General features: G+C 36.1%; 8 protein-coding genes, 1 long non-coding RNA gene, 1 other non-coding gene and 1 pseudogene across 12 annotated transcripts; 5 read left to right on the top strand and 6 right to left on the bottom strand.

Annotated features, from left to right (window-relative positions):
• Positions 1–44981: 44981 nt before the first annotated feature.
• On the top strand, positions 44982–46003 carry LOC131598412 (uncharacterized). The gene is made up of 3 exons (XM_058871017.1): positions 44982–45042; positions 45155–45848; positions 45982–46003. The coding sequence occupies exons 1-3, from the start codon at positions 44982–44984 to the stop codon at positions 46001–46003; spliced, it is 777 nt and encodes a 258-aa protein (XP_058727000.1).
• A 552-nt stretch (positions 46004–46555) lies between these two features.
• LOC131598411 (uncharacterized) lies at positions 46556–47873 on the top strand. Its single transcript, XM_058871016.1, has 2 exons — positions 46556–47644; positions 47715–47873. The coding sequence occupies exons 1-2, from the start codon at positions 46556–46558 to the stop codon at positions 47871–47873; spliced, it is 1248 nt and encodes a 415-aa protein (XP_058726999.1).
• A 133-nt stretch (positions 47874–48006) lies between these two features.
• LOC131598410 (protein MAIN-LIKE 1-like) lies at positions 48007–49990 on the bottom strand. Its single transcript, XM_058871015.1, has 4 exons — positions 49918–49990; positions 49627–49814; positions 48872–49549; positions 48007–48760 (listed from the first exon to the last, which is right to left on the bottom strand). Exons 1-4 carry the CDS (start codon positions 49988–49990, stop codon positions 48041–48043), a joined length of 1659 nt encoding a protein of 552 aa, XP_058726998.1. The 3' UTR covers positions 48007–48040.
• A 1953-nt stretch (positions 49991–51943) lies between these two features.
• Positions 51944–52024, bottom strand: TRNAL-AAG (transfer RNA leucine (anticodon AAG)). The gene has a single exon. It is a non-coding gene; the product is annotated as a tRNA-Leu (tRNA).
• A 4133-nt stretch (positions 52025–56157) lies between these two features.
• On the top strand, positions 56158–57012 carry LOC131600429 (large ribosomal subunit protein eL31-like). 2 transcript variants are annotated; one of them, XM_058872589.1, is made up of 3 exons: positions 56158–56243; positions 56683–56775; positions 56851–57012. In XM_058872589.1, the coding sequence occupies exons 1-3, from the start codon at positions 56158–56160 to the stop codon at positions 56918–56920; spliced, it is 249 nt and encodes an 82-aa protein (XP_058728572.1). In that variant the 3' UTR covers positions 56921–57012. The 2 variants fall into 2 exon arrangements, with proteins under 2 accessions (XP_058728572.1, XP_058728571.1); XM_058872588.1 differs by having other exon boundaries at positions 56683–57012.
• Positions 57013–58469: 1457 nt separating this feature from the next.
• LOC131598409 (uncharacterized) lies at positions 58470–64728 on the top strand (annotated as a pseudogene).
• A 6067-nt stretch (positions 64729–70795) lies between these two features.
• LOC131600428 (NAC domain-containing protein 59-like) lies at positions 70796–72894 on the bottom strand. 2 transcript variants are annotated; one of them, XM_058872586.1, is made up of 4 exons: positions 72758–72894; positions 72416–72629; positions 71807–72078; positions 70796–71663 (listed from the first exon to the last, which is right to left on the bottom strand). In XM_058872586.1, exons 1-4 carry the CDS (start codon positions 72761–72763, stop codon positions 71013–71015), a joined length of 1143 nt encoding a protein of 380 aa, XP_058728569.1. In that variant the 5' UTR covers positions 72764–72894; the 3' UTR covers positions 70796–71012. The 2 variants fall into 2 exon arrangements, with proteins under 2 accessions (XP_058728569.1, XP_058728570.1); XM_058872587.1 differs by having other exon boundaries at positions 70796–71660.
• Positions 72895–85711: 12817 nt separating this feature from the next.
• On the bottom strand, positions 85712–88262 carry LOC131596188 (two-on-two hemoglobin-3). The gene is made up of 4 exons (XM_058868772.1): positions 88021–88262; positions 87803–87933; positions 85984–86128; positions 85712–85900 (listed from the first exon to the last, which is right to left on the bottom strand). The coding sequence occupies exons 1-4, from the start codon at positions 88155–88157 to the stop codon at positions 85807–85809; spliced, it is 507 nt and encodes a 168-aa protein (XP_058724755.1). The 5' UTR covers positions 88158–88262; the 3' UTR covers positions 85712–85806.
• A 19186-nt stretch (positions 88263–107448) lies between these two features.
• LOC131598408 (BURP domain-containing protein 9-like) lies at positions 107449–111159 on the bottom strand. Its single transcript, XM_058871013.1, has 4 exons — positions 111154–111159; positions 109497–109638; positions 108612–109357; positions 107449–108507 (listed from the first exon to the last, which is right to left on the bottom strand). Exons 1-4 carry the CDS (start codon positions 111157–111159, stop codon positions 107608–107610), a joined length of 1794 nt encoding a protein of 597 aa, XP_058726996.1. The 3' UTR covers positions 107449–107607.
• A 3444-nt stretch (positions 111160–114603) lies between these two features.
• Positions 114604–115603, top strand: LOC131596186 (uncharacterized). The gene is made up of 5 exons (XM_058868771.1): positions 114604–114790; positions 114877–114987; positions 115087–115168; positions 115258–115353; positions 115439–115603. Exons 1-5 carry the CDS (start codon positions 114678–114680, stop codon positions 115535–115537), a joined length of 501 nt encoding a protein of 166 aa, XP_058724754.1. The 5' UTR covers positions 114604–114677; the 3' UTR covers positions 115538–115603.
• Positions 115604–131687: 16084 nt separating this feature from the next.
• On the bottom strand, positions 131688–132105 carry LOC131596187 (uncharacterized). Its single transcript, XR_009282177.1, has 2 exons — positions 132017–132105; positions 131688–131871 (listed from the first exon to the last, which is right to left on the bottom strand). It is a non-coding gene; the product is annotated as an uncharacterized LOC131596187 (long non-coding RNA).
• Between the last annotated feature and the right edge of the window lie 12074 nt (positions 132106–144179).

The raw sequence follows: 144179 nt of genomic DNA, 5'->3' as shown, positions 1-144179 counted from the left end.
AGGGTTATTCCCGAGGCTTTCCGCCAACCGTATCAGATCAAATGCGAAGCTAAGTCCTTATTCGTATTTTATTTCCTTTTGCCATTTTTTTTCTTGAGTTAGGGTTAACTCTAATTGTCAATGAATTAGCCATACACTCACTCTATTTTTGTTTGTCTGCCTTTTCAGGGTTTGTCGACTGCCAAAGCTACGTTTTTGGTAACCCTAAACTCTAACATTTTATTCTTCTGTTTTTAATTATTACTTATGTCAAACCCTATTAAGGGATCCGCTGGTTACAATTTCCCTCCCCCATATCTGTTTTGATTATATTATTTAAATGCGTGGTTAGTAATCCTAGGGAGTGCAACCTTTGAATTGAACATAGAATCACTAAATTTACAAGATAACATAACTGAATTAACCATGTGATTGTTGCACACACGCACTCTTTTGGGGTAACCTCTCTGTTGCCTTGTTGCCTGTTGCCTTGTTGCCTGTTGCCTGTTGCCTTTTGTCGCGGGGAAAAATCGTTGTCTTTTTTCGGGATGAGACACCTGATGCCTTCTTTGGGCTCGAGTGCTCAAAAAATGATTTTTCTTTTGTACGGACCAAACTTTTTATTGTTTCCAAAAGAGGAAAAGGAAAAAAGCTGCAATAACCTAAAAGTGGGGGGGAGAGATCTTTGGGTAAGAGGGTTGGTTATACGAAGGGAAGGTATTAGCACCCAACGTATCTATAGTACTCTATAGGTTTCTTTGCTTTATTTATTCCATTCTTGTTATTGAGAGGTTCTTGTGAAAAAGGTGGGACCTAAGGTGTTTGTTTGATTATGCTCGCAAAGATCATCGCGATCCTCTGCATACATATCCCCTAGAGGGAATCAGAGCATCTGTAGCTCGGGGTCTACGGGTGCTAAGGTTTGAGTGGTTTTTTTTTTGTTTTATTTTGCTCGCCAAGGATCGACCTTGTGCCTACGTATTCTCAAAGGGATGTTGAGAAAGTCAGAGCAATCGTAGTTCCCACTTATGCTAGTGGAAGCAAAGGAAAATAGACAAATGTCGTCTAAATGCTAGATGTATCTAATCTATATCATCACATACATCTGTTTGATTTTGTTTGAAAATCTTTTCATTATAAGCCCGGGGCCATGCCACTTAGGGTGCTTAGAATGATAAAGATGTTTTTGTTGTTTAACCAGCCTTGTGGCAAAAACTTTCAATGAAGTCAGCCTTGTGACAAAAAGTTTTGATTAATCAGCCAGCCTCGTGGCAAAAGTTTCAATGAAGTCAGCCTTGTGACAAAAACTTTGATTAATCAGCGAGTATGGTGGCAAAACTGTTTGATTGATTAGCCAACCTTGTGGCAAAAAGGTTTGATTGATTAGCCAGCCTTGTGGCAAAAAAGTTTGATTGATTGTTTGTGATGATATAGAAGAGATACTCCTATCATAGAGATGATAAATGTCTAATCTCCTAGGGTATTTGTTTTGGATATTGGGGATGCTTATAAGAAGCCCGTGGGTCCTTGTACGAAGCCCAAGAGGAGGCTATCTGAGGGTCCTTGCATTGTAAGCCCAAGAGGAGGCTATGGGAGGGACAATCCAGGGTCCTTGCATTGTAAGCCCAAGAGGAGGCTATGGGAGGGTCACTCGTTTGTACAAAGCCCAAGGGGAGGCATGGTATAGTTGGTTTGAGCTCTTAGAGCGATTTCACCGGGAAACCATACTCTATGTCCTAACCTAAACTAGTGGAGATTCTTTGCACGAAGCCCAATAGGAGGCTATGGGGAACCTAGTGTTGTACTAAGTTGAACAAGCACACATATCACATATATGAACAAACATGAACAAGTATTAACAAACATGAACAGGTATGAACAATTATATATATATGACAAAGTGTGTGTATATAATGGAGTTTATGAAGGAAATATACCTGTAAGCATGATCCATTTTTATACACAGGGGTTCGGGACTCACACTCGAGGAGAGGTCCACTTGAGTTTATTCAAAGCTATGTAAACAGGTTTTTACAAAGGGGCTCGGGACTTATACCTATGTGGAGGCCCATGGTATTTTTGGGAAGATTTAAAGAAAAACCTTCATTTTTGGTTTGTTATTAAAGTTAAAAACAAATTGATCGAGGTATGTACAAAAAAGTGTATGTACAAAAAGGCGTACAATGAAATACCTAATTTCATGTACGGGAATGGCACTTAGACCTATGTGGAGGCCCCTGGTATTTTGAAAAGTTTTGAAGTTTCTTTGAAGTTTTGTTGTTTTGAAAATGATTTGAAAATTGTTTGAAAAGATTTTATTTTGAAGAAGTTTTATTGTTTTGAAAAAAACTGTACAAAAGGAAAAGAAATGGGACTTACACTCTCTAATATTCGAGAGGCCCCACTTCGTTTTGAAAATCATTTGATCAATTAAAAAAGTTTAATCAAAAGTTTCAAAAAGAAATGGTTTATCGTTTTTGAGAAGAAATGCGATCGCTTGTTTTAAAACGATTTGAATTTGAAAGAAATCAACTTAATTAAGTTTAAAACAAGTTTTAATGCTTAATTAAGACCTAAGTGATTAGGGTTTGATCACAAAATATTTACAAGTGATTAGGTTTGAAAATTAAATGAAAAACAAATATTTAAAGTATTTAAAAACACTTAAAAATATGTCATTTTAAACCTAATTAAAAACATATTAAATAAATCTTTTTTTTGTGATTTTTTTTGATATTGTCAAAATATGTATATTAAATAAGAAGTGTTTAAAAAATGAAGTGAAAATGAATTATTTTGATTGGTTAAATAATGGGTTAAAGTTGTGTAAAAAATCAAAGAAAATAGGTGATAAAAAGAAGGGTTTGGTCCCATAGGGACTTGAACTCGTGACCTTGAGGTCACTACTCAAAACAAAAGCCAACTGAGCCACGCTTGTGGCTTGTTAGTAATACGCGCTGGGTAAATTATATTTTCAAACTGAATTTTAAAACTCATGAACCAAAAAACGCGCCAAGAACACAATCCCATTTTGAATTTGAATTTTCTGAAAACTGAACCAAATTGATCAAGTAGATAGTCTATCTCACTCGGTTTTGGACGAGGAACATGATGATGATCTCATAATTCATTTATTTTTGCTCTAAGGTGATCAATTTTGTGATGAACACTAAGAACCCTAATTCTGAGTTTCAATCTGAAATCGTGTATAATTGATGAATTGTGAAATTGATTGAGGGCTATTGATCAGTGATAGTGCAGAAACAAGATAGCAACTCAATTTTTCATTTATGATGCATGTATGTATGAGTTTGAAGTTCAAGAGAGCTTACCTTCAAAAACGGCCAACTGAGAATCGAATTCTGCAATAGAGGTGTTACAGAAGTTGTTTGATGATCTGGATAGCTTCAATGGACCTTATGGAAGGTGTCTGGATGCTTGGAACCATCTGAATTCATCTGGGCATGGTCATGGTACCCGACCTGCATAAGCTTCAAGAATGAATCGAATTTGATGATTCTGAGGTTATTGGCTATATGTGATGGATTGGATAGTTCATATGTGATATATGGATGATGTTAGAAGTGATAGTTTGGACAGAATTGAGCCTGAATGAAAATTGGCATGATAAGGTTCATTTCATGTTCATATGGAGGTGAGATGATGATTCTGAGTTTTGGGGTGATTTGGGGTGTGTGAGTGGTTCAAACACTTCCTAATTGATGTTTAGAAGTTGTTGGAATCATCACTTTGGCCAGAACTTCAAGGATTTGGAGGTTGGAATTTCTACCTCCTTGAAACTTAAGAAACTTGCATTCTAGGAAAGAAAGAGAAAACCTATAATTTGTGAGGTTTTGGTGTGAATTGAAGAGTGGAAATGACCTCTATTTATAGGCCAAGCTTTCTGAATACCAAGCTCTTGCAACTTGCTTCTTCTTTGGTGATTTGGCACTTAAGGGATAGAAAGGAATCTTACCATTAAATGCATATGGTTAAAGTTACTAAACCATGGTTAAAATTGGCTATGCTTCTTATCTCTTTCCCATCTGTCTCAAATCAGAAAATATCTCTCAATCATTTCTTTTTTGCATCATTACTTGGATTATAGGTCATGTAGTCTTGAAACTTAGTGAAAAATGGTGAAAATTCAAGTGAAAATGATCACTAAATGCATAATTCAAAACCATAGCTACACCCCATATTTTTTCATGCTTTTTGACATTTTGGAAAGCTCATGTTACACACTTCAAAACCCTAGTTGAAAGTTTCTTCAAACTCTTTAAGGAAATGGGTGAAAAAGATCCATGAACTTTGAAGAAAATGAGATTTTAAGTGAATTTTTCAAAAGATGCCAACTTTGAAGCTCCATATCTCTTAAATGGTTGATCTTTTGGAAAAAATTTATATGTGACAAAGTTGTTCATTGGATCAAAATCTACAACTTTCATGTTGGAATTTTTTTCAGTTTGTAGGTGAAATTTTGAGAAATTCCCTTCCAAAGTTTGGAAAAAACCATTGAAAAACACTTAGAAAATTTTCTAAGTATGAAAGTCAAACTTTTGACTTTTTGATTCTTGAATGATTTTCTTGATTTTCCTTGATCAAATGACTTCTCATATCATATATTGATGATTCAAAACTTCAAAAGTCATGGTTGACCAAAATTCCCCAAAAGTCAATGGTGATCTTGTACAGTTGACTTTTTCAGACGAATCGCGTTTCTGGAGATTTCAAGTGAAACAAGCTATCCTCATCAAATGAATAGTATGAATGGATCATATTGAGGTATTAGAGGATATTGAACCATGATTTGAGTTGTGGCACCATGTCCTGATTAAAAAGTCAGTTGCTCAGTGAATTAGGTCAAAAACCCTAATTGTCGACCTGATGAAATTGATGACTGTAGGTCTTGAATTGAGATGTAATTTCCATTGTATATTGTCATAGGGATTATTTGAAGATGATTGAAACCTTTGATTGACTTCCTGGGGATTTTTAGGGTTTCCCAAATGTGATCCCTGATTTCAGTCCCTGATAGTTCAAAAACCCTGATCTGAGGATTTGTCTGATCAATCCTTGTATAGGAGATGTTCTGAGCCAATGGATTAGGTCAAAATGATGTACTTGGGGTTTTGAGGTCATGTCCCAAGTCATTAGGTCAAATCCTGAGCACAAGTCAGGAGTATGCTGTCTTCAGTCAAAACCCTAATTCAGTCGATTCAAAGCTGTTGAGTTTGTTGAAGTGAATCTCTGAGGACCAAATGTTGATTGTTGATGAAGATGATTCATTTGAAATGAAGGGAGAACAAAGCCCTAATTGATTGTTACTTGTACTGATGAGTGATTTCCTGGTCAAATCCTGCTGAGTCACAAGTAGCAAACACAAGCTATGCAATTTGTTAGAGATGCAAATGATGCATATGCAAATGATATGAGGTGGTATCTTAGGTCAAAAATTGGGGTATGACAGATGCCCCTATTTAAGTTTCTTCAACCTGAGATATGAAGATTGAAAATCTTTATTTTGATAGGGTGAAAGAGACTTAAATATCAGAAGACGCAAATTTTGGACCTAAGATACCAAAATTGCGAATGATGCAAGGATATCTTTACCGAGGGATATCAAAACTGACTCCGCTGGGGAAAAGAGATTGGGAAGGATGTCTCAATCCGTTTTAGGAAGAGAATCCGTTTTCTTTCTTTTCGGGGAAGCAAGTGTACGCTTCACCGGGGAATGATAGCTTTGTAAGAAAAGCTTACCTATCGACATTATCGATTATCTGCATGGGGATAGACTTGTTTAATAATGCGAAGGTGAAAGTATGAAACTGCATTACCGACTATCAGCATGGTGACAGACTTGACAAGGAAAAAAGAGTTTCAAAGGTTTGGTTAATATTACCGACTATCAGCCTTGTGATAGACATGTTTAATAATATAACCAGAACAAAAGGTTACCGACTACCAGCCTTGTGATAGTGGTTTTGAAGACATGATCAATTATCAGCCAAGTGATAAAATGATCTTGGAGACTTCGCTAGGGAAATTACTGGTTATTCAGCCTTGTGAACAGTAATAAGACCCTGATTGTCAAATGGTCTTCATGATTGATTTCCTTGTGAGGAAAAAGCTTTTGAAAGAGACATAAACTGCTCAGAAGATGAGGCTATTGCTTATTGTCTGTTTTCCACGACTCTGTTTGAGGAATCGGAATTTGAATCTTTGGTAAAGACAGGGTTCTAACCAAGAATGAATTGGAAAGAAATAGTCAAACAAGACTTTGCACCCATGAGGAATGAACTCAACTGGGGATCTCCTCCTTTGTTTTGAAAGGAGAAACTAAAGCAACCTTCTTCCACGAGGAATGATCTCAGTGGGGAACTGGAAAAAGAAGATGTTCTTTTCTGCTTATGGGTGACAACCTACTTGGAGAGATGACACGCCCATACTTGTTTCTTTTCTTCTTTTTCTTTTTTTTTTTTTTTTTTTGAGGATAGATATATCCTAAACGAGTGATTCTTAAAGCAGACATTGAAAAGTGCAAGAATGCATAAATGATGCAAATATGTATGAATGATGAATGTCATGAATGTCGCATGCATGCTAACTGTGGACCTCCGATTTTTTTCAATACCGGGCCATACCTCTGATCTGTAGAGATACGTGAACTGACTCCTTTTTTATGTCGCTTAATGCTTTCGCATTTCTGAAAATATCACAGAGTCGCCACCGACCTTTTATTTTATCCAATTAAGGAAAGGTTTATAAAAGACACAGAAAAAAGACCTTTAAGAAATTCTGGGTAAGGGGGTAGGTTATACAAAGGGAAGGTGTTAGCACCCTTTGTATCCATGGTTATCCATGGGCTCTTAAGTTTGCTTAGCTCAATTGTTGATTGATCATTTTTGATTGCTATGAAATTGCTCATATGTGGCTCCCAAATACTTTGTGAATTGAATTTTGTAATGATCCGTGTGTGGATGTATACAAAATGCTTGTTTATTTTTCGAAAGATGTTTTGAAAAGAACGTTAACTTTGTAATAATCCGTGTTTGGATGTATACAAAGTATTGTCTTTTTGGAAAGTTAAGAAACAGCAGTGTATGAGAATTTTGTTTGTTTTGATTTGAGCAAGCAAACTAGGAGGTCTACCCTGAGTCATAAGGTCTTTTTCCTATTTCCTTTAAAAATCTATCCTTTCATCGGATATAAAAGCAAGGTTCGATTTTGTACTCAAAACAGTAAAATTTTGACTTTGATTTTGAAAGAATGAAAAAGGATTACCTGAAGAGGTGCAAGTGTGATTGTGATTGGATTCAGATATTTATCTTTGAAGTTAGTGATCTAACGGTTCAGTTTTATCTTTGACATACACGCAGTTTATATTTGCTGGAAATTAAAATGCGGAAATGTAAAGTGCGGAAAGTAAATCTACGCTATTACATCGATTGTGCGGGAAATGTAAACTAGCCTATTTACATGAATTTGACATCCTATACATTTATCTAGGAATTTTAAATTGCAAGAAAAATAAAAGGCATGTTTTTGGATTTTTTATGATTGATTTTTAATTATAATTAATGCATGATTAATTAAATTAAAATGAAAAAGAAGATGAAAATGGATTTAAACCTAGAAATTAAGTTCAAAAATATGTACAAAATATTTGTCAATTGATTTTAAAACAAAACTAATTTTTTTGGGTTTTTTTGAAATTGATTTGAAATTGATTTAAGTTAATTAAAACATAATTATGCAAATAATTATACAAATAATTAAAACTTAAAAAGAAAATTATTCAAAATATGTACAACATTAGTTTATAATATATAAACAATATTTAATTTAAAGAATAATTTTTTTGATGATTTTTTGAGTGGTTAGAATAATTAAAAAGAAAATATATAAATATATACTAATTAATTATGCAAAATATTGAAATTATGAAGAAAAATAAAATATTTTTTATTTCAGAAAATAATATGTATTTTTAGAAGTCTAAAATATTTTTTGTGGAATTTTTTGATTTTTTAAACTATTTTTAATTAATTTATCAAAGAAATTAAAATAAAATAGAAGATAAAAAAGGATACTTATCCAGTGTGGAATTTGAATGAAGGTTCATGGTGTGGTTGCATGTCTGGTGCGTTGGATTGAGTTGGCGAGATTGATCAAGTGGTTCAGATCTGAAGGCACATGATATGATGATGAGTAGTATACACTGAATTCAAGGAGAATTCAAAGTTTCTGTCTGGGGCCCACGCTGGATTGACCAGCGAATGAGAGCCAAGGAAGAGGCCACGCAGGCGCGCTGAAAAGTCAACATTGGAGCTGACGAACCACGCTTGGACGCGTGGTCGTCTTCAACCTCCAGAGGTGGGATTTTTAGACTCAAATAGCGGGGGTTTTTAACCTCCCCTATTTGGACGTTAAAACATACAGTTTTTTAGCAACTGATGAACCTGCAAAAAAATACGTGTTAGCAATGAAAGATAGCAACCCAGATCCACTAAACATGATGCCCTGAGTTCATTGGTGGTGTTAGTTTTGCAATTTGAGGCCTGTAGCCATGGGTTCGAAGAGATTCAAGCAAGAACACTCATATGTATGTATCAATGGTATATGGCTATCCTCACGTGGGAATTCTAATGTTAAGGCCCAGATCACTCATATAAGACCTCATGAGCATATTAGAATGGTTAGTTTGCATTGAAATTAATTGCATGTAGGAAAACGAAAATAAAGTTCATATGTACATGAAGAACATTATATTCTTTATATGACTCTCATGGGCCTGTGTTAAGCGTTCAATCTTACTCTATGATGTTGGAGAAGATGATTAAAAAACTTGGTTTGTATTAATATTGATTGGAGAATTGAATTTGAAATTTACAAAGTGTATGTATTTTTTTGGAGAATTTTATGATAAAGATGGCCAAGCTCTTCTTCTATTTCGTCCCCCTCTTTTTTTTGCTCTCTTGGCTCCCTTTGTTTGTGAAATATGCAGCTTCATTTATAGGCCTTGAGGTGCTTAAATTTGAAGCTAAAAGCAATGATTGCTTTTGTTGAATTTTGACTTTCAAGCTTGGAACTCAAGCAACCTTGGCTTGCTCTTCACACTTCTTTCCTTGCAGCCTCCTTGCTGCATAATTAAGTGATTATTTGATGAGTCATGCTTGGAAAATAAGCTACCCATTATTCTTCCATTTTCCTTTTTAAATTTAATCTTATATGTGATAAAATTAAATCAAAAATGGATAAAAATGATGTGGGCTTTGTCTTGGTCGTGGGAGGCCCATATCATCATGGAAATGATGTTTGAATGCTGAAAACTTGGCCCCATTTGGAAAAAATGCCATTTTAATCAATGTTGATTTCATGTATTTTCCCAAAATTTAGCCAACTTCAACAAGGTGTAAATCCTTCAATTTTTGTCATATGAAGGAGATCTTGCACTTTTTAGAAACCTCAAAGAGTCCTCTAACCAATGTCTTTGGTCTCATGTCAAAATGATTTTTGAAGCTCCTTGTGTGTCCTTTTGAAAAAAGTGTCTTTTTGTTGACTTTGAAAATGACCTGTAATGTCTTTGATCATATTTTTCAAATGGTGAATCCAATGACCATGGGATCAATGGCATTTGAAATATAATTGAATTTCCTTCCCAATGAGCTTTGGTTGGCATTTTTTGGATGAAGGATGAGAGAGTTATGATCAGTCAAAGTTGAGTTGACTTTTCAGGCAAAAACCCTAATTTTGAATCTTAGGGTTTTGTTGATTTTTGATCTTTCCTTGATGAATTGTGATCATCCAATGATCAAATGTTGAATCCTTTGACAAAATATGGACTTTGACAAAAAATTTCATTTTTGACTGTCAGTTGACTTTTCTGGTCAAACGGGTCGTCTGTTGACTGTTTGAGCTGCTGACAGTGCGTCTGAGTGAATTGAAGTTTGAAAATTTGTATGATGGTACTTTGAGATATATGGATGTGTATGAAATCCATTTGAGCTCTCAAAAACTTGTTGCTCCTGTAAAAACAAGAAAAACCCTGATTAGGGACTGTTTGTGTAGGAGACAGTTAAGCGTACCTGATTTTTGTGCAGTGCTGAGTTTCTGCTAATCGCGTGATATTCAGAAGACTTCTAACACAAAAATCTTGGAAATTTGAATTGTGAAAGATTGATTTGATTGATGATACAAAACACCGTGAATTGTACTGCCAGCAGTTTGGCTGTCAACTGACTGTCCCGGTATTGAAACAGCAGTTAAAAGTGAAAAATCAACAGTCAAAGTTAATTTTCTTTTTTGTTGTTTTTTTGTTTTTTGTTTTTGTTTTTGTTTTATGTGAAAAATGAAAGTTTATTTACATGACTTGTTAGAAAAACACAGACATAATAAATAACTAACATTTACGGTATGCAGGCAAAATTACAGATAATAACCCTGAAAATCATTTAATGCACAGAAATAAGAATATTTGACTGACAGAAAACACACAAAATATTATCTTAGTAATTAAGCAATATTATGACAAATAGCACAACATTTAATACTGACAGTACAAATATTACATACTATTTTGAACAGTACGACGAATGAACGGTACATTTAAGAAATAAGAAATACGGCAAATTTTAAGAATGACGATTGATAACCCATGCTATGAATAATAACATGTAGATGATTGGGAGCATAACCATTGCAGGTCCACACTCCTCAGGACTATGCAGGCAGAAGAAAGTCATGATCACCGTAGCAATGGTGATGACTGTAAGAAACAGTGTCTCTATCCACTTTGCCATTCTTGTCAGGGAAGAAGAGAAAGGATGGATTATGAAGATAGGAATTTGAAAGATGAATTGGAATTTGATGTGAGATTTTATGAAAGAAAATGAGAGGTATTTATAGAATGGAAAGAAGGAAAGAGACGTTGGGGAATGATGTGATTCCGTACAAAAGGAAAATTTGAGTGGAAGTAAGATTTGAAAGAAAGTGTATGATAGTGTTGGAAAAAGGAGAGATTTGATTTTTGAAAGAGAGATTTGAAAAGATTTTTGCAAATAATGGAATATAGTACAAAAATTAGTGGGAAACAAAAGATAATAATAATCTACTTGTTACCAGTACAGTCTGAGTTTCCTGATTCTGCGCCTGCAAAAAGATTTAACTCTGTACCAATTGTGTCAGTACTATTTATCTGTAAATAAATGAATAGCATGTGTGGAGTAATAAACAGTATTTGGCGTTTGCGTAAGAATAAATTCAACTGCAAGCCAAATTACTGTATAAGAAAAATTCTAAAAACTAAGTGTTTCATATGTTAGGATATTTGTTGAAATAAAAATCCATGATTATATGAGACCCTTAATTTTCAGATTGGAGTTTTCTTTGAAAAATATGTGGGCAAATTTTGGGGTATAACACTAACAATACTGACAGACAAAAGAGTATACTGGAGAGGGACCGACGTCGCAATACAACCAGATACTTGGCAAATGTTCTTCAACACGGTGTAGATAACACAGGTGAACAATGCTGTGTGCTTTAAACTTCTCTGGGGAAGATAAGCATTTTTACTGGGATGGAAGAGCTTCTTCACTGGAGATGGAAAATCTTCGTCACTGGGGGTAAAAGACCTTCTTTACTAGGGATAGAAGAGCTTCTTTACTGGGGATAGAAGAGCTTTTCCTATCATAATCTTTGATTCATCCTATGGAGATAGCTGTTGATGTTCCTTCGGTTGTTCACAACTCAAAGGAAAATTTCGCTTTTATTTTGAAAAAGAAAAGTAAATTCATTTAAAACTTTTTTTTCTTTTTTTTTTCTTTCAAAAACGAATAACACAATTAAAGCGTCATTTTGCAAGCTAAAAGAAATTAGAGATTGCAAACAAAGGGGCACAAGGCTCAAATTTATTTAATAGGATGGTAATCAGCTAAAGGCGTGATTCCATAGAGTATTTACAAAAGTTGGAAATGGTAATTATGCGGAAAAGGCTACATTGAAAGCAATAACCACTATCCCCTTAACAACTTTGAGTTCCAACTGTGTTTGTTGCTTCAGATTGATAATGATTTGATCGAAGATCCTTTGATGGAAAAAGACTCCTCAGGTGACGAAGTACAGACTGATGCAGTTACTTTGTCATAAATCCCTAATTTTTGCCTAGATTGCCCTTTCAGGTTTTCAATCTACCAGGATGAATTTTTTTCTGTTTATTGTCTCTAATTTTTGCCTGGACCGCCCTTTCGGGTTTTCAGTCCACCGAGACGCTCATTTTTGCGTAAGTCGCCCTTTGCGGGTTTTCAACTTACCGAGCTGTTCTTTTGTTCTTTTTTAGACAAAGTATTTCTTGACTGCATCGGCATTCACAGGATGTGGGAGTTCATCACCATCCATGGTTGCAAGAGTCATGGCGCCGCCAGAAAATGTTCTTTTGACAACATACGGGCCTTCGTAATTAGGAGACCATTTGCCCCTAGAATCTGGTTGAAAAGACAAGATCTTTTTAAGCACGAGGTCGCCTTCTCGAAATTCACGAGGTCGAACCTTTTTGTTGAAGGCTTGTTTCATCCTTGCTTGGTATAACTGTCCATGGCATAGAGCAGTCATACGTTTTTCTTCGATTAAGTTCAACTGATCGTATCTGTTTTGACACCATTCAGCCTCTGATAACTTAGTCTCCATGAGGACTCTCATTGATGGTATTTCAACTTCTACGGGGAGCACAGCTTCCATGCCGTATACTAGAGAAAAGGGAGTTGCCCCTGTTGAAGTACGTACTGAAGTACGGTACCCATGTAAAGCAAATGGCAACATTTCATGCCAGTCTTTGTAAGTGACGACCATTTTCTAGACGATCTTCTTAATGTTCTTGTTAGCAGCTTCAACGGCGCCGTTCATTTTTGGTCTGTAAGGAGAAGAGTTATGATGCTCAATCTTGAATTCCTCACACAGTTCTTTCATCATTTTGTTATTCAAGTTTGAACCATTGTCAGTAATGATCTTGCTGGGAATACCATATCGGCAAATGATGTTATTCTTGATAAACCTCACAACCACTTGTCTTGTAACATTGGCGTAAGATGCTGCTTCGACCCATTTAGTGAAGTAATTAATTGCTACCAAGATGAAACGATGACCGTTTGAAGCTTTCGGTTCGATCATTCCAATCATATCGATACCCCACATGGAGAAAGGCCACGGAGATGAGAGAACGTTGAGTAGAGTCGGCGGTACATGGATCTTATCTGCGTAGATCTGGCACTTGTGACATCTCTTCACGTGTTTGTAACAGTCTGATTCCATTGTCAACCAATAGTATCCTGCTCTTAAGATTTTCTTGGACATCGCATGCCCGTTTGAATGAGTTCCAAAGGACCCTTCATGCACTTCATGCATTAACACGTCTGCTTCGTGTCTATCCACGCATCTGAGCAAAACCATATCGAAATTTCTTTTGTATAGCACATCTCCGTTCAGGAAGAAACTGCCAGAAAGTCTCCTTAGAGTCTTCTTGTCTTTGTTTGATGCCCCAAGTGGGTACTCTTGAGTTTGAAGGAAGCGTTTGATGTCGTGGAACCACGGTTTATCATCGATGACTGCTTCAGTTGCAAACACATAGGCGGGCCTTTCAAGGCGCGTAATTCTGACTGTAGGCATATCGTTCCAATGATTGACTTTGAACATGGAAGATAAAGTAGCCAAGGCGTCTGCCATTCGATTCTGATCTCGAGGTATATGATGCAATTCAACCTTGTTGAAGAAAGTCAACAGACGTCTTGCATAATCTCTGTAAGGAATCAAGCCAGGGTGATAAGTTTCCCACTTGTCTTTGATTTGGTTGATCACGAGGGCTGAATCTCCATATATGTCGAGGATCTTGATCCTTAAGTCAATGGCTTCTTCGAGACCCATGATACAAGCTTCATATTCTGCGATGTTGTTGGTGCACTCAAATAGCAATCTGGCGGAGAATGGGATATGAGTACCCTTGGGAGTGATGATGATTGCCCCAATTCCATTGCCAAAAGCGTTTACTGCTCCATCGAAAATTAGGCCCCATCTTGATCCAGGTTCAGGACCTTATTCAGGTAACGGTTCGTCACAATCTTTCATCTTCAAGTACATGATATCTTCATCAGGAAAGTCAAACTTGAGAGATTGATATTCATTAATTGGTTGATGCGCCAAGTGATCGGCGAGAATGCTTCCTTTGACCGCTTTTTGAGCACGGTATTCAATGTCATATTCGGATAACAGCATTTGCCATCGGGCAATCCTTCCTGTTAAGGCGGGCTTTTCAAAGACATACTTGATCGGATCCATTTTGGAGATTAACCAAGTAGTATTGTTGATCATGTATTGGCGGAGACGTTTTGAAGCCCAAGCCAAAGCACAACACGTTTTTTCGAGCATGGAGTAACGAGACTCACAGTCTGTGAATTTCTTACTCAGGTAATAGATGGCATGCTCCTTCTTACCAGTTTCATCTTGTTGCCCAAGCATACAACCCATGGATTCTTCCAACACGGTAAGGTACATGATTAGTGGTCTTCCTTCAACTGGAGGAATCAATATTGGTGGTTCTAACAGGTATTCTTTGATACTGTCGAACGCTTTCTGGCAATCTTCAGTCCATACAACCCCTTGATCTTTGCGGAGAAGCTTGAAAATTGGCCCACATGTAGCAGTCATTTGAGAGATAAATCTGGAGATGTAGTTCAATCGTCCGAGAAATCCTCTTACTTGCTTTTCAGTTTTTGGTGCAGGCGTTTCTTGAATAGCTCTGACTTTGTCGGGATCTACTTCAATACCTCTTTGGCTGACAATGAAACCCAAGAGTTTTCCAGATCTAACCCCAAAAGTACATTTATTAGGATTCAAGCGAAGCTGATATTTCCTTAGTCGTTGAAACAACTTCAAAAGGTATTCAATATGTTCTTCTTCTGTGCTGGACTTGGCTATCATGTCGTCCACATAAACTTCAATTTCTTTATGCATCATGTCATGGAAGAGAGTAGTCATTGCTCTTTGGTAAGTTGCGCCTGCATTCTTTAATCCAAATGGCATCACTTTGTAGCAAAAGGTACCCCATGGGGTGATGAAAGATGTCTTCTCCATGTCTTCAGGAGCCATCTTGATCTGATTATAACCGGAGAACCCGTCCATGAAGGAAAAGAAGTTGAACTTAGCGGTGTTATCAACCAGCATGTCGATATGTGGTAATGGAAAGTCATCTTTTGGACTGGCCTTGTTCAAATCACGGTAGTCAACACACATTCTGACTTTGCCATCTTTCTTTGGAACTGGCACTATGTTGGCTAACCATTGAGGATACTCAGAGGTGACAAGAAAACCTGCGTCGAGTTGCTTTTGAACTTCCACTTTGATCTTATTAGCCATATCAGGGTGAGTCCTTCGCAATTTCTGCTTAACCGGCGGACATTCTGGCTTCAATGGCAAGTAATGCTGAACAATATTGGTATCCAACCCAGGCATGTCTTGGTAGGACCAGGCAAACACGTCAACATATTCTTTGAGGAGGTCTGTTAACTTACTCTTGACATCAGTATCAAGGAGCGATCCAATGGTCACTTCTTTTTTGTCTTCTTCAGAACCCAAGTTGATCTTTTCTAAAGGCTCTTTGTGAGGCAGAATGACTCTTTCCTCGTGCTTAAGTAATCGAGAAATCTCATTCGGGATCTCCTCTTCTTCCTCTTCTTCGGCTTCGAACACAGGAAACTCAAAGTTGGGAGAGGGCATAGGGTTATTGCATTCAATGGGTTTATCAATAGTAAATCTGCACATGTGATTTATATTTATTTCAGAAAATTTATGAATGCAAGAGTGTATGCAGATTTTTTTGAAAAGCTTTTTTTTATTTTGGTTTTTTAGGATTACCATTTCCAGAAAAAAAGCAAAAAAAAATAAAACATATAATGTAGGGAATTCAAAATGACACTTTATTTATGATTCATTTTTGAAACAAAGCCCTAAACACAAACTCATTTGTCTTGGGCAGGACAAAGAGGGAAACTTTTAAAACAAAGCCCTATACACAAAGTTATTTGGGCAGAACATTTGAAAGTGAAGCCCTATAAAACATCTCTCTGCTTTGGGCAAGGCAGGAGGTCAAAATAACAGCGAGGTGATTACTTTGAGCGGCGAACAACATTCGGAACGTCGACAGCTTTCCAGTAGCAACGAACTCCTCTGTGTATTATGTATTCAGGAAAATTCTCCCCAGAATTATCTTCAGCATTGACATTGACTGCTGGTCGAGCAGGATTTGAAGGTCCTGGTTTGTCAACCTTGTTCTTTGTAGAGTCGAAACAGTCTTCTTCTACTTCTTGAAGAGCATAAGACGAGTCACAATCTCCAGAATTTTCAGGATGTATTTCCCAGTCTTCAGGATGAAGAGACTCATTGTCAGCGACACTTTCTGAGTCGGTTGCGGGATCATCTTCCCCTTCATCTTCAAAAATGGCATTTATGTGATAATAACCATCTTCAGGATTATCAATCTTGGCAGATGCATTGAATCCGAAATCTTCAGTAACTTCAGGCTGCTGAGAAAATTGACAGGGCGGATAAGCCTCTTCTGGTTGACTATTATATTCAAAGGAATCTCCCCATCCATTTGGTTGGATATCCTCAATCGCAATCTTGTAACTTTCAGGTGCAGAATATTTCACCATGTAATCAAATTTTCCACTTGGTTGTCCCAAGGTGTCCCAGATTTCTGCAGGAACAGGCTCAGTTTCATTGCCTTTGGATTCTTCTGACGGAGGATATGGTTCTTCCTGAGATATGTATCCTGAGTCATTGAGATAACATTTCCATTCTTCTTCAGGATCAGGTAGACCTTCTTCGATACATTCTTCGATAAGGACGTTAACCTCTTGAGGAATTGGGTTAAGGAATCCTCCACTAATGAATGTTTCTTTGATCGGACAAAAGGTTTCATCCTTCTTAGTGCAGTTTGAGAATGTTGGTGAACATCCGAGACCTGCTCTGGTTTCATTCTTGGTCGGGATCACAACTTGCCCCCAGCCAGTGGTAGTTCCATCCTTTACTACCTTTACCGCCTCTTTGTAAGAAGAGATTGACGCTTTCTTTTTGGAAGATTCGTCTTCTAAAGAGAGACCTTGGAACTGCGTTCCTTCCACATCATCAGCACTGATAAAAGAGAAATTGGACAAATGACTCACCATCAAGGCTTGTTCTCCACTTATCGTTACCAATTTTCCATTTGTTACAAATTTTAACTTTTGATGGAGCGTAGAAGTTACTGCCCCTGCTTCATGGATCCATGGTCGTCCTAACAGACAGCTATAAGCAGCTTGAATGTCCATGACCTGGAAGGTGATTTGAAATGTATGTAGACCAATTGTCATGGGAAGGTTGACTTCGCCGATAACAGATTTTCGCGATCCATCAAATGCTTTGACAACTACACCACTGAACTTCATAGGCATTCCTTGGTAAGACAAACGAGCAAGAGTCGTCTTTGGCATCACATTCAAGGAAGATCCGGTGTCTACCAGTACATTGGACAAAGAGTCTGACTGACAGTTCATAGAAATGTGCAAAGCAAGATTGTGATTTCTACCCTCCTCGGGGAGTTCTTCATCACAGAAGCTTAAATTGTTACAAGCTGTTATATTGGATATTATCCCATCAAAGTGGTCAACAGTCACATCATGATCTACAAAAGCTTGATCCAAAACTCTCATCAGGGCTTCCCTGTGGGCTTCTGAATTCAACAGCAATGAAAGTATTGAGATTTTTGAAGGAGTCTGCATAAGCTGATCCACAATCTTGTATTCACTTCTTTTGATAAGCTTCAAAATTTCATCAAAGTCAGGATTGACATTGGTTCCACTGGATTGACCAACATCAGTGTTTGTATTACTGACAGGAGTTTCCACAGGATTCCCTGCTGGTGTACTGATAGAATTTTGTCCGGTCGCAGGAGCAACAGGTTGCTTCGGAGGTAATGGAGTATACACACGTCCACTTCTTGTTACTCGACTCACATCAGCGATGTTCACGACAGATGAAAGAGTTGGTAAAGGAACTTCTTGTCCATTCTTTATCATTGTAGCATTGTAGTTGTATGGAACTGCCTTGTCAGAGTCATAAGGAACAGGTCCAGGTAGACAAATGATTAAAGGAGCAACAGGAACCTTCGGCTTGTTATAAGTAACTTCCATGCGCTCAGGCATGTTGAAATGAGGAACGATGACGTTAACTGTAGGCATTTCCGAGTTGATATCTGAGACTAAAAGCTCATGCGGATAACATCCTATCATGTTAACTTCATTTTCATCCCTATTTCTGTAGATCTGAATAGTACCATTATCCAACAGTACTTGGAGATCTCTTCTCACAATCGAACATCCATGAGAATCTACACAACATATGCTACAGGAACCATAGTGATGCTGGCGAAAATTCTGCCCTCGACAGAGAGTGGCGTGCATTTGTACCAAATTGGCTCTTGAGAAATTGATATTATAGACTCGGTATGGACCAGGACATCCATACACCATGTTTACAACATGCCCTCCATGATTGGGCAGCGGATTTGCTTGCACATTTGGATTCAAATTTCTGAAAGAGAGGAGATTAGATCTTACCAACCTCTGAACTTCATGTTTCAAAGCTATGCAATGCTCGAGATCATGGCCAGGTGCTCCTTGATGATAAGGGCATGAGACCTCAGCTTTGTACCACCATGGGAGTTTCTCAGGTACGGGTGGTGGTGCTTTAGTTTGAACAAGACCTCTTTCAATCAAAGCAGGGTACAACTCTGTGTAGGTCATTGGAATCGGATCAAACTGTGGAGCTCTTTGTACACGATTCTGATTATTGTTAAACTGCTGAGCCTGTTGTCGAGGCTGTTGTTGTTGAAACTGCGGAGTAAAACCCGGATTCGGTGTTGTATTAACGGCTGGTGCGATAGCAGCTACCTGTCGTTGACGATTGACATTTCCTCTTGGCTTTCCTTGGGATACCATGTCAACACTTTGTTCTTTCTTCTTTGGGAAACCACTTCCAAACTTTTTGGTTCCGCTTGAAGATCCACCTTCTTTAGTTAGACGTCCGGTTCGGACTCCTTCTTCTAGACGCATCCCCATGTTTACCATTTCGGTGAAATCACTTGGAGCACTAGCAATCATGCGTTCATAGTAAAACGGACTGAGAGTATTCAGGAAGATCTTTGTCATCTCTTTCTCTTTTAACGGTGGATTAATCTGAGCAGCAGTTTCTCTCCATCGTTGGGCATACTCTTTGAAAGTTTCATGGTCTTTCTGAGCCATGGATCGAAGCTGATCTCTGTCCGGAGCCATATCCGAGTTATACTTGTATTGTCGGACAAAGGCATCGCCTAAGTCATTGAAAGTTCGAATATTGGTGCTATCCAAACCTGTGTACCACTTCAGTGCGGCACCAGTCAAACTGTCTTGAAAGTAATGGATAAGCAACTGATGATTATCTGCATAAGTAGACATCTTCCTGGCATACATCACAAGATGACTTTGTGGGCAAGAACTACCTTTGTATTTCTCAAAGTCTGGGACCTTGAACTTGGCTGGTATTTGTACACTGGGAACCAAACATAGCTCCTGGGCATTCTTTCCAAACAAATCTTTTCCACGAATAGCTTTGACTTCCAGCTGAATCTTGTTGAACTGCTCTTGGAGATCTCCTACAAGATTACGCTGATTTGTGCTATCACCTTGATCATGATAAATCTCATTGCCATCATAAGGAACAGTGTGAACCGTAGGAGTCGGAACTGTCATAGTGGGCTGAGAAAGTGCCATAGTGACTTGAGAAAAAGTTACCCCCTGATTTGGAGTAAACTGTGAACTTTGTGCAGCAGGCGCTTCAGTTGTAGCTGTTTGAACCCCAGAGAAATTATGGCGAAATCCTGTACCAAAGTTGAAAGGCGTGCCCCAACCTTCTGGCATGGAGAAAGATGGAATACCGAACGCAACTGTAGAAACTGGAGTAGTGACCTCAGATGTTACTGTTGCTTGACTGTTAGGTGGCGGCGGCTGATTTTGTGCGGCCATTAAGGAGTCAACCAGAGTAGTGAGACTTTCCAACTTTTCCTGAAGGGTGGTCACCGTACCACGAAGCTCAATATTCTCTTGTTCAGAGTGTTCCATTACTCTTCTTCTGTTTGAACGAGTATTGTATCTGTGATCTGATTGCGAGCGTGGTCGAGAAACTTTGAGACGCGACAGCTTGACAATCTATTGGAGAAAGATCCAAAAGATAAGACTCTATACAACAGACTCGATATGCAGAATGATGTATGCAAAAAGAAATTTATGATTTTTCCAAACATTTTAAAGATTATTTCCTTTGCAAACATTTGAACACAAACAAATCTTTTATTCATTCATCATTTTTCAATAATGGAAAATGTTACAACATTTTTTCCATTTTTTTTTTTTTTTTTTTGCAATAATGGGAAATGTTACAACATTGGAGCGTAGCTCCTTACAAAAGCAAATGATAAAAAAAGCTAAACAAATCCTAAGCATCTTCATCAGACGAAGAACCAAATGCATTGTGCAACTTGAGCTTCATGATTTCTTTCCCATAGCGAGCTTTCAATTCGGCCTTTTCAGCTCTCAGCTTGTCAACCACATTCTTCCAATTGTCAGGTATCGGAGCGTTGCTTGTCGAGCCTTCAAGCTTTTTCTTGCTTTCTTTGATGTATCTTCTGATTGCGGCATCTTTCCGACGGATCTTCTCATCTTTGTTCATGAGCCATCCATCCTGATAATAGAGAGTTTCTTCGTGTTCTTTCACTTGTTTCTTCAACTTTCTATTTTCCACATCAGTTCTTCGAAACTTTTCTTTCCAAGCGTCTTTCTCTATCCTCATCTTGGTCAAAGTGTCTTGGTATTCCTCCATAGTGGGAATGTTGGGTCGTTGAGGCACCACAGGGAACATGGGTTTTTCATAATCATAAGGCATTTGAAACTCCCTTGCTCTTTTCCTTACCCAACAGGTGTAGGCGCTCGTAGCGATACAGTTCTTTGTCTCACCTTTTTCTTTCCATCGGATGTCGTACCAGGCTTTCACCATTTTTGTTTTCAACCCCTGAGGATCATTTCCTTCCTGATAAAAGTAACTTTCCACTGTAGGTCCAATGGGTTTAGTTGAATTTGCATACCCGAGTTGTCGTCGGGCTAGGACTGGATTGTAGTTAATTCCTCCTTGTGTACCAATGAGGGGTACGTTGGCGAATTCTCCACAACTTTCAATGGTTTCTGTACCGCAGCGAGCCAAGGTATACCACTGAATATCATTATTAGTAAGAGACATAAGTCTTTGAGACCATCGTAAACCTTCCCGGTTTTCCGTGAAAATGGGAGACTTAGGTAAGTGTGAAACAATCCATTTAAACAACAGAGGTGCACAACATACAATAATTCCACCACCTTGGTGATTCCTATGATGGACAGAGAAATACATGTCACCAAGCATAGTCGGAACGGGATTTCCATTCAAAAAGACCTTTATGGCATTGATATCAACGAAGTCGTCGATATTGGGAAACAAAACCAACCCGTAGATGAGCAAGGCTAGTACAGCTTCAAAAGCTATCATGCTACCAGTTTCGATGAAGTCAAAGGCTTTCTTTATTAGAAACTGCGAAGGCAAACCTGGAAGGTTTCCTTTGGTAGTCCAATTACTCTCTATTTCAGATTTCTTCAAGTGAGTTCCTGTTGCAATGACTGGTGACTTAGGAATGGCTTCCAAACCATTGAAAGGTATTTTGTCAGACACAGGAATACCCAAAAGATTGGCATATTCTTCCAAGGTTGGTACCAACTGATAGTCTGGAAAGGTAAAACACCGGTAGACGGGATCATAAAACTGAACCAGAGTTTTGAGAAGCCCTTCATCAACATGAGTATTCAAAATAGGCAAAAGCTTTCCATGGCTTTTCCTAAAATCAGAAGGATCTTGTACAAAAGACGCTAACTCTTTCAGTCTTTCCACATTAGGCTCTTTGAAACCGTACCTCTTGGTATGCCTTTTTACCCACTCCATAATCTAATCCTATAATGTTTGCAAAGAAAATTCTCTAATTGTTTGAAAAAATCATGTTTTTATGGAAAAAGATTTTTTTTTTATTTTTTTATGGATGTATGAATGCATGGATGCATGGATGCCACATATTCAAACATGGTAACGCATACATGGTAGCACATACATGGTAATACAGACATGGTAATGGCAACACAAATACATGGTACACACAGGTTCAAAGGTCCAGCGTCACGAGCATGAGGTCAGAGAACCAAAAATGGGATAGTTCTAGTTAATCACCTGCACAACATGTTCTACTGATACGTCAGAGTCTACATTTTTCTTTCGGATATTACCGGCTTTCCACAATTAAACTCATGAGCCAGTAATATTCTCAAGAAAAACTCGTCTGAGTGTGGTTCTCCGCATGACAACTAATCCAAGTCTTCACCTGAATAGTTTCTGCACCACAACCTAATAAGGCCAGGATGGGTTGGGGTTCTACGGTCTCTCAGCTTCTACAGTTCAATGAAAGCAATAATGTCTTCGCAATTAACTCGCTAAACATATATTACAAACAAGGAACCTCCACTGAGCGGAAGGATTCTCACGTGCGCCTGCACATGACTATACCCTCCACTTAATTTCTTATGTGTACTTAATCCGGGTTAGGATTTGTCCATAATGTATCACTTGTAACAGAACCACACAAGTAACAGAACCAAAGAACCAAACAAGAACAAAATAAAAATAAAACAAATAGAAATAACCCTTTCTTTGGAAACAATAAAAAGATGGTCCCCAGTGGAGTCGCCATTTTTTCTGTCGCGGGGAAAAATCGTTGTCTTTTTTCGGGATGAGACACCTGATGCCTTCTTTGGGCTCGAGTGCTCAAAAAATGATTTTTCTTTTGTACGGACCAAACTTTTTATTGTTTCCAAAAGAGGAAAAGGAAAAAAGCTGCAATAACCTAAAAGTGGGGGGAGAGATCTTTGGGTAAGAGGGTTGGTTATACGAAGGGAAGGTATTAGCACCCAACGTATCTATAGTACTCTATAGGTTTCTTTGCTTTATTTATTCCATTCTTGTTATTGAGAGGTTCTTGTGAAAAAGGTGGGACCTAAGGTGTTTGTTTGATTATGCTCGCAAAGATCATCGCGATCCTCTGCATACATATCCCCTAGAGGGAATCAGAGCATCTGTAGCTCGGGGTCTACGGGTGCTAAGGTTTGAGTGGTTTTTTTTGTTTTATTTTGCTCGCCAAGGATCGACCTTGTGCCTACGTATTCTCAAAGGGATGTTGAGAAAGTCAGAGCAATCGTAGTTCCCACTTATGCTAGTGGAAGCAAAGGAAAATAGACAAATGTCGTCTAAATGCTAGATGTATCTAATCTATATCATCACATACATCTGTTTGCTTTTGTTTGAAAATCTTTTCATTATAAGCCCGGGGCCATGCCACTTAGGGTGCTTAGAATGATAAAGATGTTTTTGTTGTTTAACCAGCCTTGTGGCAAAAACTTTCAATGAAGTCAGCCTTGTGACAAAAAGTTTTGATTAATCAGCCAGCCTCGTGGCAAAAGTTTCAATGAAGTCAGCCTTGTGACAAAAACTTTGATTAATCAGCCAGTATGGTGGCAAAACTGTTTGATTGATTAGCCAGCCTTGTGGCAAAAAGGTTTGATTGATTAGCCAGCCTTGTGGCAAAAAAGTTTGATTGATTGTTTGTGATGATATAGAAGAGATACTCCTATCATAGAGATGATAAATGTCTAATCTCCTAGGGTATTTGTTTTGGATATTGGGGATGCTTATAAGAAGCCCGTGGGTCCTTGTACGAAGCCCAAGAGGAGGCTATCTGAGGGTCCTTGCATTGTAAGCCCAAGAGGAGGCTATGGGAGGGACAATCCAGGGTCCTTGCATTGTAAGCCCAAGAGGAGGCTATGGGAGGGTCACTCGTTTGTACAAAGCCCAAGGGGAGGCATGGTATAGTTGGTTTGAGCTCTTAGAGCGATTTCACCGGGAAACCATACTCTATGTCCTAACCTAAACTAGTGGAGATTCTTTGCACGAAGCCCAATAGGAGGCTATGGGGAACCTAGTGTTGTACTAAGTTGAACAAGCACACATATCACATATATGAACAAACATGAACAAGTATTAACAAACATGAACAGGTATGAACAATTATATATATATGACAAAGTGTGTGTATATAATGGAGTTTATGAAGGAAATATACCTGTAAGCATGATCCATTTTTATACACAGGGGTTCGGGACTCACACTTGAGGAGAGGTCCACTTGAGTTTATTCAAAGCTATGTAAACAGGTTTTTACAAAGGGGCTCGGGACTTATACCTATGTGGAGGCCCATGGTATTTTTGGGAAGATTTAAAGAAAAACCTTCATTTTTGGTTTGTTATTAAAGTTAAAAACAAATTGATCGAGGTATGTACAAAAAAGTGTATGTACAAAAAGGCGTACAATGAAATACCTAATTTCATGTACGGGAATGGGACTTAGACCTATGTGGAGGCCCCTGGTATTTTGAAAAGTTTTGAAGTTTCTTTGAAGTTTTGTTGTTTTGAAAATGATTTGAAAATTGTTTGAAAAGATTTTATTTTGAAGAAGTTTTATTGTTTTGAAAAAAACTGTACAAAAGGAAAAGAAATGGGACTTACACTCTCTAATATTCGAGAGGCCCCACTTCGTTTTGAAAATCATTTGATCAATTAAAAAAGTTTAATCAAAAGTTTCAAAAAGAAATGGTTTATCGTTTTTGAGAAGAAATGCGATCGCTTGTTTTAAAACGATTTGAATTTGAAAGAAATCAACTTAATTAAGTTTAAAACAAGTTTTAATGCTTAATTAAGACCTAAGTGATTAGGGTTTGATCACAAAATATTTACAAGTGATTAGGTTTGAAAATTAAATGAAAAACAAATATTTAAAGTATTTAAAAACACTTAAAAATATGTCATTTTAAACCTAATTAAAAACATATTAAATAAATCTTTTTTTTGTGATTTTTTTTGATATTGTCAAAATATGTATATTAAATAAGAAGTGTTTAAAAAAATGAAGTGAAAATGAATTATTTTGATTGGTTAAATAATGGGTTAAAGTTGTGTAAAAAATCAAAGAAAATAGGTGATAAAAAGAAGGGTTTGGTCCCATAGGGACTTGAACTCGTGACCTTGAGGTCACTACTCAAAACAAAAGCCAACTGAGCCACGCTTGTGGCTTGTTAGTAATACGCGCTGGGTAAAGTATATTTTCAAACTGAATTTTAAAACTCATGAACCAAAAAACGCGCCAAGAACACAATCCCATTTTGAATTTGAATTTTCTGAAAACTGAACCAAATTGATCAAGTAGATAGTCTATCTCACTCGGTTTTGGACGAGGAACATGATGATGATCTCATAATTCATTTATTTTTGCTCTAAGGTGATCAATTTTGTGATGAACACTAAGAACCCTAATTCTGAGTTTCAATCTGAAATCGTGTATAATTGATGAATTGTGAAATTGATTGAGGGCTATTGATCAGTGATAGTGCAGAAACAAGATAGCAACTCAATTTTTCATTTATGATGCATGTATGTATGAGTTTGAAGTTCAAGAGAGCTTACCTTCAAAAACGGCCAACTGAGAATCGAATTCTGCAATAGAGGTGTTACAGAAGTTGTTTGATGATCTGGATAGCTTCAATGGACCTTATGGAAGGTGTCTGGATGCTTGGAACCATCTGAATTCATCTGGGCATGGTCATGGTACCCGACCTGCATAAGCTTCAAGAATGAATCGAATTTGATGATTCTGAGGTTATTGGCTATATGTGATGGATTGGATAGTTCATATGTGATATATGGATGATGTTAGAAGTGATAGTTTGGACAGAATTGAGCCTGAATGAAAATTGGCATGATAAGGTTCATTTCATGTTCATATGGAGGTGAGATGATGATTCTGAGTTTTGGGGTGATTTGGGGTGTGTGAGTGGTTCAAACACTTCCTAATTAATGTTTAGAAGTTGTTGGAATCATCACTTTGGCCAGAACTTCAAGGATTTGGAGGTTGGAATTTCTACCTCCTTGAAACTTAAGAAACTTGCATTCTAAGAAAGAAAGAGAAAACCTATAATTTGTGAGGTTTTGGTGTGAATTGAAGAGTGGAAATGACCTCTATTTATAGGCCAAGCTTTCTGAATACCAAGCTCTTGCAACTTGCTTCTTCTTTGGTGATTTGGCACTTAAGGGATAGAAAGGAATCTTACCATTAAATGCATATGGTTAAAGTTACTAAACCATGGTTAAAATTGGCTATGCTTCTTATCTCTTTCCCATCTGTCTCAAATCAGAAAATATCTCTCAATCATTGCTTTTTTGCATCATTACTTGGATTATAGGTCATGTAGTCTTGAAACTTAGTGAAAAATGGTGAAAATTCAAGTGAAAATGATCACTAAATGCATAATTCAAAACCATAGCTACACCCCATATTTTTTCATGCTTTTTGACATTTTGGAAAGCTCATGTTACACACTTCAAAACCCTAGTTGAAAGTTTCTTCAAACTCTTTAAGGAAATGGGTGAAAAAGATCCATGAACTTTGAAGAAAATGAGATTTTAAGTGAATTTTTCAAAAGATGCCAACTTTGAAGCTCCATATCTCTTAAATGGTTGATCTTTTGGAAAAAATTTATATGTGACAAAGTTGTTCATTGGATCAAAATCTACAACTTTCATGTTGGAAGTTTTTTTCAGTTTGTAGGTGAAATTTTGAGAAATTCCCTTCCAAAGTTTGGAAAAAACCATTGAAAAACACTTAGAAAATTTTCTAAGTATGAAAGTCAAACTTTTGACTTTTTGATTCTTGATTGATTTTCTTGATTTTCCTTGATCAAATGACTTCTCATATCATATATTGATGATTCAAAACTTCAAAAGTCATGGTTGACCAAAATTCCCCAAAAGTCAATGGTGATCTTGTACAGTTGACTTTTTCAGACGAATCGCGTTTCTGGAGATTTCAAGTGAAACAAGCTATCCTCATCAAATGAATAGTATGAATGGATCATATTGAGGTATTAGAGGATATTGAACCATGATTTGAGTTGTGGCACCATGTCCTGATTAAAAAGTCAGTTGCTCAGTGAATTAGGTCAAAAACCCTAATTGTCGACCTGATGAAATTGATGACTGTAGGTCTTGAATTGAGATGTAATTTCCATTGTATATTGTCATAGGGATTATTTGAAGATGATTGAAACCTTTGATTGACTTCCTGGGGATTTTTAGGGTTTCCCAAATGTGATCCCTGATTTCAGTCCCTGATAGTTCAAAAACCCTGATCTGAGGATTTGTCTGATCAATCCTTGTATAGGAGATGTTCTGAGCCAATGGATTAGGTCAAAATGATGTACTTGGGGTTTTGAGGTCATGTCCCAAGTCATTAGGTCAAATCCTGAGCACAAGTCAGGAGTATGCTGTCTTCAGTCAAAACCCTAATTCAGTCGATTTAAAGCTGTTGAGTTTGTTGAAGTGAATCTCTGAGGACCAAATGTTGATTGTTGATGAAGATGATTCATTTGAAATGAAGGGAGAACAAAGCCCTAATTGATTGTTACTTGTACTGATGAGTGATTTCCTGGTCAAATCCTGCTGAGTCACAAGTAGCAAACACAAGCTATGCAATTTGTTAGAGATGCAAATGATGCATATGCAAATGATATGAGGTGGTATCTTAGGTCAAAAATTGGGGTATGACACCTTTGTGTTCTTTGCAGAATAAGCCACGTCCCTCGAATACGAGGATACCTCAGCCATGTTGCCTCGATAAAAGGTCATGAGACCCTAAAATGATGCTGCCTTCGACACACTAACATGACCTCGGCCCTCGGAAGTTGCCCACGAATAAGGCTGAGGTATCTTCTGGTTGCCTACGAAAGGCTATTTTGATCCTTCCCCTTAGACTACCTGCCCCTCTATGGCATGGGTCAGTCTTTGGGTGAACGATATTTCGATGACCCTTCTACCTCCAAACGAAAGGCTTCCTGCCCTCTTATGGCAAGGATAGACCCTTTCATTCTCAAAGGCTAAAAAGAGACCTATCATCTGAGTTTAAGGTAATTGCCCCTAATTGCCTTGCCATGCTCTATTTTCTATATTCCTTCTCAAAATTCTTCAAAAGCTGGCTACGCTCATTTACGAGCTAAAGTCCATTTTTCCTTTTTCATCTACATTTTCTGAAATCAAAGAGCAAAGCAATTAAGAGCCCATGGAAAACCATGGATGCAAAGGGTGCCTTACACCTTCCCTTTGCATAATTACCCCCCGAACTTAGATTTCTTTAAAAGGTTTTTTCTGTTTCTTTTTGCCTTTCTGATTTAGTTTGGATAAAATAAAAGTCGGTGGCGACTCATGCTTAACCGCGACATTTCGATCGATAAAAAGTCAGTTCACCGTATTACAGAACTGGCGACTCTGCTGGGGATAAATTTCGATAAAAGAGGGGTTACCTTAAAAGTTTAGGAATCACTTAAATGTTTTCTATTGTTTGCTTTGTTTGCTTTACTTTTGCAGGGCTGTTTTGGGTATCTTGATGTGTGAAAGATCCTAACCCGGATTGGAGTACCTTAGGTATATGGCATGAGATCAAGGAGACTGCACAGCGTATACTGATGTGGTTGATCTGATGGCCATCGTTAGTGTGACACATTGGTTTGTCCTGGTGTTCCTTGGGATCCGACATGAGGAAATGCTTGGCTGCCGCGTGGTGTCATTAAGCACTAATTTGCCCTTAGAACCTTAGTCGAACTTGACTTTAGCCTATTAGAAAGTAGCGAGATGTCTGGCTTTGGTTCCGACTGAAGTTGGTTGATACTCGAAGCTACACTCATATGGACTGGACTTTCAGGACCTTTTCGGTTGGCGATTCGATTGCCGAACTGAGATAAGCGCCTTCGAGAAAGGTCAATGATATGAGCTCCCTAGAACCCGATCTTTATATAGGACAGGTTTGAACCAACTAAACTTCAGGAGGAGGGTACGCACCTCTGGACTACATGCAAGCCTAACCTTAAGGCAAAATCTTGTGACTTGTGTGACTTATGTGACTTGTGCGACTTGCTTGTGTTTGCTACTAACCTTCGTTTCCTCGCAGGTTTTGTTGAAAGGACTTGTTTGTCCTTACTATCTCACACTATGAATAATGAACTGCATTCGCATAACATCATGACATCATGACATCATAAGCATAACATGATCAACTAACCCTTTCAAGGATCTTAGGAACTTAGGGCGCGTAATTTCAGGTGCCTTTATCAAAGACTGAATTCCTAATCAGGGGACAAGAGGATTTATTTTCCTCTAGCCACATACCTTCCCATTCAAAGGTTTAGCACCTAACAAGGGGCAAGAGGATTTATTTTCCTCTAGCCATGTATCTTCAAATTCAGAAGTATCTCGAATCAGAGGCGATGACCCACTTGATATGGTGAGCTTAATTCTCAAAGAAAGACGTTCAAAGAAAAAGTTCAGATTTCTTCAGACAAATACGCGACCAAATCATTTTCTAATGTTGCTAACTAAATACCTAAAGATCCTTGAAAGCATTTCACATGCATCATGACATTGCATACTTCTAACGTTGTTTTCAGGTTCCGCCCCGACAAGCATTCCTCTCAAATATAATCAAGCCTAAGATTCATTCTGACAAGTCTTTTTACATACCAAAACTTCATCAAAAAACTCATCAACTCTAACGAGCCAGCATTCTCTATCAGACATGGTCTAATGTATGACCCGTTCCGGTATTCTCAATCAGATATGGTCTAATGAATGACTCGTTCTGAAATCCTTCATCAGATATGGTCTAAATGTATGACCCGTTCTGGCATTCCTCTTCAGATATGGTTTAATGAATAACTCGTTCTGATGTCCTATGTCAGATACATTCCGGAAGCTCGAATCCCGGATACTCTGAATCTCTACACCAGTTCCACAACAACGAAGAAAGCCAGACATACCCAAGCATCAATTCACCGAGATCAATATGTCATTGGTTCAAGCATTACAACATCTATTGAAGATCGAATTGATTACTCTGAGGGACCCTCCTAAAAATGCTAACACCTCCACTCCTGACTATAAACTTAACGCGAGGTGCGCGTACCATTCCAACAGTCCTGGACATTACAAAAAACAATTGCTGGACATTGAAGAATAAGATTCAAGATCTGATCAATGATGGAGAAATCTAATTCACCCCTCTTGAGACTCCTGTGGTGATCGCCGCTCTTATGCCTAGTCATGACAAGACTGATTGAGATCTAGACGGACGAACTATTGGATCATTAGATCTACTTTCATGTGCAATTTCTATTCTGTTTGTTTAAACATTTGACTCATGATAGACATTATCTGTTTTAATAATCATCATCAGTGCATTGCATATGTTTGTCTTGAATAAATTATTTCGTTATCACTCATTTTTAATTATGTCTTTATTCCGCATATGTTTTGTGCTAATTCAACTCCTGCTAAAGTTGTATACCTTTTGAGGGAGGATGACGAAAACGATACCGCAACCTCATACAGTATGCTTTTGAGCGGACTATGCTGACGATGTACAGGCATTGTTTCAATTCCTAAATAGTGGAGATATAAGGATGTTAATCCCTCGTCAACCCCTTTGAGCCTAAGAAGTAGAAGTTTCTTTCTTGTACTAATTAAAACCCTTGATCATAACCTGGGGCAGGGTAGTGCTCAGTTAATTTGGCTGTGCATTCTATTTTAAGAGAATCATTCAGTACACCTTTCAACAAGGGTTTCAATCACAAGCGTTCATTCGCATACATCAAAGAAGTGTTGGAGATGTCAATCAAAAGACAATGATGGTTCATCAATCATCAAGCAAGGCGGTCAATATCTTTCAAAAAAACAAAAATGAAAAAATATATATACAAAGAAAAGCCTGCTAAGTCAAAATTAAAAAGATGACTTAGGCAAAAATCCAGGCATCCCGCTGACTGTAAGCTCAAAATAGACGGTTCAAGCAAAAGTTAGGGATATCAACAAGATGAAAAAAGAAGTCAATAAATTATTGAACAACTCAAAGTTGTGACTACCAAAAGGAAGAAGTGACTGCCATCTCAAAAGTTCTCTCTGCTTGTGAACCATCATCATTATCAAAGGTACAAATCCAAAAGTCTCTTGGAACCTGAATGCATAAGTCGAATCAACTGAGCTTACGATTGAAGATCATCACGAAGAGGGGTGGGTACAATCAAATTTTGATCCATTATCCTTTGTTTCTTAAACCATGAACCAAGCCACGTTACAACCCTTGAAAGTCCTAACTGAAGCATGGTTAGTTCGAAAGTATACTGTCACCAAAAAGGTATCCCGACTCCTTAAGGTTTACTAAAATGCTGAGTCGATATTTCGCTTCTACGAAAATAGCATGTTTTTACAAATACCACTCTTTTACAGCTCTTGTTTTAATGTGTTTTCAAAAACTCAAGACAAACGTATGCATTGCATCTCATAAATTCATTATTAAACAAATTTTGCTACATAATTTCAAATGTTAGCAACAGAGAGAATTTGCACAGGATACAACTAATGACTGAAAGTTATCCCGACAGACAATATTACTCCAAGAAGCAATGTCTCCTACGTATACAAGGGGGCATGACACGTTTTTCCCAATCAATCTGGGGCAATCAAGTCAAGATTCCAAGAATATCTCAAAAGCCAAACAGTCAGGGGCATTATCCTAAGTTTACGATTACTAGGGGCATGTCGCCTACAATATACACTTCATAAAGTCCTCACTAGCAGGGGCAAATCTATGAAAGTCCAGTTTGACATCTGATCAATACTTAGTGGTGTGTCCTAACCTAATCCAGGAATGGTAGTTACTATAATACTGGGGGCAACTTTCACCCATGTCTCCCCACAGAGATGGGTTCACAAGATCATATCCCCACAGAGTAATCACTAAGAAGATATCTTCAAACGCTCTCGACAAAGACATGGCTCCCCAACAAAGTTTACATCTTCAACACTGTTGGTTCTCCAACACTTTGCTCTTCGCCAACATGGTTTATTAATGTCTTTATCAGGGTACATCAAGTTACTGATCATCCCCAAGCAAGAATCATAAATCCCCAGCTGTACTTCTTCAAGACAAGATCAAACGACAAAATCACAATGATACAGAGATTTATTTTCTCAAGATACTCCAAATAGCATAAATCACTTTCATACAGCATGTGTCATAGTAAATTCATACATAACATACATACGCCTCATTGCCTATGCATAACACTTTCATTCATAAACATTACAATACATGCATCACAAAATTGCATAAAACTAAGGTTCCTTTTTCAGCCTACTTCTACAATCAAATAAACATTGTCTTCTAGATATAGTGCAGAGATAATCAGGTCAAAGATTTAATTCTGACACTCATTCAAGATGGAGATTTAGTTCTGATACTTAATTTTGGATATCTTCCAAAGATAGCTCAGAGATAATCAACACATATATCTAAATTCTGATACTTAGTTCCGGATATTCTCCAGAGATAGTTCAGAAATGATCAAGACAAAGATTTAGTTCTGACACTTAATTTTGGATATCTTCCAGAGATAGTTCAGAAAGGATCAAGACGAAGATTTCATTTTGACACTTAATTTTGGGTATTCTCCAAAGATAGTTCAGAGATAATCAAGATAGTTATTTAATTCTGACACTTAATTTTGGGTATCTTCCAAAGATAGTTCAGAGATAATCAAGACAGAGATTTAATTCTGATACTTAACAGTTAAGAGATAATCAAGATAGTTATTTAATTCTGACACTTAATTTTGGGCATCCTCCAAAGATAGTTCAGAGATAATCAAGATAGTTATTTAATTCTGACACTTAATTTTGGGTATCTTCCAAAGATAGTTCAGAGATAATCAAGATAGAGATTTAATTGTGACAATTATTTCGAAAATAGTTCAGAGATAATCAAGACAACGATTTAGTTCTGATACTTAGTTTCGAGCATCCTCCATGAATATTTCAAAAGACTTAGATCTAATTCAGTTACCACGAACGGTGCTGACATGATCAATCTCCAATAAATTTTCTCTCAAGGCCTGGATGGCATCTTTAAGCCCATCTCCGACAAAAGTCCCTACTTCAGCTAGGGCAAATTTCTTGGTATTCTAGTGTTCAATCATCTTCCACCTTCAGATACCGACTGGCACACAAACCACTCTACACCTTCAGGTTTAAGATAATTGAACAGAGGCAGCTGTCATACCCCAAAATTTGTCCATACTATTTCTCCTATCCAAATTCAAATCAATACACAAAGCTCCAAGACACACTCTCACATGCCAAGGCTAAAAATGCTTCATTTGGGAGATATGGACCAAAACATTATAGGTTCTTCTCAAAAGTCAACAAAAAGTCACTTTTTTCAAAAGGACACACAAGGAGCATGGAAAATCATTTTGATATGAGACCAAAGACACTGGTTGGAGGACTCTCTAAGGTTTCTAGAAAGTCCTAGAACACTTCCATACCTCTAAAATTGAGAGAGATAGGCCTTGTCAAAGTTGGGTTATTTTCAAAGGAAAAATGTGAAGGAAAAGGCTTCAAAATTGATTTCTTTGCAAAGAGGCCCAATTATTTATGATCCAATCCTCATCCTTATGATTATCCAAGACCAAAAATATTATTTCCACAAATATATTTGATTTATTTAATTTATTATGATTTTTTATTCAATTAAAAAGGATTAAAATCAAATAAATTAAAATAAAATCAAATATTTGATTCAAAGGCTTAAAGGAATCATATCTAATCATCAATTACACCCCACAATCATTCCAAATCCGTGCAAAGAAGAATGGGGGAGATTGAATCAAATTGTTGGCCAAATAATATTGTTTTTATGATATTATTCAATTTATATTGGATTTAATTCATTAAAATTCAAAATAAATTAAATAAAATCATTTTTAATCGGTAAGGGATTCTATGATTAATTTTTAAATCAAAAAAACCAAATCAATATCCCTTATATGGATCAAAGGAAACGTGGAAAGAGGACTAAAAAGAGTTTGGCTTCAAAATAGCAAGTTTAGGTGTAATTTGTAATCAAAGATTCAATGCATTCAATTTTGGATTTTCTCTTCTTTTGTTGACCTAAAACTCAAGCCATATAAGAATGCAAGAGGATCAGACTTAGGGGAGTTTTTGGACGAATCCCATAAGGATTGGCTGCCTCAAAAATTCTTCACAAAAGTTTCAAAAAAATCAAGAAAGTTGAAATTCGGATCACACGATTGAAGTCAATTCGAAGAATTCTAAGGATCAAGAAAGCTTCGTAGCAATCCCAGGAGGTGTTCCAAATACTCATACAAGTCTGAAGCAAGCTGATTCGCGTTTATCGCTATCACGGTTCGCAAAAACTTTTTTTTCCCGATTGTTACAATTTATGCATCATGAATATGATTTAATGCTGGATTCTTGTTCATATGACTGCATAGATCGTTTCTGGTTGTTTTGCTTTGAGGATTGACGCAGGTATGGCCAAGCGCCATTGTTAGGGTTCATCCCCTTCGAAAGAGGCTTTTGGTTTAGAGACGATCTCAGTTTAAATTAACAGTTGCAATGGATTCGTGAGGTCGTATTCATACAGTCTAGGCTTTTTTTCTGTGTTTATTGGTGGAGATTTGCAGGTTTTCAGGGCATGGATGTTTAGCCCCGACGGAGAAACTGTTGCTGGAAGTTGGTGTTCTAAGAACAGTCTCCACGAAGAAGACAGTAACCTGGGCGCGGGCTTGTTTTGTTTGAATTATTAGAATTATTTACTACTTATTTTTATCGATGGTGATTATGCTAACAGCGAATGGAATATGCCTCAGCGGAGAAGCAGCGCGTCCAAGAATTCCCATATGAAAGGGTGTGAGTTCGATACTCACCTCTTACATTATTTTACAAGATTTTTCTTTGAAGGTGTACACTCTCAGTTCCGGTACGGCCAGTCAACACGCGACCATGGTGCATCCTCGCAAATCCCACCGCCAGATCACTTGCCAAGTAGATCCAACGTCCCATGACAAGCAGCCATACCACACTGAATCGAAAGTTAAGTTTTCCAGAATTTTTTTTAATTTTAATTATACAGCCTATTTATTTAGTTTATAATATATATATGTATTGTTTTAAATTCTTTCTTTCCTTCTTCTCTAATAAAATAAAAGCTATTATATTTTTATTTCAAAAACTTTTTTATAATAAATATTTATTTATTTATTTATTTTATATACTTATTTATTTATTTTTTAAATATTTATAATATTTGTTTTCTTTACTTATATTCATTTATTAATATATAGTATTTATTTATTTAATTATATTTGATTATTTATATTTATTCAAAAAAATTCTTATTTATTCCAAAAAATTCACAAAAATTATTTTTGCATTCGATTTTATTTTCTTATCCTGATTTAATTAATTAGGTCGCGAGACCAATAATTAATTAAATTATTCATATTTTCTTATTTAAATCATACCTAATCAGGGTTTAGGAGGTACATTCCAATACACTGAATATTGTCTTTTTGTGCCTTGCCTTTCAGGGTTATCAACATGGTTCACTCCGGTAACGCGCCTGATCAAAAACCCAGAGCTAAGTACCTTACCTTTAAAGCATATTTTAATTCCTTTTAAAATCAGGGGTTTGTCTTGTCCTCACTATCTCTGCCTTGCCTTTTTCAGGGTTATTCCCGAGGCTTTCCGCCAACCGTATCAGATCAAATGCGAAGCTAAGTCCTTATTCGTATTTTATTTCCTTTTGCCATTTTTTTTCTTGAGTTAGGGTTAACTCTAATTGTCAATGAATTAGCCATACACTCACTCTATTTTTGTTTGTCTGCCTTTTCAGGGTTTGTCGACTGCCAAAGCTACGTTTTTGGTAACCCTAAACTCTAACCTTTTATTCTTCTGTTTTTAATTATTACTTATGTCAAACCCTATTAAGGGATCCGCTGGTTACAATTTCCCTCCCCCATATCTGTTTTGATTATATTATTTAAATGCGTGGTTAGTAATCCTAGGGAGTGCAACCTTTGAATTGAACATAGAATCACTAAATTTACAAGATAACATAACTGAATTAACCACGTGATTGTTGCACACACGCACTCTTTTGGGGTAACCTCTCTGTTGCCTTGTTGCCTGTTGCCTTGTTGCCTGTTGCCTGTTGCCTTTGTGTTCTTTGCAGAATAAGCCACGTCCCTCGAATACGAGGATACCTCAGCCATGTTGCCTCGATAAAAGGTCATGAGACCCTAAAATGATGCTGCCTTCGACACACTAACATGACCTCGGCCCTCGGAAGTTGCCCACGAATAAGGCTGAGGTATCTTCTGGTTGCCTACGAAAGGCTATTCTGATCCTTCCCCTTAGACTACCTGCCCCTCTATGGCATGGGTCAGTCTTTGGGTGAACGATATTTCGATGACCCTTCTACCTCCAAACGAAAGGCTTCCTGCCCTCTTATGGCAAGGATAGACCCTTTCATTCTGAAAGGCTAAAAAGAGACCTATCATCTGAGTTTAAGGTAATTGCCCCTAATTGCCTTGCCATGCTCTATTTTCTATATTCCTTCTCAAAATTCTTCAAAAGCTGGCTACGCTCATTTACGAGCTAAAGTCCATTTTTCCTTTTTCATCTACATTTTCTGAAATCAAAGAGCAAAGCAATTAAGAGCCCATGGAAAACCATGGATGCAAAGGGTGCCTTACACCTTCCCTTTGCATAATTACCCCCCGAACTTAGATTTCTTTAAAAGGTTTTTTCTGTTTCTTTTTGCCTTTCTGATTTAGTTTGGATAAAATAAAAGTCGGTGGCGACTCATGCTTAACCGCGACATTTCGATCGATAAAAAGTCAGTTCACCGTATTACACATATGCATCATTTGCATCTCTAACAAATTGCATAGCTTGTGTTTGTTACTTGTGACTCAGCAGGATTTAATCAGGAAATCACTCATCAGTACAAGTAACAATCAATTAGGGTTTTGTTCTCCCTTCATTTCAAATGAATCATCTTCATAAACAACCAACATTTGGTCCCCAGAGATTCACTTCAACAAACTCAACAGCTTTGAATCGACTGAATTAGGGTTTTGACTGAAGATAGCATACTCCTGACTTTTGCTCAGGATTTGACCTAAAGACTTGGGACTTGACCTCAAGACCCCAAGTGCATCATTTTGACCTAATCCATTGGCTCAGAACATCTCCTATACAAAGATTGATCAGACAAATCCTCAGATCAGGGTTTTTGAACTATCAGGGACTGAAATCAGGGATCACATTTGGGAAACCCTAAAAATCCCCAGGAAGTCAATCAAAGGTTTCAATCATCCTCAAATAATCCCTATGACAATATACAATGGAAATTGTATCTCAATTCAAGATCCACAGTCATCAATTTCATCAGGTCGACAATTAGGGTTTTTTGACCTAATTCACTGAACAACTGACTTTTTAATCAGGACATGGTGCCACAACTCAAACCATGGCTCAATATCCTCTAATGCTTCAATGTAATCCATTCATACTATTCATTTGGTGAGGATAGCCTGTTTCATTTGAAATCTCCAGAAACGCGATTCGTCTGAAAAAGTCCACTGTACAAGATCACCATTGACTTTTGGGGAATTTTGGTCAACCATGACTTTTGAAGTTTTAAATCATCAATATATGATATGAGAAGTCATTTGATCAAGGAAAATCAAGAAAATCAATCAAGAATCAAAAGTCAAAAGTTTGACTTTTCATACTTAGAAAAATTTCTAAGTGTTTTTCAATGGTTTTTTCCAAACTTTGGAAGAGAATTTCTCAAAATTTCACCTACAAACTGAAAAAAACTTCCAACATGAAAGTTGTAGATTTGGATCCAATAAACAACTTTTACACATATAAATTTTTTCCATAAGATCAACCATTTAAGAGATATGGTGCTTCAAAGTTGGTATCTTTGGAAAATTTCACTTAAAACTTCATTTTCTTCAAAGTTCATGGATCTTTTTCACCCACTTCCTTAAAGATCTTGAAGAAACTTTCAACTAGGGTTTTGAAGTGTGTCATATGAGCTTTCCAAAATGTCCAAGAGCATGAAAAAATTTGAAGTGTAGCTATGGTTTTGAATTTTGACATTAGTGAACTTTTCACTTGAAATTTCATGCCATTTTCACTAAGTTATGAGCCAATTTGCCAAATGATCCAAATAATGATGCATAGAGGCAATAATTGGAGATATTTTTCTGATTTGAGATCAGAATAGAAGAGGATAAGAAGCTTGAGTTTTAACCATGGTTTGGTCACTTTAACCATTTTGCATTAAATGTAAAAGATTCCTTTTTATCTCTTAAGCCAAATCACCAATTCTTGATCAACTTGCAAAGGTCTGAGTTCAGAACTCTTGGCCTATAAATAGAGGTGCAAATCACTCTTCAATTCACACCAAAACCTCATAAACATAGGTTTTCTCTTCCTTTCTTAGAATGCAAGTTTCATGGTTTTCAAAAGAGGTAAAATTCTCAACCTCTAAATCTTTGAAGTTCTAAGTAAAGTGATGCTTCCAACACTTCCCAAATATCATATGGATGTTGTTTGAACCTTTGAAACCTTCCAAAAACATCAAAAACTCAGAATCACTACCTCACTTCCCAAATATGCATAACACTAGCCTTATCATGCCAAAATCAAATCCAGGCCAATTCTGTCCAAGCTAATCATCCAAACACATTCCATATACCATATATGAACTGTTCCAACCATCATACATGATCTGAAACACCAAAATCACTAAGCTTGATCCTCACTTGAACCATACTGCAGATCGAGTACCATGGATTGATCAAGAGGTTTTCAAATTGTTCCAGGCATCCAAACATGTTCCATAAGGTCCACTAAAGGTGTTCAGATCAAGAAACAACATCTGGAATCCCTCATTTGCAGAATTCGATTTCCAGTTTTGCCATTTTTAAGGTAAGCTCTCTTGAACTTCAAACTCATACATACACGCATCATAAATGAAATATTGCTTTGCCATCATGTTTCTGCATACATATGGATCATTAACCCTCAATCAATTGCATCATAACTTGCACATACGCGATTTCAGATTGAATCATAGAATTAGGGTTCTTCGTGTTCATCAGAAAATTAATGATCTTAGAGTGAAAATAAATGAAATTAAAGGTCACCATCATGTTCCTTGTGAAAAACCGAGTGAAATAGACCCTTTGATCGATCAAAACAACACAGATTTGAAGAAGTTCAAAATTCAGTTAGGGTTGTTTTCTTGGCGCGTTTTTTCGTTCAAAGAATTCAAATATTTGTTTTAAAATATAATGCATTGGAAGCGTATGAATAACAAGCTGCACGCGCAGCTCGCTTGGTTCATGTTTTGAGTAGTAAACACAAGGGCGTGGGTTCAAGCCCTTTGGAAGACAAAACCTTTTTTTATCACTATTTTTCTCTATTTTCTTCACAACTTCACCAATTAATTTAACCCATCAAATTAATTTATTTTCTCTTCATTTTTTACACACCTCTTATTTAATATACATATTTTGACAATATCAAAAAAAATCACAAAAAAAGATTTATTTAATGTGTTTTTAATTAGGTTTAAAATGATACATTTTTAAGTGTTTTTAAATACTTTAAATATTTGTTTTTCATTTCATTTTCAAACCTAATCACTTGTGAATATTTTTTATCAAACCCTAATCACTTAGGTCTTAATTGAGCATTAAAATTTGATTTAAACTTAATTAAGTTGATTTTTGTCAAATTCAAATCATTTTAAAAACAAGCGATCGCGATTCTTTTCAAAAACGATAAACCATTTCTTTTTGAAACTATTGATTAAACCTTTTTAATTGATCAATTGATTTTCAAAACGAAGTGGGGCCTCTCGAATATTAGAGAGTGTAAGTCCCATTTCTTTTCTTTTTGTACAGTTTTTAAACAATAAAACTTCTTCAAAATAACAAAAACTTTCAAACAGTTTTTCAAACGACGCGTCTGTAAAACAACAATCAACCATGTTTTATAAAATAAAACACGGGCCTCCACATAGGTATAAGTCCCAAACCCCTTTTGTACATACCCATTCCTGTACATGAAATTAGGTATTTCATTGTACATACACCTTTTTGTACATATCTCGATCAGTTTGATTTTTAACTTTGAATAACAAATAAAAAATGAAGGTTTTCTTTAAATCTTCCCAAAAAAATACCATGGGCCTCCATGTAGGTATAAGTCCCAAGCCCTTTTGTGAATACCTGTTTACATAGCTTTGAATAAACTCAAGTGGACCTCTCCCCGAGTGTGAGTCCCGAGCCCAATGTATACAAATGGATCATGCTTACAGGTATATTTCCTTCATAAACTCCATTATATACACACACTTTGTCATATATATAATTGTTCATGTTTGTTCATGTTTGTTCATACTTGTTCATGTTTGTTCATATGTGTGATATGTGTGCTTGTTCAACTTAGTACAACACTAGGTTCCCCATAGCCTCCTATTGGGCTTCGTGCAAAGAATCTCCACTAGTTTAGGTTAGGACATAGAGTATGGTTTCCCGGTGAAATCGCTCTAAGAGCTCAAACCAACTATACCATGCCTCCCCTTGGGCTTTGTACAAACGAGTGACCCTCCCATAGCCTCCTCTTGGGCTTACAATGCAAGGACCCTGGATTGTCCCTCCCATAGCCTCCTCTTGGGCTTACAATGCAAGGACCCTCGGATAGCCTCCTCTTGGGCTTCGTACAAGGACCCACGGGCTTCTTATAAGCATCCCCAATCTCCAAATTAAAAAACCTTAGGAGATTAGACATTTATCATCTCTATGATAGGAGTATCTCTTCTATATCATCACAATCAATCAATCAATCAATCAAACTTTTTTGCCACAAGGCTGGCCAATCAATCAAACCGTTTTGCCACCATACTGGCTGATTAATCAAAGTTTTTGTCACAAGGCTGACTTCATTGAAACTTTTGCCACGAGGCTGGCTGATTAATCAAAACTTTTTGTCACAAGGCTGACTTCATTGAAAGTTTTTGCCACAAGGCTGGTTAAACAACAAAAACATCTTTATCATTCTAAGCGCCATAAGCGGCATGGCCCCGGGCTTATAATGAAAAGATTTTCAAACAAAAACAAACAGATGTATGTGATGATATAGATTAGATACATCGAACATTTAGATGACATTTGTCTCTTATCCTTTGCTTCCACTAGCATAAGTGGGAACTACGATTGCTCTGACTTTCTCAACATCCCTTTGAGATTACGTAGGCACAAGGTCTTATTCCTTGGCGAGCAAAACTTCTCTCTCAAACCACTCAAACCTTAGCACCCGTAGACCCCGAGCTACAGATGCTCTGATTCCCTCTAAGGGATATGTATGCAGAGGATCGCGATGATCTTTGCGAGCATAATCAAACAAACACCTTAGGTCCCACCTATTTCACAAGAACCTCCACCATAACAAGAATGTAATAAACAAAACAAAGAAACCTATAGAGTACTATAGATACGTTGGGTGCTAATACCTTCCCTTCGTATAACCAACCCTCTTACCCAAAGATCTCTCCCCCACTTTTAAGGTTATTGCAACTTTTTTCCTTTTCCTCTTTTGGAAACAATAAAAAGTTTGGTCCGTACAAAAGAAAAATCATTTTATGAGCACTCGAGCCCAAAGAAGGCATCAGGTGTCTCATCCCGAAAAAAGATAACGATTTTTCCCCGCGACACATCCGTATTCTCGCGTCGGCGATCTCTCGCGCACCGCTCAAATACGAAAGCATTACGTACAGATACAAATGGTGAATGCTAGCTCTAAATCTATCTCTAGAGTTCAGAACCAACAGATTATCATCCTAGATAAGGATTCAAGAAGTTTATGTCTAAAGCACCCCAAATCCCCAGCATAGAGCAAAAATCCAAGATAACATCAACACAGATTTGTAAAGCAAGTTAAATATAACATTATAATCGGTAAATATACATAAGATTCAAGTAAATATACAAACAAAACCCAACCAAAGAGAAATACACAAAGAAGAAGAGAAATGAACCGAAAATCTCCCGGTTTGTCAGCTCCGTTCGACGCTCAATCCACCCCCGATCATCCTTATGCAACCTCCGAAGTTGTTTTCTAAGCCAATTTTGATCTAAGAATGAAGTTGATGGTGTTGGGACTCAAAAATACCCAAACCATGACCTAAAAATGTGATTTTGGCCCCTTTTAACGAGCTGCTGTCTTAGCAGGTCCGCTTAGCGGACCCCCTCCGCTCAGCGGACTCAAAATTGCTTCCAGACGCTGATTTGCTCCGCTGGAGCTCCGCTCAGCGGACCCCCTCCGCTTAGCGGAGTCTGCTAAAAATCAGATTTTGTTTCCGCCATAACTCGAGAACCGTAACTCCGAATTGCGCCCGGTTCGAAGCGTTGGAAAGCTTATTCAATGCTCTATCCAATAATGAATGAATGGAAACCAAAATGATGATTTTGGTCATCCTTATTTTGAGTCTTTGGAAGTCCGCTTGACGGTGGCTAAGCGGGCTTTCACCAAAATTGCGAAATCGAAGCCGTGCCTTTGACACTTTATTCCTCAAGGCTCCAATAAGCATGAATACCTATAAAAACATAGGAAAAACTATCAAATGGTATAAAAGTATATGAAAATGCAACTATTCACAAAGTATACGTATTTATACACAAAACGGGGAATTATTCAAACGGTATTAACAAAAGTATCGATAAGTGCCACTATTTACATACACAAAATAAGTACATTTTGGCACTTATCAGCGAGCACATTATTTTTTTATAAATACTTGACTAAGTGACATGTTAGTTTTTTGAGCATGGCCTCATAAATAAACTACAACATTGTGTAATCCTGATACATCGAGGTGAGCACTTCAAATACAATGATTATGAGCTTCACTATTAAACATATTACGTACTTTGTAATGTATTGTGGATAATATATGATATATTTTGGCTGGTCTTCTTAGACTCGTATCATCGAAAAATATAATTACATTTTCATCATTCATTTAAATAATTAAAATATTTTTTTAGTGAAAAGTAGTCAATTTAGATTCTGTTTGATGAGACACTCTTTTGAGCTTATAACTTATAAGTTTATATGATATTTTAGACATGTTTAGAATTAGTCTTTTCATTACGAATTTATAGCTTATTTTGCTAATTTAAACCTTATTCTCCATACACTATTTCAAATAGCATTTTAGCTTATAGCTTATTATTTTTTCTTCCTTTATTATCTTTATTATTTTAACAAAATTCCACTTTTATCCTTTATAATTTATTTTAATTTAAAATAAAATGATTATATATTAAATATTTTTTATGTCATTTTACATTTATAAGTTAGTTGAATCGCTAATTTCACCAAACATTTCAGTTAGCTTATCCGCTATCAGTCTCAACCATCAGATATAAGCTATAAACTATCAGTCATCAACCATCAGCCATAAGCTATAAGCTACCAGCTAATTTATCAGCCAACCGCTATTTTTATCAAACACACCATTAGACTCTATTTGGCAAAACACAATTTTGAGCTTATAGCTTATAACTTATAGCTTATAAGCTCGTATGACAATTTAGATCTGTTTAATAACAATCTTTTCATCACAAGCTTATATTTATTTTGCTAGCTTATACCGTATTTTTCATACGCTATTTCAAATAGCGTTTTACCTTATAACTTATAATTTTTTTCTTTTTTTATTTTTATTTTTATTATTTTAACAAATATCTATTTTTATCTTTTATAATTTATTTTATTTTAATTTAAAATAAAATAATTATGTATTAAATATCTTTTATGTCATTTTACATTTATAAATTAGTTGAATCAGTAATTTTATCAAGTACTTTAATCAACTTATTAACAACCAGTCTCAGTCATCAGCTATAAACTATCCGTCATAAATTATCCACCATAAACTATAAACTATCAGATAACTTATCAGTGAACCGCTATTTTTATCAAACAGACCCTTAATATTACCTTTACGTTCTTTCTTATTTATAATTTTTTTATTTCTCTTATTTTTCTTAGTCGTTTTTAAGTTTTTTTATTCCTTTCCAATTCTCTTTTCTCTATTTCTTTTTCATTATTTATTATTTTGTTCTTTGAACACTTACCTTATATCTCTTACTTTTCAATTTCCACTTTAAATTCTGTCTTTAGTCTAATTTTATTCCGTCTTTAGTCTAAGAAAATCTAATCAAATCTAATTTGATTTAATGTCTCACTCTATCTCACTTAATTAATAATTCTCCTCAAATTATTTATGAAATAAATACAGATGCTATTTTATATGTCTCTGCATATAAAATAAATAGATAGTTTATAAAATTACTACATTAATATAAATTAAAAAAAATAATAGTAGTTTAATATATATATTCAGCCAAATAAATCTCTTCTCAATGGGTTATCATTTCAATACCAAAAAATGGGCCCAAAGTATAAGAAAAGCACCTTCCCAGCGTAATTTATACCCTGTACCCCTACGTTTATTCCAATACCCCGACAATTTTTTAAAAATTCCAATTTTATCCTTTTTTACTTTTAATTTTTAATTTTTGATTTTTTTTTTCATTGTTACTGTTTGTACGGACGGTAATAGGAGAAAGGGAGATTGGTACCTCGTCAGAACCGGATAACCAGACATGAAGTCTTCCGGTTTGTTTTTTTAAAACCTTTATCAACCGGATATCCCAGGGATGGGTATTCCGGTTTGTTTTATTTCAATTTTTCCCAACCGGATATCCCATGTATGGGTATTCCGGTTTGTTACATTTCAAGTTTTCCCAACCGGATATCCCCTTTGTGGGTATTCCGGTTCTTGTTTTTTTTAATTTTTTCCTTTTTTTTTTAAATTACTTTATTTTAACTTTTTATTTTTTTTAATTATATATTAAACTAAATTAATTATATATATTTAGGTGTGGATCCTCCTTTGAAGAAATGCGATGTAGCTCAAACATGTGTGGATACAACTGATGTTTTTGTAACTGGTCAAAAATTTGCTACAAGAGAAGAGGCGATCAGTTGGATTAAGGACGTTGGAATCAGGAATAAAGTAACAGTTATAATAGCTCGTTCAGATATCAAAACAGGCAAGCGAGGAAGAAGTGATAAATTAATATTTGGTTGTGATAGAGGTGGAAAATACAAAAAAACAGATAGCGAAACCCAAAGTGCTAGTAAGAGATGTGGTTGTCCTTTCAAAATCAGGTCAACACCGTCGAAAGATGGTTCTGGATGGAAGATCGATGTAAAATGCGGAGTACACAACCACGGCTTACCTGATAGATTTGAAGGTCATGCTTTCGTAAGTCGACTAAATACAGATGATAAGCAACATATTGTTGATTTGACAAAACGCCATGTTCCACCAAGACACATATTATTGTCATTGCAAGAGCGTGACCCGGAGAATGTCACTCGGATCACGCAAATATACAAACATAAGAGTAAGATACAAAAAGACATAAGGGGTCCTAGAACAGAAATGCAACAATTGCTCAAGTTGGTTGAAGAATCAGGTTATGTTTACTGGAGTAGGAAAAAGGATGAGTCAGAAGTTGTGAGAGATATTTTTTGGGCACATCCAGATTCAGTGAAGTTGTTGAATATGTTTCCTATTGTATTGATTATGGACTGCACATACAAGACAAACAAGTACAGGCAACCGTTGTTTGAAATAGTTGGTATGACATCAACTAAATTAACATTTGCTGTTGCATTTGCCTATATGGAATCTGAGCAGACAGAGACTTTTTGTTGGGTAATGGATAAGTTGAAACAGTTGTTTATCAAGCAGGATAATTGTCCTCAAGTAATCTTGACTGATAGAGATCTTGCTTTAATGAAAGCCATTGAAACAATATTCCCAAAGACAGCTAATTTGCTTTGCCGATTTCACATCAACAAAAACGTGAAATCACGGTGTAAGGAACATGTTGTGGATGATATGCGAGAAACAGTGGAGAAAATGTGGTTTGAACTGATAAAGGCTAGTGATGAGATGGAGTACCATCAACGGTTGAAACAACTTGAGGATGCATGTGTTGACTCCAAAGGTTTTATTGATTATGTGAATGACACGTGGTTGACACCGCACAGACATCGATTTGTCGAAGCATGGATCAATCAAGTGTTACATTTGGGCAACACAACAACAAATAGGTATGTTTATGTGTTTTTATCGACATTGTTTCTTTATATTAATATTACAGATAATTAGTTGTTTTTTTTTAATTTAAAGGGTGGAGTCTGCGCATTGGAAACTTAAGCAAATGTTAGAGAATAGCTTAGGTGATTTATGCAAATGTTGGGAGGCTATGAATGACAACATCAAGATACAAGTGGGCAACATTAGAGCTTCATTCCAGAAGAGTTTTTATGAAGTTGAGCATGCACATACTAGTCCTTTTTATTCAAATTTGCGTGGTTCAGTATCAAGAGCTGCATTGAGGCAGATTGCTGAAGAGTGGTTGAGGATTGACATGGTGGGTACCGATACGCAAAAGTGCGGATGTACTCATAGAAAAGTATATGGGTTACCATGTGCTTGTGAGTTAGGGAGATATACATTGAGTGGTGATGCGATACCAATAGAGGCTATTCATATTCATTGGAGGAAACTAAGTATGGAAGGAAATCAAGATATAGATGCAGATGATGGATCAGAAATAGACATGACAAATGCAATTGATGAAATTTGGAAAATGTGGAGGTCATCAGATGTTGTCGGAAAAAGAGCATTAAAAAGCAGAGTGTGTGAGATTGCTTATCCATCTACAACAAAGATGTGTCCACCGCCTGAAAAAATTAAAACCAAAGGAGGGGTTAAGAAAAAAGGGAAGAGACCTGTGGGATATGATGTTTATCGTGATCCTTCAGGATATGAGTATGTTGATCAATCACATTTGAGTTCTCAAAAATCTTCAAAGAGGTTATATTCACAACTATCCCAAACCTCAAAAAATAGAGAATTTGATAAATACATTGTACAATTTCCAGATTACATCAGACCATTTATTGATGACATTGTTGATGTAAGAGATGATGGAAATTGTGGTTTTAGAGCCATTGCATCTTTGCATGGTTATGGCACAGATGGATGGTCAATGGTTCGTCGGGATTTGGAGAAAGAGATTATAGGTCCTAGAAGCAAGTTGTATGAGGATTTATTTGGTCAACGCCTTCCAACAGTGAGATCATCGTTAGTGATAGAAACTTTAGGTCAACAACCACCAAATAAATGGATGACGTTACCTGAGTTGGGCTATGTAATAGCTAATCGGTATAATGTTGTTCTCGTCTCTTTAGGTCACCTTAGTTTGAGTTACTTTCCTATGACGAGTGCACATTCACCTAATGCATCCATTTACTGTATCGGCTTTGTCAATGGAAATCATTGGGTTCAGGTAGTTAGAAACACCTTTTTCGTACATTCAATCCCTATTCGTGTTTTTCTGATATTTATTTTATGTGCAGGTAAACATGAATGAAGGATTCCCGTTGCCACCTGTCACAACTGATTGGACGAAATATCGCACAAAAGATGCAACTTCTTGGATGGTAGGATTTGCCGGGCGGTTACAACATTGGCAACGGCTAATGCCTATACTACCAAAACATGTCAGCTTAGATTGATTTTATGATATTACAACATTAGTACTATTGGATTTTAATATGTTGCCAAATAGATTATAAATAATTAATCTCAAACTACAAGTCTTATAATAACACATACGTCTACAAGTCTCATAACAATACATAAGTCTCAAACTAAAACATAAATATAAATATATAATGTGACATCAATCAGACTCATGGTCATAAGTAATTGGACCTTCCCTAGGTAATGGTCCGCCCTGTGCAAGTCTGAGTGCTCTAAATATCTCCAAAAACTGTTCGTCTTCAGGAACAGCCTGATGACGCTGTAAGTAATGATGAAGCTCATGAGATATATATGATAATCTCGGGTCTGACGGTCCTTCATCATAGACAGGCACTGGTACCTCCATCGGCTGATCACCTCTTGGTGCTCTCAATATAGGATGTGACACCGTATAATACCACGCCAAATAATCATCGTCTGTCTCATATGGTATGGTGGCAAACACAGCTGGGGGATCATCGTGGGCTCGGGTCACCTGCAACACACTCTGCCTATATGTAGCCCACTCAACATCCACATCAAGTGTGTCTACATTAGGAGGAGCAGTCGGTATGTACTGTCTGTATCCAAACTGACGCAAGCATCTGTCGGGTAAATATAGAACTACAGTACCAAACCACTTCAAACCACCCCGATACAAACAGATATCATCAAAAGGACGGTGCACCCGATGATCCTCAAAAGGGCGCCAGGCAATATCGTGAGGAGTCAACTGATCTAACATAGCTCGGATGTCAGCCACTTTTTGCGTCCCCTGCCTATACTCCCATTTCATCGCCCTAGCCATCGGACTATCAATGCCAAATAACCCAGAAGTACCTCTCTTTCCAACAGTTGGAAAGTACTCATGAATCCAACACTGAAACAAAAGTAAAAGTTACTATTATAAATTAAACTAAATTATAATAAACTAAATTAAACTAAAATATTAGATATTAAGTATAATTAAATAATAAGTAAAATTTTAAACCTGAAGAAGAGAGGCATAACCGCCAAGCTGCTTGCATGAATAAAATGAGGCATCCCCTAAGTATCTATACAGAGTAACCAGTGCAGCTGCCCCCCAGCAATAGCTTCCACAATTATTCAAATCTCTCAAAAGTGGAAGATATTTTGCCTCGACAAGAGTAAACGTCTTGTCGGCAAGAATGGTACAACCTAATAGCAACATCATGTATGCTCTCATAGCGCCTGTAAAGTTATTCGCCCCTCTTTGTTGCTCAAAAACTTGCTTCAACCAATCTAATTTATAATAAGGACCCCTTACAGCAGAAGCCTCCTCAGTTGCATCACTCAGTGAAACACCAAACAACTCAACAGCTAGATGGATGGCATCATAATCGGTGACAACAACATCGGGGTCAACCAGCTGGCCCCTAATCGGTACATGAAGAAGACAAGAAACATCGTCTAGCGTGATGGTCATCTCGCCGAACGGAATATGAAATGACGATGTTTCAGGATGCCATCTCTCAACAAAAGCAGATAATAGATGCGTATCTACCCTCGACAAACTAGTATGCTGCAAAGATGAAAGGCCAGATGCAACTAACCAATTTTCCATCTGCCTTGGGAGCATTGCCGGAACCCATCCTATTAATTTGCTACCATGTGCAGCAACCTTTAAGGTCGGCTTTGGTCGTCTCTCCTGAAAATAATTTGTAATATATGTTAATATATAAGTACATGTAATTTAAAAAAACATTTAAGAAAATATTTACGTACCTCGCCCAACCATAAATGATATGCAACGTGCCTCTGATATCTAACCAATAATGATGTATCCGTAGGTCCTCCGGGAAATGCCGGATGTTGCGGATCAACCTCAGGAGCAGCTCCCTCGCCATCTGCCTCTCGACGTTGTCTTCCTCTTTGACGCATTCCGTCGATCGCACCTCCTCTTCTTCGAACCACTAAAAAACAAAAAATAAAATGGTTAACAATTAAATAAAATGATATTAAAAAAAAAAACAAAAAAAAACAAAAAAAAAAACAAAAAAAAAAGGAACCGGATACCCAAAGGCTGGGTTATCCGGCTACGGTCTATAAGAAACGGAAACCCCCTCGTTGGGTTATCCGGCTGAGACATAAAGAACCGGAAACCCCATCATTGGGTTATCCGGCTATGTAAAATAGAAAAAATCAGAACCGGAAATCCCGTAGCTGGGTTATCCGGTTGAGATATTTTAAAAAAAAAAACTTACTTTCTCAACGTCTGATGAACCGGAAATCTGGAAGCTGGGTTATCCGGTTTTTGGGCTAAAAAATTCCCTCTTACAGCAGCGTGAAAATAAGTGAAAATGAGTGAAAAAGTGAAAATTTTGGTAATTTTCACTATTTATACAGGGGTAATTTAGTCCGAAATTTTTTTTGGTAGGGGTATTGGGATAAAAGCAGGGGTACAAGGTATAATTTTCCTTCCCAGCCTAAAAAAAAAAAATTGTCACCTTCCCAACCTGGCACTCCTCAAAGTATAAGAAAAGCAAAATATTCAAACTAAAAAATTTATCATTTCACAAAATAATCCATAAAAAATTTTAAATCTCTGGAATGATACCAAATATTTCACCAAATAGTAAGTATTTTTGATATTTTTACAAAATTTCCGGTAGAACTTCACGGAAATTCTAGAAATTTTCGATATTTTGTACCTTAAATTTCAAAATTTTCGATACATTTTAGAGGATTTTGTATAGGATATTTTGAAATTTACGGTAGTATAATTTTTTAAAAAGATATCGAAATTTCGGGTAGTTCATATTTTAAGAATATCAGAAATTTTATAATTTCCAGTAGATAATTTTTTAACTAATTTTTTTTGCCTTTTTTATTTGTTCAATGAGGACTAGAGGTAGAGACAGTTCCGTTGCAGGCAGACTAACTGATAGGGCAGAAGCTCATACCCGGAGGGATGAGGCAGAGGCTTCCCAGGTACCGGGTGGAAGACATCCTCCGACCGGCTCTCACCAGTAACAGTAGACTGAGCAAACACAATACCACACACCCAGACGCCAGACTGTTAGAGTTGCTACTACGGAGGAGGCACCTGTGGAGGAGCTAGTTGTGGTTGTACCGACTGTGGAGGAGCCAGTTATAGAGGTACCGGTTGTGGAGGAGGCAGCTGTGGTGGTGCCCGATGTAGAGGAGCAGGTACCCGTTGTAGAGGTGGTTGTTAAGGAGGCTCCTACGACGGTTGATGAGGTGTCTCATGCTAATACAGACGCCACGACACATGCGTCTACAAAGCCATCAATTCACACTGATGGAGTCTATCCAGGAAGACCTACTGACAGATCCGTGCTCACAGGATATGCTGACCATGTCGCATTTTGTATATGGCAGAGCAAGGTATACATGTTTTATTTTTTATTTTTTTTAAAAACACTAAATATGAAAACCTAGGTACTATTATACGATTTTGAACATTTCAACATCATCATTATATCGTCGAGGAATCTTGTTATTCACGCATCCAACTTGATCGGACCTTTAGCTATCTTACGGCGAAATGATTTCCACATGGCCTTGACATCTTCATCGGTATTCAACTCAATCAGGTTGTGTTTCACCCTCCCATTACTATCAATCCAATCTTCGTGAAACTCGATATTTCTCACCGCTCTGTTATCGATATCAAGCACCAACTTATTCAGCTTGTCTCTCAAGTTGGCGAGGGATGCAACGCCACCTGGAAGCTTGGATTCAACCAGAGGGTTGTTTCCGTTGAAATACACTTCCGCCTTAATCAGAAGTTCAGGAAGATGTATTTTTTGAGATGTCTTTCTCTATAACATATGCCCCTATTTATACAAAGGAATATTGATTCTAGGCCACACAAATTTGTCGGTGCAATTAGAATGCTCGAAATATATCGGCAAAATCCTGATCGTTGAAAAAATCCACATAAAAGACTATAGAGAATTTTAATATAACTCGAGTTTCTAGTATTTTAAGGTGAATTTATATTTTCCGATAGCTTACAAAAAGAAGAAAACAATCATGGTGCTTCAAGCAAATAAAAAAGAAAAAAGTAAAAAATTGATGTTGAGAGTGGGATTTGAACCCACGCCCTTTCGGACCAGAACCTTAATCTGGCGCCTTAGACCAACTCGGCCATCTCAACTCTGTTGATGATTTTTCATAGTTATACTTTATATACGTAAAACACCTGTTTGTAACCGTACTACTTGTTGAATTTTTACCATACGGTATCCTCACCAAGTGTGTATGGTATTTGAAAAGGAACAAGAGAAGATTGGGTGGCTGCAGGTTGCCGAATTAAAGAAACAAATAATTTATTGTACTAATTTTTTATGAAGTTCATTTCGCTAGTAAATAAATTCCATACATAGATAAACAATTTAGAAACAATAAGGAAGAAATAAATGTTGATCTCAATATATTGCAAAAGGAAGACGTTTTAAATGTGAGAGATTTTTACATGTTAAAAGATCTTTTCAATTAATTAAATGAGTTTTAACCACTTTCAGAATGCACTAGTGGCACATCAAAGGAACTGAAGCAGACAGAAAAACAAGAATGGCTTCATCTCTTCCTTGGAAGCCTCAACAATACAGTCATATCAAAGTAACCATTCTTAATTTAGAGAGGAAGCACGATTTGCTATAGATAGGGAGAAGAGCAACAACATCTAAGAATTAAGAACTAGTTTTTATTCATCAATAGGGAGCATAAGCAAAGGAAGAGATTGATCTAGGCCTGAGTATGGTCATTGTGGATAGATCTCACACATCAAAGTAAAATGCTTTGAAATTGTTGGTTACTTGTTGCATTAGGATACTAGACGCCCACATCGAAGAAATAACAGGTAAGGTGGAGAACCAATTGTTGCAGTAGCACACACGATTCTTGCTAATGAAGAACCAAAGAACGAGAATGTAGAAACAACAACCAAGGTACTTGCTTTTCATGGAATGCATATTTAGTCACCATACATTATGCTGGTAATGTAGAAATTCAGTGTATCTTGGATAGTGGTGGGTCACACCACGTTACCCCTCTAATCAACATTTTGAGGGACATTAGAAGGCTTGAAAAACCATTATGCATCACAATACTCACTATGAACACTCTTTTGGTGAATAAAATTGGAGATATAAGTCTTGGTAAAAACATTAAATTGATCAATGTTTTGCATGTACCTCGTTTTATCTACAATTTGATTAGCATAGCCAAGTTGACATGTGATTTGAATTTCTTAGTGCATTATCAATCTAACTCTTGTGTGATACATGACCAAGCTTCGAAGAGGATGACTGGTTTAGGTAATTTGCACAAAGGAGTTTATGTATTCAAAGGAAAAGTGAATGGAGCTATATTTACTACTGCATATAGGGACACCACTATCCTTTGTCATTCAACAATAGGATATCTATCAGATCAAGCTCTTAGATACAATTTACAACTAGTAAATTGCAAATTTTGTTTCAATAATGTTGCTTATTGTGACATATGTCACAAATCAAAACAATGTAAACATCTTTCCATGCAAAGCATTAATATAGCCAAGAAGCCTTTTGATTTGATACATTGTGATTGTTGGGGCAAATACAATACGCCTGGCACATGATTGCTTTCATTATTTTTTCACCATTGTTGATGACTCCTCTCGAAGAACTTAGGTATATCTTAAGAAACACAAAGATCAAACTTTCAAAATGGTGATCAATTTTAATATTATGATGGAGACACAATCCAATGCATGTATCAAAAGAATAATGGGTGATAATGTCACATAATTTGTTACTTATTTTTATTAATTACTCTTAAAAATCATTTTCACAAATATAAAGTTAAAATCACTTTTTTTAATTCGTAAAACGGTTCCAGCTTTTTATTACTTTATGAAACATTCAGTTTTCTATTTAGGGAAATATTTAACATTTTACTATCTACTTTATCGGTTATATACATATAAATGGAAAATAGCAGCATAACACACAGTCACACACAAAGCTAGCTCATAGGTGGTATATACTTACCCGCATTGAAAAAAAATCTGAATTTTGTTTTTTTGTAAATAAAAAAAAATTTGAAAAAAAAATATTTATTTTTAATAAATAAATATTCTGAAAATATTAATTTTTAATATAAAAAATTTAAAATCTTTATAAAATTAAAAAAATAAGTTTAAAAAAAAGTTCAAAATATAAAGTTGGTTTAACATTACAAACTCATTATAAACTAGTTTATAAATATAAATCGGTTTTTAAACTAGTTTTAAATTGAATTGAAACCATTTTAATAGTTAATTGGATTTTTATTGAAGTGGTTTATTGCAAACTGAACCGAACCATAAATATGGTTTGGTTCAAATGCACTTCATGAACCATGAACACCCCTAATGAAATGTAGCTAGAGCTCTAAGATTTAAAGAAAATCTTCCAATTATCAGTACAAAACTCAAGCTTGAACACATAATTAAATGCACATCAATGATCCACATAATTGGCTTTAGCTATGCTCTCTCTCTCTCTCTCCTCTCTCTCTCTCTCTCCTCTCTCTCTCCTCTCTCTCTCTCTCTCTCTCTCTCTCTCTCTCTCTCTCTCTCTCTCTCTCTCTCTCTCTCTCTCTCTCTCTCTCTCTCTCTCTCTCTCTCTCTCTCTCTCTCTCTCTCTCTCTCTCTCTCTCTCTCTCTCTCTCTCTCTCTCTCTCTCTCTCTCTCTCTCTCTCTCTCTCTCTCTCTCTCTCTCTCTCTCTCTCTCTCTCTCTCTCTCTCTCTCTCTCTCCTCTCTCTCTCTCTCTCTCTCTCTCTCTTTCACTTTTTAATGGATTTGAAGAAAAGATGAATACTTAAAACAAGAGAATGAGATATATCACACTTGATTGAATCCAATTCAAAAGTATATATATATATATATATATATATATATATATATATATATATATATATAGTTGTTACTTGCACTCCAAGTAACTAATAAATCTCTAACTAACTATATACCCAAACTGTCATAGTTAATTCTGTTAAAACATAATTTTATCACTAACCACTTATTACTTGTATTCCAAGTAAGTCACATACAATTAATTATATTACATTTAAGTCACCATCTAATTCATTATGGTCAAACTTTCTACACTCATCAAACTTCTTAGTTTGTTGAACACTTCCACTTGCATTGCCATAGTCTTGATGTCTCCAGTTTTGTCTCCACTTCTACAATGCTCTAGAAATAGTTTTCCATTTCTGACTTGACCCTAAGGTAGTGGAACCTCATCTCTATATGCTTTCTCCTTCAATGTGCAACAGGATACTTGGCCAAATTTATGGAAAATATGTTGTCAATCTTCATGGTTATAACTCCATGGAATTTTCCTTCAACTTCATCAATCAAATTCACCAACCATATAGCTTGATAAAGCATTATGTGATGCTGAAATGTATTCTTCTTCACACAACGACAAAACCACTATAGGCTCCTTTTTCGAGCTCCAAGCTATTGGTGCACCACCTAGCATAAATACATAACATGACGTTGATTTTCTGTCATTAACTTCACCATCACTACGCCAAATTTGAGTTTTGCCAGCACAGCTACGAAAGCGCTTTTAGGCAAAAGCGCTGCTATAGATTTCGCTAAAAACATATCTAAAAAACAAAGAAAAAAAAGCGCTGCTGTAGGGGAACTTTAGAAAGCGCTTAAAAAAAGCGCTGGTAAAGGGTCCCCTTGCGAAAGCGCTTTTGAAAAAGCGCTGGTAAAGGCCCCCCCATTTCAAAGCGCTTTTAAAAATCGCTGGTAAAGGCCCCCCATTACAAAGCGCTTTTGCTGAAAGCGCTGTCTTAGGCCATGTATTTTTAAAAATAAAAAAACATCCCAAAGCCCTAATTCATTTTCACGATTTTCTTTGTCCCCTACAGTACAAACTCTCTCCTCTCCACTTCTCAACTCTCTCGTCTTCTTCTCTTCTCAAACCGCCGCACCTCTCTCATCTCATAAAACCCAGAAAAACCTAACCTAATTTCAATTTCAATTTCATATCTCTGTAACATTCATCTCTCTGTAACAACTCTTTCTATCTCTTCAATTTCATTTTGATCAAGTCGAACCCTAGGCCCATTAGAAATTAGGGTTTCACGGTTTTATATTTAACCTAATTTTCCATCGCATTCTTTCATTTTGTGTCTGCCTCTCTTTTGTTAACCATCATCTTATTCACCTCACCGATTTTCCCGAATCACTCATATGAAAACAGTAAATCATTTTTGTGTTTAATTTTAGGTTACAAGTGAAAATGGTGGAGAAGACCGGCGCCGGTAGGAAGGAAGAGGTGGTTACCAAAGAGTACACCATTAACCTCCATAAACGCCTCCATGAATGGTAATTCTTCACACCCGCTCTTTCTATAATTTTTAGGGATTATGATAACAGTAGGTATTAATTTTGATCCCCTTTTAGAAAAATATCATGTTTGTTTTCAATAAAATAGGGAATAAACTTTACCTTGTGCTTTGAATTTTAGTGATCTCTAAATTATATTATTTAGCTGTATGAGATTCTACATAAATTTCACTATTCATTTGTGTAATGTTTTCAATTCAATATTGCAAGTTGTATGAATTCGACGTAACTTTGTAACCATTGCAACCCATTGTTGTTTATTTTGGTCGCTTGGCTTTGATGATTATTTCACCTCTATACTCATGTGAAATGTCATGTCCTTGTGAGAAAGTTTAGGCTGTTGTTTGATTTGTTTTATTTATTTGTATTAACTTTATGAAATTCTAGTAGTCATTGGTTCCTTTATTATGCAAAACAACACATTTAAGAAGAAAGCTCCAAAAGCCATCAAGGAGATAAGGAAGTTTGCCCAAAAAGCAATGGGAACCAATGATGTTCGTTTTGACGACAAGTTGAACAAGGCTATATGGAGCCAGGGAATTAGAAGTGTCCCTAGAAGAATCAAGGTACGGATTTCTCGCAAGAGAAATGATGACGAGGATGCGAAGGAAGAGCTCTACTCTCTTGTTACTGTTGTTGAAATCCCCAAGGAATAGCTCAAGGGTTTGGGCACAAAGGTTATTGATGACGAAGATTGATGTGTTTTAGGTTTGTTATTGCAATTTTGAAGTTTAATTTTGTTCAGACATTGAGGATATGTTGTATGACAACATTAATTTTACTTTTTTTCCCATAACATCGTCGCAGTGTGAATTAACCACAATTTGTTCTTCAATATAGGTGTATTGTATACATTTTCAGTAATAAGGTCTTGTTTTTATACTCGCGGTGGTTAGTAACTACTGTCATCATTGTTTTCTGTTGCCTCATTTTTGGTTTCAGAAAGTGAGATGTCGAATGTCATACCCCAAAATTTACCCATTGTAATTCTTGTTTTAATTCATTAAGGGTGTTAAAAATTAAGGGCCATAGGGTTTAATATATCTATTATTAAACTCAATCTCTTATAAAATGCCCTTATAAATTGATTAAAAAAAATGGAGGTGTGAATAGCAAAATTTGAGATCCAATTTATTTTGGGCCCATTTGTTTCATTTAACCATTTTTTATTATCCTTTTTATTTATTTTTATCAAATATTATTATTTAATAACTATAAGATTATTAGTATAAATTGTAACTTTTAATTAAAATTAATATTTGAATTATTAGTATATTAGTATATTAGTATTGATTTAATTAATGTAATTACTATTAATATTTTAGATAATATTGGTATTATCTTAAGTATTATTATTAATTAATATTATATTAAGCTTTATTAATCTAATTGGTAATTTCTTATTAGGATTTTTTTAAGTTAATTAAGACTAATTGGCATTTTGGGCCAAAACATAACAGGGAATGGGCCAAGGGTGACTTGGGCCGGTTCGGTGCAGACAGTCAAGGAGTGGACTGGGTCAGAACCGACCCGGCCACTGTTCACCTTCTCCCCCAGCCTGCGGCGCCGCTGCAACAACAACAAAACCCTAATCTTGCAAAACTAAGCCCGAGCCCAGAATCAGATCCACAAACCTAATCAAATCTTCCGTGAACAAATTTGAATCAATGACGAACAGAATCAAAACTTAACATGATAATACTTTCATTAAAAAATCTGAATCAAGGAATTTACAACAATCAAATCTCAGAATCGTAAAATACAAATCAAATCTAAAACCTAATTGAATCTAATCTAAGTTTTCCTAAATCTAAATCAAACCCTAATACTATAAATCTGAGAGGAAACAGTAGATGAAAGGGGATTTTGGAGGGGGGGAGGAGAAGCTTGGCCGCTGCGAACGAGTTCGAAGACCTTCGAGCTTCAATTGTCACCTGCGAAATTAAAGAAGGAGGAAAAGAGTTAGCAAGGAGTTTACGCAATCCAACCTTCAAGGCCAAAAGGTAAACGCAAAATTACTTAGCTTAGGATCTTGTACCGATTACATGTGATTGTGTTTGGTTGGTTTTCTGGAAATTTTAGGGTTCTAAAGGCGAAGGTTAGGGTTCTTAGGGTGAAGGGTAGGTAACAGCAGGTTGAAGATGAAGATCTAACTTCATCTGGGTTCGGATTGAAAGGGAACTGGGCTTAGACTTGAATTTTCCGATGAATGTTCATCGGAAACTGGATTCTACGGTGAGTCTCACGGTGGTTCACGGTGGTATGTGGGGTGGTGTTCTGGGTTTTGTCAAAGATAAGAAAGGAGAGATGAGAGAAAAGCAAGAGAGGAGAGAGAGCGAGATCGGAGGAAATGAAAGAAAATATGGGTTTTTTTTTTTGGGTTAACCCTCCACCAGCGTTGGATCAACGCCAAGTGGCTTCACGATAGCCACTTGGCAGGCAATGAGACTATGATCTCATGCCATCCTCTTACCGTGCGCCCTAAAGTAGTAAGACATGCAGGCCATATGATCATCTTAGAGTCAGATCTAACGTCTCCCACCCAATAACACACGATAACATGTGCGCCTGCGTCACACAGGATCTCAGCGGATCCCAAATGCTATTGGGCCTGAGCCCTTACTATTAGCACATCCCCATAATTACCACCAAGAGTAATTTACACCCCCTGCGCAAAAGGAAAAAAAACCCCAATAAAAACTAGTTAATTTTTATTTGATAGTTTTAATAATTGTTAATTGTTCATTTTATGATCTTAATGTAATTTTCCCCCCGAACCGACTATACCTATTAGTCGCATTAGGCGAGAAATAATTTTTGATCATTTAATTTATTTATTAATAGTACAATTGATTCTAAGTTATTTATTAATAATATAATCGATTCAAGTTTAATTCTCTCCTCGACCCGACTAAATCTATTAGTCGCATTAGACGAGAGATAAAAATATATAAAAACCTAAAATACATTTAATTTGCTGCCCGCGACGATCGAATCTATCGATCAGAGTAACCAGCTGTTGTGGCGGTAAAGCGGCAAGCAACAAAAGATTTGGAAGTATTCATCCGGGAATTATCGTGTCCACAGAGATCGGTGAGAAGAACTGCCGTTCGACTATCTCGCGTTCTAAGTTTCATGAATTGGGTGCGGAAAGGTAAATGCGGGAAAAGTAAATAAAAGCAGATAAACAATCTCAATAGCCTAAGAGAAATAGTTATGGAATTGCATTTCGTTCTACCCGTCGAATACTTAAATCTGAAGATCTATCGCTCGACACTCACAATACGCATCAACATCACCGGGCATCACTCGAGATGCTACATCGGTGCCCATGTCTGCAACACCGACGAAAGCTCAACCATACTATTCACATCAGCGATTTCTCCACCGACACAAACAACACGGAGGCATTAAACTCGATACCCACTACGATTGTTAGTCCTAAATCCATGTCTGCAACCCAGAAACTAACAGTTATCATTCCTAATCAAGATCTATGGTGTCCATGTCTGCAACAACACAAATCCAGAGCATTTAAGCAAAAAGATTAAGAACAACAACAATGATGATTTGTAAAGCGAATATATAAACGATCCCAAGATCCACAAATATACATACAATAAGAGTAGAAACATACATACAACACCCACCATTGGAATGAAACAAAGGGAAGAGAGAAGATGAACCGGAAAGATCTCACCGGTACCATGAAATCGAGTCAGATCCATGATCAATCCACATGACGTCGCACCCAATGGTGTTTCCTAAGCCTCTAAACTACCAAAAAAGGATCAGAGCTCAACTTGTCAAGAAGAGGTGATAAAAAACCTAAAAAATCTGTTATTAACTATTTATACAAAACTGAGTTTCGCAGTGGGCGCGACGCGCCCTACTTCAGTGCGACGCGCCCTGTATAAATTTACCAAACCGCCCTAGAGCGCGACGCGCCCTAATCCGGCGCGACGCGCCCTAACTTCTGCCAGCTTATGTTCTTCAAACTCAAAGAGGGCGCGACGCGCCCTACAGCGCGCGAAGCGCCCTGCACCAGAACAGCAGAATTATTTCCTCTTTGCTCTCGCAGCCGTGTCTTCGACACTTTATTCCTCCAGGCTCCAAAAACGCAAGAATACCTACAAAAATACAACAAAACTATCAAACGGTATAAAAGTGTATGAAAATACATCTATTCACAAAGTATACGTATTTACACAAAAACGGGGAATTATTCAAACGGTATTAACAAAAAGCATTGATAAGTGCCACTATTTACATACACAAAATAACTACAATTTGGCACTTAACAACTCTCCCCAACTAGAATCTGTTTGTCCTCAAACAGGGCTAAACACTCAAATCGCAAAAGTAAAAATCCAAAGAATCAAGAATCAACAAAGTTTAGAAAAACGAAACAATTGTACGGTTCAAACAAAAACGTACGAACAAAGTAAATACTTACCACTATCCTACAACGACAACATGAAAACGAAACGAATCCTAAGTACAAAAATTCATACAAAACATCCTAAAACAAAACAAGCTCAATAATGAATCACGCCTAGCAAAAACTCATCGGTAGATGAAAAACACAGAAAGGTGAGGACTTTGAACACACACCCAACAATCTTGCAAACAATAGACAAAATTATGCGTTCATCTAAAAATAGTATTGAAAATGCAACGACACGAATCACAAGGGCTTTCAAGGTTGTAATGTGGCTCGGTTAACAAACAAGTGATAAGTCCTAAAGCTAATCGAAACAAAAACTTGCCTAAACCTAAGGGAGTAATTACTTCCACGAAGTTTCAAACAATACAATTTCAATCCAACTTTTCTCTTCATCACAAATTTCACACCAAACACAAAACTTATTAGCACACTCTTATTCAAAACTCTTTTTGTTCTTTTCTTTTTCAAGCTTTTCTCTTTTTTTCTTTCTTTTTCTTTTCTTTCTTTCTCACTTTTTTTTTTCTTTTTCTTTTTCTTTTCTTAACCTCACATCAATCACATCATAAAGAGGAAAACACACTCTCCCCAACTTGAATTCAACCATAACATAAAGTGAATACTCCCTACTTTCTAAGGCAAGGTAAAAATCCATCTAAACATCATAGTTAAGGTCAAGAAAACAAAGATAATCAAAATCCATCAAAAAGAGTGAACTATGTCTCAAGTTCAAAAACAAAATGGACAATGACAAAAAGGCTCAAAGGGGGTACGAATGGTCACACACTCACAAGGTAAAATGACATTTGGCTTATGGTAGTTGTGCTCAAAATCAAACAAGTGCCTTGATCACTTTCGTGCATTCACAAAATCAATACAAACTAAAGATTAAACATAATAATATCCAGTTAGAACAAGAAATACCGGTCTCTCGCATATATACACAATGGAAAGCCACCTCACATTTATGGTAAAAAGGGGAAACTAATTGTGATTCAAGTCATGAGCAAGTTATGCAAAAAGAATGAATAGTATGAAAATTGTACAAATGAAAAGTCTCCTAAACATGCTATGCTATAGAAAGCGATAAACGAGTACCTTGCAATGTACAAATTCGATCGATCATTACCGCACAACCGGCTTGTTGAATCAATCAAAATCGAAGAATTACTAAATGCGACTCCAAGTAATCGGGCCAAAATTTGAAACTAAACACAAACAAAAGAATTAAAAATAAATCGATAAAATACTATACTATAAAGCCTTAGTGTAAGTGGGAAAAAGGCGAGCCGAGTGACCCGTTAAAAAGAGGTCACTGGCCAAAAGCAACCCAGCGCGCGACGCACCCATAAGCGCGCGACGCGCGCTACACCAGAAAAACCAGACCAGTCTAAAAAGACAGATTTTTCAGTGAGCCACCACTTAACACCTACACAACTCAATTACAGAAAAACAGAAAAATAAAACCGTTGGGGTGCCTCCCAACAAGCGCTCGTTTAACGTCGTTAGCTCGACGCCTTTATTGTTTCGTGAATGGTAAGAAACTTCCTCGCGGTACGCCAATGCTTTCGCCTCAAACGCAACCTAAAGAAAATGACCTGCCCAAACACTTAATCAAAACTATACGAAACTTAAAACATAAAACCATCGCAATGCGGTTAATCTCAACCAATCCCCGGCAACGGCGCCATTTTGTTGAAGCGGTAAAGCGGCAAGCAACAAAAGATTTGGAAGTATTCATCCGGGAATTATCGTGTCCACAGAGATCGGTGAGAAGAACTGCCGTTCGACTATCTCGCGTTCTAAGTTTCATGAATTGGGTGCGGAAAGGTAAATGCGGGAAAAGTAAATAAAAGCAGATAAACAATCTCAATAGCCTAAGAGAAATAGTTATGGAATTGCATTTCTTTCTACCCATCGAATACTTAAATCTGAAGATCTATCGCTCGACACTCACAATACGCATCAACATCACCGGGCATCACTCGAGATGCTACATCGGTGCCCATGTCTGCAACACCGACGAAAGCTCAACCATACTATTCACATCAGCGATTTCTCCACCGACACAAACAACACGGAGGCATTAAACTCGATACCCACTACGATTGTTAGTCCTAAATCCATGTCTGCAACCCAGAAACTAACAGTTATCATTCCTAATCAAGATCTATGGTGTCCATGTCTGCAACAACACAAATCCAGAGCATTTAAGCAAAAAGATCAAGAACAACAACAATGATGATTTGTAAGTGAATATATAAACGATCCCAAGATCCACAAATATACATACAATAAGAGTAGAAACATACATACAACACCCACCATTGGAATGAAACAAAGGGAAGAGAGAAGATGAACCGGAAAGATCTCACCGGTACAATGAAATCGAGTCAGATCCATGATCAATCCACATGACGTCGCACCCAATGGTGTTTCCTAAGCCTCTAAACTACCAAAAAAGGATCAGAGCTCAACTTGTCAAGAAGAGGTGATAAAAAACCTAAAAAATCTGTTATTAACTATTTATACAAAACTGAGTTTCGCAGTGGGCGCGACGCGCCCTACTTCAGTGCGACGCGCCCTGTATAAATTTACCAAACCGCCCTAGAGCGCGACGCGCCCTAATCCGGCGCGACGCGCCCTAACTTCTGCCAGCTTATGTTCTTCAAACTCAAAGAGGGCGCGACGCGCCCTACAGCGCGCGAAGCGCCCTGCACCAGAACAGCAGAATTATTTCCTCTTTGCTCTCGCAGCCGTGTCTTCGACACTTTATTCCTCCAGGCTCCGAAAACGCAAGAATACCTACAAAAATACAACAAAACTATCAAACGGTATAAAAGTGTATGAAAATACATCTATTCACAAAGTATACGTATTTACACAAAAACGGGGAATTATTCAAACGGTATTAACAAAAAGCATTGATAAGTGCCACTATTTACATACACAAAATAACTACAATTTGGCACTTAACACCAGCAATGCCCCATTAATCCGTTAGCTATACTGATCAAATCTATTGATCATCGCATCTAACGGTGACATATCAAATCAGGGTTGTACGCCCAAGTATTCAAAACACACTAAACCACGACACTACGGATTTTTATCCTAGGCCATTCAAAAAAAGCCTCCGAACAACCTCATACCAATTCAAAGGCGTACAACCCTGTGCCCGAACTACGTTGACTCTGATTCTCCATAAGGAGATATGTAGGCACTTGGATAACCAAGGCGAGTCCCCTTCCCTAAAATCTCAATTTTCCCCCTATTCCATTCCTTAGCTATTAACCTTAACTTTTAGCGATAAAACTTGACCCTTAGATTCAAAGCTAATAGGAAAGGGTTGAGGGTGCCTAACACCTTCCCTCGACCTGATTATAATAACTTACCCCGAATCTCTTAACTGCGTAGGGTTTCCTATTCGCCCTTCAGAATAGGTGGTGACTCTAAAAACCTTTAATTTTAGGGCAGGTTGCTACATCGAAGCTGCTTATTCACAAAATACCAACCACTGTGAACAGACAGTCCTAAAAAGGGCATTTTGGAATTGTCATCAACCGCCCTCTTCACAAAAGATTAAAAACATAAGACCTACAAATCAGGATTTAACATCCTCCTTTTTCGACTGTTCTCTGCATTTTAGTGGACCTCTTGAGGCAAGCATGTTTTTGCTAAAATACGGGGAGAAGTTGAAGGTTCCAGGACTTGAAGAGGTAGTCCCTGGACTATATTTTGGAGCTCGAAACATTTTGGATGATGCATCAAGGCTTGTGAAGAAAGGGATTATCAAGCCTCATGATTTTAGTTTCTTTATTGGTTATGCTGGATGGAAAATAGATCAGTTAAGAGATGAGATTGAGTCAGAGTATTGGCATGTTGCTGCATGTAGCTCAAGTTTGCTGTATGAGGCTATGACAGAGTCTTCTGAAGGTATGTGGGAGGAGATTTTGGAACTGATGGGTGGTGATTAATTACACAGAATGGAGCCGGAAGCCAAAGCAAGAAGACACCTAGTAGACAAGTATTCTTCCTTAGCTATCTTTAAGAACGAAAGAGAGGCACATGAGGCATATGAGAATGTCCAAGGCAGCCAAGAAAAGGTACATATACTATACACCAATATTTATTGATGCTACTTTGTATTACCGAGTTTGTTTGTTGGTTAGCTTAGGGAAAGAAATACATAACCATGGATTCCACTCGCTACCGAAATACTTACCTTCATTTTTTCTAATATAGATGTTTAAATGTTTATACATCTATGTAAATCTCTTCCCAAAATCTGATGGTAAAACAACTCATCCTTGATGTCGTAGTTTTATATCACTTTATTAAAAGTATGATGCGTCCCCGTTTGATCAATCTCATACCAGTCAGTGATGTGTATTACTTTATGTTAGGATTCAAATGGGCGTCCACAAAAACTTGTAAAATGTCCGGGTACAAATGCCGGTGTATATGTTCGGAAAATAGGAGTTGATAATAACCGCAAAAAGAGAGATTTACAAGAGGATGAGATACTTGACACATCCAAGAACAAGAAACTAAAAATGGATCCTGAAGTTGAAAAGGATGATGCCCTAAAAGCTTTAGAAGTTGATTTGTGCATTGTTGGAAAGTCAATTATGGCCATCGAGGAGTCACGTTCGGCTGGAGAGAACTAGTTTTCTTAAGGAGCAAATCAATATATATATATATATATATTGTATTTTGTGTTTTGAGAATTTGATTGTAGACTTAGCTTCTAGAGCACTTATAAAATTCGTGACGTTTTATTTGTATTTTGATAATAAACATATGCAATACTAATTCATAAAATGTTTCATATTAAATGTATTTTTTTAAAATTTTTATTTGTTTAATATAATAAATGTATTTCTCAAAATATTAGTGAGAATTTGAGATATGTCAAAATATTAGAAATTATAAAAATAATAGGTTTATTAAAAACACCAACGAAAGCGCTTTTTATGAAAAAGCGCTGCCTTAGGCCTATATATGAAAGCGCTTTTTAAGAAAAAGCGCTGCCTTATGCCAATATATGAAAACGCTTTTTAAGAAAAAGCGCTGCCTTAGGCCTACCTACGCTAGCGCTTTTGCCTAAACCAAAAGCGCTGCTAAAACCTATAGCAGCGCCACCTACAACAGCGCTTTTAAAGCCCAAAAAAAGGGCTGTCGTAGGTCTTTTATGGCGTAGTGCATATTAACTAGAATCAGTATATCCCACAAACTTTCACTCCCTTCCTTTCTCTGATGTTGGAAACAATATACCATAATCCAATGTGCTTATAATATACCTTAGTATCCTCTTAGTGGCTTCTAGGTGTGACAATTTTGGCTTTTGCATAAATCTACTTACCATACCTACACTTTATGCAAGATCAGATCTTGTGTGACAAAGATACCTCAACGATCTAATGAGCCTTCTATATTAAGTTAATCAATGTCACCTTCATCTAAGTCCTTTGTCAATTGCATTCTTGGCTCAATTAGTCTTGATGAAAAATTGGAGCGCTCCATCTCAAATCTTTCGAGTATCTCACTTTCACATATTATTTGATGCATCAACAATCCCCTACTACATTTGTAAAACTCAATTCCAAGGAAATATGAGATGTTTCTAAGATCACTCATCTAAAATTCCTTAATTAGGTTCAATTTGAAATCTTCAATTTTCTTTTTCACAACTACCTGTGATTAGCAAGTTATCTACATAGAGGCATATGATTATCATCTCATTATTTCTACTCCTTCTGAAATACACTCCTTGATCAAATGCTCAATTAATGAATATCGCCTCTTTTAAGAAACCACCAATCTTCTTATTATAATATCTTGGAGCTTGTTTAAGTTCATACAATGCCTTATGCATTTTGTACACTTTATTATCTTGGCCTTCTTTCTCAAAACCAAATGGTTGTGACAAATACACTTCTTCATCCAAAGGAGCATTCACAAAAGTGTTGGACATGTGACTCCATACGCAAGAGAGAAAGAGGGTGAATAGTGGAGGTTTGAAAATTGTTGATTAAAACTAAAATCATTTTCAAAATCAGAGTTTGAAAACATTTGAACGAGTATGCAGCAAAAATTTAAAGTAAAGAAATTAAGTGAAAAATAAAAGAGATAATTGAAGAGAAAATAACATCACAAAATTATAGAGGTTCGGTCTAATGAGGTGACATACTCCTCTCCTCTAGAATTGTCCTTGAGAATATCTACTATTGCTTGAGAGCTTTTAGAAGGTTAAGCCCACTAATCCCCCTATACAAGGAAATGAAATTTTTAGGTTAACTTCCAACCAAATAACGAATTGAGCTTGAAGTAGTGATTCTTCAAACCAAACAATAAACAAGGTTGAAGTGGTTAGTCTTCACACATAAGAGAGAGGTTTTGCATAGGCTAATCGAAAATCAAATAGAGTTTTCAGTTGGCTATCATCCGAACCAAATCAGGGTTTTACAGAGGCTGGCCATGAACCAAACCGAGGTTTTTACCAGGCTTATCTCGAACCTACCGAGCTTTTATACTAGGCTGAACTTAGAGACTAATTGAGATTTAAACTCGTGCTAATCTCGAACCGATAGAGCTTTTAACTAGATGAGCTTAAGAACCATTGTGAAGATTTTCACTAGATGATTTCCACAAACCAAAAGAGAGCTTTTACAATGGTGGAGCTCATGAACCAAATGAAGACTTAAACAAATCCCCCAAATACAACAAAGAGATTTTTCAATGGTTAAGCTCTCAACCAAAATGATAACTTCCTAAGGAAGAATTATTTACTCAAGACAAAATTCTTCTCTTGATAAATTTACAATAATGCCCTACCCATAACAAAATTCCTCACTAGACTCAAGAGCTTTCTCAAAGCACCGTGGCTAAAATATGCGAGAAAATATAAAAGACTTAAAGAGGAGATGAGTAAAGTGAAAAGTGAAGTTTTTCATATTTTATGGATGTGAAAAAATGATAGAGAAGCTCTCTATTTATAGGCCAAGACGTGGTATAAATTTGGAAATAATCCATGAGTTTTTAAATTCATCTAATTGATTAACCACCTCAAATAATTGATTATTGATGTCCAAAATGAAAGGTTTAGATATAAAATCATAACCAATTATTGAGATATCGTAATAATCGATTATGGACTCAAGTAGGCATCATCTAACCGATTTGGTCAAAAATCTAATCAATTAGATAGTTGTAAAAATTCTCCTAATCAAATAGACATTCCCCTAATCAACTAGGTAGGCCCAAAAAACCTTTTTTTAGAAATTTTATTAAAACATGTGAGGCTTCTCACTAGCTCAATGTTTGCACAACATGTATAGTGTACCAACTTACCTTCATCATTGACCATATCATCTGATGAGACTACACAATCTTGCAATATGGATGGCATATTTCTAGCTCTTTGAGGCCAGTTAGTATTGGCTTGGGGATGCACTTTAGCTTCACTACTTGATTCTTCATACATAATCCTTACTGAATCCTTCTTAGTACTATTTCTACAATGCCATTCCTTTAGCTCATCAATAACCACATATCTACTGATTACTATTTGCCTATCCATAAGATCAAACAATTTGTAACCACCAATTGAGTGATAACCAATCCAATTCATTTGGTTTGATTTGTCATCAAGCTTCCTCCTTAATCGGTTTGACACATGTCTATGTGCAATAGACCCAAACACATTTAATTGACTCAAGCTTGATTTGACACAAGACAAACATTCTTCTAGTGTGATTCCCTCTAACATCTTGTTTAGACACCTGTTCAAGATGTATGTAAGAGTGGCTTGTTGAATCTATTATTGTGTTAATTGGCTTATACACAGTCTTCACATACTTCACTAGGAATCTGAATTTCATGTAACCCTGAAACCATGTTTTGCTTTTTCAGGTGAGTGATATCTCTAAAGTTGAGATGGCTAGGTCTATAATGCCATCTATAGTCACACATCCATGCTAGTTGCAATTTATAGGCACTTATTCTCCAACACATCGAGTTCAATCTTGAATGCCTTATTTTGTGACATGGGTGTTTTCAAGATCAATCTTACACTTAAGTCAACACCTTATAATTCTTCTCAATCAATTGTCTTATGTCAACACCTTATAATTCTTCTCAATCAATTGTCAAATGTTGAGTAAGTTACTTTTCATACCTAGAATGTATATCACATTTGAGATCAATGACTTTTTGCCATCTTTCCTCAAGACGTCACTAATGCCTTATATTGTCAATGTGAAATCATTTGCAAACTTCACTTTATTTTTCATGGAATGACTGATGTTGACAAACTAGTCTTTTTTACCAGTCATGTGTGATGAACATCCTGAATCCAAATACCAATGGTTTGTATATTTTTTCTTCTTCCTGTTTTTATTACCATCATCAACACATCCTCATCTTCTTACTTTTCCAGGTTTGCTTCATCTTTTTTATTCTTACTGTTTGCATACCATTCATTAGCAAAGTGACCATATTCTTTTGCAGTTATAACATTGAATGCTACTCTTGTCAAACTTTTTTATTCCTCATCTACCTCTATTGCTACCACCACCTATATGTCTACCTTGATTTTCACATTTTTTTAATGATTTGATTAACTGGCTTCTTGTTGATAGTTTCTATCATTTGAGTTGTTGTGACCACCTCTACCTTTATTGTCATTCCATTATACTTTTCCATTTCTTATCTTGGTTGGATTGTGCCTACAATGCTACCTCTGCTTTTGCCTTGCTTGTAGACCTCTCCACCATTCTTTATTCATGAGATTCAAGTGATTCTTGCATTTCCACTTTTGTCAAACTTGACAATTCTTTGGATTCTTCTTTGACCACTACAATATGACAACATTTTGGGGACAAAGATATCAAGATCTTTGCAACTACAAGCTTAGTTGATATCACCTCACCACACACCATGATTTGGCTCACCAACATACTCACTCTTGTAAAGTAACCACTTATGCTTTCATTTTCCTCCATATGAAGCAACTCATACAATCTCTTGTGAGTTTGTAACATCAAATTCTTCACCTTATCAACACCACCAAATGTCTGCTCCTATATATCTCATGCTTCCTTTGATGATACAACATCTCAAACCTTCTCAAAGTTATGTGCTTCAATTCTTTATGCACATTATTCGAATCATCAATGGCACAATCAGTAATTGGTGTAACACCATTCTTCACAAGGTCCCACTCATCTTGATAGTAGAACACCACCTTCATCTACTTGCACCAATTATCGTCGTTATTTTCATTTAGAATAGGAAGATCTATTGCGAAATAACCATTTGGATGAGAATTCATTGCTCAAGATTACCCATGAATCGAACCTGAAGCTCTAGATGCTAGATGTTGGAACAAAACTCAAGCTTGAACATACAATCACTTGCACATGAATGATCCACACAATTTGCTTAAGCTATGTTCTCACACACACACTTTTCACTTTTGATTGAATTGAAGAAAACATGAAGATTGAGAAAAGGAGAATGAGATATATTGCAATTACTTAAATGATCATGGTAGAAAGGTATATCTATTATTGTTACTTGTACTACAAGTAACTAACAAATCTCTAACTAACTATAAACCCTAATTGTCATAACAAATTTTGTTGAAACATAATTTTATCACTAACCACCTATTACTTGTATATTCCATGTAAGTCACACACAATAAATTACTTTCAACACTAGTCCGTTTTTAGGGAGAATGTATGTTGGCTTCAAGCTAATAAAAGAGAAAAAAACGAAAAAAAACAAATGTTGAGAGTGAGATTTAAAACTACATCCTTTCGGGGCAACTTAATCTGACACCTTAGACCAACTTGACCATCTCAACTATGTTTTTTTTAATGGCTTTAACATAAATACATAAAACTGTTTCAAATCACCATGTAACCATACACCAAACAATCTACTTGAATCTTTTCAATTTCTTAACACCAAATTGTTACAGAAATTTTCAACAAGTCATAAATTAAAACCATATTGTATCCTTACCAAGTGTGTATGGTATGTGAAAAGGAACAAAAAAAAACACAAATATTGATCTCAATATCATGAAAAGAGAGTACGTAATTTTAAGAAACAAAGCATTACAAAAGTTTCTTGATACATAAAGCATTAAGACTTTGTTTGTAGGGTATTTACTTTACCCCTACTAGACATAAAAACACTTAAAAAAGCACAGCAATATTGATATATTATAGTCTTCATACTATATAATCATCATATCAAATAAACTCAATGAAGGACTCTCATAGTAACAAAACTTAGTAAGAAGGTGGCCAATAATTATCAAGATCCACACAATGGTCCATAGTACCCTGCATATTATTGTACCTATTACTATTTCCATGACCATTAGTATTTGGATTATTCACTTGTTCTCCACCATCATATCCAACATTATTGATATTACTATTATTACAAATCATGTTGGAGCTGAAATCATGCAGTTGATGAGCAGCCATATGAGCATTAGTAGTAGTAGTTGATGGCATTGGCCTAAAAATAGGTTGTGAATGTGATGAAGTTGCACCTCCAAGATTCAAATTAAGTCCTGAAATGGTGAATCCTCCACCATCTAGGGGCGATGATGACGATGATACTGGAAAGTTCAAATGAGAATATTGATGCATTGGCACAACACCAGCTCTTAGAAGCCTAGTGACTTCAGCTACCTGATCCGGAGTGTTGATGTAGTTTCTTCCATAGAGATGGAAATTATGAGTAGCAGCAGAAGAAGAATCTAGCCCTAGCTGCATCATTGATGGTGGTGGCATGTTCATGTTGTTAGGACCAACTTCTAGATTAATATTGTAAGGATTATTCATCACTGCTCTTGTAGGGTTTAAAGAAGGGTAGTACTTCTTTACACCTGCACTCTTCCGGAATACCCTGCTCACCACCCACTCATCCTGCTGCATATAAATTATTATTACAACTTGTGCTTAACTCTGTAGCATAGACACCTCTAAAAAAAATGTGTGTCTGTGTTTCTGGTGCCTGTGCGTGTTTAAATAAGAAATAGCTTTTCTTGATTATATATATGTATGTATTATACCTTGTTGGTTCGGAAGGTTGATTTGGAATGAATACGATATTCATGCATGACCCAATTTGATTTCTCTCCTCTAGGAGCCCTACCTTTGTAAAAAACCAAAGTCTTCTTCATACCAACCAACTCTGATGTAACACTGTTGAATATTTCCTTGTCTTTCCCAGTGGTTTTCCAATATCCAGTGTTTGTTGCTCTATTAGTTCTCACACCAGTTGGATATTTTCGATCTCGTAAACTGAAGAAGTACCATTCTTTTGTACCCATCTTTGCCTTCCCTATTAATTCCACATGAAGAATTTCAAAGAAAAATTCGCACCAAGTTAATTTACTAGAGAAAACCAACAGTATTAAGAAACCCTAGTAGAATATATAGTAGAATTTTTCTATACTTTTGTAGCTAAATAGTAGATTTTTTTTTATATATAGCATGAAGAAACCCTAGTTTATTGTCTTTATGAATGGATCTATTCTTGATAATTGAGCAGCCAAAGTAAAACATAAAAAAAATAGTTGAAAAACCAAATTGAAAATCTCAAACTATAAAGTAAATCTTGAATTAAACAAAAAATAATTATAAGCTCTTATGTATAGATACTTATGATTAATAACTACCTGGAAGCTCCCATGGTTCGCATTTGTTGAGATCTACATCACCTATAGCTTTGCAAGTAAACTGATCAGAATCTGATATCTTGTTCACAAGATAGTAAGTGATGAGTTCTTCATCGGTAGGATGAAACCGAAATCCCGGAGGTAGGGTTTCCTCTTTCACACCATTTCCTTCTGTTTCCATATCTTTTCCTTTGCTAACAGCTTCTCTGTCCTTCTGCAAAAGCATACAAAAAGTTTCATCATGTACAAATAGTTCTTATTTTATGAGCTAGCTCAAATATAAGGCCTTATAAAATTTTCCAAAAAATACAGTTATGTGCAAAAGTTTGAAGAAGTGTTTACTTGCATGATGAGACAAACTTTTTTTTTGGTTCAAGTTTTGATGGTTGATAGGAGTTAATCTTATTTGCAAGAAACACTAAACTTGAGGGTAAATGCAATTGGTTTGAAGTGTAAAAGAGATGAATCTTTGTAATTAGTAATCACCATGCATGAGAATGAGATGTTGAAGAATATTTATATTTAAGTGATTGAAGAAAACAAGGTCAAGTGTGTTTGTGAAGTTTTCACCAAATGTGGGTCTTTACCTTCAAGTTGAGTTGACAGCTGTAATTTCCAAGAAAGATTCATGGCCAAATGAATTGTTTATCTTATTTTTTTAGATGTTAAAGATCTTTGTCAAGTTTTCAAGTTCAACAATTGTTCTTCCCATTTATTTATTTATTTTTTTTTTTGTTTTCTAGACTCGTATATATGTAGGAAAATATTTGTTTGAAGGTATCAACTTTGTAAATAAATTTTTATGTGTATGTAAAATGATAAGTTTCAAGCTTAATTTGATTTGAGGATACCCTGAATTCATCCGAAAAAAGTTATTTGTTATAATTATTTTATAAATATACCATTACTTTAGTTTGTAAGATATCACTCTCTCTAATAAAGTCTTTAAAGTGCATAAAAATCTTACACAGTTGCTAAAATATATGAAAGGTAAATTCTTATTTACTCAACTTAAAAAGTTGGGTAAAGTTACCTTCAATATAAAATTTCTCGAAAATAATAAAAAATTGTACTATTTTATAATTAATTAAATGTGTTAAAATTAAATAGAACTTTATGATTGGTTGAAGGTATGCTACCCAACTTTTTGTGATGAGTAGAGAAGTTGTCCCCTGAAATATGTCTTTCTCTCCGTCTATATTATATCCTTTAATATGCTATTTAATCTCCGTGTATTTTATAAAATTAACTTAAATATTTTTATAACAAAGTTTTTATAACTTGATTTTGATTTTTAATGGAGATTTTCATGAGATCAATCAAAAGATGACGAAGATGTGTATTCAAGAAGATGACATACTTAGTGAAAAGTGAAGACCATCTTTAAAGGTGGTTCTCAAAACAATAAAAAAAAAAAAAACACACACACACACACATATATATATATATATATATATATATATATATATATATATATATATATATATATATATATATATATATATAGCAAATTTGATGCATGAACTGTCAATTATGTCCTTTCTATCAAAATAAATTGCACAAACATAAGGGCAATTACGTAACTAACAAATGCAAACATAGAAAATCTGAACATAACCTCTTCTAAACACCATTTGTCGTTTTTTCATTTGCCATAATTAAAGTTATGCTTTTCCCCCCAAAACTCACTACTACACATTACCTTTACAAACTTTACATCATTTATCCTCAAAAGTTATGCGATTCCGAAAATATCTCTCTCTCTCTCTCTCTCTCTCTCTCTCTCTCTCTCTCTCTCTCTCTCTCTCTCTCTCTCTCTCTCTCAAGGTCTGTCCAAACAAACTCAAACTTGTCTTCAATGGAGGAACTACTGTTACCAATGTTGCCATACCAGAAATACCGCCGCACCAATTCAAGTTTAAGGCTATTGAAAGTTATAATGCGTTTAGTTTGTGTTAGATACGCATGAATGCTAGTAATTTTCATTTTTATTATCCTACTAAATGAGAGATATAAAATATCGCAGTAGGGGAATAATAATATGCAAATAGTTTCATTAACATCGAATTCAATTAGTTACATAGAAATGGAAATAAAATGAATCATTAACTATAATACCACTTCAACTTTGTGACGTTCCATGTCCTCGATATCTTCTCTCCTTTGAGGGAATTTAAGAGATATGCCCCTCTCCAGGTGTTAGATTATATGCAGTACGGGCCTTTCCAATAAGCAGCTAATTTTTCATCTTGAGCATTTTACTTTCTAATGTCTTCCCTTCAAAGTACTAAATCTTCAATGTGGAATTCTCGGGCGTGACACGACTTTTGTACCCTGAAGTAGTGCTTTGCTTAACAACAACACTGGTGAAGGCGAATACCTTTCTCTTTTCTTCAAAAACGCTGATTTCTTCTCTGATAAATTTTCTATTTCTTTCTAATGGAAATGGATTTGTTGTTCTCCAGCTCTGCTCTTTGACTTCTACTAGGATAACAACTTCTATCCCATATGTTAAAGGAAAAGGGTCTTCTCTTGTGGTTGATAGTGGTGTAGAACGGTTAGACCGCAAGACTTGTGAAAGTTTGTCAGCCGAATTGCCTTTGGCTTCAATTTACCTTTGCGTAAATAATGTAATGTTTATAAAAAAAATTATACACCTTGGTTTTCAATTTAAACCGAGGGGTAAATATTTTTTACCTCGGTCTTTTCCATAACCGAAGATATATTTAAGTGTGTTTATAGAGGATATTCACTATCCATAAACAAATATTTTCCGTCCATTTAATGAGTATCAACGCTCAAGACACTACCATTAGTGATCCGCGTGAAAACATAAAACTTCCAATATAAAATCATTGAGAATTTAAAAAATTAATAATGAAACATCATGAAGCGTTTTCCTATAAAAGCATTGTTCTCTTTCTTGTTAAACCATTTGCCATAAAAAGTTCTATATGATTGATTGCAAGAGCAGAAAATTATTTGGGTTTAAGAATTGTGCTCTTAAATATTTATTTTCGAAGAAAATCATGTATACGTCTGACCCTTTTTTGTTTTATATAAGAAACAAATGCAAACAAAAGCAATTGAAAATATTCTGCCACCTAACATTTGATCTTCACAAAAATTCAATGATTCGAAGATCCAACATTTTATCTTCACTGACAAATTAATTTTTACTTTAATATTCTGTGTAAACAATATAATATTCTGGGTAAACAATGTAGTTTGTAAACAAATTAATCTATTAATATTTATAAACAATGTAACACTTTTCTTAAAATAAAAAAAAAGAATCTATCTTACCGCTTGGTTTTATTTATAAAGGCTAAATTACAGTTTTGGTCCCCCTATTCTTGTGTTTTCACGATTTTAGTCCCCCTATTTTGTTTTTAAACACTTTTGGTCTCTCATCCTCACTTTGACTACAAAAAACTCTTATGTGTCACATTTTAAAATACATTTTTGGCCCCCATCCTCACTTGAGGAGGAGCTACCTATTTTAAAAAGTGACACATAAGTGTTTTTTTAAGCTAAAATGGGGATGAGGGACCAAAAGTGTTTAAAAATAAAATAGGGGGACTATAATCGTGAAAACACCAAAATAGGGAGATAAAAACTGTAATTTAGCCTTATAATAAAAATACAGATGTTGGGGTTCGAACCCACGTGTAGATAACTTAACCCCTTGATTTTTTGTTAACCGAGAGGTAAACTGACATCTTTTTATGACGCCCTTCGTTTCCTCACTTTTGTAACCGAGGTTAAATGCATTATGCATTTGAGGTGAATTGTTTTTTGTAGTAGTGTTAGAAACAACAAGGGGGAGACCATGGCAGCTTACACTTGGTTCACAGTTGAGAACGATAACCCCATTGTCACGGAAAGTATAGCTTTGAATAAAGTTGTTGAGGCTGTTATTGAGTGCTTCTCCATGGGGTTTATTTTTTAAAGGGTTAAATGACTTTTACCCCTGCCATATAGGCGTGTTTTGAATTACCCTCTTCCTTAAAAAAAAATTTTGGCGCAGACCTTAACAAAAAAAGATTCCATCTTTGAAGCCCCTATTCCATTTTTTGCCAAGATTCTCTTTGAAGCCCCTATTCCATTTTTTTGCCAAGATTCTTAGAATCTTGCCTACGTGTACGTATACCATCAACTGACTGTGTATTTCATTGCCACATAGGATTATATGTTTTCTTAGTTGACCCCCTGAAAAAGCTAGGGTTTTATTTATATCCATCATTTTCTATTAACCGGTACTCCCTCATCCACAACCTTCTTCTCCCTCATTCAATCGGAGACTCCCTCATCCCCTTCTTCTCCCCCATTCAATATGCGACTCCCTCATCCCTTAACATCCTTGTTACTTATTTTAGTGTGTTTGTGAATCATGGTTCCAAGTAACAGTGGTGGAAGTAGCAATTCGTACGATATTTCAAATTGCTACTTCCACCATTGTTACTTGGAACCATGATTCACAGACACACTAAAATAAGTAACAATGATGTTAAGGGATGAGGGATTCGTGGATTGAATGAGGGAGAAGAAGGGGATGAGGGAGTCGCTGATTGAATGAGGGAGAAGAAGGTTGTGGATGAGGGAGTACCAGTTGATAGAAAATTATGGATATAAATAAAACCCTAGCTTTTTCAGGGGGGTCAACTAAGAAAACATATAATCCTATGTGGCAATGAAATACACAGTCAGCTGATGGTATACGTACAAGTAGGCAAGATACCAAGAATCTTGTCCAAAAAAATGGAACAGGGGCTTTAATGATGAAATCTTTTTTTGTTAAGGTCTGCGCCAAATTTTTTTTAGGGGGGGGGGGGGTAAATCAAAACACGCCTATATGGCAGGGGGTAAAAGTCATTTAACCATTTTTTAAACAAGTAACAAAAATTTGGCTATGATGTTGAACAAGAATGAAAACCACATAACAATGTATGGTATGTTACGAAACAACATACAAAAGAAGATGAAGTATTTGAGTAAATTTATGGTTTCTTTCTCTAAGTGAGTTACTAAAAGTGTAGCTCATGTACTTGCCAAAAATGCTTAAGTGTTCAAAAATCAAATATGGCACTCCTACTCATACTTGGCACCCCCTCAATATTTCATGAAACCAAAAATACCCTTGTTATTTTTTATTTAATAATAGTGTGCCAAAAATCTAGTAATGTATTCTAAAAATTGGTATGAAGGTAAGAATCTGCTAGTTCATTCTCAAAATCCGGTATGTATTTTTATCGGATTTATATAAAAAAAATTAAGTGTAAGAAAATTACTGGTTTTTTAAATAACAACATGGATTACCGAATTACCAGTATCTTTAAAAGCTCATTCATTTACTGGATATTTAGTAGGGTTACAAAAAGTTTGGTAGTTTAAATTTCAACAGTTCAGATGTTGTCGCCAGTTTTGTAAGATTGTGATTGCATCGACAGTTATGTGTGGTCCATAATGAATCTAAACTTCTATAAATAGGGATGAGATATGTTAAAAAAACAGCTTAGAATGTCTCAATATTCATTTATGGAAATTGTGTCTTTCAACAGCGTGAAAGCTCTTGTTGATTGATTTATTACTCCCTAAGGACACCACCGATCTCACTGTTGCGAGATCCTTACTAGATAATCTATTTCCCCTAATTGAGAACAAAAAGGTGGGTAAGATCTAGTTTTATGCACCATGGATTGATACTTAAGAAAATTTGAAATACGTAAACTTTCAAAGATATAGTCAAGATGTTGAAACATCCAAAATCATCTAGTTATGTTATGTTAATTTTCATGTGTTAAGTTATGTTAATTTTCATGAGTTAAGTTATGCTCATTATCATGTGTTAAATTATGTTAATCTTGCAATGATGTCAACAATGAAAAGTTATCTAATAAAATGTTCTGTTAAGATGTCTGAGTAAGAATACAAATAATATACCGATAATACAAAAATAATAAAACCTACAAAGGACCCCCAAAAGCTATGTGTGATATCTACACTGCCAAAACATGCATCTCACCTCTGGGTTTGCCAAACCTATAAGTTTATGTGAAAGAAGTGTGATCTTCAGTAGCCGTTGTTGGTCAGTAATAATATGTAGAGGCAATGGAGACGGTGGCAAGTCATTAGAGTGTCCCCCATGATCGGAAGATCCAACATCATATGCGATCTTAAAGAGTGAGATGATGCAAGGGTGTGATACAATAAAGTACCTATCTAAGTAACCATCCACATACTGGCAAGTGAATTGTACCTCTACTGCATAATCTGTAATAACATGACCATAACTAATAACGTTAGACATAAACCATATTTTAATGCCCTTAGGAGGAACAACATGGACTGGTCATGGGATGTCATGGACATACTCAAAATGGCGCAGATACTTCTCAAGTAAGAATCTAGATAATAAGGTCTCCCTTTGCTGATAACCAGAAAAGGGAAGTGTGATCAAACTCCATATGCACGTTATGGTCTGGATACGGTGTCTAGATGACATCGTAAAATGTCAGTGCATCAATACTCTTCATGTAATCTAAAAGATTGTCTAGGTGTGAATGTTTGGCCTTCCAGCTCTTGGCCCGTGTGGAGCCAACAGTGGTAGGAGTAATCCACATATCACAAATGGACGAGAAATACTCCTATATCAACACTGCATATAAACATAGGCAAACCAACAAATGTCATAAATAAGTACTTAAATAATAAGACATAATAATTTTTATACCTGAAATAGACTCATATAATCGGAGAGCTACCTCTTCTCAAAACACTCGCCCCTCTAAATGCAGAATATAGTACAGTCAATGCAGCACAAACCCATGTCCAGCTGACATGGTTAAGGTTAGTAAACAAATACATGTACCCCACATTAATATATACTTGATACTTATCCACTAAGATATTATATCCTATAATATGTAACATGTATACCCTATTAGTTTCCTCATACATAGCCTATCCCACCAGTTTCATATACTTATCCAATAGCCAAGATAGGAGAAAATGAGCAACCTTGCTAACCTTAAACTCATGTCTCACCTCTACCTCACTAACCCACCTAAGCCATGTATAACACTAATACATGCAATCTTCTGGTTAATGAGAGGAACGATGAAGAAATTACCTGGAACAGGGAAGAGACATCATCCAAAGTAATCACCATCTCACCAAATGAAAGATGAAAGAAGGATATCTCCTAATGTCATCACTCAACAAAAGATGACAGTAGTGGAGCGTCAAACATGGTCAACAAACAATCCACTAAATAAAGGAGATTACAATCATTGACAATATTCCTGACCTCCCGATGCATCTCGACATCTAAGATCTTCTTCAACTTTGACCCGTGGGTGGCCACCTTCAAAGACATGCAATTTTCTAAAAAACAAAGTAAAAAGCATAAGTTATTTTCAATGTGTCATAATAATAAATATTTTTTTTCTTTCAAAAACACACACACACACACACACACACACATATATATATATATATATATATATATATATATGCAATAATCTCAATTCCACATGATCGGAAAATCCAGTGTGCCCGAAACAGTCAATGGGCCCTTTAGTAAACCCTCCATCAATGTGTACATATGGCTATGTAGAAGCTAGAGCAGTCGCCTTCGCATCAGCCGAATTAGTAACCTCCATATCATACATATATGCCAAAGCAATAGCCTCTGTATTAATCTAAGAGGCATATCTGTGTCATATTGAGAAGTCAACCCCCTATCAACTAAGGTCTTTGTCATAGTATGTTGGGTCACCTTTGTCTCAACCACCATCTGCTTGTCTTCCTGACCATCCACCTCCTCAATTGTTGTTTGGATATCGTCAACAATCACAACATCAGGCTCATCAACAAGATCTCCAGCTCATCCATCAACTCTACCTCCTATATGTCGGATAGTGCGAGGTGCGCGTGTATTCTCATCCACCCTCCTCAATAAGAAGCGGTCGGGGCTATCTCTTCTCCTGAATATGCGAATCCTTGAGATCATTTTCCCTTGCACGAGACCTTTTTACAACTCTGTCAATTCGCCTATAAGCAATCGTGTTGTCCTTTCCACTAGTCCTCAATGAAAAAAAACGTAACACTAGTCCTCAATGAAAAAAAACGTAAAAATATGAGCCACTATATATTTTAAAAATCCGATAATCAATATGACTTTCTTGGATATTTCAAAAAATCATGTTAACCATCTCAACATTCTCTTCTACCAGGTATTTTGAAATGTTCGATTTGCCAGTATATAATTTTACCAGACTTTTCAAAATATTTGGTAAAAATGCATGCATTTTTGCCATTTTTTCAAAATATTTGGTAAAAATGCATGAGAAACATGAGTTATAATTGGACATTTAAAAAAACCCAGTAAAAATGCATTTTTTTTTTTAAAATGAAAAATCTGGTATAAAACATAAATTGTTACAAAAGAATAGTAAAATGATTTTCTAATATGCAAGGGTAATATAGTAAAAGCACGACAATTAGGGGAGTGTCAGGTTTAAGCGGGGGGGGGGGGGGGGGGGGGTGACAAAACAGAATATTTTAGATTGAGAATACTCCCATTACAATATTTTTGACTTTAGGCAACGACTAGGAAAATGTCGCGTAAAGGTACAATAGACTACACTTTTATATGCGTTTAAGAGTTTCTATACAACAGCTGGAAAATCGTCCCTTATTTACTTTACGCAACAGTTCTGGAAACGGGGGTACAATGTAACCATAGTCTATTTATCATAAACAACGGTTAGTGAAACGTGGATAGAATATATATTTGAAAATAATTTGCAAATTTATAATGGATATAATAGACATCATGGCTATATTTTAAAATACTTACAGATTTGTGGTTAATGATGTTTAAAAGTATGGTTAATGATGTTTAAAAGTGTGGTTAATTATGTTCAATACATGCTTAGTAAATTAATGTACTTTGATTATAAATAAATTTGCTTCTTTGGTTTCTTTGACTTTAAAAAAGTGATTTTTTAGTGTTTATATTAGTTTATAAATTTTTTTCTTCCTATTGGCAGGTTATAAACGAATTACGAAGATGATCCTCAAGATGAAGATCTCCTAGATGACGAAGATCTCCAAGATGATGACTATCTTCATTATGATCAGGATGACGATCTTCAATATGATGAAGACCGTCATTGATTCAAACATGGATAATTATGTTTTGTTTTATGGAGTTACATAAGCCAAATAATTAGTTTTTAACATTTCAAAGAGTTTATTACACTTCATCTTATGAATACTTTATATTGATATGTTTTGATCAATTTATACATGTGTTTCTTCTCATTTAATTAATAATATTGACTTATAATCTATTAGAATAACATGAAGGTTTATGGCAGAATTGTATCACCATATAAATGTATAGGAAATTATTTACTAATTATATCTTTAATTTTAAAGTTCAACGTAGAAGTTTAAAGATTTATCTTTTTTTTTTTCAATTCATAGGCAACGCTTTTTACATGTTGCTTATTAAAAACCGTGGACTTTTCCTAAGTTTAAGACGCGGTTCGTTTAAATGAAACTATACACTAGCTATGGTTTTCATTTGTTGCTTCTTACTAACCGTTGCATTTTTTTGTTTTGGGTTACGGTTATTTTGTGTTGTTACTAAAAACTGCGGTTTAAAACTACAACTAAAATCGTGGACTTTTGATGTTTCAGACGACGATATTTTGAATTCGTGGGTAAAAATAAAAAACCGCACTCTAAATGAATAGGCAAAGACCGTTTATTCCATGTCTGATAAACCGCCCCCTAAAGCCTTAGGTTACGATTATTTCACTTTAGGATGCAGTATTGCGTTGTTGCCAAAAGTCATTTTTGTTGTAGTGTCCATTGTGTATTAAAGCCCAATCCTTACCAGATATGAGGCTCATCCAATGATCTATCTTTGATTTTAAAAAGGGGATTGCTTCTTTGTTAAAAAAAAAGGGATTGCTTCTCACACCCTAAGTGGTGGGGAAACACCCTATAAAAATTCATAATTGTCCTTTTGATTTTAGAAATATACTTCTAGACGCACTCAAATACATTAACTTCATGCGTAAGTGAGCCACACCCTTATTTTATCAACAAAAAATAATTCGAAAATATACTTCTAAAATAAATCCAAAAATGTACTTCCCTAGAATTTGTTAATTTGACTCTTCACAAGCAAACAACTGTTGTGTATTATAGGAGGAAGCTTATTCATTAGCTTGCTCACCATTATTTAACAATTCATTTTCACTTAAGTCTTTCTCATCTTCAATCTCTTTGCTCATTCCAAAACTTAAACTATGGTTTGTCATTCAACTTTTATATTCTCTTTGCTCATTCCAAAACTTAAACTATGGTTTGTCATTCAACTTTTATAGGGTTACTATACCCCGTTTGCTTCCTCGTAGTCGCTCCAATGGTCTCACCAATAGGGATAACAATATGTAGGGTCGGGTGCGAGTTTCACACTATCCAAACCCGTACCCGAACCCGAATCCAAAGGCTATTCGAGTTATAAAATAAAATTTGATGCATTTGAAATGTGCTTAAAATTACATTTCTGAATTTTAAAGACCTTTTTTATTTTTCACATAGGGAAAGATCACCCTTGGTGTGGGATAATCAATCCCCTTAAAATAAAATTGTACGATGCCATCTATTTGGAAACGGTTATATGTTTTCTTTGAAGTATATAAATCAAGGTTTTTGTCATAATAAAATACTTATCACTCAAAGTTACATTTGAATTCTTCATTTAAATTACTATATTAATACTATCTAATTGCAATAGACGTGTATTTTGATTTCTTTCTCCATGAAAACGACTTAGATATGCAACAACTATTTGATTTTAATGGTGAAGTAGTTGAAATGCAGTCGTCACTATAAGAAGCAAAGAAGAGCCCTAAATCTAAAATTGCTAAAAAGTCATGCTCGTTGTGCTACTTGTATAACACTTCAAAATATTTTTATAAATACAAATACTATAAGGCTGAAAAAGTTACAGCTAGGTGACAAAAATAAGGTAAGGTTGATGTTGGCTATGATCATTTTTGTTTCCACGTAGGATACATTCAAAAGATGGTTTCTTGCGGCATAGAGATTATTGTAACATGTATAGTGAATTATGCGATTTAAAATTATCTTATTTTTTTAAATAAATAAATAATTTTGATTGGAGAGACAGTAAAGATAAGGAGCATTTTTTTAAATAAAGAAAACATTATTTTGTTTGTGTTTTTATTTATTTATAGACAAATAGATAATAATCACTAAAATTCTCACACATATAATTGTGATTATTAAAGTTCAAATTCGAATGATGACGTCTAATATAACAATATCAATTCTTAAGAGTGTTTGCAGATCGATTTATTCGATTTTAAGAGAACCTAATACCTAAATCGATTAAAAAAATATAAATTTTTTTAGATTGAATTTGTACATTTTTATAATAAAGTCCACCGAACCAAACATAAAAACAACTAATTGATTTGGATTTATTAGATACATTAAAATAAATATATAAAAATACTTAAAAAAAAAACTAATTTACTGTTAGAAAAAAAGGTATGATAATTCTGGATAACTTCGAAGAATCGTGTTCATATACTTTCCGAACAAAGTATTTCGACCCTATTCTTGCCTGGGTTCACGAAATCTTTGTGGGGATAATTCTCGAAGAGCAACCTATTTCTGAAAAAAGAGAACATATCAGGAATGTAGAGAGAAAATATTATTTTTCGTGTACCAAAATCGAGGCCAAATGACTCCTTATATAGGAGATCAATAACAGAAACCAAGAAGACACAACTGTTCAAAAAACGATCATATCGGTTAGAAAAGGGTTCAACTGTTCAAAATTTTTTTTCGAACGGGGCGCTTCCTTCAACCAATCTTTGTAAACAAAAAGACCAATGTCTAATCCTGCCGAGTTTGATCTTTAAATATTCACCTAACGAATCTCACAATTTACATTCTAAAACAAAATATTACTTACAATGGTATCCATAACAAAGTATCTCTCAAATGTGTTATCAAACATCAAGCCATAATCTAACTGTTTTTCAAAGAGTTAATGAGAAAATAAAAGTTTGAGAGAAGAATATGAATGTTATAGGTCTTTTTTTTTTTCATAAGCAAGGGATTATATTAATAGAGAACTAGGGGTTCTCAACCCGATACAGAGATCAACGGGAACACCCGACAAAAAGAAAATTACAAGCCAATTACACTTACGAAAGGAAGCCCAAAGGGTCCTTACAAAAATCGTAGAAGTTGTAATTGGAATTAGTAATATTCCCACAAAAGGACCAACGCCACACCGTAAGCTTTATATTCCAAACAATATTATTTACGCTCCAACCATCATTCCGGAAACAAACGCCATTTCTAGCAATCCAAAGACACCAAGTAACCGCTAACCAAACCATTCCCAATTTACACTTCTTAACTTTCATGAGTTTAAAGAATGAATGCCACTCCATAAAACTAGGTAAACATTCATCCTCCATTCTATCTCTTATACCAACTCATAATGCTATGTCATTCCAAATCCTTTTTACCACCCAACAAACAAAAAAAGTATGCCTAGCCTTTTCTACATCCACACCACAAAAAGAACAAAATAAATTATCTAAAAGAATGAAGAATGAAGAATTTGTTTGTTTATAAATGCAAAGGAATCAATGAACAAAATACATTCAAAAAATTGATTTTTACACTATTATTCAAATCACCATTAACATGAATTTAACATGATTCAAATCATACAATATAGAAAAACAAAAACTTTCAAAAGTGATTGAAATAAGCATATCATGTGATTTGAATCACCAATACCAGAGTTTTTCATTTTCAATTTTCGAGTTTATGATTCGAATAGCGGCGTATGAAAAATAGTATTATTTTAATGAAACACGGATGCTTTAAAATTTTGATTTGAATCCTTGACATTAGAGAATTCTTGACCAAAAAAAAACATTGTAACAAAGGAAGCACATGTCAGTTGTAACAGTGCAGTCTGCTATAGGCTTTTCTTTTCATAAACTGTGGATGGAGATTGTTATAAATATTACAAATTATAGACTTTTTCAGAGTAAAAAATGAGTGAAGTAGGAACACTTTTGAAGATATTTTCAATTTTTTATAGTTATAGATAGATAGATAGACATTCGATCTCAACTAAAGCTAGCAACCAGATACAAGTATTAATCAGGGAACCACAATGATCGGCTAATGCGAAGAGACCAGCCCAACATACCGTAATTAAGAAATCCAAATCCCTTTTTGATTGAAAGTTTTACGAACTGTGTTAAGGATTTTGACAAAAAATAATTTTAACCCATACAAAGTTTTATGTTTCATGAATTATCTTTTCCAGCTGCATGTTTGCACGGTATCTGTTGGTTTGGATTCTTTAGCTCGTCACCCGCCACCAAAAAGTACGCAGTGTGCCTGAAAAACAAGAATATTATGAATTTTAAATTTTATCATGCGTAATCATTTGGCAGGAGGTTTCATTTTGTCAGAAAATAAACCTGAAGAAGTTCATCATTTTGATCTTTGAGTCGTCATCTATATCTGGAGTAGTGTCTAATGCTTGTTGCATGTGATGTAACCATCTCTCTGCAGCTTGATGAGTGACTGGAAATGGTCGATGTCGACCAATTAGAGCAGGGTGTCCTGCCATGTATCCAAGGTTCCATGTTCAAAATTCAATAACTGAGTTGATGAATAGAAGCAGTAGGTTCCAACCAGGATGAGACTACTAACACACAAACTGTTGCACATATCTAATTCTCATGATCATTTTGCCTTTTACGTATCACATTCAGTTTCTATTTAATTGTATTTAGAAAAATATGCTTTCGACTGGGAAAAACAAGATTCAACCATCTCTTTAAAACTGAAGGAGGACAAAGAACATATTGATGGAATTGCAAATGATTATTACAAAAACTTCTTAGTCATGTAAATAATTCTATCAGTATATCAGTTAACAGGCTGCTACAACTCACCTAGTGTAGCTTATTCATAAGCGTTTTGGTTACTAACCTTTTTCCAGTAATGGGACACGGAGCCATGTTTCGATTAACTTACAGAAGCTTTTCAATTAAGATAAACTAATGTATCTTTACTAACAAAAAAAAGTTCTTATGAGTTATGACTGTTCATATAAAAGTTAAATGAGAGTTTTGAACGCAAGAACCTTTTCAATCAATATCGAATTTAATTTGAGTATTTTTTTAAACATATTTCCCGTAGTGATTCATGTGTTTGCAGCAGTTTGATTCTTTTAATTAAGTATTTGTATAGAAGGTTATCCAAACTCACCTCCTAAAACGAGAAGAACATTTTATCAGTCAAGAACCCACAGCAGTTTGATGGGGGATCCACTAGTAATTATAGTTATTGGATAATACTAGGATGGACAAGTGTCTCATGTGATCTACTGTGGACCAATGCTTGAAAATCACTCAAAATGGTAGACACCAAGTTTCAAAAAATAGTCCACTAACACGAAAATGGTCGCGACAAAACAGTTTCGGAAAGTGTTGATACATATTGTGTTATTTACCGTTTTTGTGATAAAAACAAATTGTGGTTAATTTACACTGTGACGCTAGCAATCAGCGTCGCAACACCTGTACCGACCGAAATCGTGAAAGTCTTTACGCAATTGCGGTCGTAGCAACACCTGTACCGACCGAAATCGTGAAAGTCTTTACGCAATTGCGGTCGTAGCAACACCTGTACCGACCGAAATCGTGAAAGTCTTTACGCGATTGCGGCCGTCGCAACATCTATACCGACCAAAATCGCGAAAGTCTTTACGCGATTGCAGTCGCCGCAAAATCTATACCGATCAAAATTGCTAAATTTAAGCGACCACGACCATGGCCGTTATTTAAAAGGTTGGTCCTACACACTAGTCTACATTAGACCATTTATCAAAATGGTACACACTAGAATCCAATTTAGTCCTCAAAACTATACCAATAATTTAATGTAATATAAATTTTTACAATTTCATGAACATTTAAAAATTTCTTAATTTCAATAACTCAAATGAGCACGACACCGCTGGAAAAAAAGCGTGATTGTGTCTCTATCAGACACTTGCACCGAAACTTGATTTTACATTAAACTTAATCATTTTTTTATATTATCACCGGTGTCGTTGTATTAGTGTCGGAGTCAAATTCAGAGTGTATGTGATTCATAGCTTCTTCGGAACCATACAAATTTCAATACCGAAGCAATCAATTCAAACTATAAAAATCACTTTTAATCATTAGAAATGTTTTGATTCAGCCAAAAATGCAAAAGCACGATCTAACAGCAAAAGAAAAATACCTCTTCTTTGAGAGAACATAGGAGGACCTCCCATTCTCTGCACGAAGAATTCATACTGATTCTGAATAGCTTCTTCTTTCTTAGAATTACCAAAAATCGAACGAAACCATTCTTCTTCATCATCATAAACCCTTCCAAAACACATAAAACAAATGAACAATTCTTTCGCAGTTATAATCATACATTTACATAATTGAATAATTGTAGAAAATTGAAACCTGTTGTAGAAATTGGTGGAGAGGTTGATGAACGTTTGAAGGCCAAGTTTCTGGAAGAGATTGGTTTCGTCGATGGAGAAAGCTTCGTTCGTTGGAACACCGCTCCATTCCGAAGCTTTCTGTTGAAGACTCTGCATGTTGAAACGACGAGAGGTTTTGAATAAAACGGCGATGGAGTGTGTGTGAAGTGAAAAGAGAGAGGTGTGTGTGGGATTTATAAAGCTCTTGGTGTTCGCGTGGATTGCACGGGATTAGTAGTTGTTTACTTTTGTTTTTTTTTATTGTTTACTCTCTCTGTCCCAAAATAAGTGTCACATTTACTTTTTAGATTCATTGAATATTTAATGTATTTGGTCTCTATACAGACTAGATACATTAAATATTCAATGAACCTAAAAAGTAAATGTGACACTTATTTTGGGAGGGAGGGAGTATTTATTTGAGTGTGGAATGAAGACAAAGAACTTGATTCTTTTTGTTGAAAATTGGTTTGATTTGGAATGAGACAAAACTGTGGGTGGGTTGTGGTTTCATTTTATCAATGAGGTAATAGTGTCGATACATTTTACACATTTCTCACTCATTTATTGTAACTTTTTCCTTAAAAAAGTGTATCGAAATTTATTGTCAATTTATAAAAGTATTAAGTGGAACTAAAAATATGTAATGACGAAGAAATTAGATTTGTTTTGATACGGCAATAGATTTTAAGTGTAGTTGAGCGGAGAGGATATGTAATGATAGCACTATTATGTCTGAGTTAGTGAAGTCGAAGAGAAAAAGTTTAAGTGTGAGATAAAATTTAAAATGACGCGTTGCTGGCTTATATATGGTAGATGATTAAAGTTGTTTTTGTCTAACATTACGTGAGATATGGAGATTCATTTGATCAGATCCAATGGCAGACGATGCACTAGTAGTTGGAATCAAGTGTCGGACTTTTGACGAGGTTTCGCCTATTCCTTTGTCCGCTGAACATATGCTACAAATTGGGCATAGTAATTGCGCCATTTTCTCTGGGCATGTGGTTGTGTTTACTGGGAAATTTGATTAACAACTACTGGTCTCTTTTAAAAAGTTTACTTGCAGGATTGACTAGTGATTCCTAAAACATAGTGCATAAAATCTTCCAAAATATTATGTATGTTTGTAATGTTGTGAGGGATTTCGACGTGGCTGAAATCTTGGTGTAAAAAGTAAAGCAGATAAAGATAAATTTAGTAGGAATGTAACAGATTTTGATAGTGGTCCAAATATGGGTAAAGTAGAAAGAAGAAATAAACTAAATTGCAAGGAATATAAAGTTAAATGAAAAGACTTTGCATTAATGAAAATATGGTGTTCAAACATACATTGCACTCGATCGAACTCGTTTCTCACTTCGCTTGGGTACTTTGAGTTTTGTGAGTTTTTTTTGTAGTAAATTTGACACACCGAATCCTAACACTAGGACTCCTAAGGAACGACATGTCATTTTAGCATGTCGTGTCCACTTCGCCTTCCACGTGTATCTTCCAATGCAGATAAGAACAAAAAAAGTTACTTACCTTTGTTGAAGGTCTCAGGCGTCGTTGTTAAATTGTCCCTTTTGTTACTCTAAAAATTATTAAGTCCTGAGCGCTACTGCGAACATAGAGACTTCGACACTTTCCTCAATGAAGTCATGTCAAAATGTGTCTAACATGTCTGTCGAAAACATCTCCATAACCATCCAAATTTCACTAAGTGTTTCTTTAATCTCTTTCTTTGTATCCTGAAGTTCTCAACCGTCTTTGTCAAACTGTCCCTTTGCTCAAGATTTTGAGGATGTCAAAAATCTAGGGGTGGCAAAACGGGCCCGGCCCGCGGGAAAAGCCCGTTTTACCCGCACTTTTTCGCGGGGCGGGGCAAGGTTTTAGGCCCGCTCTCTTTAATGTGCCCGCCCCGCCCCGTCCCGTTTTTTGTGGGCTTTTGCGGGCATTTGTTTTTTTATGAAATTTTACTATTTTTAGGCCTAAAAAGTCGAATGCCCGCGGGCTTTCCCCGCCCCGCCCTCACGTTTTTACGGGGCAGAGTAAGGTTTTAGACCCGCACTCTTAAAAAAACCCGCCCCGCCCTGCCTCGTTTTTTCGCGGGCTTTTGCGGGGCGGACCTAAACGAGGCGGGCATGCCCGTTTGCCACCCTTACAAAAATCCCAGCTAATAAATTTTCTCCAAAAAATGTCATGTTCGACTAGCGGAAGATAAGGGCATTTTTTATTTTTTCTTGAATGTTGTTTTCTTTAAAGAGTTGACGTCACCGTCATCATGATATTTTTGTCAACAATCACTGAAAAGACGTGCAACCTCCAGTAACCTACTCATAGCTCTAACTTCCTAGGACTAATGTGGCCGACTAAATCAAAATCGTCTGATTCAACCAACAATTGTTAGTCACGTGTTCCACTACTTGGTTCTAGAAAAAAATTGAAGAGTTTTCTTTTCCTCTATAAATATTCTTTCTTCTTCATTTATTCTTTTTTTTCTTTTCATCTTCTGAATTTACTACCTTCTAAAAAACACAGAATACTCTTCTCCTTCACCGAATCATCTGACATCCTTCACAATGGTGGCTTCAAAATCAAAGAATTCAAAGGGTTCCAAGGGTACAAAAGAAACATTGCCACATTCTTCAAAAATTACAAATCCCATCATATCTGGGAACCAAGAATACGCTCCAGAACCTCCACTGCAAACAAAGAAGCTGCGCATTTACAAATCCCAAATATTAATCCCTTTCTCTATCTCTAGAGAAATTCATGCGCTTATGGGTCCATTACCTGACCCTAACGCTGATATTGATAAGTTAAAGGAATTTGTTCTGCTTATCACCGTACCAAACCCATAGCTAGCTTGAAAAAACCAACAGCTAGTACATATAACCCAAGTGTAAAATCTGTTGATCAAACCAAGAAATCTCAGGCTAAACCTATTGTAGAAGCAAAGCAACCTAAGGATAAATGTGTCATTGATGCGATAGATCCTAAAGACCCACATGTTATGATGCAACGAGCCCTATAAATTTAGCATATATGAGCAACACCTTACGTGTGTTTCGCTCTGCTTATTCAGTCAAGAATGCTGAAGATTACATCTCTTGGCTAGGTAAAGTAAAAAATAAGAAAACTTAAACCTGGAAACACATGGGGATTTATGATTTGATTCAGTTGTCGGAAGTATGCCCCCTTATTGTAAAAACATACTAGTCACTTCCTTATATTTTTGGAAAAGTACTAATAATACCTTTCAACTCCCTTGCGGTATGATCACGCCTACCATCATCGATATAGAGGCCATTATTGTCCTTTGACCAACTTGGGGGATCTTTGACCCAAATGAAAGAAATGAGGATACCATCAATTTCAATACTGATCGTGTCAGTTTTGGACACTGCATAACTGATCATTACTACATTGCCACTGTCGAGGTATCTGATGAAGAACATATTGTTTTCTTGGTGTTGTGGCTTTCGTGTTGTATTTTTTGCTATAAATCCTTGAAAGTGGAGAAGAGATTCTTGAACTTAGCTAATCAATTTCATGAAGTTCGCAACATTTACCTGAGCCAGTTAATAGTAGGTTCTTTGTATGAGGGCTTAGGGTTGGCTACTGTTTCTCTTCAAGGAGGATCTTGAAGAGATTAGGGTTTTTCTCAATGGATTGAGGTTTCTCCTTCACTCAATTTAATTCAACTAATTTTTTCATCACTCTTGGTATGGAACTAGGGTTTTGAACCAGAAACATCCCCAACATCTTCTTCATCAAGATTTCTCAAGATCAAGTACATTAGGACTTTAACTTGCCATACTTAAGGTTCCATCATGATTTTCAACTAAGAAGGCTTTGGATTAGGGTCTATGTCCCTGATCATTTGAGTCAAGAAGTTCTTCAATCGGTGTGTGCCTCAAGACACATTGTAATGGTCAATCTCCAGCTTTCTCTCCATCAGAGTTTGTGCTTTTACATTTGGTGCTCATAGTGAATTAACTCGGACTACAAGTTATCATGAAGATTAGGGTTGATGCATAAAGATCTTAACCATACACAACAAGGGGTTAGTATTCATAACTCGGGATACAAGGTTCACTCTATAATCTCAAAACTTGGAAAGATGTTTTGATGCAGACAATCAATGGATAAAGACATGATCAAGTAATAAAGAATAAAATTCTTAAGATGCTAAGTTATGGAATCAAGTTTGATGGTACAAATATGCTAATTCATAAATATATATCATGAGTGCTCAAAATCATAGCAATGCATATTTTACTTAAAAATATTTTTAACTTTTCTCAAAATGTCAATGGATTGCATGGTAGAAGCAATGGATTGACATAAATATTTTTGGAAAAATTAAAACATACAATCGATTAATATCATATTTCCATCAATTGAATTAAGTTATTTTTGGAGAAAAAATAAATCATGCAATTGGTTGACATCTTTATGCAATCGATTAATTGTGTTTTAAAGTTCCAATATTTTCAAGGTTTTAAAGTGTGCAATGGATTGCACTATAATTTCAATTGATTGACATTATGATGTTTCAGAAAAATTATATTACATACATAGCTTTTCATGACACCTCTTTCTCAAATCTTTCTATTTAAATATTATACCTTTTCATAATTATTTCAAGGATGCACCTTGAATCAAGAGGTGTTCATTTCTTATAAGTAACATAAATTTTATCTGTTATTTTTCACCCTCTTTCAAAATCCAAATTTTCATGAGTATTATATTTTCATCTGCATATACGTGTCATAAATTTTTCAAGAAATTTATTCATCAATTTTCATATCATTATTAAAGAAAGTTCTTGAGCACTCAGGTTTAATATCAAGTGTGAATTTTCATATTTGAAAGAGAAAAAGTCCTTCATAGGATTTATATACTACAAACTTATCTATTAAAAAACTCTTGTTTGTATCATATCTTATTTTTTCAGGATTGTTGGAATTAAGATTGTGTGAAGTGTATTCCTTGTTTTCAGGATTGTTGGAAACAAGAGATTGATTGTGAGAGGATTGTTCTCATTTCAACTTGATTGATCCAAGAGGATTGTTCTTGGTGGTTTTGTTGTTAGAAAATTATAGGAGAAGTCTTGGGTTTAGGCTTGTACAAATATCTAACAATAGTGAAATATATTTCGTGTTGAAAGGGGACTGGAGTACTCTCGAAATATGAGGGGAACCGTATACATCCTCGTGTTGTTTACTTTTCCGTATTTACCGCTTTCATCAAAAATCAAAAACCAGAACAGAAAGAAGCGCATGTATAAACTCTTGCACTAAACCCGAAAAATAAAAACAAGTATTCTAAAACTGAATAAAGTTTCAAAGTCCTAATTCACCCCCTCTTAGGCACATTCTCAAACTTACACACTCAAAGGATCCAATCCATAGAATTAGGATTTTCATGTGATCTCTTTGTCAAGCAAGAGGCTTATGTTTGCTTGAACTTTAAGTCACTTGGTCATGGTCCTCATACAAGAGGAGATTCACTTCGACTTTACACACAAATTAGGGTTTGTGGATATCTTGAGACAAACATTTCATATGAATCATTAGGGTTTCTTGCTCGTACTAATAGTAGATGCTTTTATATTGGCTGCATTTTATGGTAAAACATTCCTGTATGTGTGATGTCTTGACTAATGTCATGATATGCTATGTGTAGTATTATGCAAGGTTTGACTGCTTGAGCTAATACAAGTTTTGGTTGGATGCCATGCTTGATGTCATGACATCAGTATCTAACAGCAAAGGTTGTTATGCTTAGATATTATATTTAGCTATTATGTTTCCTTATTTATCTCAGGCTACAATTTAGGAAACTGTATATTTAGTGTTGTATGGTTCTCGCTAAAAAATCTCATCTACAGCATATGAATTAACACCCTGATGATGTGGAAATTAGGTTAACTTGGTTAACCCTAATTTATGTTTGGAAGGCCCAAGGCCAAAGTGCTGCCTATAAGAAGATTGTTAATCTTACTTTCAGAGGCAGAGATTTTGGCGTGAAGAATTCTATGCATTGTGGTTTATTTTCACGTGTGTATGTGTTAGTGTTTTCTTGTAATCCAAGCAATTGTCACTTTGATGATTGTATTGGAATAGGGTGTTTTGAGTTACAATTTGTTGTGTCACTCTAAGCTTTTAAGCATGAGTACTATGTCTCTTGATTGAAGCTTTTAAGCAAGATCAAGATTTTTTTGGAGTGTGTCTTCAATTTTCTTTTCATAATTTTTTGTTTGTTATCACTGCTATGATTGAGGGGGAGTGACTAGGGACTCAGGTCTAGCATTAGATTGAAATTGCATTGGGTAGGTCTTAAGTGAGGGGTTTAAACTGGTAGTTTTGGCTCTGAATTAATACTACTTATAGTGGATTTCCTCCCTGGCTTGGTAGCCCCCAGAATAGGTGTTGTTTCACACCAAACTGGGTAAACACTCTCTTGCGTTCCTTACTGTTTTTGTTTACTATTTGCAAAATTTTATTATAAATTCTGAAGTGGATGTCATAACATTCGTTACGACATTCATCGTGTGTTACTAGAATTTTCAATTGGCATCAGAGCAGGCACCCTACCTGTTTATTTTTGGGTGAGATCTAGGGACAATAAATTCTCGTACTATGGACAAGGATGTGATAGTATTTGGGAATAGACCACCTATTCTGGATGGGTCTAACTATGACTACTGAAACCTCGTATGGTAGTCGTTGTGAAGTTCGTGGACAACAAGGCTTGGAGAGTTGTGAACAAAGGATGGGAACATCCTGCGAAGAAAGAGAAAGATGGAACAACTGTGTTAATACCCGAAGAAGAATGGAGCAAATATGAGGAAGAGCTGGCTTTGGGCAACTCCAAGGCCCTAAATGCATTGTTCAATGGAATAAACAAGAATATATTCAAACTTCTGCAACATTGTGAATTAGCCAAAGATGTTTGGGATACTCTCAAGATAACTCATGAAGGCACATCCAAGGTGAAGATGTCTAGACTTCAGATGTTAACTACTAAGTTTGAAAATCTCAGGATGAAAGTGGATGAGACCATTCATGATTTTTACATGAATATTCTTGAAATTGTCAATACCTCTGGAGCCTTAGGAGAAAAAATGTCTAAAGAAAAGCTGGTGAGAAAGATCCTCAAATCACTTCCTAAGAGATTTTCTATGAAGGTTACTGCTATAGAAGAAGCTCAGGATATCAACAAAATGAGGGTAGATGGACTCATTGGTTCCCTTCAAACTTTTGAGATGGATATATGTGACAATGTTGAAAAGAAGAACAAGAGCATAGCATTTGTATCTAACACTAAAGAGGACTCAAAAGAAAGCAATGGTGGAAATGATGAAAATCTATCAGAAGCTATAGCCATGCTTGGAAGACATTTCAACAAGTTTATTAAAAGAATAGATCAGAAGTCCAGACTATAACACCCGTATATTTTAATTTTTAATTTAATTGGAAATTAAAATAATAATTAGAATTATTTTGGGTTTTGTGGAAATTAATTGGAAAAGAATGGATTATGGCATTGGGCCATGTGTGATATTAGTAAGAAGGATGGGTGTTATGTTAGTAAAGACCTTTACTAATTAAAATGTCATTTTTCATAAAAATAAGGAAAATTGGGAGAAAGGAAAAAGGAACGTGAAAAGCAAAGTAGAGGAGACGAGAGATTGGAAAGCTAATACGTGAAGAGGAACAAAGAGAAAGAGGACCAATCAAGAATCTTTGGCTAAGGTAAGGGGGACTCTCCGGTTAACATTTCTTATCGTGTTTTGGATGATAACATTGATTAGGAATATTGTCTAGGTCAATTGGATTATATGTTAGGTTTATGGAGGTTACAATTGATGAAATTGCATAGATTATTGGTTAATAATGTGTTGTTTTGGTGTATAATGATGTATGATGATGCAATTGATGATTATTTGGCTGTATATGATGTTTAGAATCGATTTTGGACTTAGAATGTGTGAGATCGCATGGTCTGTCGCAGACCTGAGAATCTGCAAAATCGCACGTCCGCTAAGCGGAGGGGGGTCCGCTAAGCGGAGGTCCCGACCTAGTTAGCTTCTGTCAAAGGTCGCTAGTGGTCCACTGAGTGGAGGTCTGAAGCTAGTTCGCTTCTGTCACGAGTCGCTAGTGGTCCGTTGAGCAGACCTTGCTGTTCAGAAATTTTCCAAACTTGAAAATGATGTATCTTTTGAACCGTTGGCCTGTTTTGAGTGTCGTTTTGAGTTTGATGAACCTCATAAAATAAACTATGTGTTTAAATGATGAAATTAGGTGTAACTTTTGATTATTTTAAACCATGATTTGCTTGTTTTGATGAATGATGTGTTATGGACATATACAATGAGATATGACGATACATGCTATGTTTAAAATATGAGTCGTATGATAATTTATTTAATTGGATGGTGAAGTTTATAAGATAATCTATGCGAGGATATGAATATGATGTGAATATTTTGTTAGTTTGATGGATGATGTATTGTTGACATATCTGATGAAATGTGACAATATAAGATGTGTTTGAAAACATGATTATGTGATGTGATGATTGTTGAGAATTGTATAATGACGAATGATTTGTTTTGGAAGATGTGAATACATGTATGTCCTTTATGGATGATGATGATGAGGATTGATGCGGATACATGTATGTTCTTAATGATGATAATGATATGATTGTATTTGAATGATGGTAATGTATATAAACATGCTTTGATGATGATGATGATGGTTTGAGTATAAGATGAAGTTACTCATTTGTTGACGATGGTATAATTATGTTGCATATATGTTTGCATTCATTCATAATCATATGTTGAGGGCTGAATCCAGATGATGTGTTGGATCAGTGAAGGGCATAATTCCCATTGTGTGGAACTTGTGCCGGCAGGGCCGTATCTTGACGATGTTGGATCGGTCGATGGGTTATTCCCATTGATGATGTTTGGTACCATATGCATAGTGTTAGTTCATTCATATGCATGATTTCATAACATGATTGAATGTGTTTCAGTGTTATGAATTGACGATGTGTTGGTTGCGTGTTTTGTTGAATTATCTGAATATAATACGATTGGGTGAATGATATAACTATGATTTGTTATTATTTATGATGCAATAATATTTGTTAATTGCGATGAGACTCACCCTTACATGTTTTTATTCATATTGAGGATAGCGGCTTTCGACTTAGTGAGGATTAGCTCATAAGTCAATGTGTTAGTATAGCGTCAGGTGTCATGCTCTGATATTGTAACACTGGGGGAATGCTAGTTTAGAGTTTATGATGATATTATATTTTGTTGTTATCGGATTAATTTTGTGAGATATTTTATAGATGATGTTATTTTTATCCGTTAATGAATGTTCCGCTGTTTAGAAACATGATTTTGTTAAATTGATGATTCGTTTCTAAGTGAAGCATGACAAATGACTTATGATAAATTGATTTATTTTAATTGTGGCACCCTTGTTTTCATGTTACTCTGAATTATTTATTTAATTGCCGCGGGGTTTAGAAGGGTGTTACACAGACCAAATGTCAAGAACACTCCCTCTGACAACAGTAAGACTTATGACTCTAGTAGAAGATCTAAATCTGAAGAGAAGCCCAACCAAGGCAAAGGGATTCAGTGCCATGGATGTGAAGGCTGTGGACACATTAGAGCTGAATGCCCCACCTACCTCAACGAGCAAAAGAAAGGGCTATCTGCCACTTGGTCTGATTGAGATTTTGAGAGTTAGTCTGAAGAGGAAACTGCAAAACACATCACAGTACTAACGAGTGTATGTGCTTCTGATGATGATTCCAACGAAGATGAACTGACCTTTGATGAGCTTGCAGCCTCATATAAAGAGCTATGTGTCAGGAGTGCTGAAGTTTGTAAACAAGTGGAGAAGCAAAAGAAACTCATAAAGGAACTGGAAACTGAGAAGAAAGAGCATCTTGCAACCATAGACTCACTCAATGGTGAAATCAGCATGTTGAAATCCAAGCTTGATCAGATGTCAAAATCTGTCAGAATGCTGAACACTGGAACTGACACCTTGGAAGAAATTCTGCTGGTTGGACAGAAAGCAGGAGACATGTCTGGAATAGGAGTTATGGGTAAATCAGACTCTATTTTAAGGTCAAAGCCTGAAGCTCACATGTCAAACCAGATGTCAAGACCAATGTCACAACATCATGGAAACATAAGCATGAACCAGACAAAGAGGAAATTTCAAAGATGGAGGTGTCACTATTACGGAAGATTTGGACACATAAAGCCATTTTGCTTCAGACTATTTGGATATCCTAATCATACTCATCAAGCCAAACCCAAACAGGATACTCCTGTCAAGAATCAACAATAGGTGGTTAAGAGTGTTGCTCTAATAGCTCACACCTCTCTAAGAGTATCAGCCAAAGAAGATTGGTATCTTGATAGTGTCTGTTCAAAACATATGACTGGAATAAAGAATCTATTGGTGGATATGAAACCTCATTCCACTAGTTATGTGAACCTTGGCGATGGAGCAAAAAGGGAAATCAAAGGTGTTAGAAAGTTAGAATGTCTTGGTATCCATAATCTGGATAATGTCTTGCTGGTAAAAGGAATGAATGCAAATCTTATTAGTATCATTCAACTATGTGATCAAGGGTTCAATGTCAGATTCACTAAAGAAGAATGTGTTGTCACCAATGGAGGAAATGAGGAAGTCATGAAGGGATCTAGATCTAAGGATAATTGCTACTTATGGGAGCCTAAAACCTCCAATTACTCCTCTGCATGCTCTATGGCCAAAGAAGAAATTGAGGGTAACCAGAGGTTCCCCTTACCAAGGTAAATAATCCTATTGAAGAAGTGGATGAATCTGATGATGAGTCATATGTTGGAGAACTCACCATCAGTGAACTTGCTGCTGGGTTCTCTGAGACTTGCCTAAGGAATGAAAGACTGTGTACAAGATTATTGGAGTATAAGAATGCTCATGCACTCTTACAAGAAGAAAGAGTAAGTCTCCTGTCAAACATTGATGCTTTGGAGAGAAAGTTGCTAAACACAAGACCTAACAAACAGGCAACAATGGGAAGTAATTAAGCTATAACTATCAGCAAGTTAGAGGTAAGAGTCATTCCTAACAAGATGAAGCAAAAGATGTCCAATCAAAGGCTCCAACATCTGAAAAAACATCAAGAAAATGGTACATCTCTCTCAATTAAGAGAAGGCTACTGTGGGTTTTAAGTTACAAGCCATTTGGATTAAGTGTTGAATTTTGGTTTAAGTCAACCATGGAAGGTTGACTTTTTTGACCAAATCACTTTTTGACTTTTTTCTACTTAATCCACATCTTCAGGGGATCCTTTTAATTGGAAGTACATGATTCAAAAGAAGGATCTAAATTCACAATTGAATTAAAAAAGAGAAATTTCATTTACTTGAGAAATAAGTCACAAAGTCAAGACTCGTGTATGTTGAAAGAAAAGCAATTATAATGCTAAGCTATCTAAGTGTGAGTTTTGGTTAAGAGAATTAAGTTTCCTTGTTCGTTCAATTTTTAGTGGTGGTGTTGTTGTTGATCCGTCAAAAGTTGAGACTATGGTGCAATGGGAAACCCTAAAGTCTGTGATGGAGATTAAAAGTTTATGGATTTAGCTGGTTACTATCACAAGTTTATTGAGGGCTTTTCTAAGTTAGCGATGCCATATACTCATTTAACCAGGAAGGGTCAAGCTTTTGTTTGAGATGTTAAATATGAAGACAATTTCTAAGAGCTTAAGAAGAGGTTAACGTCGACTCTAGTGTTGATTTTGTTGAGTCCAACCGAACCTTTTGCCGTGTCTTAGAGGTGGGGAGAACCTGTCTGAAAACTAGTTAAATTAAGTTGAGAATTGTGATTATTTTTTCTATATCTACTTTGTCTCATGATACACATAGTTTATCCTTAGCTTATTCTGTTGTGTTCTACTAAGTAACATAGGAACTACACGAGGATCCTAGTGGTAGTATTTTTTCTTAGTATATAAACATAACACACAATGCCAAGAATATTGTCATGTTATTGCCTATGGTCTCAAGTTTTATCAATATGTCTAAGTGCAAAGATTTTTGACTTGATATGCCAAACTTTCTAGAAGTAAATATCACACATTCCTGACAAACTCTGATTGCTATATAATTAAGGCAAAATTTGCATCACATCACATGCTCACGTTAGCTAGTTGCATATTTTATGACAACTTTCAAATTTAATTCCAAATAAACTTCAATTAAAGATTGAGAAGGGATTCTTTGTCAACTGTAGCGACTGAATATTAAAGTTTGAGAAGTTTTCACAATTGCTTAAATTATAATAATTGCTTATTTTAGTGTGCTAAGGTTTAGTCACTAGTGCAAAAAGAACAATATAATTTTAAAATTTACACCCGATATATTAAAAACGGGTGTAATTAAAAAATACGGTGGCAATTTTGTAAATAATAGATTATTTTAAGTATTAATATGTGTAAATTAAAAATATTTTTATAATCAAATCTCAATTACTCCCATTAAATTTAAAATGGGTGTAAATTTAACTAAATTAAAAAAAAGTTATTAATTTTATAACTTAAAATATTAATAATTAATATAAACACATTTAAAAACCACAATCTATTTTATTAAGGACTTACGTAATCTATTTTATTAAGTTTACAACTTAATAATATTCAATAATAAAAACATCAAGAAATTAAAAACACAATGTCTTCGAAACCCATTTTTCAATTGTATGAACCTTTCTCTTCGAAACCCGTCACATCGCCTGAAAGAGTGCAAACACGTCGGAGAATTGGGAGAGACTGAGAAGCGAGAAATCTAACAATTTTCTAAACTCCTTCCTCGCATTTCCATTGCGTATTTCGGATTTTTCGATTCACCTAATGACTCCGTCATCAGAAACTTCCGTTCGTACAAAACACGATTCCTTCATTTCTTTACGGTTCTTCACCTAAAACCCTATCGATTATTCACCAGATCATCAACTACGACCCCGGTTCTTCTGCCGTTGCGACGTCTTCATTGACCGAAACTAGATAGATCGGTTGGGCTTTGAAGCTTCTCCGAAGGAATCCAGTAAGATGGAGATGTACTTTGGATTTGACACAACTCATGTTGCTGCTAGGTGAATCGTTGAACTTATTTCATTTTTTGGATAATTCATTTTTCTAATTGTTGAATTGACTTAGAGTTTTCGATATAGAGCAGGGGCTTTGAAGCTTTGATCTTTAGAATGTTCATTCACTGTTTGATGAATTGATTCAGAGAGATTATGATTGTGTTTTGTCTCCGAGTGGGACTTCTACTGCCTCTTTAATTCATGGAAAGTTCCTAATGGTTACGATTCGACGATTTCGACGAATTACTCGAAGAATTTGAGTTCTGGTTTTGGTTCTAGAGGTGGTTTGAGATGCAGGTTCCTTCAATTACTGCTTCTTCTACCTTTGTTTATGTGGAGAGAAAAGTTTATGCAAAGACTTCTGAGTTGTTCACAAGAGATGATAGTTATGTGAGCAAGGTTCTTGGTGCTTGGTGCTTGGCAGCTACATCAGTTAACAAAGACCTGTAGTTGTTGCTTTCTACAAAGGGTGCCAAAATTCCAAGGTATGTACCGAGTTGGATTCTCACACCGGAACCGGTGACAAGGTTCTAGCAGAGTTTATTACCGATCTAGGTCACTCATTGGAGTCTGATGAAGAATTTGATTCAAAATTGAAAGAAAACTATTTTTAGAAAATTCAATGTGTTTCTATGCAAATTATGTTATTTTTGTTCAGATGCTCAAGTTCCGCAACATAAAAAGTAAGAATTTTATTAATTCTAATTTTTGGTTTTCTGGTTTTCCATTTTTGGTTCTCTTAGTTCTCCATTTTTGGTACTTTGGTTCTCCGTTTTTTTACGATTTCTGTGTGAATTTGTGCGAACCATTCCGCAAAATGGAGAAGGTGACCATGTTAATCATCATCAAGTTGATCAGGAAAGTGGTTTTGTTGTTGGCAAGAGATGGTGGATCGGGCCGAGGGCGAGTCAAGGTCCATCGACTTTGGTGAAAGAGAGATTAGTAGTTGCTGTTGGTTACTTAAAAGAGTACACAAAGAACTCTTCCAACAACGTTCTTATTCACATATGGGTGCCTGTTCTAAGGAGGAGATCAGCAATTCAATATCTGCAGCAGGATTCCAGTTCATCTGTTCCGATTTCTGTGAATCCAAACATGAATGTTCATGCTCGATTCTTTAGAAGCCACGAGTATCCGCGACATCAGCAACAGCAGCAACAGTATGGTTCTCTTTTAGCATTTCCGGTGTTCGAAAGAGGAAGTGGAACATGTCTAGGTGTCGTTGAGTTTGTTATCGCCAATCAAAACCTCATCAATTATCGTCCACAACTCGATCATCTCTCCAATGCTCTTGAGGTTTGTAGTTTCTCAATTAATTGCATTAGTACTAGTTTAATAATATTACCGTAATTTAAAACATGTGATTGATGGATCTATCTATCTTTGGTGCAGGCTGTTGATTTTAGAAGTAGCCACAACATGAATATTCCACCAGCAGTAAAGGTAAGGATGCATTCCATCATTCATCAAATCAATACTAGATTCAATTCTTGATCTAATTGTTTTACATATGATAATGAATAATTAGGTTTTTGAGGAGTTGTACGAAGCAGCGGTGAATGAGATCGTAGAGGTGTTGGCGTCTGTATGCAAGACTCACAATTTGCCACTAGCGCTAACATGGGCTCCTTGCATACAACAACAAGGAGGAGGAAAAGGTACTACCGGTGGTGGTGGATGCAGTGTTTCGATTACAGTTCCAACGGATCAGATGAACAATAATAATCATATGATGATGAGTTGCATATGGACTGTTGATTCAGCTTGTTATGTTGGTGACATGGAGATGTTAAGATTTCAAGATCAAATGCAAATGGTTGAAGAGGATAAAGACAGAGAAATGTTGCCAAAACAAAAATAAAAGAAGAAGAAAACTTATATATGAAGAAAGTGTTATGACTTAGTTAAAATATGATTTTTATGTATGTATGATTTTATAGTACTTGAAATATTATGATTGCACATGATTTTGTATACTTTTTGGTTAATATTAAAAATATTTTGACTTAGTTAAAATATGATTTTTATGTGTATGATTTTATAGTATTTGCAATATTATGACTAAAAATGAAATATAACTAAATGGTGTATATGAAATAGGGTGTAAATAGATTTAAATATAATATAATTGTTCATTCATAAATGGCGTATTTACACCTGATTTTTATTAAAATAGAGTGTAATTAAGAACGTATTTACACCCGATTTTTATTAAAATAGGGTGTAATTAAAACGTAATTACGCTCAATTACACCCGATTTTTATTAAAACAGGGTGTAATTAAAACATAATTATGCTCAATTACACCCGATTTTTATTAAAATAGGGTGTAATTAAAACATAATTACGCTCAATTACACCCAATTTTTATTAAAACAGGGTGTAATTAAAAACGTAATTACGCCCAATTACACCCGATTTTTATTAAAACAGGGTGTAATTAAAAACGTAATTACGCCCAATTACACCCGATTTTTATTAAAACAGGGTGTAATTAAAAACGTAATTACGCCCAATTACACCCAATTTTTGTTAAAATAGGGTGTAACGTAGAACGTATTTACACCCGATATTTTTAAAATAGGGAGTAATTACGAACGTATTTACACCCATTTTAAACGGGTATAAAACGGGTGTAAATGCGTTAGACATTTCTCACCCTGTGGATATACACCCGATTTTTATTAAAAATAATGGGTGTAAATTTAATAAAAAACGGGTGTAAATTAACATTTTTGCACTAGTGAGTTAATAGGTTGGTTGGATAGTTGTTAGAAGTGGTAGCTCTTAGCAAACACATCAGTGGCTAATATATATTTTTGTTAGCAGTTTATTTTCATATAATTTATATTACTTAATGATTTTATTTGAATAATTATAACAGGGTCTTTATTTTTGAAATAAATCAAATGAGTAGCTCAATTTTCTCTTTTGCATGTGCAGGAAAAATTACAAGCTGCAATTAAGGATTTTGTGTCTAAAAATGAGGCATTTCAGAAAGTATTTCGAAAAGAACATCCTGGATATGTTCATAGTATGGGACTTGGAGTTACGCCATCTCTAATTAATAAATCTACGAGATCGGCGTCTTCTTTTGAAGAAAATTAAAAAAACAAAGGAAATGCAAGAAGAAATTAATGCACTTAAAGAAAAGAATTCAAAAATTGATGAATTGATGGAGGCAATTGCATTCTTAAAGCTGAGGGACAATGCTAAGACACAGGAAATTGAACTCTTAAGGCAAATGCAAAATTCTAGTGGAAGACAGGTATATTATTTTGATGCATTTAAAATCAAAGCTCGTGAGTATTATTTTAATACTTTTTTTCTTCAGGGATTTGAATCACCCGCTGATGGTAGACGTTCTTCTAAGTCTAGCTATCGAATTGCAGATAATGGATCATAAGGAAGGACAAACTAGACTTTGCTATGAATTAAGTAGATTATGAACTTTCCTATGTATTTTTCGCATTATGTATCTTATTATTATAAGCTTAGAATTTGATATGTTTTTCGGTTTTTTGTATTACGTGACATGATTATGAAACTCACATTTTTTTTGATATCATGATGTTTATTTGATATTACATGTTTTTTTATTGGAATTAATTTTAATACGTTTAAAAGTGATAAAAAATCAAATAAAAAAATATTACCAAATAATAATAACATAAATAAAAATAATTTAGTAGTAATAATTTAAATAAAACATAATATTAAAAAAATAATACTATATTTAAAAATATTTTAGTAGATTATAATTAAAATAAAAAATATTATTAAAAAATACTATAGATTAAAATTAATAACAGTTTAAACTGTTGTTAAAAGTAAAAATTTAATAATTAATAGCGCTTTAAACCGTTATCAAGAAAATCATATTTAAAATTTTATATCAAAATACGACAGTTTGAAACAGTCGCAATCAATAATAAAAACAAAAATCAAATGAAATTTCACAATGGTTGGTAACCGTCGCAATACAGCCTCGCGACGCACGTTTCTATGACAACACAACAACCGTCGTGACTTGCAAATTGCGACGGTTCTAAGCGTTGTAACCTTCCAAAATGAAGTGTCATAATGCACCAATTTTCTTGTAGTGATTATGATGCTTACAAGATGGGTCTGAGTGTTGTATTGGTTTCCATTGTATTTGCACTTAAAATTTGGAGACATTATATGTTTGGCTCTATATTTGAAGTGTTCCGTGATCATGAGAGCTTAAAGTACGTGCTCGATCAAAATGAGTTAAATATAAGACAAAGGAGGTGGCTTGAGTTGTTGAAGGATTATGATTTTGGTTTAAATTACCATCCAGGTAAAACCAATGTCATAGTTGATGCCTTCAGTCGAAAGGCATTGCATATGTCGACCTTGATGGTGAGAGAGTTGGATTTGATTGAAGAACCAATAAATTTGAGTTTGGTTTGTGAAGTTATGCCAGAGAGTGTAAAATTGCGTATGTTGAAGCTTACGAGTGGTGTTCTGGAAGATATTAGAGAAGGTTAGTAAACTGATTTGAAATTGGTGGAACAATTAACTTTAATAAATCAAGGTCAAGGTGGTGGTGTGCCTAAACTCAAAAAGGGTATTCTTGAAGAAGGAAGATTGAAGTGGTATGAGTATACATCTCAGTGCTACTAAAATGTATCAAAACTTGAGGAAGATGTTTTGATGGCCTGGATTGAAAAAGGAGGTTGCATAATTTGTGTATGTGTGTTTGACGTCCATAAGTAAAAATTTGAGCATTAGAAGTCGTCAGGTTTGATGCAATCGTCGTCCCTCATACGCATATGACCTCATCCCATACGCGTATGACACTGTTCCATACGCGAAAAACCAAAAAAATGCCCAGAATTCTGCAGTTTCGTAACAGTCCAATTCTCACTCGTTTCTACTCATACCAGTCCACGATTTTGAGTCTAAAACAATCCATTTTTCACGTTTTCATTCCTAGGATTCATTCATACAGATTAATCTATCATCCTATATCAATTCACACATCAAAACCCCAAAATCTAAATCAATTCTTAGAACCCAAAACCTAACTCTGACATACAAATCAAATTGACTCAACAACACAACTATTCATATACTATTCATCTATAACCATAATAAGAGATGATAATTGGAAGAGTTCCCCCTTACCTTTGCCAAATTTCTTGATCTTTGGTGTCTTCCTCTTTGTTCCTCTTTCACGCTCTTCGTGTTCCAACTTCTCCCTTTTCACGTTCTGTTCCTTTTTTTTCCCAATTCTAATTATTTTATGAAAAATAATATTAAATTAGTAAGGGCTTTATTACACCACACCCCCTCTTCTTACTAATCTCTTACATGGCCCAAATACCATAAACCATCCTTTTTTTTCATTATTTTCATAAAATCCATAATAATTATAATTATTAATCTAATACTCAAATTAAATTAAAATTATACGGGTGTTACAAAATCTAGCTACTCATAGTTAAAAAAAGTGAAATACCATGAGTTTAAATGAAGAGTACAGAAAGAATAATGTCTTTCAAATTGGTCTAAATTCTTGCTTGAGAACTCCAGGGTACAACTTTCTATTGTCCAAAATGGAACACCTAAAAAAGTAGCATTATTTTCTATTTAAAGATGGCAAAATACATCACAATTTTGTACCATCGCGATCACTGCGAGTACTATTGCGATCATGATACTTTTCCATACCGCCCACGATGAAGCCATCACGATAGCGAGAATTATAGTAGCTTTTCTTCAAAATACCTATAAGTCCCCAATATTTCTTCACTTGGTTATTTTACTCACTTTTTCATCAATTTAGGTCATTTTGAATAAAAAGTTCACTGATTTTATCAAAAAATACTCGCAAATATTATGCAATGATAGAGTGTCATCAAAAGATTTAAAATAAATCAAATGAAATATTTTAATTAGCTAGTTTTATTATGCTTCCAAGTGTTTGAAATTTTTAGTTTTCATAATTTTGATAGTGTTCAGGTTTTGAATCCTTTAATTAGGTTCCTGGATGTTGGTTGTGTGATGGCAGTTGAGGAAGTTTTCCGCTCGTGGAGTACTACACGACGACATATGAATTACATGTATATCTAAGACCGTTTCTTTCAAGGTTGCTGAACAGTCAATATTTCTACTTCCAACAAGAAATTGCATGTCATCGATAATTTTTAAGGTTGAATAATAGGGGTGATAGATAAAGACAAAACATTTATTTCTGTTGCAGTGAACCATTCCATTGAGCCATAACATGAAAGCAACTTTATTTAGCACAAGTGTAATACCTCATAGTAAAGACATCAAAGTAAAACAAATAACACACTTGTAACCATACATCATAAGAAAACACAACACACCTAAATGTTACCTAAATGTTGAAGCGGAAAAAAGAGTTGTTCTACTTGGCAATCCAAGCAACATGATCCTGAGGTAGTAGGTGGCAAATTGGAGCAGTTCCAACTTTAACTTTGAGTTCTAAAAATGCAAAATGTTTTGGGTTCCATTGCGATGTATCAGTGTGACACACGACAATAGCTTTAACTCTGCTTCCATCAACACCCTCTAAAGGCACTGAGTAAACTTTAGTTGTATCTGTTGTGTGACAGAAAAATACTGCGTAAGGGTAATTCTGTTTGTGGCACACAACAACTTTGTTCTTCTCCCCCAACCTCTTCACTCCTTGTGTTATTATTTTATATTGCTGAAAGTCACTCTCTTTATACATTTCTGTCGAAACAGCCTCAAGATTTTTCCCAATTTTAGAAATAGAGAAATCAATCATAGACTCCAATGATGTTACACAAAGTTTTTCTTCTCCTTTGATGCTATCCACTTCACAGTCAGTGATTGTGTTGTTCACAATGTGAGCACCCTTTGTCCCTTTCTTGATGTTCAGCTTATTGAGTATGTATTCCAACTTTTTTGATGAAAAAGGTATTGAACTAGCAACTTCTCTAGGCAAGAATTTTGCTTCATTATTTGGATTGGTTTTGGCAAATCTAATGTATGATTTTGTCCCATGGTGCAATTCCTTTTCAAAAAAGAAGATTGTTGCATGTGGTTTATGATGCAATTGAGTCTCGCCTGCAACATGATGGTAACCAAATCCATTAGGTAATTTTCGAGAATTTAAATTAGCCTCACTTGCAGAATGATGGTAACCGAACCCATTAGGTGATTCTTCGGACTTCACACCAGTCTCACTTGCCGCATGATGGTAACCAAACCCGTTAGGTAATTCTTTAGAATTTACATCAGGCTTACTTGCAGCATGATGGTAAGAATGCATTTGGTAATTCTAAAGAATTTATATCAGGCTCACTAGCAGCATGATGGTAAGAAAATGCATTAGATAATTCTCTTTATATGAGGCTCACTAGCAGCATGATGGTAAGAAAATCAATTAGATAATTCTCCAGAACTTGCATCAGGCTTACTTGCAGCATGATGGTAAGAAAATGCATTAGGTAATTGTTCGGAACTTACATCAGGCTTACTTGCAGTATGATGGAAAGAAAATGCATTTGGTAATTCTGCAGACTTCACACCAGCCTCATTTGCAGCATGATGGTAAGAAAATGCATTAGATAATTCTCTTGAATTTACATCAGACTCACTAGCAGCATGATTGTAAGAAAATGCATTAGATAATTCTTCGGAATTTACATCTGGTTTACTTGCATCATGATGGTAAGAAAATGCATTGGATAATTCTCCGGAATTTACATCAGGCTCACTAGCAGCATGATGGTAAGAAAATGCATTAGATAATTCTTCGGAATTTACATCTGGCTTACTTGCATCATGATGGTAAGAAAATGCATTGGATAATTCTCCGGAATTTACATCAGGCTCACTAGCAGCATAGTAAGAAAATGCATTAGGTGGTTCTCTAGAATTTAGATTAGTCTTACTTGCAGCATGATGGTAAGAAAATGCATTGGATAATTCTCCGGAATTTACATCAGGCTCACTAGCAGCATAGTAAGAAAATGCATTAGGTGTTTCTCTAGAATTTAGATTAGTCTTACTTGCAGCATGATAGTAAGAAAATGCATTAGATGATTCCGCAGACTTTACAGCAACCTCATTTGTAGCATGATGGTAAGAAAATGCATTAGGTAACTCTACAGACATTACATCTACACCTATTTAAGAGAGGAATTAAACTTCAAAAGTAAATAATTTGAAACATATATGAAAGAAAATTTACATCTATATATTAAAGTGTAATAAGAGTTTAAAGATATTATTGTATAGGTAAAAATTTTAGAGTATAATACTGACCAGGGAGTAGGATATTAGTGATGGCTTTTGACATTGGAGAGTTGGGCAACAAATTAGTTATGGCTTTTGGAATTGGAGAGTTAGGGAGTACGGACTTCCAGTAAAATTGAGGTGGTAACGTTTCAGCATTAGTTGCTTGCCACTAGCAGAAGCTGCATTTGATAATATATTAACATTAGTAATCATTTGTTTACAAGAAAAATAGAGAATATATAATAACATTATAATAATTTTTTACAAGCAAAATAGAGATAGAATATCACAACTAGTATTTGAAGAAATGAAAGTGGTTTATGCATGGAGTTTGTGAGCAACTCACCATTAGAAAAGTAATAATCACTACGCCAAAATTAAGCTGTAGCAGCGCAGCTACTAAAGCGCTTTTAGACAAAAGCGCTCTCGTAGGGTTCGCTAAAAACAAATTAATAAACAAAGGGAAAATGATGAAAAAAAGCGCTCTGGTAGGGGGGGGGGGGTATGAGAGCGCTTTTAAAAAGCGCTCTGGTAAGGGGGGTATGAGAGCGCTTTTCAAAAGCGCTCTGGTAGGGTTGTCTATTAAAGCGCTTTTCAAAGCGCTGCTATAGGGGGGGTTTAATGAGAGCGCTTTTTACTCAAAAGCGCTGGTATAGACCAGGCTATGAGAGCGCTTTTCAGAAGCGCTTTAGTAGCCTTTCAAAATTGAAATTAAAAAAAATAATAACAATCAGTATCGTTAATTTCTTTCTTCTCTCTCGAAAATCGCTTATTTTTCTCAAATGATAAACCCTATCTTCTCACAAAATCGCTTCTAAACCCTACAGAAATCACGAAATCGTTTCTTCTCTCACGAAATCGCTTTTGAATCGCACAAAAAATAGCTTCTGAAATCGCATCTGGGTTTATATCTTCTTCTTCGGCATTCTGAAATCGCTTCTATTGTAACTTGTTTTTGTTCATATAACTGAAGGTAACCTGGGTTTATATTCATATGCTTATATGATTCGTCATTACGAAAAATACATTTTACAGAATCAATACATTTTACAGAATCAATTGATCACCCTAGATTAAGAGAAAATCTTGATTTTGTTTAATAATCTATTTTTACAGAATTAATTTGTTGTGTTGCTGTTTCTCTCACGAAGTCGTGTTGCTGTGTTGCTGTGTCAGTTGTGGTGCTAACATCTTCTTTTCTTCGTTTTCGGTAAGTGTTAATCCTATTAACATGCTTATTCAGTTAACACCATTGGTTTTACTTTATCTTTTTGAGAATGAAAATGCTATCTTTATTCTAAACCATGATCGTTGTGCACTATGAGCATGTTTGAATGTAATACAAACATTTCAACTCTTCCTCTTGCTATTTTGTAAATTGAAAAAGGTGTCTTAGTTTGGTCTTGGATTTAATGTATGAGTTCATATTGATGTCTCTACTTTATTGCAACTTGGTTTATGGAATTCTACAAGTTTTGAAATGGATTGAACTATATTAAAACATGCTCATATATTAAATTGACTTTAAGAGATAAGAAGGAAATATCTATATTTATTTCTGAAATGAAATGAGATGGGAAACATTCACATTATTCTCTTTCAAATTTTACATTATTCTCTTTCAAATTTTTACTAGTGATTTCATTTTCAATATCCTCTCTTACTACTTTATTTTAATGGTTACATCCATGGTTGAGTTTACTTTCATGTGAATTGTGCATATCTTCCTTTATATATGCAGTATGACTTATTTATTGGTTTCACCAACTTAATGGTTGAGTTTTCATTTAACAAAATTGTTGGTATGCTTCTGTTTTGTCTAGAAGGAAATAACTTGTATATAAATATCATGGAAGCTTATGATTTTCTTTTATTCAATATTCTCTGAATGAGATATGAATGTATGTGTCTGCACTATTCTGAAACTGTGTTTTATGGAATCTGGTTTCTACTTCTAAAATCATTGTAGTTTGTGCTACAGTTTGCATATACTTCCTTCACTTTTATGATATTTGTATTTAACTGCATCGTGTGTGTCTGTTTAATTTTACAGTTACTTTGAAGTCTCCGGTTTCTACTTGTACAACGCCGATTCAAACCTACCATCTCCCACATCAAGTCTAACTCAGGTTACTATCCCTTTCTTCTTGCTTATAGTTTGTTATTTTCTGCTTATAGTTTATTGTTTATGGTTCTATTTAATATCAATTTAGTGTCTCTCAACCAATTTTTTGGTTTGTGGACTTATATTACCTTGAAATAAGGTAATGTCTTCTTTAAGAAATTGGGTATTCTGATTAGGTATTCTGATTAGGTATTCTATTATGATGATAGCTATTTATTATCTTGACAGAATTCCTTAGTACCTGATAGAGAAACCAAGAAGCATTTGTTTAGCTTAATTAAGACATGGATAAGACATGGATGAATTCAAACCGATTGTCGAAAGAGTACGAGAAAGGGGTATGGGAATTCGTTGAGTTTGCGGTTGCGCACTCCAAAGACCCGCTTCGAATGCCGTGTCCTTGCTTAGGTTGCTGTTATGGGGGTAAGTTTGACGGGAATAAGTTGGCATCCCATTTACTACGGTTTGGAATTGATAGAAGTTATACATGTTGGACAATGCATGGTGAGAAAAGTAACGGGAATGCTGAGTCGAGTTGTAATAGGAAGTATGCTTCAAACGACGATTGCACAGACACATACGATTGCGATCGAGTCAAAGAGATTGCAGAAGCGCTTGAAGAAGATCTTGCGGATTGTCCCAAAATGTTTGAGAGGTTGGTAAGCGATGCAGAGAAACCGTTGTATGATGGTTGTTCAAAATTCACAAGATTGTCTGCGGTGTTAAAGTTGTACAACTTAAAGGCGGACAATGGATGGTCGGATAAAAGTTTCACAGAGTTATTAGCCCTTATGAAAGATATGCTACCAGAGGATAATGTTCTTCCCAATCGAACGTATGAAGCCAAAAAGATGTTGTCCTCTATTGGCATGAGCTATGATAAGATACATTCATGTCCAAACGATTGCGTTTTGTTTCGAAACGAGTATGCAGCGTTGAATGAGTGTCCTAAATGTGGTGCCCCTCGATATAAGAAAAAGTTGTCTCCTGCTAAAGTCTTATGGTATTTTCCTATAATTCCGAGATTTAGACGCATGTATCGTAGTGAGACCGATTCAGGTATATACCATATATGGTTGTTGTTATTATCTTGACGATAAATTGTTTACATTACTTATACTAACACACTATGCGTATGTTTTTTTGCAGAGGACTTTTGACATACCAGATGAGCGTAGACGCTACATACTTAGTTTGGTCGGAAAAAGATATAGAGGGTGGAAAGCTTTTTTGACAAATAACTATCTTAAGGATAAAGATGGAAACTTTCTTGAAGAGGTGCCGGGACGGCCAAAAAAGTATGAGATCTTCATTGATGAAGAAGATTGGGTTAAGTTTGTAAAGCAAAGAAATGAAGATTTTCGGAAAAGGAATGTCACAAATAGCGCGAGAGCATCAAAACCCGCATATCCATACAAAAAAGGGCGTTTGGGATATGCACGCTTGAAGGATAAAATTGTAAGTAAATAGAAATGCGTTTTAATTAATTGTCTAAATGTGTTTTATTTGACGATTTTATCATTTGTGTCAATGCATAGTTAGAGGAGACTAAAAGTGAGGAAACCTCACTTCCTGTACATGTGTTGTGGAGGGAAGCTCGTGTGGGCAAGAATCAAGCTGTCGATCCCGAAGTTCAGAGAGTTTTTACTGAATGTGTAAGTATAATATTGTGTCTTTAATTAAATCAAATGTTTTTTAATATATAAATGATTTTTTAATGTAAATGAATTACAGGAGACCTTGTCGCAATCGGCATCCACCGGTGAGGGGAGCGTACTTAGTAGAGCACTAGATGCTCCTGAGTATCCCGGTCGGGTGAGGGGTAAGGGTCATGGTGTGACTCCAACCTCTTTTTACAAGAGTCCTAGGAGAAGAAATCCTACCAATGAAGAAGTGTTGCAAAAGTTGCAGGAATTGCAAGCACAAGTCTCTGAATTGTAAAGAGATAAAGAGATGTATATGAGAGAAAAGTGCAACACTTCATCGGTGAAAGAAACTAGTGATAAGGCTAGTATCAACTGTCAAAGGAAATTTCCCGAGGTAATTATAATTTTTTTTCCTTACAAATTGTTCTATTTTATCAACGATAATGACTTTATATTTACTATTGGTTTAGGGCATTTCTTCTTGCCAACTATACTTATCCGCACCGTATTATCGCCTAGTTGGCAAGGGAAAAGTGCACAACACTGTGGGAGATTTACTTCACCATAGACCGCTCCCGGATGGACACCTGAAAGTATCGGTGGATGTTGTAGTAGACCATGATGCGATGCTACCGGTACCTGACATGGTCTCAGAGACGACATTGCTGCGAGATGCAATAGGATCATTTGTTGCATGGCCCTCGGAGCTCATTACCATTAGTGATGAGGTATATTGAAAACGATTATGAATCATTTAGTTTTCGAATGTCAATTCTAAACCGTTTATTAATTATTTTTTACATTTTAATTTTAGACTGCTCCTATAAAACCCGCAATTAAGGGTAAAGGGATTTTACAGGAGGAGGAGTCTGTTGCATCACTAAAAGAGGTACATTTAAAGTGTTAATATATAATCTGAATCTAAATCTGCATGATTTTATATTTTACCTAACTTATATGATTTTTAGGCATCCGCTCGGGAGTCACAACAAGTGACGCAGCAAGTTCGTAGCGTACCACCCACTGGTCCTCCGAAGCCAGCGGCAAAAAAAGGCGGTGCTTTTGTGCCTCGATACCGGTCGACGCTCGCAACAATGGTTGATATGTTCGATTTGAAGGATGGTGCTTTACGTGAAATCGATATGGATGAAAGTGTCTTCGGTATTGAATTCAAGTCACTTATTACAATTGATGACTTGGAAGAGATTTTTAGGCATGATCAACTAGGCGTCAGTAATATGCACTCATACATCCGGTAATATTCACTCATCCGATATATTATTTAATTAGTCCCACAATATAATTTATTTACACATTTCAATGAAAATAATCTAATGTTTATTATGTTTTTATTTAAGGTTGTTGTATGACAGAGTGTTGCGCGGGAATCCATTGTCTAACAGATTCCGTTTCGTGTCTTCCGCCCATTGCAGCGGAATGGCAATTGCTTCAGAACCGGAATCAGTTAGACAGCGCTTAGTCGATAGATTCATGTCCACCGGCAATACAGAAAGTCTGCATCTTTGGGCGTATAATACCCGACCAGTAGGGTTAGTTTCTCATTCTTTGTTCATCTAATCTTTGTTTCTTTTGTGTATAGCAAAATTTTCATATAACCTATTGTTTAAATTTATAGAGCACACTGGTTGCTGCTTGCTATCAACCCTATAAGGGAAGTCGTGTATTATCTGAATTCGGTAAATGGTGAATGGACCAATTATCCGGCTATGAAGGACATCGTTGATTTGTAAGTGAGATCGTTCTAAATATATATTCGTGTATATTTATATATTTACTTATTTGTGGGATTGATCTAAACATAGGCTTTTATATATTTGTTAATTAGATCAATACAAGTGTTCCGAAGTCAACGGGACGCACAGGTATCCCGGACTAAATCTAACAACATTACTTGGATCCAAGTGCAGGTACATTATTTTTCACAATTTTGCTTATAATATTTATGCTACTTGATAAAACAAGACAACTATAGAATCTTATTTGTTTTTCTATGTAGTGTCCGCAACAGCGAAACAGTTACGATTGCGGATACTTTGTTTTGAGGTTTATGAAAGAAATCCTTCAGGCGAATCAATTAGAGATTCCGCTCACGGTATGAATTTATAACTTAAGATAATTTCATATAATTTATTACATTTAACTAAATATATCATTCATATTATGTTTTTATTTTGTAGTACCTTGACGAATTCCGTGCTGCTGGGTACCCGAGACTTAAGTTGGAAGAAATAAAAGAGGATTTGTGTCAATTTTATATTAAGCAATTTTTCATGTAGGATTTGTGTCGATTTGAACTATAATATTATTGATGTTGTAATGATGTATATATATAATTTTGGATATTATAATGGTATTATATTAGTATATATATTGTCTTACTGATGGCTGAAATAATATCGTCGAAAATAAATTACAGGTCGAAAATATTACAGGTTGAAAACATATTACAGGTCGAAAATATTACAGGTCGACTGGGAGGATTAAATTACAGGATGCACATTAAAATACCTCATTTAGCAACGACAGCGCTTTTAAAAAGCGCTCTTAAAGGTCCACCTACTAAAGCGCTTCTTAGTAAAAGCGCTGCCAAAGATTAATAAAAAAAGCATAAAAAATAAAAAAACGCAACATACGAAAGCGCTTTTGGAAAAACGCTCTTATAGGGGGGGCTATCAGAGCGTTTTTTCCAGAAAAAGCGCTCTCATAGGGGGGCTATCAGAGCGCTTTGCTGGAAAAAGCACTCTTAAAGGGGGGTCTACCAGAGCGCTTTTTCCAGGAAAGCGCTCTTATAGGGGGGCCTACCAGAGCGCTTTTTCCAGAAAAGCGCTCTTATAGGGGCGTCTACCAGAACGCTTTCAGAAGCGCTTTTGTTACCTACGCCAGCGCCAGCTTTTACAGCGCTTTTAAGCGCTTTAAAAGCCCAAAATAAGCGCTTTTAAAGCCCCAGCGTGTTGTAGTGAATGTAAAAGAAATGAAACTTCATATTGGATAAATGAAATGATGAAGAGAAGAAGTTGAGATGGAATGAAAAACAAAGACACATGCTGTCTTTATATAATGTAGAGAATGGATGGTAATATGTAATTATTAAAATTGCTTTATTTCAAGCGGTGGTGCCATGCAGATTTGCAAACGTGTGACTTTGTTAGGAAGCGGTGCAGAATGGCCATTATCTAATATTTTTCAAATAAAGGTGTGTTTGGAGTGAGTTTGGGAAGATGGACTTGCATGTGCAGTAATTGTGGGAAGATAAAACAATAATTTTCATTTCCTCATGGTTCACGATCCGGCTTCTTAATTATTTTATCCTTCCTTCATTATAATACAGGATAACATTATCTAAGAATGGCGTGTATTTATTTAATTGGTTAAGTAATTGATTGAAGGAGAACCATAGAATAGGATGATAGAATAAAGTATAGTGTAGCACCTGTCTATTTAGAAAATAATCTTATATAGAAAGATTTCTAGTTAAAAAACTAATATATTTTTATAAATAAGAGCAATAAGACGTTAAATCAAGATATATGCATCTTATACATTAAATATTTCTCATATTCGGTTAGAATAATAAAATACAAGTGTGAGTAAGTGGAGAAATAGTCTCACATTAAATAGAAATATGGTGTCTAGAATATTTATGAGTGGGAGAACCCACTCACCTATCACACCTTAAGATTTTTGGTGGATAAGTGGTGTGTCCCTCACAAAGATGTTTATTCATACACTATATATCAATGCTCCCTAGTACAAATGGTATCATGAGCCTTTGGTTCAAAAAAGAGACCAACTTACTTGTATCAAAATGCCTAAGTAGACTCACACTTGAGGGAGAAAGTGGAGAAATAATCTCACAATGGATAGGAATTACTTGTATCAAAATGCCTAAGTAGACTCACACTTAGGGAGAAAGTGGAGAAATAATCTCACAATGGATAGGAATGTGATGACTTGAACATTTAATGAAAAACTCCCCCAACTTTAAGCTATCACCTTAAATGGTTTACTTCAAATATTCAAAATGAATTTAAACGGGTTACTAACATTGTTTTTTTGGTTGTGACAGGAACGAATGCCTATAAAATCCGTGAACCATTTGCAGAAAATATTTGATCTCTTTAAACCGCGGGCTCATTGGTTTAATGATGTTGTTACTGGATCCGAACTTGGTGGATTATGATGTATCAGATATGTTACCATAAGCCACGACACGCAGGGGACATTTTCCGAAAGGTGGCACAAGGAGACGTAGTCTTTCCACTTTCCTGTTGGGGAGTTGACCATCTCCCTCCATGATGTGGCCTGTCTGCTCCACCTGCCTATCACCGAAGGAATGATGACTATTGTGATAAAAATAAGTCAATTGAGTGACGTCTGATGGTAATTGCCATCATGAAAAGGATGTTTTATCTATAATGAGATGTATGGTGTTCTTGAGAGGATTTAAGAATAATTTCTATTTGTGTTTACCATAATTATTTAGTTTTTTATTCTCTTACTTGGTGTTCAAAGAAGATGAAGTCAAGATGTCACACTAGAAGGTGCAACATTAGACTGTTACAAAAACTTCAGAATCTGCTCTAATAGATCTGACCAAATCTAATGCAAGGTGAATATCTTGGTTGAATATCTTGGTTGATACTGTAACCTAGCATGCGTCTGAGTCATTTTCTGAACCGGTTCCTGATAAGATTCCTGATAAGATTCCTGGCACGATTCTTCCTACTACTGCATGCATCCTACCCGAGCTGTCACCTAGTTATGAGCTGCATGCATGCTACCCGATCTGTCACCTAGTTATGAGCTGCATGCATGTTGTCGCACGCTCGCGAAAATCAGACAGAGTCGCCACCAATATATTTATCCCAAAGAGGGAAAGGAATATCAGAAAACCTAGAATAAGAAAAGGATAAGAAAAGATCTTGCGACCAGAGATCGGGTAAGAAGTCGGTTACGCGAGGGGAAGGTATTAGCACCCCTCACGTCTGTAGTACTCCACAGGATCCACTTATGTTTGTTGCTATCTAAGGGTGTATAAATCTAAAGCTTAATGCTAAGGGAATGCATGCAAATGAAAGAAGAAACACGGGGGAAAAAAAAGGTTTATAAATAGTTGTGCTCGTTCAAGCCCCGCGACTTGATGCCTACGTATCCCTTTCGGGAATCAGAGCGCCGTAGTTCGGCTCTTTAGTTTTTGTTTGTTTTTGATTTTTGTGTGATGTTGATTTGTTGCAGGTTTTGGCTTAGCTTGGAACATGGGGGTTGAGATGGATTGTATACATGATGAAGGGTTTGAAACCTGAATTTGTTGAGTTTGTAATATGTACTTAGATGGCTGCAACGAGTTCTTTTCTCCGGTGTAATATTTCTTTTGCGATTTGTAGCGCCCTTGTAATAAATTAGGATTGTTGTAATAAAATTTGTAAGCTTGGAACTTTGATGTGTGAGACCTTTTGTAATGTTTAATTGAAAGGTATGCTGAATGGCATTTAAATGAATTTCCTTGGACCTTGTAATGTATGAGTCTTTGGGGTTAGAGTTCAAAATCGAATCTCCTCTTATTTTGCAAAGGGATCTTGAATGCTATTGAACTTGAATGTTGAATAATGGCTTTGAAGTCATGAAGTTGGTATCTTGTGAACTACGTTCACATAACCTCTGTTCAAATAACCTCTTTTCCCATTCGAAACAAAGTCGCGTTATTTTGAATTTAAATCTTCTCCTCCTTTGCCAACTTAGATGAGCACCATAACATATAATTGAAGCAGTGCGCCAAATATTTATACCCGAGTTCCATAGAAAAGATCTCCTTGGTTAGTAAATGAATACTGAAATACCAAATCGAGTTGGTCTAAATAGAAACTTTGATGGACGCATTCATAGGGAAATAGACCCTGATCCAGTCGATGCCTTTGATCCACCACCACTAATTTAATGAACCAACATTATTCTTAATGAATGCATGATGTATTAATGACCTAAGATGTAAATGAAGTTAAAGTAATAAGCCAATTAAGAATAATTAGATGGGCAAATTTTAGGGTGCAACAGCTGCCCCTATTTAATCATCTTGAACCTGAAAGTGAGATTGGTGCTAGCCTTTCGAACATTCAAGGTGGAAGAAGATTAAATACCAAGTGAACCTGAAAATTTGCCTCGCGAGGTATGATCCACTGGGAAAGAAATGGTGTCAAATCCACTAAGGAAGATTGTATCAACTCTGGATTGAACAAATTAACTCTGGGTTAGAAATGAAATAGAACTCAACTCTGGGTTGAAGAAGAATAGCGGGTCGACTCTGGGTCGAAGAATAAAGGGGAAGTCAACTCTGGGTCGAATAAGAGGTAAACATCAACTCTGGGTTGATAACGGAAGGAGAAATCAGTATTAGTGGGACGAGGTATAGGCATCAACTCTGGGTTGAGAAAAAAGTAAGAATATCAACTCTGGGTTGAAAACAAGAGATAGACATCAACCCTGGGTTGAGAGAAAGTAATTCAACTCTGGGTTAGAAATGAAATAAACGTCAACTCTGGGTTGAAAAAGAAACGTGGGTCAACTCTGGGTTGAAGGATAAAGGGAAATCAACTCTAAGTTGAAGACAATGGGTAGACATCAACTCTGGGTTGAAAGAAGGTAATTCAACTCTGGGTTGAAAGAGGAAAGATGATCAATTAGGAATAACCATCAACTCTGGGTTGAATGGGAGAGAAAGAAGATAACTGCCAACTCTGGGTTGAGTGGGAAAGGAGGAGTCAATCCTGGATTGAATAAAAGGGTAACCGTCAACTCTGGGTTGAATGGGAAAAAGATCAACTCTGGGTCGAATAAAAGATGACCGTCAACTCTGGGTTGAGTGGGAAAAAGAATCAATTCTGGATTGAACAAAGGACAACCGTCAACTCTGGGTTGAGTGGGAAAAAGGAGAAGTCAATTCTGGATTGAACAAGGGATAACCATCAACTCTGGGTTGAGTGGGAAAGAGAAAAGATAACCGTCAACTCTGGGTTGAATAAAAGATAACCGTCAACTCTGAGTGAGTGGGAAAGGATAAAAGATAACCGTCAACTCTGAGTGAGTGGGAAAAAGGTAAGCATCAACTCTGGGTTGAATAAAAGACAAACATCAACTCTGGGTTGAATAAAAGGTGACCGTCAACTCTGAGTGAGTGGGAAAAGGGAAAAGATAACCGTCAACTCTGGGTTGAGTGGGAAAGAGAAATCAATTCTGGATTGAACAAGGGACAACCGTCAACTCTGGGTTGAGTGGGAAAAAGGATAAAGGATAACCGTCAACTCTGGGTTGAGTGGGAAAGTATAATTAACTCGGGGTCAAAGATGAAAGGAAAATCAACTCTGGGTTGAACACACAAACATCAACTCTGGGTTGAAGAAAGATGAACATGATTGACTTTGGGATATGACACCACAATGGTAATTCTGAGTGATCTAGTGGAATATCAATTGAATGCTTTGTAGGGACCTCATCTGATGAGTAACTCGGCTTAGGCTTCACATGCAATGTTTGATTTATTTTATGCACTTCTGAAGATGCGGTGCAATGATTTCTATATGCAGTGTACTGATTGATTAGGGTTTCTTCTTTGATGTGGAATAGATCAGGTGGAGTTCTGAAACTCTGCTTGAGAATCAAGGTAGGGTATATGCCCCTGCTTTATTGATGATTGGATCATGTGGAACAAATGATAATGAGAATGCAATGATATGCATGATGCATGTATGACTATGGATGGAATGATTGTCTCCAAGATACAAGGAGTGGATGGAGGAATCCTTGCAGGAAGGTTGTTGCTTGAAGGATAGCCCTTGTGAAGGTGAGGTGTTTGGCTTGACTCCTCGACACTTGTCTTGATATCTGACACTTGCTTGGGGATGGAAGAAAGAATTGTCACTAGCTTGCCCCAGCTTGTAAGATCTCTTTGAAATAGAATTCTGATGATGCCTGAATCATGGAGATTTGTAATGGTCTGCCCCAGTGTTGATCATGGAATGAATGCCCCAGATTGAAAAGGAACTCTTCCACTTAGTGGATTCTTTGGATATTTGCTCAGCAGATGACCAACCTTTGCCTTTGTAAGACTACTCGATGGAATTTCAATGTTGAACTTTCCTTGGTATCAAGTACTTATTTTCAAGTTAGAGACAATTCTGTTTTGGAAAGATAATGAGAATGCAATGCACATGTTAATCTCAAAGAAAAGTTTTTATTTGTCAAAATGTTGTACTGATACTAACACAAATGACGCAGCAACATTAGGAGTCAGTTTGATATGATTTCACAGTTTGTATGCTTTCAGAACGAACCCTGCTTCAATTAGGACTTTTGAGGGTTGTAACGTGGCCGGGTTCACGGTTTAAGAAACAAAGGATAAAGGCTCAAGTTCTACTTAACCCACCCCTTCTTCGTGATGTTCTCCAGTCCTATGTTCAGATAGCTTGACACGAGTATTCACCTTTCAGGAAGGATTTTGATGGATGAGGATCCTTTATAGCTTTGATGGAGGTGGCAGTCACCCTTTGATGCTTTTATTGATAGTCACTACAACTTGTCCCTTGGGGGATTTTCTTCTTTTGCTTTGTCTTTTGCTTTCCCTAATTTTTGCCTGGACAAAAAGTTTCTCTTGATTTTGGTTTTCGTCGTCCAGCGGGATATGCCCTAATTTTTGCCTAAGTCAATTGCTTCAAAGCTTCTTTTTTTTTTTGACTTAGCGGGCTATTGTTTCTTTCTTCCTTTTTCTTTTTTTTATCATGATTCATGACTTTCTTTTCATTCTCTTTTTTTTTTTCTTTTTTGTCTCGTTTGGGAACAAGTTATATGACTTTGGTGATTGACTTGAAGAAAAGGTTGTGACTGCCTTCTTCTCGGTGGATGAGAGACATCCATTGTGGATTGTGCTCTTCTTCTTTTGTTGTGAGAGATGGGATATGATTGATCCTCTGATGGAATACCTGAAAGTTGAGCGCTCGGTCGCACTAACTGAAGACTACCCTGCCCCTGGTTAAGATTGAGGGTTTTGTTATTTTTGAAAAGAAACTACTACTCCTTAGGCTCAAAGGGGTTGACGAAGGTTTCACTCCCTTATAACTCCGGTGTTTAGGAATTGAAATAATGCCTGTACATCGTCAGCAGGATCTTTGTTCCAAAAGCATACAGTTAGTAGTTCATGTATTTTTTATTTTCATCATTCTCCTTTTTTAGTTGCTTAAGACAAATGAGTTGAATATCGATGAACATAATGACAAAGATGAAATGATTTGAGAAAAACATGTATATTACATTATTTTTATTTATTCAAACAAAATGAGTTTCTTACAATGAGAAGTACTTGATAACAACAAAAGTAATACAATTGAAAATACTAAAGAAATCTATACAATGGCAAGCTTGGCCTTATTCTAATGCAAGTGAAATGTTCTCTGACAAACATAAAGTCTTCATGGTCCACTGGTGGAAGCTCCATTGTGAGGTGGCATGGGATTATTGACCACATTAGGTGCCACAGGTGTGAATGTAATCTCCTTTGCATCAAGCAGATCCTGAACCTTGTCTTTGAGAACTCTGCACTCTTCAGTGGTGTGACCGGATCCTCCAGAGTGGAATTCACACTTGGCATTAATCTTGTAATTTGGAGGGAGAGGATTAGGAGGAGGCCTCGCTTCGGCTAATTGAATCAGTTTTTGATCAAGCAAGGCGGCGAGAAGTTGGCTATAGGTCATTGGTATACGATCATACACCCTTTTAGGCCTATTCTGCCTCTGTTGACCTTGTCTCTGCTGATAACCTTGTTGTTGGAAACCTTGTTGTTGTTGTTGGACATATTGTTGATAAGGGACCCAAGGTTGTTGACCAACAGGTGCCACATAAGCTTGAGGGGCGGTGGCGGCCACTTGATAGCAAGGAGCTTGATCTTGAGCATAGGTGGCACTGGTCTCGCCTTCTTTCTTCTTGACAAAGTTACCCTGAGGTTTCTTGTACCCATATTGGTTTGCAGCAGCAGCATTGGCGGGATTCTGGATCTTTCCAATTTTCAAACCATTCTCAATTCTTTCACCAATCCTGACTAGATCAGAGAAACCAGAAGAAACACTACCAACCATTCTCTCATAGTAATGTCCTTGAAGAGTGTTCATGAACATGTCAACCAGTTCGGATTCAGAAAGTGGTGGATTCACTTGAGCAGCCATTTCTCTCCACCTTTGAGCATACTCTTTGAATGTCTCATTGGTCCTTTGCACTTGATTTTGAAGTTGCAACCTAGTCGGTGCCATGTCAATGTTATACTGATATTGCTTGAGGAAAGCATCAGACAAATCCTTCCAAGATCGGATTCTATTACGCTCCAGATTCATATACCAGTTCAGAGATGCCCCAGATAAGCTATCTTGGAAGCAGTGAATGAGCAATGAGTCGCTGTGGATGTGAGAAGCCATCTTACGACAATACATGATGATATGGCTCTTCGGACAGCTTAAACCCTTGTACTTCTGGAAGTCGGGAGTCTTGAACTTAGGAGGGACAACCAGATTAGGAACTAGACACATATCCTCAGCATCCATCCCATAGGCGCTAAATCCTTCAATGGCTCGAATTCTTTCCTCAAGGATTTTGTACTTCTCAGCAGATTTCTCAACGGGTCGAGCTCTTTCAGCAGTTGGTATTGTTTGCATTTCTGGATTAGCAGAACGAGTACCACAAAAAGCAGGAATAGGAATCTCTGTTTGAGAAGGTGGCACAAGGAGTGGGAAGACGGGATCAGCCATAGTCATTGCTCCAGAAGTCACGGGTATAGTCCCACCTTGGTTTGGAGCTCCAAGGGTATCAACAGTCATGAAGTTGAATGGCATCCCAAGAGTAGTATTAGTCCTTGCTTGGAACTCAAATGGAGTAGAAGAAGGTGGAACGACCTCAAGTTGGCTAGCAGCAGCTTGGTCACCAACAACGGGAATCTCTTGTGTAGCAGGAACCCTTTCAGTTCGCAAGGCTTGGATAGCTTCCAGGATAGCATCGACCTTAGTTTTCATTTGATCCATCTCTTCTCTAATGGCAGCTTGATCTTGTTCGTAATTCTCCATGATTCTTCTTCTGTGAGCTCTTGTCAGATATCGGTGTGGAGGAATCGTCTTGACTGATCTGTTGGAGAGAAATAGGTAAGAGTATTGGTAACCATGAATGCACATGCATGAATGCAAAATGTTAATGCAAATGCAATATAAATCAGGATCAAGGATCAAGGCCTCTTGGATAACAACTTCTCATGGTCAATAAGATATGGTCGAATCCTCCAGATTCAGAGGTTCGACGTTGCTTTCTGGATAAATAGCTCGTGCATAAGTCAAAGATGGTCGAACCCTCCAGATTCAGAGGTTCGACGTTGATTCTGATAGATAGCTTTTGCATAAGTCAAATAAGGTCGAATCCTCTAGATTCAGAGGTTCGACGTTGATTCTGATAGATAACTGATGTATAGCTTCTGTATAAGTCAAATGTTCCAGGATCAAAGGTTCGACGTTCTTTTTAAATATCAGGAGAACCAATAGTCACCAACAGAACATGTACCTGTACCTGTTAAGAATATGATTCCCTCCCCACTCACGGGTGTAGTCTAGGTCAGGGTAGGTCAATATGGCAACCAGCGTTATCAGTTCTCCTGAGATACCACCATTGTTGCATCTACATGCCAACGATGATACCCCATTTGAACCTCGACTGGGCGTGGGTCTCATGATCGCACTAGACAAGACCTGGCATCTCATCGGCGTCATGACTATCCACTCTATCCTAGGTATCCTATGTGTCAACTCTGGCCTGGGTATTGGGCCTTTTACCTCAAATCAGTAACATCCCATCCCAACAGACAGCAGAATAATAATCATAGTATATGAAAATAAAATGCGATGCATAAAGAAATAAAGCAATAAAGCAATAAAGTAATAAAGCAATAAAGCAATAAATAAACACCCAAAGAAAAGAAAGCAAACACAAGCTAGGATTGACTAAGCTAGTCCCCAGCAGAGTCGCCAGCTGTCGCACGCTCGCGAAAATCAGACAGAGTCGCCACCAATATATTTATCCCAAAGAGGGAAAGGAATATCAGAAAACCTAGAATAAGAAAAGGATAAGAAAAGATCTTGCGACCAGAGATCGGGTAAGAAGTCGGTTACGCGAGGGGAAGGTATTAGCACCCCTCACGTCTGTAGTACTCCACAGGATCCACTTATGTTTGTTGCTATCTAAGGGTGTATAAATCTAAAGCTTAATGCTAAGGGAATGCATGCAAATGAAAGAAGAAACACGGGGGAAAAAAAGGTTTATAAATAGTTGTGCTCGTTCAAGCCCCGCGACTTGATGCCTACGTATCCCTTTCGGGAATCAGAGCGCCGTAGTTCGGCTCTTTAGTTTTTGTTTGTTTTTGATTTTTGTGTGATGTTGATTTGTTGCAGGTTTTGGCTTAGCTTGGAACATGGGGGTTGAGATGGATTGTATACATGATGAAGGGTTTGAAACCTGAATTTGTTGAGTTTGTAATATGTACTTAGATGGCTGCAACGAGTTCTTTTCTCCGGTGTAATATTTCTTTTGCGATTTGTAGCGCCCTTGTAATAAATTAGGATTGTTGTAATAAAATTTGTAAGCTTGGAACTTTGATGTGTGAGACCTTTTGTAATGTTTAATTGAAAGGTATGCTGAATGGCATTTAAATGAATTTCCTTGGACCTTGTAATGTATGAGTCTTTGGGGTTAGAGTTCAAAATCGAATCTCCTCTTATTTTGCAAAGGGATCTTGAATGCTATTGAACTTGAATGTTGAATAATGGCTTTGAAGTCATGAAGTTGGTATCTTGTGAACTACGTTCACATAACCTCTGTTCAAATAACCTCTTTTCCCATTCGAAACAAAGTCGCATTATTTTGAATTTAAATCTTCTCCTCCTTTGCCAACTTAGATGAGCACCATAACATATAATTCAAGCAGTGCGCCAAATATTTATACCCGAGTTCCATAGAAAAGATCTCCTTGGTTAGTAAATGAATACTGAAATACCAAATCGAGTTGGTCTAAATAGAAACTTTGATGGACGCATTCATAGGGAAATAGACCCTGATCCAGTCGATGCCTTTGATCCACCACCACTAATTTAATGAACCAACATTATTCTTAATGAATGCATGATGTATTAATGACCTAAGATGTAAATGAAGTTAAAGTAATAAGCCAATTAAGAATAATTAGATGGGCAAATTTTAGGGTGCAACACATGTCACCATGTCTTGTCACCGAAAGTTAGCCTGCATGCATGCCAACAATTTCTGCCGAAGCAACACCTAGCAACTATGGAAGTGTTGACATGTCCAGCATGCAGCTTGTTACTGTTTTTGCCTCATGAGTATATAAACCACTTAGAACTCTGCGGAATTCGCATCATTATCACTCATCTACTCTCACAACAATCCTATTGCAATCAACTTCCAAATTTTCTTCCTTCAACCATGTCTCTCCTAACATTGGGTGATACACACAAAGGAACCCCCGAGAACATCGCTGCCTTTGTAAGTATTTTAGTATTACATTAATATCATGCAACTGTCTGTGATTAACTAACTGAATTTCTTTGGCATACATACTATTTTCAGAATGCTCAACGTTTTCGCACTCGTAGTCACTCGACCATAGCTCCGGACGACCGCATTAGACCATACTTGGACGTTGCTGGTTTCGGACCCATTAGTAGAATCGCCGAGTCTTCTATTGACCACAAATTTGTTCTTGCTTTGCTGGAACGCTGGAGGCCGGAGACACACACCTTCCATCTTCCAACAGGGGAGTGCACCATCACCCTGGAGGACGTTCATATGTTGCTAGGCCTTCCAGTTGACGGTAAGGCAATTAATGGTTGTGTCATGCAGGCGAATTCCTTATGCTTTCAGGCAATTGGCATAGACTTGATAGAGGGAGCAGTTGGTGCTAGGGGGCAAGGTGTTAACCTTAAGAGGTTAAGTGAGTATTATGATCGGTTTCACTTGAATGATGCGTCTCCCCAAGAGACCATACTTCAAAAAACTAGGTGCTATCTACTCCTGCTAATTGGAAACGTTTTGTTCCTAGATAGCACTGGTAATACTGTTAACTTTATGTATCTTCGTCTACTAATGGATTTTACTAGGGTTGGTCTTTATAGCTAGGGGTCTGCAGTGCTGGCCACGGTGTACCAATCACTGTCCAAGAACTCAAGAGCTGATTCTTGCACATTTTATGGATGCGCCCTGTTGGTGCAGGTGTGGGGGTGGTGGAGGATGCCCATACTGGCCCCGGTTAACAATGGCAGCTGGACCTTTCCGTATGCGCTGAGGTAAGTTTTTAGTATACCATTTTTTTCGTACACATTCTACTCCATTCTAACTAAATCATAATATTTTCGTTGTAGATTTTGTGTGTAAAAAATGGACTTCACACTTAATCCGCGGTCAAATATCACAATGTACCGCACGCTAATTGATCACCTAGGACCCCATCAAGTATTATCTCTAATCCTTTTCTTTTTTTTTTAGAGTATTTTTTATAAATAATTTTTCCCGAAATAATGTATAACTCTCATGCATGCAGTTCATATGGCGACCGTATCTCGAATGCGAGTATGAGCCTAGAGCTCAGGATGCAGAAATTTAGACGACAAAGTGTTGCCTAATCCGGTACAACATCATAGAAATGCATCAAAGTGACCGGGTAATGCTTCAGTTTGGGATGCGTCAACGGATACCCGACCCTCCAGTTGACTTGGGAGTGTGGCACCTCAGAAGAGTTAACCATCAATGGACACACCAAAACTGGAAGGATTTTGCACCCGATCACCGCCAGATGTGGAAGGACCGTCGCCAGTATGTCCTGAACTTCCCCGTCAGTGACCATGAAATGAAACCTTCTCCTGAATACACGAGTTGGTATCGTACAGCTACATCCCCTAACTTGTTTATTGCAGCTCCGTTCTATTTAATTGATCCCCGTGCACACAACTACATCTTGCCACAACAACAACAACCGGAAGAGGAACAACAACAACAACTACTACTACGGTAACAACAACGACAACAACAACGCCTACAACAACGCCAACAACTACAGCAACAACAACTCCAACAACAGCAACAACAACTCCAGCAACAACAACAACTGCAACAACAACAACAACAAAATCTTTTCAGTACTCCATCCCGTTCGGCACGCAACTACCGACAATCAAATTTTTTCAAATCCCAGCCTCAACCATTGCAAGAATATGAAGACCACCATCATTCCTCGGACCAATATCAGACCCAATCACAACCATTCGGATTTGCAGCGTTTGCAGGGTCCACAAGGGCATTCGGCCAAAACCTTACTCCCGATTCGTCTAGCCTTCATCTTAGTCCCGACGATGGTCCTCATGGTGAATCCTTTTACCGTGGCACCCCCTCTGGCTACGCAACACCTTCAAACCAATTTGGCTTTAATCAGGGTAGTTCTAGTGCTGCTGGATGCTACGAACCTGAAGTCTTTTCCCAACCCACTCCACCACCACGACTTAACACGTTTGAGGGGATGGGTAACCGACTTTACAACAGCGGTTTTCTGGATAATTATGCGGGCGTCGACGAATTCATAGACAGCGATCCACGAGACATCCCAATTCCAGGCCCAGTGACACAAACCCAGCAAGAAGCACAAAGGGGCAGGGGTAGGGGTAAAGCTAGGGAAAGGGGTGGTGCCAATATTCGCGGCGGGATCAACGATCGCGGCAAACGTGTCATAACAAGACGAAATTGCGGAACGGATGGCTATCTTGGTGATGGACGCCATTGATCATTTTGTTGTATTTTCTTTAATCAATTGTATCGTTTATCTAATTATTTGTAATCGATGTTTCGTTTCTTTATTTTATTGAAATCGATGTTACATTTTCGGTTTACAAAATGTCAATTTGCGTTTTGTACACTACATTTTTTAGACAAAAAAATATTTTGAAAATTTATTTATATATATATATCTTAACAAATAAAATAAAAATCGATTTTTAAAAATAAATATATTAACAAATCTTAACTAAAATAAATAAATAAAATGAAAAAAAATAAAAAAATGGAAACAAATCTTAACTAAAATACATAAAAAAAATTGAAAAAAAGAAATAAAAAAATGGAATTGGCCTTATGCGCCAAATGGTTTGGCAATTAGGGCAAAACCCTAAACTTATGCGCCATTCCATTTGGCGCAAACACCCTCAATTTTAGGGTTAGCCAAATGGTTTGGCGTATGCACTAGAATCCTACACTTATGCGCCATTTCATTTGGCGCATTCTCTTCCAGTCTGTCCCAAACCTAGACAGTTTGGTAAATACCCCGAAAACTTAGTTTTTTCTGTATTTTTTTTATTAAACATGGTTATTTAAATTTTTTTTCCTCTCTTTCATGTACTCTATAAACAATGATTATAATAATTTGCATATAATTTAACAAATAAATAAGTGTATTGGGGGCCACAAGACCCACACACTTAGCTTTGGGTCCCTCCATGTAAGCAATGATATATTGAAAAAGAGAATACAATTTTTTTTCTTTTTTTAGAATTAGAAAAATACAAAATATTGATGTAATGTTGGTATAATGGTGTTCTTGTACAACTATGATGTAATGTCACAGTACATAAAGTAAAAAACAACACTATCCCCTTAGGAGATGTTGAATGAGGAGTCAGAGAGTTTAGAAAAAAAATAAGGATATGTACATTGTATGCACTATTAATTTTCTAGGGTTTAGTAATTAGAGTAGTGAAATAATACATTATACAATAAAACAAAACAAAAATGATTCATCCGCTAATGACTCTTCATTTTCTAATACATTAATATATATATATATATATATATATATATATATATATATATATATATATATATATATATATATATATATATATATATATATATATATATATATATATATTTATAAAAAAACATGTTAAATTATATATGTGATTATATATTAAATAAAATATAAGATATAAAATATAAATAATATGTTCGGGGTCGGGTAATCAGCACGGCGGATGATATTTTTCCAATCCCTATCCCAAGGTACCATCGGAGTAACTTTTCCCTCCATCACCGTCCCACGGAAAAATTCTCCAACTTCAAAGTTTTGAAGAGATGATTCCCACAAAAATCCCTATTAACATACGCAAATTATCATCTCTAAAAATAAAGATAAATTATTGTATAAGCTAAATCCTTAATATATCATTTTCTTAATATAATTTTAAAATTAAATGTTAAAACAAACAATCGGCTCGGTTTTTATAAGAGTATCTATGTAAATAATATGATGAAAAAGTACCATAACATCCCATTATGTAAAATTGAAAGAGTATAAATTATGTGAGTTTAATTGCTAAATTTAATTTGTTCTTGTTGTTACAAAATATTGCATTGCTATGATTTCTTTTGAAAATTTCTTTAGCCACCTCCCTATGGGGGTCACCCCCAGCGAAAATCCCAAAATACTCCTGCTTCGGAAATGAACTTCCGAAGCGCTTTTTTTTTAAAAAAAATTTTCACAATTCGGAAGTGCATCTCCGAAAACACCTCATGGGGGGTGTCTTCGAAGATGAACTTCCGAAAACACCTCATGGGGGTGAATTCGGAAATGAACTTCCGAATTATGCAGAAACTGTGTTTTTTTATTCTTTTTCTTAAACAGTCTCGCATTTTAATTAAACGCAAACGCCAAATAAAATAAGCAACAGATAAACTGAAAATACTAATATGATAAATCCAATCCAAATAATATATACAAACCGAAAATAATAATAATACTGTGCGAAAGGTACAATCCGAAATCAAAAAATAAATAAACCCGACCACTACTGGGTGTGCCTAACCCGAAAATGCATTGGATAATTCTCCGGAATTTACATCAGGCTCACTAGCAGCATAGTAAGAAAATGCATTAGGTGGTTCTCTAGAATTTAGATTAGTCTTACTTATAGCATGATGGTAAGAAAATGCTTTGGATAATTCTCCAGAATTTACATCAGGCTCACTAGCAGCATAGTAAGAAAATGCATTAGGTGGTTCTCTAGAATTAAATTAGTCTTACTTGCAGCATGATGGTAAGAAAATGCATTGGATAATTCTCCAGAATTTACATCAGGATCACTAGCAGCATAGTAAGAAAATGCATTAGGTGGTTCTCTAGAATTTAGATTAGTCTTACTTGCAGCATGATGGTAAGAAAATGCATTGGATAATTCTTCAGAATTTACATCAGGCTCACTAGCAGCATAATAAGAAAATGCATTAGGTGGTTCTCTAGAATTTAGATTAGTCTTACTTGCAGCATGATGGTAAGAAAATGCATTGGATAATTCTCCGGAATTTACATCAGGCTCACTAGCAGCATAGTAAGAAAATGCATTAGGTGGTTCTCTAGAATTTACATTAGTCTTACTTGCAGCATGATGGTAAGAAAATGCATTAGATGATTCTGCAGACTTTACAGCAGCCTCATTTGTAGCATGATGGTAAGAAAATGCATTAGGTAACTATGCAGACATTACATCTACACCTATTTAAGAGAGAAATTAAACTTCAAAAGTAAATAATTTCAAACATATATGAAAGAAAATTTACATCTATATATTAAAGTGTAATAAGAGTTTAAAGATATTATTGTATAGGTAAAAATTTTAGAGTATAATACTGACTAGGGAGTAGGATATTAGTGATGGCTTTTGACATTGGAGAGTTGGGCAACAAATTAGTTATGGCTTTTGGAATTGGAGAGTTAGGGAGTGTTGGAATTAGACTCTCAAGCCTTTGAGTAATTCCTTATCGTTAAAGATGACAATGAAGAAAATAGGATTAGGGTTTGCAGAAATATTAAAAGAGAAGGAGAAAGTATTTTCTGCAGAGTTTCTCTCTGCCCACAAACTGTGGAAATTCTGTTATTCACTTGCAACTGCAACTTCTGTGAATACAAGATAATGACTTGATTACAAATAGTGAGGGTTACTCCCTATTTATAGATTTAGGTTAGCCTTCTCCCTAAGCCAAAGCCCAAAACTATAAAAGCCCAAAATACCTATTTTGGAGCTAAATCAAATCTAATCTATTTTAAATCTAAATCAAATCCATCTAGATTTAAAAATAAACTTATGTGTAACCAACTGTTACACACTTCGACACACCTTGTGTTCGAGTAACAGCTTCGACACAAGGAATTACAAATTAACACACCACCTAATTCATTGTGTCTAAGCTATCTACATTCATCATAGCTCTTAGTCTTCTGAATATTTCAACCAGCACTCCCTTTGTCATGATATCTGCAATCTGATTCTCAGTTCTGCAGTGTTCCAAATTCATCTTCCCTTTAGCTACCTGCTCTCGAAGATAGTGGAACCTCATTTCAATGTGCTTGCTTCGACCATGTGCTATCGGGTTCTTCGCCAGATTGATAGCTGACATGCTGTCGATCTTCATGGTAATTGCTCCATGATCTTTACCTGTTATTTCTTCGACCAAGTTCACCATCCACGTTGCTTGACATGCACATAGAGAAGCAGCTATGTACTCTGCTTCGCATGATGATAGTGCCACTACTGGTTCCTTTCTCGAACTCCAAGCAACTGGTGCACCACCTAGCATAAACACATAACCAGCTGTGGATTTTCGATCCTCAGCATCACTACACCAACTCGAGTCGGTGTAACCCACTAATTTGCATTCTTTTCCCTCATCAGCTGCAGGAAATAGAATGCCATAGTCGAGAGTTCCTTTCAGATACCCCAGTATCCAATTCGCCGCTGCTAGGTGTGATACCTTTGGCTTCTGCATGAATCTACTTATCATACCTACACTGTATGCTAAGTCAGGCCTTGTGTGACAAAGGTATCTTAATGACCCAATAAGTCTTCTGTATTGGGTTGGGTTGACATCCTCTTCATCTGGGTTCTTCGACAGTTGCAATCTTGTTTCAGCAGGTGTCGAAGTCGAATTGCATTCTTCCATCTCAAATCTCTTGAGAATTTCACTTGCATATCTTCTTTGATGCATCATCAAGCCTCTACTACCCTTGTAGAATTCGATACCAAGGAAGTATGAAATTTTGCCCAAATCTGACATTTCAAATTCCTTGCTAAGATCACCTTTGAAGCCTTCGATCTCTTTCATGCAGTTACCTGTTATTAACAAGTCATCGACATAGAGACATAGTATAAGCAATTCACTCTTGCTTCTTCTTACATATACCTCATGTTCAGTTGTGCACTTTACAAAGGATTTCTCCCTTAGGAAACTGTCGATCTTCTTATTCCAAGCTCTTGGAGCTTGCTTCAGTCCATACAGGGCTTTATGCAGTCTGTACACTTTTCTCTCTTCGCCGTGTTTCACAAACCCAACTGGTTGTGTAACATAGACTTCTTCGTCCAAGGGTCCATTCAGGAATGCACATTTAACGTCCATCTGACACATGTGCCAATTGTTCATGTTCGCCAGACCAACAACCAACCTGATCGTTTCGATCCTGGCAACAGGTGCAAAGACCTCATCAAAGTCAATTCCTTCCTTCTGAAGAAATCCTTTCGCCACAAGCCTTGCCTTGTGTCGAGTCACTTCACCTTTGGGATTACACTTCACCTTGTATACCCACTTCACATCAATTGCCTTCTTGCCATGAGGCAATTCGACAAGTGACCAAGTATTGTTGTCTTCGATGGACTTCATTTCTTCATTCATAGCTTTCACCCACTTCGAATCCTTCAATGCCTCAGTTGCATTAACAGGTTCGACATCTGCATAGAAAGCATAATGTACCAGCTCACCTTCATCATTGACTACATCATCTGATGTAATCACACATTCTTGCAACCTTACAGGCATGTGTCTTGTTCTCTGAGGTCTGCCTGGGCCTGCATCACCTCTGACTTCTTCTTGTTGAACTTCTTCTCTTTCGACTTCAGTAGCTGGTTCGTCATAAAGAATTCTCACTGAATCCTTCTTGACATTTTCAGTCAAATCCCATTCTTTAAGCTCATCTATGATTACGTCCCTGCTGATCACTACTTGCTTGTTCACTGGGTCGAACAACTTGTATCCTCCAGTCGAATGATATCCTATAAGTATCATTTGACTCGACTTGTCATCAAGTTTTCTTCTCAACTGATCTGGCACATGTCTATGTGCTATAGATCCAAATACCTTCAGATGACTCAAGCTAGGCTTCACACCAGACCAACATTCTTCTGGAGTAATTCCTTCTAGCTTCTTTGTCGGACATCTGTTTAGAATGTATGTTGCAGTCGACACTGCTTCTCCCCAAAATTCTTTAGGTAAATGCTTGCCTTTTAACATACTTCTTACCATATTCATGATGGTTCGATTCTTCCTTTCCGCAGTTCCATTCTGCTGTGGAGTGTAGGGTGGCACCACCTCATGCACAATCCCTTCTTTCTCACATAACATGTCGAAGTCTTTCGACACATATTCTCCACCACCATCAGTTCTCAAAACCTTGAGCTTTCGACCACTTTGTCTTTCGACCATAGATTTGAACTTGACAAATACCTCGATCACTTCACTTTTCTTCTTGATCAGGTAAGTCCATAGTTTTCGACTGAAATCATCTATGAATGTAACAAAGTATTTGTTACCTCCATTCGAATCCACCTGGATTGGTCCACATACATCAAAGTATATGACATCAAGGATTGCCTTCGACTTGCTTCCTGCATCCTTGCTGAAGCTATTCTTGCGCTGCTTCGCCTGCACACATTCCTCACATACCTCGTTTGGAATGTCGATTTCTGGCAGTCCTGAAACCATATTCTTTCTTTTCAAGTCTCTGATGTCATTGAAGTTGAGATGGCCTAGTCGATAGTGCCATATCCATTCATCTCTGCTAGCTGCAGTTGCAAGGCACTCGTGCTCCATCACATTGAGTTCGATCTTGAAGGTTCTATTCTGTGACATAGGAGCCTTCAAGATTAACCTCCCACTTGCATCGACAACTCTCATCATCTTGTCTTCGATCAAAACTTTGTAATTCTTTTCGACCAACTGCCCAATGCTGAGTAAGTTGCTCTTCATGCCTGGTATGTACAACACATTGGAAATTACTGACCTCTTTCCATCTTTCCTCGTAATCATTACATCACCAATACCTTCAGCTGCTAAAGTATTGTCATTTGCAAATTTCACCATGTTCTTCATTGAGGGTTTTATGTTGACAAACCAATCTTTTCTTCCAGACATATGTGATGAGCATCCTGAATCCAAGTACCACTGGTCCTTGAATTTATCTTCATCTTTTGTTGTGACCATCAACAACATCTCTTCTTCTTCTTCTTGTTTTGCAAGCTTTGAATCACTTTCTTGACCTTTATTCTTTTCTGGACAAGCTGTCGAATAGTGACCATACTTCTGACAGTTGAAACATTGAATGTGACTCTTGTCAGGCTTTCGAACACCACCTCTTCCTCTACCTGCAGCACCACCTCTTTGGTTGCCTTGATATGAGGGTTTTCTCTGATTCGACCAATTTCCTTCTTGCTGATTTCGACCAGTCGAATTGTTATAGCCACCTCTACCTTTATTTCCAGTCCAGCTTCCTTTGCCTTTCTTTTCGTTTGCTGACTGAGCCTGCAAAGTCACATCGTTCTTCGACTTGCCTGCAGCTCTTTCAGCCATTCTTTGTTCATGAGATTCAAGCGTCCCTTGAAGCTCTTCTTTTGTCAACTTCGACAAGTCCTTCGACTCTTCTATGGCTACCACGATGTGATCGAACTTAGGAGCCAAAGACCTCAATATCTTCGAAACAACAGCTTTTGTTGTTAACACTTCTCCACATATCTTGATTTGATTCACTAGTTTCGTAACTCTGGTGAAGAAATCAGTTATGCTTTCGCTATCTTCCATCTGAAGCAGTTCATACGTTCTCTTGTGAGTTTGTAACCTCACCTCTTTCACTTTTTCTGCACCTCCAAAAGATTTTTCAAGAATCTCCCAAGCTTCTTTTGAAGATTCTATATCACTAACCTTTTCAAAATTATCTGGACTCAGACATTGATGGTTTATAAAGAGAGCTTTATAATCTTTCTTCTTCAATTCTTTATAAGCAGCCTTTTCTTCCTCCTTCGCACCTTCTGCAAGCGGTTCTACCCCTTCTTTTACAAGATCCCAAAGATCTTGGCAACATAATACAACCTTCATCAATTGGTAGTGTTGCTGGAAAATGCCCATTCGGATGACTCATTGCCATCGCCATTCTTCTTGCCTTGAATCGATTAACCGGAGCTCTAGATACCAGATGTTGGAATTAGACTCTCAAGCCTTTGAGTAATTCCTTATCGTTAAAGATGACAATGAAGAAAATAGGATTAGGGTTTGTTAATTTGTAATTCCTTGTGTCGAGGCTGTTACTCGAACACAAGGTGTGTCGAAGTGTGTAACAGTTTGTTACACATAAGTTTATTTTTAAATGTAGATGGATTTGATTTAGATTTAAAATAGATTAGATTTGATTTAGCTCCAAAATAGGTATTTTGGGCTTTTATAGTTTTGGGCTTTGGCTTAGGGAGAAGGCTAACCTAAATCTATAAATAGGGAGTAACCCTCATTATTTGTAATCAAGTCATTATCTTGTATTCACAGAAGTTGTAGTTGCAAGTGAATAACAGAATTTCCACAGTTTGTGGGCAGAGAGAAACTCTGCAGAAAATACTTTCTCCTTCTCTTTTAATATTTCCGCAAACCCTGTTGAGAATCAAGTGTGAGTGTGGTTAATATTCCCACATTGGAAATGTGTGTGGTGACTTGAGCATATATAAGTGGGAGAACCCACTCACCTATCACCTTAAGGTTTTAGGTGGAGAAGTGGTGTCTCTCCCACAAAGGTGTGTTGCTCAAAGGAATGTCCCGGAATAAACAATGCTCCCGACTCGACCCTCCCCCGATGTTGCGCTAACAATGGTATCAGAGCCTTTGGTTCGAGAAAAAGGGACCGGCTAAAACTTGTAGTTGAAAGTCAACGGATACATGTAGTTGAAGAGAATCAACAGATACATGTAGTTGAAGTCAACGGATACAAGTGTATGTGGAAGCTTAGAGAAGCTTCCACATGAGGGGGAGCATTGTGTAAGACTCACACTTGAGGGGGAGTGTTGAGAATCAAGTGTGAGTGTGGTTAATAGTCTCACATTGGAAATGTGTGTGGTGACTTGAGCATATATAAGTGGGAGAACCCACTCACCTATCACCTTAAGGTTTTAGGTAGAGAAGTGGTGTCTCTCCCACAAAGGTGTGTTGCTCAAAGGAATGCCCCGAAATAAACAATGCTCCCGACTCGACCCTCCTCCGATGTTGCGCTAACAGGGAGTACGGACTTCCAGTAAAATTGAGGTGGTAACGTTTCAGCATTAGTTGCCACTAGCAGAAGCTGCATTTGATAATATATTAACATTAGTAATCATTTGTTTACAAGAAAAATAGAGAATATATAATAACACTATAATAATTTTTTACAAGCAAAATAGAGATAGAATATCACAACTAGTATTTGAAGAAATGAAAGTGGTTTATGCATGGAGTTTGTGAGCAACTCATCATTAGAAAAGTAATAATGTAAAAGAAATGAAACTTCATATTGGATAAAAGAAATGATGAAGAGAAGAAGTTGAGATGGAATGAAAAAGAAAGACACATGCAGTCTTTATATAATGTAGAGAATGGATGGTAATATGTAATTATTAAAATTGCTTTATTTCAAGCGGTGGTGCCATGCAGATTTGCAAACGTGTGACTTTGTTAGGAAGCGGTGCAGAATGGCCATTATCTAATATTTTTCAAACAAAGGTGTGTTTGGACTTGGAGTGAGTTTGGGAAGATGGACTTGCATGTGCAGTAATTGTGGGAAGATAAAACAATAATTTTCATTTCCTCATGGTTCACGATCCGGCTTCTTAATTATTTTATCCTTCCTTCATTATAATACAGGATAACATTATCTAAGAATGGCGTGTATTTATTTAATTGGTTAAGTAATTGATTGAAGGAGAACCATAGGATAGGATGATAGAATAAAGTATAGTGTAGCACCTGTCTATTTAGAAAATAATCTTATATATAGAAAGATTTCTAGTTCAAAAACTCTAATATATTTTTATAAATAAGAGCAATAAGACGTTAAATCAACATATACGCATCTTATACATTAAATATTTCTCATATTCTGTTAGAATAATAAAATACAAATGTGAGTAAGTGGAGAAATAGTCTCACATTGAATAGAAATATGGTGTCTATAATATTTATGAGTGGGAGAACCCACTCACCTATCACACCTTAAGATTTTTGGTGGATAAGTGGTGTGTCCCTCACAAAGGTGTTTAGTCATACATTATATATCAATACTCCCTAGTACAAATGGTATCATGAGCCTTTGGTTCAAAAAAGAGACCGACTTACTTGTATCAAAATGCCTAAGTAGACTCACACTTGAGGGAGAAAGTGGAAAAATAATCTCACAATGGATAGGAATTACTTGTATCAAAATGCCTAAGTAGACTCACACTTAGGGAGAAAGTGGAGAAATAATCTCACAATGGATAGGAATGTGATGACTTGAACATTTAATGAAAAACTCCCCCAACTTTAAGCTATCACCTTAAATGGTTTACTTCAAATATTCAAAATGAATTTAAACGGGTTACTAACATTGTTTTTTTGGTTGTGACAGGAACCAATGCCTATAAAATCCGTGAACCATTCGCGGAAAATATTTGATCTCTTTAAACCGCGGGCTCATTGGTTTAATGATGTTGTTACTGGATCCAAACTTGGTGGATTATGATGTACCGGATATGTTACCATAAGCCACGACATGCAGGGGGCATTTTCCGAAAGGTGGCACAAGGAGACGTAGTCTTTCCACTTTCCTGTTGGGGAGTTGACCATCTCCCTCCATGATGTGGCCTGTCTGCTCCACCTGCCTATCACCGAAGGAATGATGACTATTGTGATAAAAATAAGTCAATTGAGTGACGTCTGATGGTAATTGCCATCATGAAAAGGATGTTTTATCTATAATGAGATGTATGGTGTTCTTGATAGGATTTAAGAATAATTTCTATTTGTGTTTACCACAATTATTTAGTTTTTTATTCTCTTACTTGGTGTTCAAAGAAGATGAAGTCAAGATGTCACACTAGAAGGTGCAACATCAGACTGTTACAAAAACTTCAGAATCTGCTCTAATAGATCTGACCAAATCTAATGCAAGGTGAATATCTTAGTTGATAGAAACATGTATATTCTTTCTCTAGTGTAATCTATGGAAAAGGAGAATATATTATCTGATATGTCTTCAAAGATTCTTACCTTACCCTAAAAGAAGAACAAGATATGCTTCTGAGTTATTCTATTGAGATAAGTATTTTTAGTGATGTTCAACCAGATGTTGAAGCATCATCTCAACAAGTGGATATTTCAGAATTTTTGAAAAGGATAGAAAGCACTGAGTAAGAAAGCCCCCAAGTAAACCAAGGTTTTGTATGAAAGGGAGTTCATTATTTGGAGTTGATTTTAGTCTGGAATCATCAGTAGTTTTAAAGATGAAATAACTAATGACGGTGAATGATGGAGTAAAAGCTTTTGGTAATATCTATGAAGATGGTATTATTGGAGGATATTCTGGTCACTGAATTAGAATTAATTGAATCATGGTATGCATTTAAGATTGGCTGCTTGGCTGAAGATGTTTTTTTAGTTGGACGGACTACTAAAATACAATGTCAAACTGAATGTCATGACATTGTTATGTGACAAGCTACTGCAATCATCAGGAGTCTTGCTACATGCAATTATTAATAATCCTAAGATTGGTATGTCTAAGAAGCTGCAGAAGTATTTTCATCATAACTTGAGGTGCAAGTTACATTGAGAACATGAGGGGTAATTTTGGAAATGCACTATTGAAGAACTATAGTAATAACTGCTTGGTCGGTTTGTCACCTATATGCCTTCATCTTATGATATGCGAAACTCAGAAAATAAATTTCATTGGCATAGGAATGTCATTTCAAATGTTGTAACATCTTCCAGCAGTCAAAACTTGGGAAAAAGAAAAACCTGATAAGAAATGTGTATCTCTCCTACAATGAATGGTGTACTTTTACTAAGACTAGTTTTATCTTCTTTCCAAAAAAGTTTTCTTTGACTGGAAAATTGTTACATAGAAGGTTTTAGTTACCCTTTAAGCAAGTCTCTTTATATTTAAGGGCTTTACAACCTCACCATCCTCACAAACTGCGTTTCAACAATGAGCAAATCTTCCAAAGAATTTGGTGCTAAGGAGGATCATCTACTAAAGTCAAATAAGGACAAGGGAAGTGATTCAAAGAAGGTTGGTTTCAACATAGAAACAGATGTTTGAACATCTACTGGAGCATTTAGAACAGGAAAAGCTTATGTGACAGAGATCAAATCCCTGAAGAAGAATCATGTTCATCTATATGATTCAGACTCAGATTCTAATGAAGACTGGGTTAATTTCATTGACTCAGGAGGGGAACTTGGATATTTTTCATATGCTATCTATGTACAAAAAAAAATCATATAAAAAAAAAGAAAAAAAGAATATAAAAAAAGGGGTCATTTTGTTTTAGATTATTTTATTCCCCTATAAATATCTCTGTAATACGGTGAACTGACTTTTTATCGATTGAAATGTCGCGGTTAAGCATGAGTCGCCACCGACTTTTATTTTATCCAAATATCGGAAAGGCTAAAAGAAACAGGAAAACACCTTTTAAAAAGATTTGAGTTCGGGGGTAATTATGCAAAGGGAAGGTGTAAGGCACCCTTTGCATCCATGGTTTTCCATGGGCTCTTAATTGCTTTGCTCTTTTTTGTTTCAGAAATGTAGAAGAAAAAGAATAGGGACTTTAGCTCGTAAATGAGCGTAGCCCTTTTGAAGGTTTATGAGAAAGAATATGAAAAAAAAAACAGTTTTAGCCAGAGCAAGGCAATTAAAGCAATTACCTTAAACTTAGATGATAGGTCTCTTTTAGCCTTTCAGGGTGAAAGGGTCTATCATTGCCATAAGAGGGCAGGAAGCCTTTCATTTGGAGGTTGAAGGGTCATCGAGAGTTCGTTCGCCATAAGACTGTCCCATGCCATAGGGAGGCAGGTAGTCTAAGGGAAGAACCAGAATAGCCTTTTCGTAGGCAGCCAGAGGATACCTCAGCCTTTCGTAGGCAACTTCCGAGGGACGAGATCATATTAGTGTATCGAAGGCAGCATCATTAGGGTCGTATGACCTTTATTTATCAAGGCAGCATGGCTGAGGTATCCTCGTATTCGAGGGACATGGCTTATTCTGCAAAAACACAAGGCAACAGGCAACAAGGCAACAGGCAACAGAGAGGCTACCCCAAAAGAGTGCGTGTGTGCAACAATCATGTGGTTCAATTCAGTTATTTATCTTGTAATTAGTGACTCTAATCCAGTTTAAATTTGCACTCCCTAAATTACTAACCACGCAGTATATAAAGCAATAAAGGGGAGGGGAAAGTGAAACCAGCGGATCCCCAACAGGGTTTGGCACAAGTAATAATAAAAGCCATAAAATAAAATAGGGTTTAGAGTTACCAACGACGTAGCTTTTGCATTTGACAAACCCTGAAAAGGAAAAAGAAGAGACAGAAAATAGAGAGTGAGTGCATTATCGATTCGAAGGCGAACTTTATCAACCATAAAAGTAAAAAGAATAATTAATAAATAAAATAATAATAAAAGGAACTTAGCTTCGAATTTGATCTGATATGGTTGGCGGAAAGCCTCGGGGTAACCCTGAAAAAGGAAAAGGCAAAAATAGTGAAGGCAAGACAAACCCCTGATTTTAAAAGAAAACAAAATAGGCTTTAAAGATAAGATACTTAGCTCTGGGTTTTTGATCAGGCGCGTTGCGTTGTCGGAGTAAACCATGTCGATAACCCTGAAAAGGCAAGGCACAAAAGAAAAGAAAATATTTTTAGTGTATTGGAATGTTCATTATAAACCCTGATTAGGGCATGGTTTAAATAAGAAAATGCATACGATTTAATTAATTATTGGTCTTGCGACCTAATTAGTTAAATCGGGATAAGAAAATTAAATCGAGAGTAGAGATAGTTTTTATGAAATTTTTGGGATTTATATAAGATAACTAATGATAATTAAATAATATAAATGAAAGTGAAATAGATAAATTATTAATTATATATAAAAAGATTTTTATAAAGTAAAAGAAAAAAAACTTAGCATAACATATATATATATATATATATATATATATATATATATATATATATATATATATATATTAATATAAATAAATAAAACAAGTTATGTAATTAAGAATAAAAAAAAATTAGAAAATTCTTATCTTTTGATTCAGTGTGGTATGTTATGGAGGTACATGATGCGCTCGCAGGCCCTAGGGCGTTGGATCGGATTGTGTATTAATCCAGTGGCTAGGATCTGAGGGAGTATTGTAGTCTTGCACAGAGGCGGGAGTACTGGATCAAACTGCAAGCTTTTACACACAAATTATCAAAATAATAGCATGGAGGGTAGGGTTCGAACCCAAGCCCTCATGCATGTCGCTAGAACGCTTGAACCAACTGAGCCATGAATCCTTGATGACTAACTTATTTAAAATTAAAATATTCTGAAAAGAAAAAAAATAAATCGAAACCAGACTCATCCCCTGGTTCGTCTTCTCCATGGAGCTTTCTCCTTGGCATCAAACTTCCTTCGGCCAGGCAACCTGTAAACAGCAGAAAACAACATAGTTCGGATTGAATTTTTTCCTGAACGTTATGGTACCGTCCTTTTGGTCTAATTTGATCAGTTCCGAAAAATCCCAATTCAAGGTTTGGAAACCTAATCATGGTGAATCTTCATGCCTACACTCAAAATTCAATCAAATAATCCAGCAAGATTCGCCCTATTATCATGAACACATAAACTCAAACGAATTTTATCAATCATACAAGAATCATTGAAATTGAATTTAAAAAGCAAGACACTAAACCGTAAGGTATGGGCGACGGCTGAAGGTGAACAACTTAGCGTTTGAATTGCTTTTTTCGTTATTGCCAGATTGTTGTGCGTTGAATCGTTGTTCAGAGTGATGCTGAAGTTAACTGTGCGGCTTTTCTTGAGCGTGTTATGTCAATGGTCTCATGAGATGAATTTGAGAAAGGATTTGGTCTTGGTTGTATGAACAATGGTTTATGTTTGGTTTAACAATGGAAGTTTGTATGAAGTGACTGTTTATGTATATGTATAGAAACATGGTAGTGAGGTTTTGTGAAATAAAGTGATGATTGTATAGGGATATAAGCTACAGTAGCGTAAAGATTGTGAGAGGGAGGAATTCATCTTTTATGGAACTGTGCAATTGGTGTGAAAGTTAGAAGATGATTAGTATGAGAATTGGGAGATTGTTACTGTACGTGTGTATTGGTTAGAAAATCAGGGTTTTTTTCTTTCATTGTTTTTTTCTAGTGTATATTTATAATAGAAAAACTAGGGTAAACAAAATAGGAAATTAATTAAGGCAAAAGAAAATCAAATCAAATATTTTAATGTTGATTGACTTGGCCCCAAAGTTAAATGAGAAATTGCCTTTTATATTTTTTTTTATGATTTTTTTGACTATTTTATGAAGAAAATCATGAATTAAATGAAAAATAATATATTGAAAAATACCTTAAATAAAGAAAACGAAATTTAAGAATAAAAATGTTTTTTTTTTGGTTATTTTTGAATTAAAATTGAAAAAGTAAAAATTAATTAAGAAAACTATTTTTTGTGATTTTTTAACAT

This window comes from Vicia villosa, linkage group LG4, assembly GCF_029867415.1.
Source record: "Vicia villosa cultivar HV-30 ecotype Madison, WI linkage group LG4, Vvil1.0, whole genome shotgun sequence".
Taxonomy (NCBI): domain Eukaryota; kingdom Viridiplantae; phylum Streptophyta; class Magnoliopsida; order Fabales; family Fabaceae; genus Vicia; species Vicia villosa.
This window is presented reverse-complemented; position numbering and strand designations above follow the sequence as displayed.

Excerpts from the sequence above, each read along its gene's own strand:
- LOC131598412 (XM_058871017.1), top strand. The coding sequence starts at position 44,982 with ATGTATGGGTATTCCGGTTTGTTACATTTCAAGTTTTCCCAACCGGAT. Across the intron at positions 45,043-45,154 it reads ACCGGATATCCCCTTTGTGG|GTGTGGATCCTCCTTTGAAG; the intron begins GTATTCCGGTTC and ends ATATATATTTAG. Across the intron at positions 45,849-45,981 it reads TCAGTGAAGTTGTTGAATAT|ACAGAGACTTTTTGTTGGGT; the intron begins GTTTCCTATTGT and ends GAATCTGAGCAG.
- LOC131600428 (XM_058872586.1), bottom strand. Across the intron at positions 72,079-72,415 it reads CGAACCATGGGAGCTTCCAG|GGAAGGCAAAGATGGGTACA; the intron begins GTAGTTATTAAT and ends TGGAATTAATAG. Across the intron at positions 71,664-71,806 it reads CAACCTTCCGAACCAACAAG|CAGGATGAGTGGGTGGTGAG; the intron begins GTATAATACATA and ends ATTTATATGCAG.
- LOC131598410 (XM_058871015.1), bottom strand. The coding sequence starts at position 49,990 with ATGTCTCAGCCGGATAACCCAACGAGGGGGTTTCCGTTTCTTATAGAC. Across the intron at positions 49,550-49,626 it reads ATCATTTATGGTTGGGCGAG|GAGAGACGACCAAAGCCGAC; the intron begins GTACGTAAATAT and ends AATTATTTTCAG. Across the intron at positions 48,761-48,871 it reads GTTATGCCTCTCTTCTTCAG|TGTTGGATTCATGAGTACTT; the intron begins GTTTAAAATTTT and ends CTTTTGTTTCAG.
- LOC131596186 (XM_058868771.1), top strand. The coding sequence starts at position 114,678 with ATGGCAATTGCTTCAGAACCGGAATCAGTTAGACAGCGCTTAGTCGAT. Across the intron at positions 114,988-115,086 it reads ATGAAGGACATCGTTGATTT|ATCAATACAAGTGTTCCGAA; the intron begins GTAAGTGAGATC and ends TTTGTTAATTAG. Across the intron at positions 115,169-115,257 it reads TTACTTGGATCCAAGTGCAG|TGTCCGCAACAGCGAAACAG; the intron begins GTACATTATTTT and ends TTTTCTATGTAG.
- LOC131596188 (XM_058868772.1), bottom strand. The coding sequence starts at position 88,157 with ATGCAGAGTCTTCAACAGAAAGCTTCGGAATGGAGCGGTGTTCCAACG. Across the intron at positions 87,934-88,020 it reads TCCACCAATTTCTACAACAG|GGTTTATGATGATGAAGAAG; the intron begins GTTTCAATTTTC and ends GTGTTTTGGAAG. Across the intron at positions 85,901-85,983 it reads AAAATGATGAACTTCTTCAG|GCACACTGCGTACTTTTTGG; the intron begins GTTTATTTTCTG and ends CTTGTTTTTCAG.
- LOC131600429 (XM_058872588.1), top strand. The coding sequence starts at position 56,158 with ATGGTGGAGAAGACCGGCGCCGGTAGGAAGGAAGAGGTGGTTACCAAA. Across the intron at positions 56,244-56,682 it reads CATAAACGCCTCCATGAATG|CACATTTAAGAAGAAAGCTC; the intron begins GTAATTCTTCAC and ends TATGCAAAACAA.
- LOC131598411 (XM_058871016.1), top strand. The coding sequence starts at position 46,556 with ATGAATGACAACATCAAGATACAAGTGGGCAACATTAGAGCTTCATTC. Across the intron at positions 47,645-47,714 it reads ATGGAAATCATTGGGTTCAG|GTAAACATGAATGAAGGATT; the intron begins GTAGTTAGAAAC and ends TTTTATGTGCAG.
- LOC131598408 (XM_058871013.1), bottom strand. Across the intron at positions 109,358-109,496 it reads CACTAATATCCTACTCCCTG|GTGTAGATGTAATGTCTGTA; the intron begins GTCAGTATTATA and ends TCTCTTAAATAG. Across the intron at positions 108,508-108,611 it reads GTTCTGGAGAATTATCTAAT|AATTACCAAATGCATTCTTA; the intron begins TGATTTTCTTAC and ends TAAATTCTTTAG.